The sequence below is a fragment of the Sminthopsis crassicaudata genome, chromosome 3 (assembly GCF_048593235.1).
Source record: "Sminthopsis crassicaudata isolate SCR6 chromosome 3, ASM4859323v1, whole genome shotgun sequence".
Classification (NCBI taxonomy): domain Eukaryota; kingdom Metazoa; phylum Chordata; class Mammalia; order Dasyuromorphia; family Dasyuridae; genus Sminthopsis; species Sminthopsis crassicaudata.
In genome coordinates, this window is record NC_133619.1 from 84,251,949 (window position 1) to 84,396,127 (window position 144,179).

The 144,179-nt window shown below is 35.9% G+C and overlaps 2 protein-coding genes and 2 non-coding genes across 6 annotated transcripts; 3 read left to right on the forward strand and 1 right to left on the reverse strand.

Moving 5' to 3' along the window:
- Positions 1-7,445: 7,445 nt before the first annotated feature.
- SLC25A30 (solute carrier family 25 member 30) lies at positions 7,446-95,395 on the reverse strand. Of its 3 annotated transcripts, none has more exons than XM_074299131.1 (10): positions 95,319-95,395; positions 28,990-29,111; positions 24,085-24,232; positions 21,506-21,600; positions 19,256-19,341; positions 15,842-15,937; positions 15,222-15,346; positions 13,896-14,034; positions 12,154-12,234; positions 7,446-9,928 (listed from the first exon to the last, which is right to left on the reverse strand). In XM_074299131.1, exons 2-10 carry the CDS (start codon positions 29,051-29,053, stop codon positions 9,887-9,889), a joined length of 876 nt encoding a protein of 291 aa, XP_074155232.1. In that variant the 5' UTR covers positions 29,054-29,111; positions 95,319-95,395; the 3' UTR covers positions 7,446-9,886. The 3 variants fall into 3 exon arrangements, with proteins under 3 accessions (XP_074155232.1, XP_074155231.1, XP_074155233.1); XM_074299130.1 differs by lacking the exon at positions 95,319-95,395 and adding an exon at positions 40,566-40,700; XM_074299132.1 differs by lacking the exon at positions 95,319-95,395 and adding an exon at positions 39,513-39,588.
- TPT1 (tumor protein, translationally-controlled 1) lies at positions 94,938-99,983 on the forward strand. The gene is made up of 6 exons (XM_074299133.1): positions 94,938-95,621; positions 96,015-96,088; positions 96,869-97,059; positions 97,441-97,546; positions 98,098-98,214; positions 99,432-99,983. The coding sequence occupies exons 1-6, from the start codon at positions 95,594-95,596 to the stop codon at positions 99,432-99,434; spliced, it is 519 nt and encodes a 172-aa protein (XP_074155234.1). The 5' UTR covers positions 94,938-95,593; the 3' UTR covers positions 99,435-99,983.
- On the forward strand, positions 99,227-99,355 carry LOC141565245 (small nucleolar RNA SNORA31). Its single transcript, XR_012488923.1, has one exon. It is a non-coding gene; the product is annotated as a small nucleolar RNA SNORA31 (small nucleolar RNA).
- A 536-nt stretch (positions 99,984-100,519) lies between the features above and the next one.
- LOC141565246 (small nucleolar RNA SNORA31) lies at positions 100,520-100,650 on the forward strand. Its single transcript, XR_012488924.1, has one exon. It is a non-coding gene; the product is annotated as a small nucleolar RNA SNORA31 (small nucleolar RNA).
- The last annotated feature ends 43,529 nt before the right edge of the window (positions 100,651-144,179 follow it).

A 144,179-nucleotide genomic window follows, 5' to 3' on the forward strand; every position in this document is an offset into this window, starting at 1 on the left:
TAAAATTAAGCAAATAGTGTACTAAAATATTTCTGTATAAAAATATGTACAAAAATTATTTTTGCAATAGCAAAAAAAAAAACTTCAACAACAAAAAAAGAAAGAAACTAAAAATCTACTAAATGTGTATCCATCCATTGGAAAATGATACAATAAGTTATGATATATGAACATAATATAATGTTTAAAAAGAGTTTTAGCTTTTGATTTTTTCCCCTACTGGGAAGGGTGGTGATAGGGAGAAAAAAATGATTATTTATTATAAAAATAATTTAAATTGAAAAGTAAAATAAAAATGATTAATTTAACACCTACAATGTACAATGCTAGCTAATGGAGATATGAAGATGAATTTTTGAAAAGCTCCTGTTCTTAAAGAGCTCACTCTAATGGAAGTTCCTTGTTCCATCCTAGAAAGACTCTGTTAGTACATGATTCTATTATCCAACATATTTTCTGTGCTCCATCTAGCTTTTCACCAGCTAGAAATGTTTTTATAAAAGTTATGGATAAAAATGCTGGACTGAAGCAAGAAAAAAACGGGACTGAAGCAGTCAGAAATATAGATAGGTAAATCATTTTTCATGGCTATAAGGTCAAGAGATTGTGGATTAGGTCAGAAGCCATTAATTACATCTGAGACTATTCTTAGTGATTACTATAGATCAAAATTAACTCATTTTTTTGAGTTCAAATCTGGCCTCAGACACTTCCTAGCTGTGTGACTCTGGGAAAGTCACTTCATCCTGTTTGTCTCAGTTTCTCATCTATAAAATGATCTGGAGAAGGATTAGCTTCAAAGGGTGGTCCCCAGTATATCGACACAAGCAATCTGTGAAGTCAAAACCATATTTATAATAATATTAATGTGTTTTCATTTTTAATTGGTAAATATTGATAGCCATAATTTATATACAAAAGCACTAAGGAGAAGAGGGGGATCTTTAGTCATTTCAAAAGTAATGACAAGATAAAAAAGTTTGAGATCTGCTAGACTAGACTATTATTTTATATGAAAACTTTCCTCATTTCCTTCCTTCCTCCCCAGCTTTTAGTGCCTCCTCAACAAAATTACCTTATATTGTATATATGGGTATGAATGCATATACACATGGATTATTTTTGTCTATGGAATGTAAGCTCCTTAAAGGCACTATATCTCATTTGCCTTTGTTTCTCTAGCACAGTTCCTAGCACATAACAATGCACATATTAAAATTGTTTTTAAATTGACCTTTTGAATTGAGTCAAGAGCATTCATTCAATAGAAGTAAAAATAGTAATAATAAAAAAAAAAAAAGTAGTGGTCTCTTTCATCAGAACACAAAGGAGAATGTTGGATCATGAAAGGATAGCATTAACCCTCTCCTCAGCCAGCTGCAGGCAGTAACTCATTAAATGGCCCTACGTCTTTATTGGGGCACAGTGGCACTAGGTGACAGTGTTTGGAGTGCCAGACCTGAAGTGAAGATTCATCTTTCTGAGTTCAAATCTGACTTCAGAAACTTCCTAACTGTGTGACTCCAGGAAAGTCACTTCACTCTGTTTGCCTTGATTTCTCAACTACAAAATAATCTGGAGAAGGACTAGCTTCCTCACTTAAACCTGTGTGAGAAATAATTCATTTGGATCCCCAACTATTTTCTTCCAATCATCATTAATCAGTTTGATATTTTACATAAATCACATAGGGATAATTAGATAGATAGGTTCTTAATTTACTTTAATGTATTGTGCTGGCTTTAATGTAATGGCTTTAATTACTTTAATGTAATGTTCACTACATGTTTATTAAGTTAGGAGGCTCATTTGTACAACCACAAGAATGCTGAAAAAGATATCTCCAAATTGTTTTATTCAAATTCCATGTCCAAAGCCACCATGGATGGGATTCCTTGATGCTTTGGAAAGTCCCCCAATTTATTTTTATACCTCCAGACCTTTCTGCCTCTTGTCCATCATGAGCTAATGACCATCTTATATCCTCTTAGTGGAGATGCCCTATGCTTTGCCCCACCCCCACTATGTTATTTTTAACCCTCAAGAACAGGGTTTATAAACCAATGAGATTCTGTTTTTCAGTATCTCTCTTTTCCAAACAAGGCTCTGGAAAAAGGGGACATCTCAGATAATGAGCAAGAGCTGAGGTCCACTTCATTAAAGGGGACCACAGGCACTTAATAAAGTATCATTGGCTCAGAGATCTGCCTCTTTTATTCTAATTTGGACAGTTGTAAAAACTAAATTGCATCTGAGCTTAAATGAAGAGACAGAAGAGGAAGGAAATTGATAGTCACACTAATAAATGTCTGAGATCACAATCAAATTTTTCTGATTCTACATCTGGTGTACTAGTCACTGTGCCATCTAGTGGCCAAGAGATATCAAGGAATATTTGGAATAGTTATGAAGATGTAAGAAAAAAATATATTTATATAGATCTATGCATCCATGCATCCATGCATGCATCCATCTATCTATCTATCTATCTATCTATCTATCTATCTATCTATCTATCTATCTATCTATCTATCTAACTATCTAATCTGTCTGTCTAGCTGGTAACCCTATCTATCTAATTTAAATGAACTTGCATCCTAAATGATCATCAATTAATAAGGGATTCTCATCTCATCTGTTCCTGTATGTGATCTGCAGAAAAAGTCTTTTACCTTCTCTGTGCTTTGGGTTTTTCTATCTGCAAAATAAAGATCTTTGCCACTAACAAACAAGAATAATGGTAGAAATAACTTATTTCTTAATTGATGCTAAGTGAAGTGAGAGAACCAAGAAAACAAGATTATGTGATGATCAACTGTGATGGACTTGGCTCTTTTCAACAATGAAGTGATTCAGGACAATTTGAATATGCTTGTGATGGAAAGAGCCATCTGCACCCAGAGAGAGGACTATGGAGACTGAATGTGGATCACTACACAGTATTTTCACTTTTGTTGTTTGCTTTTTTTTCTTTTTCATTTTTTTCCCTTGTTGATCGGATTTTTCTTGTGCAGCATGATAACTGTGGAAATATGTATAAAAGAATTGCACGTGTTTTAACCTACATCAGATTATTATTTGCTGTCTAGGAGAAGAGGTTAGGCAAGAAGGAGGGAGAAAAATTTGGAACACAAGGTTTTGCAAGGGTGACTATTGACAACTTATTTTGGGGGGCAGCTAGGTGGCACAGTGGATAGAGCACCAGCCTTGAATTCAGGAGGACCCAAGATCAAATCTGATCTCAGACACTTAACACTTCCTAGCTGTGTGACCCTGGGCAAGTCACTTAACCCCAGCCTCAGGGGGGGAAAAAAAAGAAAAGAAAACTTATTTTTGCATATAGTTGAAAATAAAAAGCTATTAAAAATTTTAAAAAGCAAACCAATTCTTAGGGAAACTTGGATAAATGGAGCATTGCTTCATGAAGGGCTTTTAATAAAGTTAGCCCACCTCATAAAAATATTATGAATGTTTCTCCTATGGTAGGCATGTATTTGTAGGATAACAGGAAATTATTTTACAAAATTAATGCCTTACCCCAATTTCTAAGGATAGATGATTCCTAAAGTGATCACAAGGTAACAGGATTATCTTGTGGCTTAACTTTGAAAGCAGAGGGTTTGAGAATGTACTTTTCAACTTGATGGAAAGAAAAAATTGCACACCTGTCATCATGGACTTAAATTGTCTCTGATTTTAAAGACTCTTGACAGACAATATTTGTCTTTTTTTGTAAGGTTCTTTGGAATTTTTCCAAAAATGATTAAAACTTTTGTTTGCTAAGTAATCCTACAAAATACCTACAAGTCAAGCCTTTGAGAGACAGGCCAGACAATGGTTCATTTATATATTCACATAAGTATAAATATACATCTCTCTCTCTCTCTCTCTCTCTCTCTCTCTCTCTCTCTTTACATATATATATAACCAAGAAGGGTTTCTAAGCATCAAATAAATTTGTTTTTAAAACTTCTGTTGAAGATTAGGAACACAGGACAAAATAGGGTACAACTATAGCAATCTAGTGTTTGACAAACCCAAAGATACCAACATTTGGGATAAGAATTCATTATTTGAAAAAATCTTTTGGGAAAACTGGAAATTAGTATGGCAGAAATTAGATATGGACCCACACTTAACACCATATACCAAGATAAGATCAAAATGGGTCCATGATTTAGGCATAAAGAATGAGATCATAAATAAATTAGAGGAACAGAAGATAGTCTACCTCTCAGACTTGGGGAGGAGGAAGGAATTTATGACCGAGGAGAACTAGAGATCATTATTGATCACAAAATAGAAGATTTTGATTACATCAAATTAAAAAGTTTTTGTACAAACAAAACTAATGCAAACAAGATTAGAAGGGAAGTAACAAATTGGGAAAATATTTTTACAGTTAAAGGTTCTGATAAAGGCCTCATTTCCAAAATATATAGACAACTACTCTAATTTATAAGAAATCAACCATTCTCCAATTGATAAATGGTCAAAGGATATGAACAGACAATTCTCAGATGATAAAATTGAAACTATTTCCACTCACATGAAAAGAGTGTTCCAAATCACTTTTGATCAGAGAAATACAAATTAAGACAACTCTGAGATACCACTACACACCTGTCAGATTGGCTAAAATGACAGGAACAAATAATGATGTTGGAGGGGATGTGGGAAAACTGGGACACTAATACATTGTTGGTGGAGTTGTGAAAGAATCCAGCCATTCTGGAGAGCAATCTGGAACTATGCCCAAAAAGTTGTCAAACTGTCCATACCCTTTGATCCAGCATTGCTGCTATTGGGCTTATATCCAAAAGAAATACTGAGAAGGGGAAAGGGACCTGTATGTGCCAAAATGTTTGTGGCAGCCCTTTTTGTAGCGCTTAGAAACTGGAAGATGAATGGATGTCCATCAATTGGAGAATGGTTGGGTAAATTATGGTATATGAAGGTTATGGAATATTATTTCTCTGTAAGAAATGACCAGCAGGATGAATACAGAGAGGTTTGGAGAGACTTGAATGAACTGATGCTGAATGAAATGAACAGAACCAGAAGATCACTATACACTTCAACAACAACACTGTATGAAGATGTATTCTGATGGAAGTGGATATCTTCAACATAAAGAAGATCCAACTCACTTCCAGTTGATCAATGATGGACAGAAACAACTACACCCAGAGAAGGAACACTGGGAAGTGAATGTAAAATATTAGCACTACTGTCTTTATACCCAAATTACTTATACCTTCGGAATCCAATTCTTACCGTGCAACAAGAAAATTGGATTTACACACATATATTGCATCTAGGTTATACTGTAACACATTTAATATGTATGGGATTGCCTGTCATCTAGGGGAGGGAGTAGAAGGAGGGAGGGGAAAATTTGGAAAAATGAATACAAGGGATAATGTTGTTAAAAAAAAAAAAACTCATGCATATGTACTATCAAAAAAATTATAATTATAAAATTAATTAAAAAAGAACATGCACAAAAATATTAGCAAAGTGCTGTAAAAATAAAAACATTATTAAATATTAGAAAAAAATTTTAAAAATAAAACTACTGTTGAAAATATATTCTTTGAATCTGAGTGGATCCCATCAGATGGAGAATGACTAAGTTATGATATATGAATTATCTGGAATATTATTGTTCTATAAGAAATGATCAACAGGATTTTTTTTAGAGAGACCTGGAGAAACTTACATGAACCAATACTGAGTGAAATGATCCAGATCATTGTATTCAGCAATAAGATTATATGATGATCAAATCTGATGGATGTGGCCATTTTCGATAATGAGATGATTCAGGTCACTTCCAATGGTCTCGTGATGAAGAGACCATCTGCACCCAGAGAGAGGACTGTGGGGACTGAGTGTGGATCATAATATATTATTTTCACAACACTTTGTTGTTTTTTTTGCATTTTGTTTTCTTTTTTTCCTTTTTGATTTCATTTTTCTTGGGCAGCATGATCAGCGTGGAAATATGTATAGAAGAATTGTACATGTTTAACCTATATTGGATGACTTGCTGTCTAGGGGAGGAGGTTGGCCAGGAGGGAGAAAAATTTGGAACACAAGGTTTTACAAGAGTGGATGTTGAAAATTGTCCATATTATATATCCATGATAAAGATATCCATTTATATCACACAAAGTCTCAGAGCTATTTAAAATAGATGGTAAAATAAACTAAAAGGACTTTGAGGCTTCTTTCAATTATAAATTTATGATCTTAGAAACTCTCAAGTGTGAATGTAGGATTAGGGTCAGGATCACTTGAAGAGTTCCATACATCAACTCAACAGCTGCTGCTGTTCAAATTTTTATGTAAAATTGGCCTCTGTATAAACTGCCTAAAACTTTATCCCAAATTAGTTATACTTCCCCAGCTGGCAGATTTAGGAAAAAAAAAAATCATGCTGGGTTTGGAGTCAAATACACCCAACAGCTGAAGCAATACAAAGGGAATTTTTTAAAAAATTTTTTACCATTCTGGAGCATTTGTGATCTCACCAGTGGCCACCTGTCATCACCAATCTTTCTATGATGCAAAAATCTACAAACAGCTCATTTCATTCATCTCTTAGAACTGGCAGTACAATTCCAGTAAGTTTCCCCTCTGCCAATTTAAAACTGTGTTCTCTGAGTACTAAGAAAAAATACTGGTGAAATGCTTCTAAGTATTCAATCCCTCAATCTGCCAGCCATTTAGCTCAGCAAGTTGTTCTTCTGCCATTGATTACACTGCCAACAAAAACTGGGTCTGTCTTGTTCACAGCAGGATCATGCTCCCAGTAACCAGTTGGCAGCAGAAGCCAACCTGTCAAAATGTGGCACTGACACCTGCCTTTAGTGCCAGTGCTGCTGCAGGACAGCAACATTCTGGCCAAAACTTCTTGCTCGCTGCTGAGTTGCTTAATTGTCTTATAATGAGAGGAGGCAGAAGGAAGGTTCTAGAAGCAACAGCTAAGTACCTCTATGAGTTCTCTCTTTCTCTGTCACTTAAAAGTTGATCTCATCAATGCAAAAAACAACCATAATCCTAAAGGACCAGTGATAAAGCATACTGTCCACCTCCCATCATCCTAATGGAAAACAGAGCAGTAATGAATTAAGGGGTATTATTATTTTTTGAACATGGTTAATAAGGGAATTTATTTTGTGTGACTATCCATACTTATCCCAAGTTTTGTTTCTTTTTTCCCCCAAGCTATATAGAAAGCAGAGAAAATTTTTGTTCATTGAAAAAATAATTTTTTAAAAAAGCTGACTCCTATACTTTGTGTGTGTGTGTGTGTGTGTGTGTGTGTGAGGGAAATGCCCATATCTCCTTTTGCAGATCCTCACTTTGCTCTAGATTTCTAGATTCTGGGTTTTTCGTTCACTTAAATAAAATTGCTTGAAAAGATCACAAAGAAAGACTTTTTCATTTTTATGCATTGCTCCAGTTTATTAAAAATTGGCCTCTGCACAACTCAGCAATATTTAAATAAAAAACTAGAAGCAGAAAAGCTTATGAAAATGACAAATGTATGTAAAGCTCTGAAATTCAAACTCATAAATAAATATAAGTAGGAAACATTTCTCTATACAGGGACCGGCAACTTTTAATTAACAAAAGCTAAATGAATCCACGTGCAAATAATTGAAAACATTTTTAGCAATTTGATTACAGAAGATATAGAGAAAACATCTTTAAATCATAAAATTCTTTTATTCATATTCCAAAAACATACCAAAAAGTAGGGGGTAGAAGAAGGCTTTTAGCTGTGCCCTTAAAAAATATGAGGAGGGTGTGTCTTCCCAATTCCTCAGTTACTCTTATTAGCATCTTCTTAAATGGTCATTAATCATTCTAAGGCCTAAAGCTAGCTGAATCAAGTACTTCATGATACTGAATAACTGAGCCCTTAAAATAGTACATTCTTCTAAAAGGTTTTAATGTGTTTTAAAAAGAAGCTCTTTTAAAATTTAAAAAAAAAAAGTATTTTTTTATTTAAACCACTGAATTTTCAGATAGAAAGGGCCTTAGAACTCATCTAACCTAACCCTTTCAAAGTTACATTATAGCATGAATTTTACATGCAAATAGTATGAAAATAGAATAATGGACAAATACATAGGATGATCGTAACTACATCATTTTATAATTAGTTTTAATAAATGAACTTGCCTATCTTTTGGAAAATATATACACCTTCTAAAAATATTAAAGTGTCTTGTGCAATTTAAAAAAGAAAATATTATTGAGTGATTAATTGGGAGAAAAAAGTCATTTTAAATTTAAAAGGAATCTGTCTTCTGATTGAACTATAGTCTATTGGTGGAATGTGTGGTAAAGTAATAAAATGCAGAGACAGGATTTGGTAATGTTAACAAGTGATCTAAGGTTTGGATGGGCTTAGCTGAATGATCCTATACTGCCACCTGGGGAGAAATCACAAAAGAAATTTACTATTTATCTTAGATTTCTGACATTTAACATGAGTGCTTTTGGCTTTTTTTTTCCCATCCTGGTTTAGTTTCTATTTTTGGTAATCAAAGTCTACTTCATAAAATCTGAACAAACAATCCATTATATATTCCTTTCAGCCTTGTGCTGGATAACTTAAATCATCAGGGAAGGCAACCTATTGTAACACAACTCATCTTTTGAAATGTAACAAGTCCAATACAGTAACTGCTTGCTGTAAAACTCTCAGCCTAGAGAAATAGCAAACACTATCATCTCCCTCAATACAAGGATTTAAAGAGAGATTGAATGATGTCATTTCACCTTTAGTACATTAACAGGACACTTTATAACTATTTTAGAGACAAGGAAATTGAAGAACTAGAAGGTTTTTAGGCTTTTCCTAAAAAGTTAAACAGCATATTAGTGACACAGCCCAACATAGAATGCAGATTTCTGGACATTCTATCTAGTAACCCTTCAAACAGTGAAATAACTCCCGTTAAAGGCAACTTTCTTTGAAGCTGCAACCGTGGTAACAAATGACAGCATTGGCTAACACTTTGCCACAAAAATAAAGTTCTTAAAGCTTTACATTCATTGTGAATATGAAGTTAAAAGATGTCCATTTAAAAATGAATCTAAAAACAACCACATAACAAAAATACAAAAAACAAAAACGAAAGTCAGGTATAAACTCTCTATACAATGTTTCCACTGATTATTCTCAAGCTGATCACCTAGAACCATCCTCCTTGCAGGGTTCTCTCTTCCAAAGATGCTAAGAACCAAGTTTTTGGAGACTCTAGGAAGAAGTTAGTGAGGGCTTCTGCAGTAGAGTGCTTTAACATTCTCGATATAAAATATAGCTGCAAGAAAGATAGTATGGAGTAGATAGAGATCCTTCCCAGAAAACGGGAAGATCTGGATTCAAATCTTCCCCAGGCAAATCACTACTCCAATCAACTCTAAAAGTTGCAAGGAAGTGGCTGATCTTGGCCGGGAGCATTCTATAACAAATGAAATCACAGATCCATTCCCTGTCCCCTATCATTGTGTAAGATATTGCCAGCTAGAAACTGAGCTATATCAGTCGTCTTGTCACAGAAGAAATCCTATCTTATTTCTTCCTTCCCCCCTACATAGTACTACAAAAGCAGCCTATCCTTTAGACGTGTGATATCCAAGAGCACTGAAAGAGTAAAAGACGTTCTGACTGCAAACTTTATACTTGTAGGTAATTGGTAAGTTCCATGTGAAGGATTTAAGAGGACACTCTTGCGGTGACATTTTTGATCCGCTGCCTGCATCTCAAAAATTGTGATGAGTCAAGCACTGAAAAGCAGAAAGCATTACTGTTGCTGAAAATAGCCTCCTTGTCAGAGCGGTGTCTGAAGCCATCTGTTCGCTGTCACAAGTCCAATTTTTTTAATTGTTCATATGTCACAAAGAACTGCAATAGTCAGTTAAGGCCAGCAATAGCTCCTTCTTGACTCCAATAAAGTAACCCAATCAACGAAAGTGAACATACCTAGTCTAGTCCTAGATGTGAGGCCCAAGGAAAATGGCAAAGCTGCCAAGAATCTCTCTTCCATAGGCCTGCCTTGGTGCCATCTCCTACTCTACTTGTGTTGGAAGCAATTCCCAAGAGTCCCAGTTAAACCATATGCTAGGAGGAAGCAGGCTCCTGGCTTTTCTCAATATTACATTGTGCCAATTAGCTTATGAGATTAGTTAACAGACATGCTACTTTCTGAGTAATGAGATACAGGATGAAGGAGTTTCAGAGGAGGAGAATTTGCCATCTGAAAACTCCGGAGGGGAGTGGGGCAGCATAAGGGGAAGAGGCCCAGGCTGCTGGAACAGGCACTGAGGAAGGAAAAGGCTTGGGCTAAAAGAAAGGAATAAAACACCAAGTTGTTTTCCAACTTCACAATTTTGTCTGGGTTGAGTCCTGGACATGAAGTATTCGATTATTTTCTCCCTTCTGTGAAACTATGAATAAACAGCCTTATAACATTCTCAGCTTCTATCATGATGGAAAATGCTATTAGCATCCAGAGAAAGAACTATGGAGTCTGAATATGAACTAAAACATGCCAATTTCACTTTTGTTGTTGGTTTTTTCCTTCTCCTGGTTTTTCTCTGTTGTTCTGATTCTTCTTTTACAATATGACTCATGTGGAAATGTTTAATATGATTGTACATGTATTATATATAGATATAGATATAGATATATCAGATTGATTTGTCTTGAAGAGTGAGGAGAGGGAAGAAGGAAAAAAAGGGAAATAAAATCTTATAAAAATTACTGCCAAAAGCTAATAAATGTATTAAAAAGAAAAAAAAAATCCTCAACTTCTAACACATATCAGCTAAAATTGAGTTGTCATGTGGTATCACCATTACCTCCACTAATATATCATTTTTGAATACATCCAGGCTTCACATTGTCTGAAATGGAAATTCTAAATACTGTTCATTTTTTAAAAAGCAGTCTAATACAAATGTTTCTTAAAATCATAAGCAAAGGGATTTTAAAAATCATTCCCTCTCTATTTTTAAAAAGCATTAATCAAGTGATAATCACAACAAAAATTAAAGTCAAGAACCAAGTACCCATCTAGTATCAAAATATGAACTTTTAAATTGATGAAATCTCCAATTAAATTTGTCAAAATAAATAAATTGGAGTAATTGTAGGTTGCGGTGGAAATTGACTTACATCTAAGAGTTAAAAATGCCCAATGAAATGTAATGAAATAGGCTCAATAATTTTTTTCCTGTGGTCTTTTGGTTTCAGAGCTTGACATATCATTAATTAATTTATTAATTTATTAGTGTTGGATGAATGAAACTTATTACATTTATGTGGGAAATAGTGTCATGGGTAAATTATTGAGCATATTAATTTCAGGTAAATCTCTCTATGAAGTTATGTCTAACAGACTTGTTATTAAGGTAAAAATCCATCTGGTAATCCATCAATTCAATAAAAAAAAAAATCACTCCTATTTCATGTTTGACAAAACACAGGCAGTTAAGTAAGACACATAATTAAATTAGTAGTTGTGTAAAAATAGGAGTTCTGATCTTTTGACAGAAAAGAAGTGGCATATGAGTGGGTGAGCATAAAATTAAAGACATAGATTTATAGCCAGAAGGGAGGTCAGAAACTATCTAGTCTACACTTTCTTGTTTTACTAGATAAATACAATGATTTGCTCAGGATCACATAAGTTGTAAATGAGTCACATTCAAATACAGGTTTTCTGATTTCCAATCTGATATGCTTTCTATTATCCCATCTTCTGACTTACTCAAGTTTTCTATAAAACTCGATATGAATGCAAAGTCTGGTACTAATAATTATGTCACTTTGCCCTTTATTCATGTCTCAAAAGAACAAAATCTTTGGAGAAATCATTTTAAAACTCCTACAAAAAAAAGAAAAAAAGATATACAAACTCAATATTTTATGTATGAAAATGCAGGAAGTCATAACCTAAGGGCAACTCCCAAAGAATATGATTATCAGATTTGTTCTTTAGAATCACAGAGGAAAATAAGTTCTGAATACCAAGACTATAATTCATAGCAACATGATCATTATTATTTCAAAAATAGCATTCTTATATTTAAATAATCTTTTAGACTTAACGAAACAGAAAAGGATACAATAATATTCCAAGGACCAAGTCTTAACCAATTTGGCCAAAATCCTTTATACAAAGCAAAAAATCCTTCATTCTTCCATGTCTGTTGGGAAAGAAAGAGACATTATGTAAATGTAAATTGTGAAGTGGTCAAAAGCATTCTCAATTAACAATATATCTTATTTATTTACTGTGAAAAGAAAACTGACTAAGAAGATTTTTTTTTTTTTAAAGAGACTCTTCCATTTAGGAAAAATCCAGTCCTTCATGTATAGACTGATATAAGACTAATGATTCACTCCATAGCACATTGTTATATTCATAGAAAGTTCCAAAAAACTTAGTTTGAGTTAAACCCAGTCTTTCTGTTGTTTCTGATTGATTGATTTCCCTGTTGAGCTACATAAGGTATTAGACTAGAAGAGCAAGAAAGTCTTATAAAAAACAGAGCTCTTTTCTGGGGGCAAAGAACTGGAAATTGAGGGGATGCCCATCAATTGGGGGATGGCTAGTAAATTTATGTGATCATAATGGAATACTATTATGTTATAAGAAATGATAAGAAGGATGCTCTCAGAAAAACCTGGAAAGCCTTCCATGAGCTGATGCAAAGTAAAATGTACTGTATACAAAGGAGCAGCAATATGGTAAGATGATCATCTATATATATCATAAGATTTCTTAGAAACATGTTTCAAGACAAGTCTGAAGGACTTATGATGAAAGATGCTATCTATGCCCAGGGAAAGAACTAATGGTATCTGAGTATAAACTGAGGCATACTTTTTTTTAACTTTATTTTTCTTGTGGCTTTTTTTTTTGAGGGGGGAGGTGTTTTTTAAAGCTATGTTTTATTTTACAACATGACTATTATGGAAATATTTGCATGGATATATATGTGTGTGTGTGTGTATATATATATATATATATATATATATATATATATATATATATATATATATATATATAAAACCTATATTGTATTGCTTACATTCTCAATGAGGGAAAGAGAGTGGAAAAACAAAATGGAAGAGAATCTGGAACTCAAACTTTTAAAAACAAAAGTTAAAAATTGTTTTTACATATACTTGGGGAAAAAAATAAAACGCTAACCCCCCCAAAAAAAAACCCACTGCTATTTTCATAGGCTAACCAAAAAATTGTCAAGAATTAGAAAAGCCTGCTCTCTTCTCCATACTTTCATACTTTTTAAAAAATCTGCATAAAACCTCTGTTGAAACAGAGAAGTACAAGGATTAAAATAAAAATGAACTACTTACTTTTAAGGAAATTTCGTCCATTTCTCCACTTACACTTTCAGACACAATAGAGTTCTATTCAGTTCATATAAAGTCATTTCCTCATTACTTACAAAAAAAATTTTGCTTTCCTGTCACTTTTACAGATTCCAAATTAAAACAAATGAGCTATAATGATTAAAATCTTGGGAGGTCTATTACCTTAGAACCTTTAAATATTACTCCACTTAGTTTGATTTTACTGGCAATAATCTTTGCTTTTAACAGACATATACTGTGGTTGATCTAACAAAAGAAACATCAGTGGGGGCTCATGAACTGTAATTTTCAGCAGATGCTAATCTAAAGTGTGTCTTGTTCTCAATCTGATCTCAGAAATAAACCTTTCAGAAAGGTGAAAGTTCCTAGGGAAGAAATTTTCAATGCTACACCCGCCCACCCCACCCTCACAGTGATAGGTATGTATGCATACATTCCAAATTTATTCCTAGAAATTCATCCTTACCTGTAACAAGCAATCCAGGGTGCTTTTGTAACCAGAACATGCTCCATTTTGTAATGCTCTCTGATTCATCATACGTGTTCTCACAACGTCAATAGGATTTGAAGCAAGAGCTCCAGCTAAACCACAGGTGAAGCTTGAGCTATTAAGAAAGACAGATAACTGTTGATATCTGAATTAAATGCCAATATCAAATATTGGGTCATAAGCCCTTCCTTCATCATATTAGATTTCTTTTTTTTTTTTATATTTTTATTTTTTTGCTGAGGCAATTGGGGTTAAGTGACTTGCCCAGGGTCACACAGCTAGGCAGTGTTAAGTGTCTGAGGGCAGATCTGAACTCATGTCCTTCTGACTTCAGGGCTGGTGCTCTATCCACTGTATCACCTAGCTGCCCCCATATTAAATTTCTTGAGGGAGACTTCTAGACTTGCAGAAGGAGATGCAGGCTAGAAGATAACGGTCAGGTTATGCCTTATCATGTCTATTCAGGTTCTTTAGGTTTCACCATCAAGAGCTAAAACTTTGAATATCAGACAGAAATTCAGAAGACTCACAGGTAATGAAAGAAAATCATAGATATAAAGAAGATTAAAATCCATCCCCCAAGAGATAAGAATTTTAAGTATATTAACAAATAATTCTCAAAAGAATTGCAAATTATTAACAACTATATGAAAGAATATTTCTAATCACTTTCTCTTTTCCTAACAAATACAGCTATCTTTTTCATTTTAAGCAAAATTTAATCATCTGTTGGAAGTCTTACATGCTGCAGTTAGCTCAGGGCACACACATTATAAGAAATTGGTTTTGAAAATCTCAACATCTTGTCCCAAATTGAAAAACTTTTAAAAAGAAACACACAGTAAACATCTGAAAGTTCTTACATAGGTGTATGGTTTCTCTTTTCATTATGATACCAATTAAAATTTTTAAAGATAAACTAATAATATATGCATTAGTGATTCAAACACTCTTTGAAAAAATTGCTTTTATACACATTTTGAGTATCTACAACAACTTTCTTGCATATGTGACCAAATTAAACTTCATGACATGAAGATCTGGATTCAAGTCATACTTCTATTAAATACTGGCTGTTTGACCGTAAGCAAGACACTTAAGCTCTTAGGGGCCCCAGACAATTAAGATTCTAAATTGCAGAGTACATAATAATCTGCTTTGTAGAGAAGCATTCCCTATAACTATGAAATCACAGGTCTGCCCCCTGGTAACTAAATAAACAAACAAAAAAGATGTATTAAATCTTAATTTAATACTCAAACCCAGCTAATATATTTTTAAAGAGACATTACATGGACATACAGAAAGTGTGTACAGACAGTATCTCCCATCAGGCCAGACAGAATGAGATGCTTCTTGGTGATGTCATAGACTGGTAATTCCACTCCAACAACAATAGCGGCTCTCTGAGCAGTTAGGGATACTCCCTGAATTAAAAAAATGAACAGAATATAGCACATTAAAGGTAATCTTATCCAATATGCTGCATAATTCTGCAGATAGTATTCCATTCGAACTAAACAATGTTGGTATCTTTTTACCCAAGAAGAGACAAACCAAAAGATACTAAACTTTCAAGAGACAAAAGCTGACAACCAGAATTTATACAATTTATAGAATAGGAATTTATATTCCTATGAGAAGGAATCATTTTAATAGCTACTTTTCCTTTTCTCACACTTGCTCAGGTACTTGCTACACTACTGAACTGGGGGGGGAGGGAGGGATAAAAATATAAAAGTTTTAATGATAAAATATAAATATACCTAGAACACTCAGAGGTTAAAAGATTTGCCCAGCCAGTGTTGGAGGTCAGAAGTGAGCCTGGTTGTCCTAACCCGAGGTTGGCTCTCTACCCATAAATCATTGCTGCCTTTCATCAGTATCATCATCATCATATATAATACAATTTAAATACTCACCTTCCAAAGTCCTCTAGTTCCTTCTTGCTGGTAAATATTGATGAAGTTGCCTATCATTCCTCCTTGAATCACATTGCTTTGAGCTTGCATTCTTATCTATGGATTATTTTAAAGGTCCAAGTTAGAAGAAACAAGTATTTTCCTCCAAATAAATGCACCTGAAGACTATCAGTTAATAGTCAGTCATAAGAAAAATAATGTACAACACAAATAATTTCATAAGATTCTCATCAAAAATAGCTCCCACTTTCCAGACTGTACCAGACCTAAAACTATATTATAAAGTGGCAGTCATCAAAACCATTTGTTACTGGCTAAGAAATAGAGTAGTGGATCAGCAAAATAGGTTAAGTTCACAAGACACAATAGTCAATGACTATATTAATCTAATGTTTTATAAATGAAAAGACCCCAGCTTCTGGGATAAGAACTCACTATTTGACAAAAATTGCTGGGAAAATTGGAAAATAGTATGGCAGAAAAGAGGCATTGACCAATCTCAACACTTTATACAAAGTTAAGGTCAAAATGGGTTCATGATTTATACATAAAGGGTGATACTCTAAACAGATTAAGAGAACAAGGGATAGTCTACATCTCAGATCTGTGGAGAAGGAAGGAATTTATGTCCAAAAAAGAATTAAAGAATATTATGGAATTCAAAATGGATAATTTTGATTTAATATTAAAATAAAAAAGTTTTGAACAAATAAAAATAATGCAGCCAAGATTAGAAGGGAAGCAGAAAACTAAGGAAAAAAATGTTTATATCTAGAATTTCTGATAAAGGCCTCATTTCTAAAATATCGAAAGAATTGACTCAAATTTATAAGAATACAAGCCATTCTCCAAGTGATAAATGGTCAAAGGATATGAATAATTTTCAGACAAAGAAACTAAAGCATATGAAAAAGTGCTCTAAATCATTATTTATTAGAAAAATACAAATTAAGACAATTCTGAGCTCACTTCACACCTCTCAGATTAGCAAAGATGACAGGAAAAGATAATGATGAATGTTGGAGGGGATGTGGAACACTGGGACACCAATACGTTGTACCATGTTGAGAGTTTTACAATTATTTCATTTGATCCTCACAATAATCCTCTAAGGTAGGTGGTGTTATTGTCCCCATTTTACAAATGAAGAAACTGAAACAAAAGCTAAATGACTTGCACAGCATCTCATAGCAAATGTCTGGTGCCAAATTTGAAGTCAGGTCTCCCTGAATCCAGGCCCAGAAGTCTAAGAGCTGTGACTCCCCCCAGATACTATCCTGTGTCTATAAGCTCCTCCTGCAATTAATGCAGGAGTACACATATGCTGGGGTTCGGTCCAGACTCTGAATTAGTTATGAGCCAAGCCACTTCTATTTTCAAACCGCTGTCCTGGAAAGTATGCCAGAAAGGGTAACACAGGACGTACGTCTGCATGATGCCCTTTATACCATCACCTCACTTGAACTTATCAGTGATCTTATCAGGTGGCAGGGAGTTCACACAGATAAGGTTCCAATATAAAGATTGCTTAATACAGTCTTGGACATTTTTTTTTAAGAATGAGAAGGGATTTCTCTTGAATTCTTTCTTACCCAGCATGGGCACTTGATAAACATTAATAGAACTGAATGAACTACTTGGCTAACCTGATTTTCTCAGGGACAAATGAAAATTATCATCATCATAATCTTAATTTTCTAAAAGAACTCTGATCTCTTGAGCGTTAGTAAAAGCCTTTATATTTAAAAACTAAGATTCTTTTTTTCCAAACTTCTTAGTTAAAATAAGGGGAAGTCATAGCAAAGTTAAAATTTGAGTCACTTTTCCAGGAAAATAGTACTTGCCTTGAGCTAAAAATATGTTCTTTATTTGAAAGTCAAAAAGTACCCAACAGAGGCTTAGAAGTTATGATTTTCAAGAAAGAACATTCTGCCTCAAGTGCTATTCTCTGTGTGGAGTTCTCTTCCCAAATCCTGCTTCCATTTGCTCAATTTTTTTTTTTCCTGAGACAATTGGGGTTAAGTGACTTGCCCAGGGTCACACAGGCAGGAAGTATTAAGTGTTTGGGACCAAATTTGAACTCCGGTCCTCCTGAATTCAGGATTAGTGCTCTATTCTTTGCGCCACCTAGCTGCTCCCCTCCCATTTATTCAATTTTGACTCCAACAGAGATCAGCTTAAATTTTCTCTCTTCTATGAACCCTCCTCTAAGAGTTTCAAGCAGAATCAAGTTCTTTCCTGAATTTCTCTTGTACTTTATATCTCTTTTTATCATACCTTCACATTGCCCCAGGAGGCTTCTGATTCCTTTTTAAATGACTGAACCTTGAAAGTACGCCTTTAATACTTATGACTTGTTATTTACAGCCAACATCATGATCTGTTAATGTGGTTATGGGATTTAACTGTAAAGGATTCCTGTTGTATAGATGATTTTTTATTTATTCAGTTACTAAAATTTCACAAAGGAGGTATTAATCTGCTCTATCCACTGTAAATAGCTGGCACAAAAAAATTGTTGAATGAATAGTCTCTTTCTAAACCCTAAAAACAGGATTAACAAATACTACATTGAATATAATTACTGCTCCAAGAAATTATGTTCCAAAACAGCTAAGACTCCCTTAATTAATTGGACAAATATTAATTTTCTTATCTCTTTAATTTGCAAATGAAAGTTCTTTTCTGAGATGATCATTACCAAATATATTTTATGAGGCAAATTAACCCCACATGGTCCCTGTCTTTTTTTCCTCCTTTAAAGTTACTTTCATGAATACAAATTTTAGAAATTTCAGGCATGAAGGGATGTGAAAGACTGAGGGAAAAAGAGATAATATGGAAATAGGAAGACTGCTTAGCCAGCTCAAAAAAATCCATAAAAATTAAATTTTCAATTGGTTTATGTTTTAAGGAAGATACTCTATTAATGATAATACCTTTTGGCAGTTAAACCTCCAAGTGAATTATTTTTATTATGTGTATATAGTAAAATAGGTTTTTCCTGCTAAAATTCTCATAAAAGTTTTTTGTCCATTGAAAGGAATGTAGATCAAAGCTTCTTAAAGTGTGGGTAGTGACCCCACATGAGGTCATATAACAGAATGTGAAGATAGTGGGAAAAATGACAACAATAAAGGTATCAAATACATCCATCTCATTAGTATGCAAATTTGCTTTCATCTTTAACAAACGGTAAAATTATATGTATATCAAAAGAATTGTTTTAAAATAAATTTCTTTATGATTTATTATCAGTTTATTATCAATTGATTTGTATTTTATATATCTATATACCTAGGGTCACATAAAAATGTCTCAGGTGAAAAGGGGCTACAAGTGGAAAAAGTTCAAGAAGCCCTGATATAGATGAACCTACAAAATATGTAAAAACACATAAAAATAATAACTTACTTTCAAAACATCTGTTGGATTGGCAATGGATGAAGAAATAACTCCAGAAAGAATCCCACATATGACATTTAACAGGAGGGTTTCATCTATGAGTAAACAAAAGAAGATCACTATTTTGTCTTTGATTTGAGAAAGGTGTGACTTGGTTTATGCAAAGATAAAGGTCTCTGCATCTTTCAGTTTCCTCATCCATGTAATGGGGATCAAAGTAGGTGCTACTTTGTGGTTCAAATGAGGTAATAATGCAAATGAAGTTCTTTGCTACATAAATGTCAGCTCTTGTTATTATCCAGAGGCTACATGGTATGGTAGAAAGAGACCTGGCCCTGGAAAAAGAAGGCTTGACTTAAGTCCCATCTCTAACACATACTGATGGGAAGACTCTAAGCAGACATACTACTCGAGGCAACCAAGATTATAAATGGCAGAGGAAGTGTTTATCTGTATTGATAGATGGAGTTTCCTCATCTTGAAGTTCCCTATACCTATTAATCACAGCTCTCATTTTATCATCATCATCATCCACTAGCTAATATTTCCTTCTAATAGAATATAAACTCCTTAAAGGCAGGGACTCTTGTTTCATGTTTGTATCATCATCATCAACAGAACTGAATATAACTGTGACACTCTTATCATTTTACAGATGAACTGAGAACAAAGTCACAAAGCCAACTAATCAACAACGTTTATTTAGCACCTATAGTGTGCTAGACACTGTATTAGACAATGGGGATGCAAAGAAAGAAAAGTAAATCAATTACTTCAGAGAGGCTTATATTGTCTCTGATGATAGCACAGAACTCAGAATTCCTAATTTTGACACATGGTTAGCCTGTTAAACTATGCTGCTCTGTGGGGAAATAAGAAACTGTTAATAGAATCATAAAATTTCCAAACTGGAAAGGATCTCAGTGATCATTTTGTTCAGGCTTTTCATCAGACAGATGAGGAAAATAACTAGAAACAGCTGCACAGATTTCTCCTCTATGCCCTAAGTTCTTCCCATTTACTAAAGTCATTCAAGCGCTAGCTGCATTTTAGCTAGAAGAATGGTTCTTGGGAAAGTGTTTATTTAACAGCAGATAACCTGGTATGAGTTTGTTCAGATAAAAGTCTACAGTTCATTGGTAAATAACAGAAATGAATGAGTCTGTACAACCAATCACTCACAATCCCTTTTCTCATGCAGTTTTGCTTAATTGCTATGGAGCTTTTTTTAACTTGTTAACCTTGTTTGCTCTGGCCTTGATTTTGCTTGTCCTGTCTCACTGGGTCTCTCTGTTTCTCAAGCTTTCTCTCTCTGTCTCTCTCTCTCTCTCTGTCTCTCTCTCTCTCTCTGTCTCTCTCTCTCTCTCTGTCTGTCTGTCTCTCTCTCTCTCTCTCTCTCTCTCTCTCTCTCTCTCTCTCTCTCTCTCTCTCTCTCTCCCTCCCTCCCTCCCTCCCTCCCTCCCTCCCTCCCTCCCTCCCTCCCTCTCTCTCTCTCTCTCTCTCTCTCTCTCTCTCTCTCTCTCTCTCTCTCTCTCTCACACACACACACACACACACACACACACACACACACACACACACACTTGAATGTGTGCATATGTTGTTGAAAGCTAAAAACAACTTTGTTTAGTAATCAGACAATTTTTTCAGTGTGTAAGAAATCCTGGTTAACCCATGTTCCCTCAGTTTTCTCAATTATAAAATGGAGATAATAATAGTACCAATCTCCCAGGATTATTGGAAGGATGAAATGAGATCATTCTGAAGAGCTTAGCACAAGACCTGGCACATGGTAAACAACAAGAGTTTATTCTCTTTCACACACTGTTCACAGGATCCCACATATAAAGCTGAAAGACCTTTAGTCCAATGTCTTCATTTTATAGATGAGGAACTGAGGCTCAAAGAAATTACACGACTGGCCAGAAAGTAATGCAGGAAAGTAATTGAGAGTTTTAGTGATTTACCAGGGGACTTATCTACAGTGACATAGCTAGTATGTGAAAAAGGACATAAACTCTGCTCTTTCTGATACAAAGACTCGGTCCTTAAACCATTAATGCTTAAGAAAAATATGTCATATCCTTTTAAAAATAAAGTATTTATGTATATACTAAACTGAGTTGTTTTTGATAGTATAATGCCAGAAATGAATAGAAGATAATCTGATACCAAATTGTAATGAAATCAAGAAGGCAGACAACTGGGCTTCTACCCACTAGGAAATAAATTTTAAAATCTGTATATTTCCTCACTCACCTTCTGGTCGATCAGCAAACATTCTCTTCAAGCTCTGATAAATGCCTATCTTTATTGTACCATAAGAAGCTTGCCGTAACATTGCAGGGGCAATCCTGGTGCAGCAAATGTACCAAAGAAATATAAAAGAAGAAAATGCCAATAGAAAATATAAAAAATCATTTGCAATTACCCTAAAAATTCACATGTATAGATCAGACACCTATTTAAAGAGAATCTATTAGAAAGTGTCTGGTCTTTTCAACTTGAGATGTTATGAACTTTTTCCTATGAGGGCATGGTATCAAAATAGTAATACTAGACTTAGGAATCAAGAAGATCCAACTATATTTCTAACGGTTACCAGCTGTGTGACACTGTGGCAAGACACTTGACCTCTGTTAAACTCAGTTTCCTCATCTGTAACATGGGGATAACAGCTTCTACCTCATAGAGATATTGTGAGGATTTTGCTAACCTTAAAACTCTATATAAATGCTAGTTATTATTTTTCTTATGTATAACAGGACTTGTCTTTCACACTCAAATTGTATTAACCAATTTCTTAATTTAATGCCTAAGTTCAATCATCTCATCTTCACCCATCTAGGAAAATAGGTACTTTTTTTTTCATCATTTATGGTAGTTCAATAAATATAAATCAGTAATCAGCCTTTTACATCATCAATGAAAATATAAGTGAAACACATAATTCTATCAACTACTGCCAAAATATATATGAAAAACTGTGATGTATAAAAAGTTTGAGAGACATAGTTTCTGGGTAATTTTTATAAATTTATTAATCATATCAGAATATAATTAACAAAATATTTAATTAACTAGAAACTATAAGTCTTGAACATTTTCTACACCACAGGATAATATATTTTTCATAAAGGATTTCCACTTCTCCCTGCAAAATATCATGAAATATGGACATTGATTTTCATGATTCATTTGATAGGATCATTGACTTTGGGCTAAAAGGAACCTTAGAGCAGTAGTCCTTAAACTTTTTAGGTGGGGGGCCAGTTTACTGTCCCTCAGACTGTTGGAGGGCAAAAACAAAAGCTCACACTCTGCCCATTTGCCATAACCCGGTGGGCCGCATAAATGTCCTCAGTGGGTCTCATGAGTTTGAGAACCCCTGCCTTAGAGATTATCTAATTGTATGCTTTCATTTTAAAGATGAAGAAACTGAGGTCCAGAGAGATTAAGTCATGCCAAAGTCTCATAGTAGTTTAGCCAGAAGAGCTTGGACTCCCATGCACATCCTCTGATTCTAAATCTAGTACTCAACCTCTATCCATGTTAATATAGTGAAAACATCACTCATATGGTAGAATGACAAGTAACCCTGTTGTACTTATCTAAGGTATTAGATCCCTAGGATCCCTAGGGGGCCCCAAGATCCTTTGAGGAATCCAAAAGATCAAAACTATTTTAAAAATAATACTAAGATATCATTTGCCTAATAATAAGTAAAATTATTGCTTTTCCCTTTTCCAAATGCATAATGTTAAGTTGAATTTTCTTCATATACTTCAATCAAAAAAACAAATCACAAAAGACTGGGTACAGAAATATATAGGTGAACCCAATCATCTTCTATTAGGTTAGACCTTAGAGAATTAAAAAAATTTTTTTTCAAAATATATGCAAAGATACTTTTCAAATTCACCCTTGCAAAACCTCATGTTCCAAATTTTTTCTCCCTCCCTTTAACCTACCTCCTCCCTTATTAAATCAGCAAGTAATACAATATAGATTAAACAAGATATTAGAGAAATTTACAAAAAGTTATTAAACAATCTTTTATTACTATATTGGAAAATATTATTTTGGAAAATAGGTATTATTCAATAAAATATGATACTTTAATGACATAATGGGCTTATTATTGTTTCAAATGAATACATATTTTAAAATTTTATCCATTTTCATTTCTATTACAGTAAATATTAATAGATATAACTTAGGTACATAAAAACTCTTTGGGGTTCTCAATAATTTTTAAGACTATAAAGAGGTCCTAAGGCTAACAGACTTTAGAACTACTGAACTAAATAAACTACATTCCTAAAATGAAATCTATTTTAAAGATAAAAACTTATAAAAAATAGATATAGATGAACTAAAAAACATAATTAATTAAAGCTTATTGATTCAAGGCAGATGTAAAAGGCAAAGTTTTGCCTCTAAACAGATCAAATATCAGACATAGGGCTAAATGTTATTATTGGATTTGTAATGTATTATAGTACCATGTACTATGATATATCATATATAATACTATGTTGATTACAGAAAGTTCTCACTAAATCAGGATAACATAAGTAAATAAAGGCAATTTGAAAGAGTGGAATATCTGTATTTGAATTAATTATTAATTAAGTACTGCCAAATACAGCAGAGGATAGAAAAATAAGTGTATAGAAATGAAAAATATGGAGGAAAAATCTTGAGCATCATCACATTTTTAAAGATCATAAAAATCATTTTTATTTTTTTCTGTAAGCATTACTTTGGAGAATTTTATTGATTTTAGAAGTTTCTCTTATTACTAAAAATTAAATGCACAATAAAATTTTATTTACCCAGAATACAATGCTTTCAGCCCTTCTTCTCTGAATATCCTTACTAATGCATGTAACATTCCACGATATCGAATTTCCTTGAATTTGGCATCATTTGTCTGTCCCTGAATCTGGAGACGTGTCTTGGTTAAATCAATTGGAAAAGTACCTTAAAATTTAAAATACAGAAATTAGTAACAGAACTAATTTTTAGAACTTCACTTTAGGCTATGTAAGGAGAGGATAAGAATCAAACAATAGCAGTCATTGGATAATTTATTTTTTCATATTTCTCTGTGTTCAGAATCAGTCAACAAAATCATGTAAGACATTTATCAGTGTTACACACATATATTTGCCTGAAAACATTTTATATACGCATATATGAACGTACACACATATATTTATACACATACAAATATACGCACATATACATAAATACACACATATGTATGTGTGTGTATGCAAAACATTGATGTTTCTTCAGCAAGTTTTTGGTACGAGCTAAGTAGACCCATAAAGAAGAGCAATGAAGCGTTGATATTTTTGCATATAAGAAAACACATTAATATAGTGTAAAGAGAAATCAGACAAAATGCTCATTTTTTGAAAAACAAAACAAAACTTTAACTTCCTACATCAAAAAAGTTTAACCCTATTCACTCAGAATGAAGTAGTATTTAGCTAACCATGAACTTGTTTATTAAGTACTGAGTTAGGAAGGCAAATGTAGATTCAAAATATTCAAATTGTAGATGCATAAACATCTTTTAATGGGAATTATTAAAATTGGGAAGACTGAACTCATACAAATGAAAAAAAAAAGCTAATGAAATACAGATTATAAAGTTTTAATAGAGAAAGAGAATCAAAATATCTCCAACATTAGATAGAATAAATCAAAGCTGGGGCAGAAGCCTTTTATGATACCCCTATGACAGGAGCTTTTTACTTTAATTGTGTCATGAACCCTATTGGTAGTAGAGTGAAGCCTATGAACCCTTTTCCAGAACATTTTTAAGTGTATAAAAATGAAATACATAGAATTACAAAGGAAATTAATTGTCAAAATTTGTTTGTGAAAAACAAATTATAAACTCTAGTTAAGAACTGCCCTTTTCCAGTGGCAAAAAACTGGAAATTGTGTGGATGCCTATCAATTAGGGAATGGCAGAATAAGTTATGGTATATCAATGTAATGGAATATTACTTGTTCTGTAAAAAATGATGAGCAGACAGATTTCAGAAAAGTCTGGAAAGACTTACATGAACTGATGCTGAGTTAAGTGAGCAGAACCTTGAAAACACTGTACACAATAACAACAAGATTATGTGATGATTGACTGTGATGGCTTTGGCTCTTTTCAACAATGAGGTTATTCAAGGCAATTAAAATGGGCTTAGAATGGAAAGTGCCATCCACTCCAGAGAGAGAACTGTGGAGAATGAATTTGGATCAAAGCATAGTATTTTAACTTTTTGTTATTGTTGTTTGCTTGATAATTTTTTCTCTTGTGGTTTTTTTTCCCCTTTTGAATTGATTTTTCTTGCTCAGCATGATGAATATGGAAATATTTTTAGAAGAATTGCACATATTTAACCTGTGTCAGATTGCTTGCTGTTTTGGGGAGGTGATAGGAAGGGAGAAAAATCTAGAACACAAGATTTTGCAAAGCCAAATGTTGAAAACTATCTTTGCATGTATTTAGAAAAATAAAATACTATTAAAAAAAAAAAAAACAGCCCTGCTATAAGTACTCATCAAGTTCTTAATAAGTATCTCTAGTGATGGGTAACCCACTACTCATTTCATTTCAACACATATATAAAGCATCTACTATGGAAAGATGAATACTTGAGAAGATATAAAATTTAGCTATAAATGGTCCTTGCCCTCATGCAGCTTAAGATCTAGTAGAGGTATAAGACATATACAAAAATATCTAAAACATATACTATTATATGATAATACATTAAAAGAAGTGCTGAAAGATATACAATGAAACCCAAAGAGGAGTTATAGGGGAGGATCAGAGAAGACTTCATCAAAGAAAACGTATTAGGCTTTAAATTTTAGGTAGCACTCAAAAGGCAAAGACTGAGAAAAAGAGATTATTCTTGTCATAGAATACAAAAGTCAGGTATGGAAAAGCATTATATATATTCAAGAGATAAGAGTGACTCAATTTAAGGAAAGCATAAAACACACTAAGGGCAAATCTGAAACAAGCTTGCAAAGAGCAGCTTCAGAGCATGAGGGGCGTGGCATGTCACCCAAATCTGAGACGTGGAATAAACTACAGAAATCAGTCTCAATTATACCATAGGCAATAAGGAACTATGGAAGCTTTTTGAGTAGAGTAGGAACATGACCAGATTGATGCAAAGGAAAGTTAGCCTGGCAACAGGACAACCTATGATTTGGAAGGAAGAATAATTTAATAAGAGAGCGAAGATCAATTGGAAGGGGCAGAACTATTTTACTCAGACCCAGAGTAGAACCAAGAAACCAGGACCAAAAAGGTCCTTAAATCCCTGCCATATCTGTCTCCAAAGCACACACACGCATTTGGGGGGAGGTCTTCTTTAGTTCTCTCTTCTCCAAACTCAGTGTTAATCAATCATCAAATAATGTGGCTTCCAGTTTCCTCACCATCCTGGTCCCATCCGGCTCCAGTTTGCCAATGTTCTTTTGGAGAGATGACCTCCAGAACTAAATACAGCACGTCCAGTGTAATGTGACCAGGGAAAAGTACAGAGAAATTCTAGACAAAATAAGATTAGAATCGTTTTTCGGCCTGCCATGTCACACAGCTCACTCATATGGAGTTTAGAGTCCACTAATATCTCCAAGCCACACCCCTGCCACACACAAAATTGTGTATCATGAGTATGCAGATATGCATGTGTACATAATATGTACAATGGGTATATGCACATACATACATACCACTGTCTACTCACACATGACAGCCTACCTTTTATCATCAAAACCACAAAAATCCATTGTTAAACATAACATGGGAAACTGTCAAAGATCTAAAATCCTGCCATAAAAGCTAGTTCAACAAAAATTTATTAAGCATCTATTATATGCAAGCCATCCTGTTGTTAGCTGCAGAGGATACAAAACCATAAATAAAACAAGGAGCCTATGTTATTCAGAGTCCTCCAAGAGGCAGCTTGGCACAGTAGATGGAGCACAAGCTCCTGTCTCAGAAGGCCTAGGGTTAAATTCAACTTCTGATGCTTCCTTTATTTCACCTCTTAGGCCTCAGTTTTTTATCTTATAAAATGAGAAAGTTGAACTAGGTGAATTTTGAGATTCCTTCTGCTTCTCAATTTATGATTTATGATTGTGATTCACAATCTGTTGTTGTGAGCCCAATTTGGGGTTTTCTTGGCAAAGATACTGGACTGGTTTGCCATTTCCTTTTCCAGCTCATTTTACAGATAAGGAAACTGAGGCAGAGTTTTAAGCAACTTGCCCAGGGTCACACAGCTAGTGAATGTCTAAGACCAGATTTAATTCAGGATGAAGAGTCTTCTTCCTGATACCAGGCCCAACATGCTATCAATTGTGCCATCTCACTGCCACTTTTCTTACAAACAGGAAGGCTCCCTGATATGGCTTGTTTGTGCTGAACCTATGCTGGTTCAAAATGATTATCACTTTCCTTTCTAAGCTCTGACAGACCATCCTTCTTGCTGAATTATGACATTAGAAATATTAGAGGTATCAACACAGAGAACATAAGTAGTTAATCAGCAACCATTTTCTTCCTGCTGCCACCTACACTCTACCAGGAAACACTACACTATCTTTCTTTCAAACAGTGCAACTTCTATCCTATCACCTCCCGCATGGAGCTTTATCTGACTTTCCCCTAGATCAACAGAAAAGGCAGCCTGGAAACTTTCCTGGACAAAAGTGTGCAAAGGTTCAAAAGAACATTACAGACTAAACAAGGGAAAATTGGGCATGATGGAACTCAATAATCCAGTGTTCAATGAACCAGAAAGCATGAATTACTTATGAAAGAATGTGTTTGATTTAAAAAAATAAATAAATAAAATAACTGCTGGGAAAACTGGAAAACAATCTGGCAAGAATCAGGCTTAAACCAACACTGTACAGTGTTGTACATCATCTTCCACAATATGGATATGTGATGTTAATATTAAAGATTATAGATTTTTTTTTCCCTTGCTGAGGCAATTGGGGTTAAGTGACTTGCCCAGGGTCACATAGCAAGAAAGGGTTAAGTGCCTGAGGCCACATTTGAACTCAGGTCCTCCTGAATTTAGGGCTGGTGCTCTATCCACTGTGTCACCTAGCTGTCCCCACATTATAGATTTTAAAATTTAGAAAAGAAGCTAGGGTTCAAAGCTAAGGTTTTGGATAAATATAGACAGCATATCAAAAAATCTGTGGATAATTAGGAGTTAATTAATTGCAGATACAGTGCTATATATCCTATATACTCAAGAGTCATTGGAGTTATACCAACCCATGGGTTTTTTCCTGTATAAATCTAGTCAATTGTGGGCTAACTGTGGCATTGAAGAGAGAAAAATTAAGCCAGATAAAGGGAGACAGCTGAAAAAAATACAGACAAATGACCTCAAAATTTTCTTTGGCCAAGAGATTTAACCCTTCACCCACTGGACCTTGAACCACAGCTGCTAATAAATAGCCAAAGTGTCTTCTTTTGTTTAAAAGAAAATTTACCAAATATAGGACAGTTTGAACTCTTAAGTTAATGTCCCATGACCCAATGCTTTGCATTTGAAATTTGTTTACATTCAAACAGCATTTGTTGGTTTAAGATTAAAACACTACTACGTGGAACTACTACGTGGAGCTATTACATGGTTCTACTACATGGAATAGGCAAAACATCCTCAGTGGCTTGCTGTTCTTACCACATTCTGCAGTGATAGAGGCCAAACCTCCATAGACAAATGGTTTCCAGCTAGGAGCAGACATTCTTCTTATAAATGTTTCCTCTCCTTTTCAATTTACAGAAGCACATCAATGTAGTTTCCTACAAAGAGAGAAATAAGATATTTCAAAATTATAACTTCTCATAAGATTCTCCTTATTTCCTCTAAGTACTTCACATTTTCTTTCATTTGAGAAAAGATTGAAAAGAACTAGACGTAGGGATTCCCGAATTATCAATGATAAAATAAAGGACCTAGAGATGAAAAACTAAAACTGTAGAGAAATGAGGGACTAGCAGAGCAGAATGTTGTATACACTGTTAAATGTGTCACTATATCAGGTATTTTTTGCTGAAGTGTTTTTCTTTGTTTAACTGGAGATAGATAATTTTACAGCTGAAGAAACTGAGTCAGAACAGAAAGACGTTAATTGACTTGCCCAGGATCAGACAGCTAGAAAATATCTGAGGTCAAATTTAAATTCAGGTCTTTTTGACTCCATGTGTGGCATTCTATTCACTATATTGTGAGCTGTGTCTAGGTGGTCTACTATACTTCTACAGCTATGGAGGACACAGTTTGACCTGTCTTTGTATCCCAGTGTCTAATACATAGTAGCTTAATAAATATTTACCGATTAATTGACCCATGGCAAACTTAAGAAGTGACAATGTATCTGATGGAGAGGTAAAGTGGAAGTTGTTCTAATATTAACAAACAAACAGCAATAAACAGATCAAGTGTAGTTTTGTACAAGTGTCATGCAGAAATTATCCTCTAGTTTGGCACTGGAGCTAAATGGTCACTGAAATGACTATGGGTATAAGGGCCCTCCTCAGCTGTCCATTCTCTCAGTAAGGAGTTCCACAGTAGAATTAACACTGGATAGGGAGTCATAGGATCAGGGAAGAATTCTGTCTCTATCAGAGGATCAAATGAGATAATATCTGTAAAGTACTTAGCACATTATGTGACATACATTAGGTACTTAAAAAATGCCCGCTTCCATGCTTCCAAAATCCATGAGCAATAGTATATGAATATATAGTAACACAGCACAAAGTCAACACTGGGCATTAATTCTCTAGCACTATTTTACTCATAGTATTATGAATTGTACTGATCAGTAGATTTGGGGGGAGTTTTGTTTGGACCTGTGATTTCATTGTTGCAGAAAGAATTTCTTCAACTGATACCACTCCTGTATAATTTAATCTTAGAGAGTTGCATATAAGCCTCTTTTCTGTTGTTTGTATAGTGAAGTGTTGATGCTTGCCAATGTTTCTTAAGTCCATTTTTTTTTAATCAAATGTTGAGAAGCAATGCATACTGGATAAAGAACTGGTCTCCAGTTAGGGAAACTTGGATTTAAGTCAGAGCAGCTGACAGGGCACCAGGCTTGGATTCAGGAAGATCTGAGTTAGAATCCAGCTTTATTTTAGGCTGTGTACCCTGTAAAATGCTTCAGTTTTGTCATCTGTAAAATGGGGGCATACGGAAAAGGAAAGAAATGGCAAACCACTCCACATCTTTGCCAAGAAAATCGGTCCATGGGGTCACACAGAGACATAACTGAAGCATGGAACAACACCAAACTGACTATTTGACCCTTGGCAAGTAACTTAGTCTCTCAGTGTCCCAAACAACTCTTTAAGACCATGCATGATAGAGCAGGTGCTGACCTGCACAGGTAGAGGAAGTTTCCTTGCACCAATAAAATCACAAGAATTTTTTTAAATGCAAAGAAGTTAAATAATTTGCCCAGAGTCATGCAGGTAGTGCATGTCAGGGTCCCCTTTTGAATCTAAGAACTGTCTGTCCACCTTGGTCTTAACTTTATTTACCAAATAGCAGTCAAAGAGATATTACAGAAGAGCCAAACAGCAGATTATTTAATGACTATTTAACAAAATCTGCAAACCAGGGCTTGTACTACTACTATTTTCTGAGGTGTCACAGTTTTTAAAGATGACTTATTGCTGGCATGTGGCTCAAGACCCTAAGTCATTATTAACTTTTATTTTCATCTGGATAGAAACCCTTCAGAAGGATGCCAATGAAACAAAGACCCAAACAAGGAAGGAGCCATATTTTCATGTCACTGTCTACCCCAAAGGTTTTAAGAACCATAAAAGATTTCATCATATTATCTATCTGTTGCTGCATGGAAACAAACCCACAAATAAATAACCCCCACAGCTCTACCACAGTTTAATTAGCTGGGAAGAGGATAGAAATTCTCAAAATAGCTTTGACCTTTGCTCCCACCCTTTCCTAGTATTATAATTCTAAAACATCCTAAGGCTGGTGAATTTTTCCACAGGATATGCTACTAATTTCCATGACTAAACCATCTTCAAAGATTGTGCTTCCATCAAAAGGAGCGAAAGTATACAGCTGGCAATCATTTAAATGGATATGATCCAATTATTATCTCTTCTTATTTAATTAATAACAGCATTAACAGGCTTGAAAATTTACAACATATTTGAGAATTTCATAAACTATCTTGTAGTGGTCCTTCATAAAGATGTTCAGGGGACATAGGGTGGGGAACAGAGAGAGCAACAAATACAGGGAAGGGCTGAGTCCCACATCTGCAGTAGAAAGAAAAATGTGGGGTGGTTGCTTTTCCTTGTCAGAAAAAAAAATTCAATTCAACTCAACAAATACTTATTAATACTTACCCCAAAAGGCATTATGCTAAAACTCTGAATAAAAACAAAAGCAAAACAGTCCCTGTCCTCAAGAAGCTTATCTTCTACTGATACCATACAGTTTTTGCTTACCTATGCAGATAAAAAAAAAACAAAGTAATACAAAATGTAATTTTAAGAAGAAGAAAATAACCAAGTGGATTAGGAAAGGGAGCAAGGGTTTTAGAGCTGTGCTTTGAAAAAAGAAAAATCTTAAGTGGTAGAGAGAGAATGAGTGTATTTTATTTTTTTTATTTTTGAGGCTGGGGTTAAGTGACTTGCCCAGGGTCACACAGCTAGGAATTGTTAAGTGTCTGAGACCAGATTTGAACTTGGGTCCGCCTGAATTCAGGGCTGATGCTCTATCCACTGCGCCACCTAGCTGCCCCTGAATGAGTGCTTTTTTAAAAAGAACACCGCAGCCAATACATAGAGAGAGACTACTACAATGAATTGACTAGGTCCCAAAGTAATATGAAGTATCTGAGAATTGAGCGATACAAAGGATATCCCGAAGGTAGACTCAACAAGATCTGGCAAAGCTGTTTGGAATTAAAAACAGCAAGGAAGAGATAAGGATCGGTAACCAGAGTGACTAGAAGAATTTCAATAGAAATCTGGAAGTTTAGAAAAAGATGAATTTAGGGATGTGAGGGAGAATAGATATAAGTTTGAAATGCCCTTAGTATTAACAGTATGAACATATTATGTTCAATAAAGCTTGGATAAGCTCTTGTTTGGCAATCCTTTTGTAGTATCTCTTTTTGAATATTATCTGGTAAAGTAAGATCAGTGTAGATACAGAACAGGTCATGGAGAGACAAGAAGATTCAAATGACCCTGGTATGCTGTAGCAACTAGGGAGGAGATAGCAAGAACGCCAAGGCCTTGGAAATGCACTAGTTTCACAAACAAGGCTTGCTATCAGAGAACAATCTGTTAGTCAGTAATAACAAAGTTTCTGAGACAATCTAAGTCAAAGAATTCGATGATGGGGTACAATTCCACTTCTAAGGCATAGAATTCAATACCAAACCACTCCTCAACTCTACCTCTAAAACTACTCAATTCTACCTCTAAGTCATAATGAAATACCTGGTCTTTCTATCTTTTTCCTATAAATTTATCTTCTTGGTCCAGGTGCTTTGCTAAATTTTTTTGGAACTTAGCCCAAAGGCATAATAAATCTTTGCCCCTTAATTTGGAGACAAATGGAGTATTCGAATTCTTTCACCATACCTGCGATACCAACCTGTGGACCCTAAGATTGGTGGGATATCTTACACCTCAATAACCTGACATGAACTATCTGTGTGATCCCACGCATGTAAGTTACTTAATCTGATTGTCCAGTCATATCTGACTCTTTGTGACCTTCTCTGGGGTTTTCTTGGCAGAGATACTGCAGTAGTTTGCTATTTCCTTCTCCAGCTCATTTAACAGATGAGGAAACTGAGACAAGAAGTTAAGTGACTTGTTTAGGGTCGTGCTCTGTGCCCTAGTTACTTAATTACTGTGAGTAAAAAAAAAATTATAGACTGTAGATTTCACTGATGAAAGGAATCTTCCTTCATCCTATACAGGAAAAAATGTCTAGTAGGCAGCTGATAATGCAGAACTATAACTCAGGAGAGAAATTAGAGTTGGACATTAGGGATTTGAGAACTATCAATCCAGAACAAACACAATAATAGAGCTTGCAGAGGAGAACAAGAGATCCAGAATAAGGCTTTGTGGAGTGTCTATATTTAAAACCCTTTACAGCTATTAAATAAATATTTTTAATTATTTTAAATTTATTTTTCTTAGTGGAGATGTCTAAAAACAACTGCCTATAGAAGGGGAAAAAAGCGAACTATTAAAAAGCAAGTTTAAGGGAATCACTGTTTTTTTTTTTTTTTTTTGGTAGAATAAAAACTCCTCTTTTGTACATCTATTATCTTTAGTTGTATTTTCCTCTTGTCAGTTTTTCAAAGTCTATCTTATAAATGAACTGCTAGAGGAGGAATATAGAGAGGCCTGGAGAGACTTAAATCAACTGATGCTGAGTGAAATGAGCAGAACCAGAAGATCACTGTACACTTCAACAACAATACTGTATGAGGATGTATTATAATGGAAGTGGAAATCTTCAACATAAAGAAGATCCAACTCACTTCCAGTTGATCAATGATGGACAGAGGTAGCTACACCCAGAGAAGAAACACAGGGAGGGGAATGTAAATATCTGTCTGCCCAGGTTGCATGTACCTTCGGATTCTAATGTTTATTGTGCAACAAGAAAATGATATTCACACACATGTATTGTACCTAGACTATATTGTAACACATGTAAAATGTATGGTATTGCCTGTCGTCGGGGGGAGGGAATAGAGGGAGGGGGAGTAATTTGGAAAAATGAATACAAGGGATAATATTATAAAATATATATATATATATATAATAAAAAAAAATAAAAAAAAAATAAATGAACTGCTAGGCAGGAAAATCCAAGTTATGTTAGATTTATTTATATAACCTATGCTCAATCCGTGCTTTTAATTTTCTCAACCTTCACCATTTTCCCTATACCCTCCATATCCCATGGTTTCTCACATTTTCCTCATCAGAAATAATATTTTCTTCTCTTTTCTCTTCATCTAGTTCCACTAAAAAGTATCTAATTCAAAGTAAGTCAAAGCTAATCTATTTCAATTTTTGTAGAATATTTCCTATGTTATCTTCCATTTCTTCTAGCACTTTTTTTGAATATTTGTGACCCTGACAAAATCGGGCCTGTTATTATCACCAGCTGAACTGGCTGGACCCGCAGAAAGAGACCTTGTTCTGGATGATTAAGAGAATTATGATACAGCTGAGGCACTGAAGTTCTTTCAGAATTGAGCAACTGAATGATTCAGGCCTGTCAATAAATTCTGGGCAAGGAAAGTGGCCGGTTACTTTCATAAAACCGAAAACAAAACAAAACCAAGACAATCAACAAATAAATCGCATGTATTTATCAAACACTATTATGTGCCCAGTGTGTGCCAGGGTACACTGAAGATGAGGAAATACAATTCTTAACCTTTAGAAATTTCGTAGTCTAGCTAGGGAGAGAAATCATACACATGGAATAGTCAGTGAAATACAAGATAGACTAGAGTGGAAAAACTTTGACTTTAAATAAATGACTTATGGAAATAAGTATGCATTAAGCACCTACAATGTCCCTCGGTTTTCTTTTTTGTAAATTAAGTCCTTTACAATTTTAAATCTCTAAAAATAAGACTGGGTCTTGAACTGGGGGCCAAAAAGATGGGTCCAGCTTTACCATGAACAATTGCAAGACCTCAGAAAAGTGGTATATTCTTCTTAGAGTTCATTTTGGGTACATTTGATAAGATCGTTCCTAAAGACTTTTCCAACCTTGAAATTCTTTTTCAGCAGATGACACCACTTTATGCTTTACTGAAATGATTAAAACTAGCCATCCTAAGATACCCAATATCCCCTTTTTGATACCTAAAAACCTGTAGCCCACTCTTCACCTATTCCCTCTTTTCTGGTCTTAAAGAATGAAGTGATTCTTCTCTGCCCCTCCTTGCCAAAACTTGACCCTTTATATCCTTATTCTAATCACCTCTTATCTCCTTCAGGACCTTCTGCTATTCATAACTTCAATTTCATCTGCAATATCTTCCTTTCTAAGGACTACTTCTACTCTCCCTACAACAACACTTAAATCTTCCTCTCTATTCCTTTCACCCCTACTAGTCTAGAAAGACCAGACCATCTATACCACTTGCCTCTATTTCCTCACCAACCTCATTTCTCAAATCCATTCAGTCTTGTTGCTATACCTGACCTCCACTCTATTCAAATTATTCTTTACACAACCACCAATGATCTTTCAAATTCAGGGGACATTTCTCAGTTCTTCCTTAACTCAGTAACATTTGATACTATAATTCACTTGTCTTCCTTCTTGGCAGGGTCTTCACTTCCCTTGCACTTCTCTCACTCAATTTATCAATTTATCCAGTCTATTGACAAGTATTTATTAGGCCCTTATTATAGGTCAAACACAATTCAATAAACCATTTATTAAATGTCCATTATATACAAAGCAATATACTGGGGCTTTAATTAAAAGATGAAAAATAAAACAATAGTTTTATATAAAGACCAAAGAAGAGGTCCAGGGAATGGTCTTAGGAAAATCCCACTGGGATCTTCATAGTCATCCTACCTCTCTCTTACTTACTTCTTTTCATTTTTTCTAGTTCTCCTTCTTGCTCCTTTAGTGTGGGCTTTTTCCTTAATTCTCTTTTCTATTTGTCCCCTTTATCATCTCAACCATTCCCACAGTTTTAATTATTACCTTTATGCAAATGAACTCAATTCTCCAAGTCGAAGGTGGTGTGGCCTAACGAATTTGAATATCAATCTCCACCTAGAAACTGTCAGCTCTTCAAATTCAGGATGTTTAAAAGGAAATTCATTAAGAGTGTTCCAAATCACTACTGATCAGAGAAATGCAAATTAAGACAACTCAGAAATACCACTACACACCTGTCAGATTGGCTAAGATGACAGGAACAAATAATGATGAATGTTGGAGGGGATGTGGGAAAACTGGGACACTGATACATTGTTGGTGGAGTTGTGAAAGAATCCAGCCATTCTGGAGAGCAATTTGGAACTATGCCCAAAAAGTTATCAAATTGTGCATACCCTTTGACCCAGCATTGCTGTTATTGGGATTATATCCCAAAGAAATACTAAAGATGAGAAAGGGACCTGTATGTGCCAAAATGTTTGTGGCAGCTCTTTTCGTAGTGGCTAGAAACTGGAAGATGAATGGATGTCCATCAATTGGAGAATGGTTGGGTAAATTGTGGTATATGAAGATTATGGAATATTATTGTTCTGTAAGAAATGACCAGCAGGAGGAATACAGAGAGGCTTGGAGAGACTTACATCAACTGATGCTGAGTGAAACGAGCAGAACCAGAAGATCGCTGTACACTTCAATGTTGTATGAAGATGTATTCTGATGGAAGTGGATATCTTCAACATTAAGAAGATCCAACTCACTTCTAGTTGATCAATGATAGACAGAAACAACTATACCCAGAGAAGGAACACTGGGAAGTGAATGTAAATTGTTAGCACTACTGTCTATCTACCCAGGTTACTTATACCTTCGGAATCTAATACTTAATGTGCAACAAGAAAATGGTATTTACACACATATATTGTATCTGGGTTATATTGTAACATATGTAAAATGTATGGAATTGCCTGTCATTGGGGGGAGGGAGAGGAGGGAGGGGGGATAATTTGGAAAAATGAATACAAGGGATAATATTATTAAAAAAATTTACTCATGCATATATACTGTGGAAAAAAAATTCTAAATAAAATTAAAAAAAAAATACTTTGTGTCTTTCACTGTGCTTAGTCCAGTGCTGAGCAATAATTACTTTAAGAATTTGAGAATTAACTACTTTTCTAACTCTCTGGAAAAGTACTAATGGTAACAAGGGTATTCCCAATAATAACTATAATTTTTTAAATGAAAAAAAAAAAAAAAAGGAAATTCATTTTTACCTCTAAATCTAGCCTTTTCATCCTCTCAAACACTCAGATTTGAAACTTTGCAGTTATCTTTGGACTCATTTTTCTTACTAACCCATCTACTCTGGCACTCAGTCGTGTTGACTCTACCTTCACAATCTCTTTCATGGTCCAATTACTTAGTGCTAATCTTCATAATCTCTCTTGAAATTTTAATAGCCTCCTAAGTGGTCTCTCCCCTTCATATCACTTCTAAAGTCATGTGCTTTACACACACACACACACACACACACACACACACACACACACACACAACCACACTTTATACCTACCATTTTGCATGCAATATTTTTGAAAACAAGGATTGTTTCTTTTTTTCTTTTTTTTTTTTGTCTTTCTATCTCCTGCAACTAGCACAACAGCGGGCCTGTGGCATTTAATAACTGGTTGATCCTCCCAATGTACCAGTTTTATCACATAATTGCTATTCAAAAACCTTCAAATGACCAAAGAAAACAATATATGTAGTAACAACTTAAGCTCAACATGCCCCAAACTGAATTATTTTGCTTCCTTCAATAGTCCCCTCTTACAAACTTATCTTTCCAGTCCTCCAAGTGTCATACTCTCTCACTCTCCATACCCATTCTATTACCAAATCATATTAAGTTTTACATCTGTAAGATCATTCCTGTAAACGGCCACTTTCCTTGCCCAGAAAATATTGACAGGCCTGAAATCATTCAGTTGCTCAATTCTAAAATGTACCCCCTTCTCTTCTATAACACATTTATCACTTTATTTCATCTTCTCTTGCTTGAACTATTTCAGTAGCCTCAAAATTCTCCCCACTTTCCATTCTCCTCTTAAGCTACTAAATTAATCTTCCTAAAGCACAGATTTGGCCACATCACTGCCCTTATTTAATAAAGTTCACTGGTTTAATATTTAATTAATTTTATTTAATTAATTGGTTTAATAAAGTTTATTGGTTCCTTGTCACTCAGGGATCAAATATAAAGTCCTCTATTTGACAATCTGATCCTCTCCTAGCTTTCTAGTTTTCTCACACTTTACTAGATTTTTAAATTCAGTGACAGCTTTTTCTGATCCCCCTTTAATGCTGTGTCTTCCTTCAATAATCTCCAGTTTTCCCTGTATATATCTTGTTTGTACATAGTTGTCATGTTGTTTTTCCTATTACACTATGAACTCTTTGAGAATATGGATTGTCTTGTCTTTCCTTTAATCCCCAGAATTTAAGTGCCAAGCACAGAGAGGCATTTAATGTTTGTTGATTGACAACAGTGATGTAAATGAGCAGATGAAAAAACTGTTCTAAGGAACTTAAAAACCAACAAAGGTCCCAGAGAACAGATAATATCTGTCTTCTCTCATATGTGGGGGGATGAAATGTTAAATACACTGTCAGATGTGGTAGTTGACCACATTGGATATTTTCTTAATTTTTTTTTTTTTTTTTTTTTTTTTTTTTTTGGCCACAATGGACGGTTCAATTTGAAGGGAAGGTGGAAATGACTTATAAACACAAAAGCCACCAAAAAACATAAAAAAACCCAAAAAACTCAAATGCATATCCACTCTGTAAGATAGTTGCAATTCAAAGAACTATTCAATTTATTTTCAACTTAACATATTTCACAAGACTCATTTTTATATTCCAGCCAAACTGAACTTCTGTGGAAGTTTCCCAGATCCCTTCCAGCTGGAATCTTTTCATTTTTTGAATTCCTAATTGTTCTGACCTGTGTATTGGATGAATCAACGTTGTAACTTGCAAACTTATCTGTGTACATTTTACCCCAAGATTGAACTCTAAGAGAAGTTATATCATGGACCATTGTCATTGTTCATCTTTACATCTTCAAAGACTAGTACAAACTACATCCTTAATAAAGTTTTGCTGAATTAAACTGAACTCACAGACTTCTGTGTGATTTAGATATTTCTCGGACTAGGAATTACCCATTCTTTCAAAAATAAACAAGAAATTAATCTTTAAATTTGTGAAAATTTCAGATTTTCAGCAATCACACTGGGAGTTTGGCTAGGATGCAATCAATAATTTTAGATACAAAATCTCTCTGCCATCACTACTTACCATTACAATGTTAAGTGTTTTTCTAACTTTCTCATAGAAATATAGAGCTGGAAGACACATTAGTTTAGTCCAACTCACTCATTTTGCAGATGAATAAGGCCCAGAAATATTAAATGGCTTACCTAACTTCATTAGCCAGTGGGAGAGTCAAGACTAGACAGCTGGAAACTGAGCCACCTGTGTAGCCCTCTGCTGGGACTAAGACATAAGACATAACAATAATGGAACCAGTAAAAAAAAAAAAAAAAAAAAAAAAAAAAGTAAACTCCATAATACAGATAAGCATTGCTTATTTATTATTGATAATACTGCTAATAACTCAATTAACAGTTTAAGGTTTACAAGGTGTTTTCCTTAAGTTTTGAGTCAAATATCCCCTAAATTTTCAACTCTCCATTTTACAGAAGTGGACTGGAGGTTCAGAGAAATTAAATGACCTGCCCAGTCACTCAGCTATCAAGTGTCAGAACCAGAATCTGAACTTAGTTCTCCTGACTCCAAACCAACGCTCTAAATTACAACCCTGTTGCCTTCTAATTAAAAAAAAAAAAAAAAAAAAAGTATGCATATAGCTTATAATATCCCAAATGTGAGAGGTTCTGCTGAATGGGCATGCTATAAATCAAAAAATGAGGGCCCCGAGTCCTGACCTGATACTCGTGGGAGCACCTGCATAGTGTCTGGCACGGCTGCAGGCGTCGCTCAGTCCGGAGGCCACCCACAGGACACAGCCCTGTCCCCCCCCCAACCTCCTGAGCTGCACCCTCTCTTGGGGGCCAAGGGGAACCAGGCTGAATGAACACTCTCGCTCCACGCCGGGACCAGGCCAGCCCTGAGAGGCCAGGGCCGGGGCAGGGAGCTGCGAGACTAACCAGAGCGCGGCAGCCCGGGATCGCCTGGGAGGAATTCCAAGTTCAACCCCGCCTACATCTCCGGAGCTCGGGGCCCCCATCCGGGGCTTTCTTTCCCCAAGACCTAGGCTAGACCGTCCCTGAAGCCGGGCGGGAAATAAAAGGCAGAAGCTCTCCGGTAAGCATGAGCTGCTCAGGTCGGAGGGGCACGCACGGCCAAACTCAAGTGGTAGCCCTCCAACTCGGGGCAGGAGAGGAGGGAAAGGGCCCGCGGGTTCTCTCCGACCCCGGGGAAGCCGGGAGCACCGAGCTCGCAGAACTTACCGGAGGCCCGCTGGAGATCGGGCTCCGGTTCGGAGAACGCGGCCCAGGCAACGAAGCGGCGACTCCAGCAGCAGCGGCAACTACGCTGCAGACGTACAGAGGCTCTGGGGACGCCCGAGCAGCTCGCACCGCAGTCCGCATGGAAACCCCGCCCTCCGCGTGTCCCGGCCGGCTTGCCTCCCATTGGTGGAAGTGGGGCCGGCTTCTGCCGTAGACCAGCTGGCCCAGACTGGCCCGGAGCCGCCGGGCCGGCTTCCTGCAGCTCCCAGAGCTGGTGTGATCCGCCGCCTGCTGAAAGGGGCAGCGGAAGCCAGCAAACCACATTTTCACGTATTCTCCACGGTCCAACAGGAATCTCCCTGACAGCTGGGGTTATTTTCTGCTTCTCTTTGTCTCCCCACCCTTCGGCACTGTGTCCGCAGCACCGGGGGCGATGAATGAAGGCTGATCTCTTTCCCGTGGCACAGGCGGGAAGTTCCCCCGTACATAAATCCGAGCTGGGTGGTCGCTCGGGATGAAGGAACTAAGCTTGTCTCGATTGTGGAAGGTTTTATTTTTTGTTTGTTTGGGGGAGGGGGACTAGGAGAAGCCTCCAGCCCAGAGGCTGCCACGGCATTGCTGCACTTGACTCTTCGAGTCAATGAGGAATTGAGGAGTATCTGAAATGTGCCAAACACTGTGTTAAATTCTGGAGGTACCAAAAAAAAAAAAAGAAAAAAAAAGAAAAAGAAAAGAAAGGTAGTAGAGAAGCTGCCATTAAAGAGCTCACAATTTAATGGGGAAGATTGCAATCAAGTACCCTCACTTTGCTCCGCTGCCGTGTGGGGCCAGAGGAAATCTGGGGATTTCGATCTGAAGCCGAAGTAGTCCAACGTTATGGGATGCAGAGGAGCCCTTTAAAGGGAGAAAGCTCTTTCAGGCAGGCCCTACCTCCCCTAGGTTTGCAGAGGAGGGGAAATCGTCTTGGCAGGAAGTAATGTAGTGCAGCAGAAAAAACCCATGCTGGTGAGCCAGAACCCCGAGGTTTGTGTCCTCGCCCGGCGTCTTGCTTGCCACTTCGTGATCCTTAACTTTGCATCTTTGGCCAGAAATTCCGCCACCTCTGAAATTAAGGAGCTGGACTAGGTGATTTCTTCCAGATCTAAGCCCTGGGGGGCTGGCAGGACTCTTCCTTTGAGACCCCAAAATGAAGCTAAAACTAGTCCTCTTACCTTCCTGCTGTTTCCTTTTTGAAAGAGAAGGAAACTACCAGTTCCTAGCTCCAACCCCCAGGAGTCCAAGCCTAGATCTTAAGGACCACAGTAGTCCAGCTTTGATGGGAGTTCCATGTGTACCTGGAAAGATTGTCAGTATCCCCCTGAAGTATTCCGAATTGACTGTTGTTTGTTTAGAATGTTTCAAAGCGACTTAAGAAACAAAATAAAACGATTCCAAGAATATGTGCATGAACGGAGGAAGTGAAAAAGGGTGTGAAAATCATTAGTATATAAACTAGCTGTATGATCTTAGCAAAGTAATTTGAGATCTCTTTGGATCTGTTTCCTTTTTACAATGAAAAAAATGAGCTAGTTAACTTTTTTATATATAATAATTGCTTTTCATTTTTCACACAGCAACAAGATTTAATGATGATCAACTGTGATGGACTTGGCTCTTTTCAACAATGAGGAGATTAAGGTCAATCCCAATAGATTTGTAATGGGCAGAGCCTTCTGCAACCAGAAAGGACTGAGGATTGACTATGAAGTAGGTTGTGGTCCTTTTAAGAAACTGTATTTCCTATTGATCTGTGATTCCTTTCAGATTCCTAGCCTCTCCTGGCTGAGGCATAAAGCCAAGCCAAGCCAAGCCAAGCCAAGTTGTCTTTCCAGGATGTCAGAACCTTTAATTCAATTACAAATCCTGGTCAAAAATCAGCCCTTTGAATTCCAATAGGAATGGCAGAAACTAGGCATGGACCTAGTTTAACACCACATAGTAAGATAAGATCAAAATGGGTCCATGATTTAGGCATAAAGAATGAGATCATAAATAAATTAGAGGAACATAGGATAGTTTACCTCTCAGACTTGTGGAGGAGGAAGGACTTTGTGTCCAAAGGAGAACTAGAGATCATTATTGATCATAAAATAGAAAATTTTGATTACATCAAATTAAAAAGTTTTTCCACAAACAAAACTAATGCAAACAAGATTAGAAGGGAAGTAACAAATTGGGAAAACATTTTTACAGTTAAGGTTCTGATAAAGGCCTCATCTCCAAAATATACAGAGAATTGACTTTATAAGAAATCAAGCCATTCTCCAGTTGAAAAATGGTCAAAGGATATGAACAGACAATTTTCAGATGATGAAATTGAAACTATTTCCACTCATATGAAAGAGTGTTCCAAATCACTATTGATCAGAGAAATGCAAATTAAAACAACTCTGAGATATCATTACACACCTGTCAGATTGGCTAAGATGACAGGAACAAATAATGATGAATTTTGGAGGGGCTGTGGGAAAACTGGGATACTGATGCATTGTTGGTGGAACTATGAATGCTTCCAACCATTCTGGAGAGCAATCTGGAATTATGCCCCAAAAGTTATCAAAATGTGCATACCCTTTGACCCAGCAGTGCTACTACTGGGCTTATATCCCAAGGAAATACTAAAGAAGGGAAGGGACCTGTATGTACCAAAATGTTTGTAGCAGCCCTTTTTGTAGTGGCTAGAAACTGGAAAATGAATGGATGCCCATTAATTGGAGAATGGTTGGGTAAATTATGGTATATGAAGGTTATGGAATATTATTGTTCTGTAAGAAATGACCAACAGGAGGAATACAGAGAGGCTTGGAGAGACTTACATACACTGATGCTGAGTGAAATGAGCAGAAATAGGAGATCATTATACACTTCAACAATGATACTGTATGAGGATGTATTCTGATGGAAGTGGATATCTTCAACATAGAGAAGAGCTAATCCAATTCCAATTGATCAATGATGGACAGAATCAGTTACAACCAGAAAAGGAACACTGGGAAATGAGTGTAAACTGTGAGCATTTTTGTTTTTTGTTTTTCTTCCCAGATTATTTTTACCTTCCGAATACAATTCTTCCATTGAAACAACAACAGCAAAATTCGGTTCTGCACATATATATATTGTATCTAGCATATGCTATAATATATTTAATATATATGGGAATGCCTGCCATTTAGGGGAGGGGGTGGAGGGAAGGAGGGGAAAAATTCGGAACAGAAGGGAGTATAAGGGATAATATTGTAAAAAAAAAAATTACCTATGCATATGTACTGTCAAAAAATGTTATAAATATAAAATTAATTTTAGAAAAAGATTATTAAAAAAAAAAAAGAATTCCAATAGGAGATCCAGATTGTTCTAACCCCTCCTGGATCTGAGCCATCTTGGGCTCTTCCAGCCCCCACTGGTTCTGATGAGAACTAGGTAAGGAGTATCTAAATGAAATTAGGTTTAATTGAGGTCTAGTGGCAGGTTCGGGGAACAGGGAGTCAAATAGAGATCCCCTGCAACCTCTTTGGATTTGGTGCAAAGATACAGAGTTAAATGAGGTCTAGTAGCCACACAAGAGTCCTCTGTAAAGGAATTTACAGACCCAAAACCCTAGATTGATAAAAGAGGTTTATGGAGGTAAGGTTTAGTTAGTAAAGTTGAGGGCAGAGAAAAAGGGCACCGGAACCATTGGTCTGGTGGGCAGAAACCCTTGACATGACCGGCATAAGGATGCCATGTTTGGGACCTCTGCAAAGAGTGGACTCCAGTTTGGCCCTTTTTATAACAGAGGGGCTTTTGATAATCTGAAGGGCTTGTGGATGGAGTCTCAGGTTGGCTTCTGGCTTGAGCTTCAGCCAGAGTTAGAATTTGAATAGAATTCAATGGGTTTTTAGATAAGGAGGAAATTGTGCTTGGAGTGGGGGTTGGGAAACCTGAGCAGCATTAGAATGGGGGGGGGAGAACAACCCAAGTTAGCTCAGATCCCTATGGGCTAGGAGAGCCTGGATATCTCCCATTGGAATTCAAAAGGGTACTTTTGACCAAGATTTGTCAGCCATGGGGGTTGGGAATCAGAAAGGAATCTTAAAGGGATCACACCCACATTAGTTCTGCTCTGCTCTGGTTGTCCCAGCTCCTACCAAAACACCCAATATAATAAGATTCCATCAACTAGTCTTTGAAGATGGATCTTGGCAGCTCCCTTTACTACCAGGATCTTCTGTCCACTGAGAACTACATTCTCAGTGCAAAACTCCTTTTTCCATAGATCTGCCACTATAGAAATTAGTCTCTGGGTAAACTGATTTCTATCTAACAAACTTTCATTTTGTAACTAATATTTGGGAATGAGTGAATTCTTTTACTCCTAAAACCTGCGGCTGATTTAAAGGGGATTCTTAATAACTCTCTTATAGCCACTAACGTTGAGAACACCAGGAATCTAGACCACTCAAACAGCATCAATTGTGGATCACAACATAATATTTTTACCATTTGTTGTTTGCTTGATTTTTTTTCTTTCTCATTTTTTAAACTTTTTGATTTGATTTTTCTTGTGTAGCATGATAAATATGGAAATATGTTAGAAGAACTACACAGTTAACATATTAAGATTACTTGCTGTCTAGAGGAGGAAAGTGGGAAAAAATTAGAACACAGGGTTTGCAAGGGCGAATGTTGAAAACTATCTTTGCATGTGTTTTGAAAAATAAAAAGTTATTTTTATTTTTTAAAAAAAGTTACCGACCAATTTTTTCATCGTACAAAGGAAACTGAGGTCCAAAGAGATCTTAAGTTACTTTGTTAAGATTATACAGCTAGTTAAAAGGCAGCAACTACATCATTAGAATCTCAGTGTCCTTTGCAATACATCCTGTAACTTGTCAATTTTCCCTCATACTATTTGCCTAACCACCACCATAACCAGGAAATGGAAAACTATTTTTATCATCTAGTATTTGGTTGTAACTATACTTATTAAAAAAGCTCTTCTCTCTATTTGTAGTATGTGTATGTGTGTGTGTGTGTGTGTGTGTGTGTGTGTGTGTGTTGAATGTAGGCAAATCTCTGAAAAGGGGTATTATATGCCCAGGTCGTACTGTTCAGCCAGTCCCAGTATTATGAATGCCAAAATAATTAAAGCAAAGAATTGTAAAAAAAAGTAAACAAGAGAATACTTTCAATAATCTATAAAGTGCAGTAAGTAACTGTCAAAAAAAAAAAAAAAAAAAAACTCTGGTACATGATTCCAGGGGATTTGTTGATAAACAGGTCTACTCACCTCCAAACAGGAGAGAGAATGGGATAATGGATTCAGGATGTGGAATGAGAGATATTTTGGACCCCAACAATATAGGTATTTGTTTTTCTCACAATATGTAAATCCTTGACATGGTTTGACATAGCATAAGGATGCTATGTTTGGGACCTCTGCAAAGAGTGGACTCCAGTTTGACTCTTTTTATCATTTATAGGCTTTGGACAATCGGAAGGGGCTCGTGGGTGGAGTCCCAGGTTGACTTCAGGCTGAGTTTCAGTTTATTGTAGGGCAAGACAAAAAATAATTAAACTGGTAACAGTGTCAGAGAAGGGGTTATATTCCAGAGATGAAGAATAGTATTGCCCTTTATCTGTAATAGAGATATAGGAAGAAGGTAGGGTTTAGGGGGAAAGATAATGAGTTTAATTTTAAACATATTGTTTAAGGTATTTACTGGACATCCAATTTACGATGTCTGAAAAACAGTTGGAGATGTGAGATTGGAGGTCAGCAAGTTGATTTGAGAATCCAGTAAAGTAGACTTACTAGTTTTATATCCTTGGGCAAAGTCATTCAGTAACTGAGCTTCAATTTCCTCCCCAGTCACCCTTATCTGACTCTATCACTACATGCACTATTCATCTCACTGCATTGCCCAGGGGAGGTAAGTTCATTTTGAACCTTTAAACAGCTCACCTTTCCATAATATTTCAAGTTTTAAAAAGTAATATACAAAAGTTATCTCACATAATCTTCACAACAACCCTGAGAAGTGAGTGCTATTTGATGAGAAGAAATTGAGGCTTTAAGCTGAGATGGATCAGCTCTTTTTCTGGTTGTCTGATTACCTTTCTCTCCTTCCCCAAAGTAACCAAGGGCAGGTCCAGATAGCAAATGAATTCACTATCAATGCTGTATCAAAACAAAGTCTTTATTGATAGTAAAGGGATAGACAGGCATTTGGCCTCCAGAAAGGCCAAAGTGCCTGGCAAGGGCCAGGACGCCAGAACAAGTTGGCAGGCACAAGGCAAGGATAAACCGAGTGTGAGGAAAACAATTTTAGAAATTCATTTTATATATAACCAGGATCATAAAACAACATTTGCACAGAGATGTTATCCAAGAAGTTCAGGAGATATTTGTAAATAAGACAGGAATTTCATTTGTGTCTCAAATTATCTCTTTAGCCTCTTCTAAGACAGGAATTTCCTGTATCTTGGGCTATCTCTTTTTGACCTATCTCCTCAATTCCTGGTGGTGATGAGGTTAGTGACAATAAGAGAGTTGTTACAATATCGCCTTTAATTGGGCACAGGTTTAAAAGTGAAAGAATTCACTTATTCCAGAATTGTTAATTGCAAAATGAAAGTTTATTTTTGGATAGAAATCAGTTTGCTAAGAGACTGACTTCTATAGTGGCAAAGTTCTATTGAGAAATGGAATTTTATGCTGGGAGAATCAGTGGGCAAGGGTCCTAGCAGCTGAGCAAAATACTTTAGGCCTTCTGCAAAGAGCTTAGTTGAGGAAGCTGTGATATGTGCATCTTAGTGGAGGGCTGGGACAGCTCCGAGCTGATCAGACCAGGATTCCTCAATTGAATGAGAATTTAGAATTTCTATGGGAGTTGATTTGCCCTTGGATATACATATTGTGTATGTATGTGTGTATATATATATATATATATATATATATATATATATATCCAGGGAGGATGGGCCCTGTATCTAGATTTCTTGGGGCACCTAAATGAAATTAGGTTTAATTGAGGTCTAGTGGCAGGTTCCGGGAACAGGGAGTCAAATAGAGATCCCCTGCAACCCCTTTGGATTTGGTGCAAAGATACAGAGTTAAATGAGGTCTAGTAGCCACACAAGAGTCCTCTGTAAAGGAATTTACAGACTGGAAAACCTAGAGTGATAAAAGAGGTTTATTATGGGGTTTGGAAGTAAGGTTAAAAGGTAGGAAGACACCAGAGCCAGGGTGGTTCCGGTGGGCAGAAATCCTTGAGATGGCCGGCATAAGTATGCCATGTTTGGGACCTCTGCAAAGAATGGACTCCAGTTTGGCTCTTTTTATACTATAGGCTTTGGACAATCTGAAGGGGCTCGTGGGTGGAGTCCCAGGTTGGCTTTGGGTTTCAGCCAGGGTTAGAATTTGAATAGAATTCAATAGGTTTTTAGATAAGGATGAAACTGTTCTTGGGAATGGGGTCCCTTCCCCTGAGGCAGAATCCAATGCTCTTATGCTGCCTCACATTCCTAAATTTGATAAGTCTCTTACACCTGAGGGAATTAGTTTCTTTTCTGTTTTTTCCTTGGGGTGAAGTGGGGGGGAATTAGTTTCTTAAGTCACAGCCAGAAGTATTTGCATTTTAACATAGTCTTTTCTTCAGAACCTGAAGGAATAAATCTCTAAAGATGAAATTTCAGTTAGTTTATACCTGGAGAGGAGAGTTACTGTTAACCTGGGAGTTTTCCTGGTGCTCTTCAATTACACTATATGAGTGAATGGTATTGATAGGGGTTGAGGTCCCTTTAAGAACACCCCTTCCCATGGCTGACCTTTGATTTACAAATCCTGATCACCGGGCTGTCCCAGTACCCACCAGATCTGAGCCAATTTGGGACACCACCCACAAGCCCCTTTAGATATAAAAGAACCAAACTGGAGCTCTCTCTTTGCAGGAGTCCTTCCCCCCAAACATGGTATCCTTCAGGCCATGTAAGGGTTCCTGCCCCGCCCAGCGACTACCTCTGGCCCTCTTGTCTTTCTACCTTTAACTTTACTTCCAAATTCCTACAATAAACCTTTTTATCAATCTAGATTTTCGGGCCTGTAAATTCTTTTTACAGGGGACTCTGCGCTGTCATGCAACTATCTTTGCACCAACCAAAAAGGGGTTCCCCCTTCCCTAACTCTCATCAGTATGTCATAGGACATAGCCCAAAAAGGACATTTGCCTTCAATTAACTAGTAAAAGAAAGACCTTATAGTAATGATCCCAGGTTTTTAAATTACTATCCATTGACATTTTCAGTTTATTAATTGAATACAGAGGTTTATCATCCAGGAAACATGATGGAATAGAAAGAGAAGTTTAGAATCAGTGAGTTTTAAATTTCCTAGGCCTCAGTTTCTTCATCAGCAAAACAGTTTAAGATGCTCTCTAAGGGTCTTATCAAGTCTAAATCCTATGATTAGTTAACATGGTGCATACGGTAATCATAAAGTATTCGGTAATCATAAAGTACTATGCAAATTCAAGTTATTGTTCTCAGGATAAAATTGTGACTACAAATTCATCCAAGGTGAAAAAATCGGTGTAATCTGTTACTGAGAATCAAATAGATACCAATAGTTTAATTAAAATGTTCTCTGTAGCATGGATAGATGTGAAGGCCAGTCCTTGAAGCATGCATGAAAATCTATTTATTACATGCTTCCTGAGTGCCAGGAGTATCTACTCAAAATAAAATGAGAAAAAAAATAAAATAAAATGAGAGCATGAGTTGTTTCCCCCCCCCCCCCAATGATTTAAATATTAGAAGTTCACTATATTTAAGAATGAAGCATGGAAGGGTTAACTTTTTTATGTCAGGAACTTCTGTAGCCATCTTGTGAAGTCTATTTTTCCTTTTCAGAATAACATGCATATGTGATCCTTGGCTCAAAGGACCAATGGTATGGGACACTCTCCTCATTAATTATTTAGTGCTCCTTATCTATATGACTGTAAAATTAGTGAAAGCCAAATAGAAAAAAAAAATTTATTCTGTCTAATAAGACATTGATTCTATGAAAGGAGAAAGAGTCTATTTTATGGAAATATTTTGCATAACTTCACTTTTGCTTTCTCAATGAGTGGGGGTGGGAGGGAGGAAGGGAGAGAATCTAAAACTTAGTTTTAAAAAGCAAAGTAAAAGATTTGTTTTAAGTGTAACTGTAAAAAATAAAATATTAAAAAAAAAAAAAAAAAAAAAGTGAAGGACAAATAACAACAAAGGAGAAATTGTCTGGGAAAAAGCAGACATATAAAGAAGCTGGCAATCCCTATCATGTCCTTATCCCAAGTTTGCTGTTATAGAATTCAGATTGAGATACTTATGTACTTATTCTAAAGCACAATATTTTAGGAAGCAGGTGTATAATTCTAGCCCAGCGTCTCTTCTCTATGAAGAAGCAGAGTAGTCAGCCTCTGGTCAAAACCTTCTGCTTTTCTTCCAGATAGGAATGGGTTTTCCTTCAAAAAGGGTAGGAGGAAGAGATATTAGAAAGATCTATCCTTGTCTCCCTTCAAGTTACATCATATGGGTCATATATAACTTACATGGGCCAAACAAAAACAACAGCCAAAAACATTTCTTCCTTATAAATAAAATAAAATATTTAACATTATAAAAGAAATCAATTACAATAAAGATGGTTATCAAATTATTTTTAAAGCATATTTTCATACCCTGGCTAAAAACTCCTGAGGCTATCGGGATATGTATCTACCCAATATTACTTAGAGTTTTCAGTTTAAAATGTGCTCTGAATCCAACTCTGACTTTTTAAAATTAAAAATGAAACACCCCTGCCTTCTCTCAGCAGAGATAAAGAAGACTATAGGTATGAAATGCAGTATATACCATCAAACATAGTTGTGGTATCAGTTATTCTTGCTTAATGTTTTTGGGTTTTTTTGTTACAAGGAAGGGTTTGCTGGGGGAAGGAGGAGAAGGAAAAGAAAGAAACTGATTCAAAGGGAATTGATTTTGATATAAAAGCATAAGATAATGTAACATTTAAAAAATATTTTTAAAGGAGGCTTTGGATTTAATATGTACTCAATAAATAAATTAATTAACTAACAGTTCAGGCAGCAGCCATACCTGACATCCTAAGCATGTGCAGGAAGACCTGAGTTCAAATCTGGTCTCAGACACTTAACACTTCCTAGCTGTGTGACTCTGGGCAAGTCACTTAACCCCAGCCTCAGGGGGGAAAAAAAATGATTAATTGGGAGTGAAGAAAAATGAGATATAGCATTTTCCAGGCAATCTTTGTCCTTCCAAAGGATAGGTCAAGGCCAATCTTTGTCATGATGGCTTGAGTAACAAAGACATTCCCGGTGGAATGAATCAATGCCAAGTTTGTCCTATAAAGCAGAAAAACAAGGAATGATTAGATAGCTTATTACAAAAAAAGTTGGGGTCTACAGTCTTCAGTGTCATTAGGAACTCATATATTTCTGCTTTTCATTTTCCAGGCACCTGGTTACAATCTCCAGCACCATCTTTCCTTTTCTCTACTTTCCTGAAAAGGAATGATTATACCCTCACCCGGAGGTTACTGATTAATCCAGTGAATGCTTTTGTATTTTTTGACCTCTTAAATATTGCCCTATTTATAAATATGTTAGTCCATCAGTTGTCCTCGTTCTTGAAGACGACCAAAATGACATCACTATGTTAGTCAAGTCTGTGGCAGATCAGACCAATAGGAGTTCAGAATGCTCTGCCACAGGTTGAACACAAATAGATCCTCTGAACATTTGAGATGGCTTCTCTAACTTTGGGTATTTTGCGTTTCTTCTAAGCTAATTCAGTTCTGCTTTGCTCACAAAGCACAGTACCTGAGCAAAATAACTGGACATGTATACATATATTGTATTTAATTTATACTTTAACATATTTAACATGTATGGTCAACCTGCCATCTGGGGGAAGGGATGGGGGGAAGGAGGGGAAAAATTGGAACAAAAGGTTTGGCAATTGCCAGTGCTGTAAAATTATCCATGCATATATCTGGTAAATAAAAAGCCATTAAAAAAAAAAAAAAGCACAGTACATTCTCTGGTGAGGGCACACCATACTGGGCAATCCTGTGCCAGTGTCTCCCATGTCTCCCAATCAGTTCTAAAGTTCTTAAGAGGTGCCTTGCATTGCTTTTTCTGACCATCTTATGTGAGCTTGCCCTGGGTGAGTTCTCCATAAAATAGTCTTTTTAACAAGTATACATTTGGCATTTGAGCAATATGGCCAGTCCAACAGAGTTGTGCTCTCTGCAGTAAAGTTGAAATGCTTGGCAGTTTAGATTGAGAAAGGACCTCAGTGTCTGGGACCTTATCCTGCCAGATGATCTTCAGAATCTTCCTAAGACAATTCAAATGGAAGTGATTCAGTTTCCTGGCATGGAGCTGGTAGACTGTCCAGGGTTCACTGGCATTCAACAATGAGGTCAGCACAATGGTGCTGTAGACCTCCAGTTTGTAGTCAGTCTAATACCTTTCTTCTGCCACACTTTCCTCCTGAGTCTCTCAAACACTGAGCTTGCTCTGGCAATTCATGTGTCAATCTCATTATCAATGTGACTATTGTTAATGGAAGGCATTTCAGTAGGGATTTGAATGTACAATGTTGGAAATACAGTCCAACAGGGTTACTTTTGAACTCCAAGAGTAGAAACAGCCACTTTCTGGGAAACTTAATCTGTGAGTGTGAATTGCTGGGGAAGTTTCCCAAATTAAGTATTAAATTATGATTTCCTTATAATAAATTAGAATAATTTGGCAGTTTATTATTTTAAATATGATTTTATTCTTTATTTTATGAGTTTATTTGGTTATTTGTCCTTGTTGATGGTTATAAAGTTTTATAATTTTTCAAAAAAGATTATCAGAGACCTATGACCTCTGGCACAGGCCTTCTCAAGAGAACAGGAAATGGATCTAAAGGTGTGATCAAGGATTGCTGCTGACCTTGCAACATAGTCATCCTCATTTCCAAGTTCTTTAGTCTAATAATATCACCTAGAAATTGAAAGGATCTCAGAGATGATCTAGTCCAATCTTCACTTTTTATGGAGCAGGATATTGAGGCCAAGGTCACATAGGGGCTGAGTGTCAGAGTAAGGTTTTATGTTCCAGGATTCCAGTGGCAAGGCTCATTCCACTATACCACAACTAAGACCTCTACTCTAGTCCAAAGCAAGAGATTTTTCCAGAGACCCACCCTCAAAAATAAGGAATGAAAATTATTATTGGCAGTATTTGATTTCCTTCTTCTATTATAGAACTTGAAGAATTCCCCTCTAAAGACCATCTTTTTCATTTTTCATTCATGGAGATAGGATCTTTGTCTTATATGCTCTTAGGGAAGCACCAACGTGGGCCTAAAGAATTGTTTTTTTAATTGTTAGACTGGGTCAGTGCTGGACCTTTCCTACTAGTTGTATGTTATCAAACAAGCGACTTAACTTCCAAAAATCAGTTTCCCTAGCTGTAAAAAGGGAATAATACTACTTTTCTTACAGACATTACAAAATTATGAAGATAACTCTGTATAAAATGCAAATTACTAGGAAAAAAAATACCTTACACTTAAAAAAATTAATTCTCCTTGAAGCAATGATTCCTTAAATATGAAGGTTGTTATGGTCTCAGTGCATACTTGTCTAATGCTTTCTCCTTTTGATGGTCAATTTCTCTTCTTGTTCATTTCTGCTAGGGGGTCCTAATTATTCTTTATGTCCTTCTTATATTTTAAAGGTTCTACCAGGACAGAATAGAACCTAGATATTTTTTCATCTGAGACAAAAATTGTTGGGAGGGGTATAGAAGACCTTGACTTTTCTTAAGCCATAAGAAGGGTGGCCCATCTGGGACTCACTAAAATGTCAGAATGGCAACTCCAAGTTTGGTTGTTTTGTTTTTAATATCTCTTTTAGAGTTTTTGTGAATCTTTTTTGCCTCTACTATTTTCTGTAAGTTGAAATAAAGGTTGTGTCCTTCTACAAATTTCCAAAATTCCTGCAAATCAAAGGACTGAGAAATTTAAAGTGAATAGAGTTTAAATGGAATTTAATAGCATGAATAGAATGCAGAATGAAAGGAGTTTACCCACTCTTTATTTATTTATTTTTTGCTGAGGCAATTGGGGTTAAGTGACTTGCCCGGGATCACACAGCTAGGCAGTGTTAAATGTTTGAGGTCACATTTGAACTCAGGTCCTCCTGACTTCAGGGCTGATGCTCTATCTACTGTGTTACCTAGCTGCCCCTCCACCCCTTAAAATCATTAGAGTTGTGGGCTTCTTTTGCTTATTACTTATAATAAAAATTGTTATCTAGCACAATCTCTCATACAAATAATTAGACAATTCAACATGAAAACAAGAACCAAAGATTTGAATAAATTGACTCATAATAAAGTAGAACTAACAACAAAAGGAATTGTCCTAATGACTACAATAATGTAATTGATAAAATACTAAAATAAAATCAAACTCTAAGAAATTGATAAACCAATTAAAATTTCTGAGAATAGATAATGAAACCCCTCACTCCCAGTAGAAAGTCAAGATACAGAATAATTTATATATGTACTATCTGCAGTGACTATCAAATGTTTTTCCTTATTTTTCTTTGTCAGAGAGAAGGGTTTTCCTAGGCATAATGAATCAAGTCAATGAACATTTTTAAGTGCTTACTATGTACTAACAGTATTAAGCCCTGGGCATTATGATGAGTAAGAGGCAGTGTATATAGCTGTGATATAAGAACAAAAGGCATCAATAAAAAATGTGGTCACTTTTTTTTTTTTTCCAATGTGACCTAGACCAAGTTGTTGCTATCAAAATTATGGCTGCATCTAGTTCAAACAGGTAAGAATAGGTTTCCACATTCCAATACTGGCCTTTTCTGATCCCCAAATGAAAGCAGCTGACCTCAATTTAGGAAAGCTTGAGGTGGCTAAGTTAAAGATTAAGCTTCTTACTTTCTGTTTTAGACAATTTAATGATACCAATAAGATTAAGGTCTGGTGGCTGATAATCTTAGAAGAAATCACTCCCTGTGTGAATGCATCTCTTCAAGAAAACAAATTTATTTACTGTCTTTTGGACCTCTCCTTCAATTGCTCATATAATTTCCCCCATTTAAAGCCTCTTCTTCCTATGTTCCTTGTCCTAAACGTCCTTTACTCCTGTCTCATCTACAGAAGGAAGACTTCTTCTTTTTTTTTTTTTAATTAATAATAGTTTTTCTTTACCAGATATATGCATGGGTAATTTTACCACATTGATAATTGCCAAACCTTTTGTTCTAATTTTTCCTCTCCTTCACCCACTCCAGATGGCAGGTTGACCAATATATGTTCAATATGTTAAAGTATAAATTAAATACAATATATGTATATATGTCCAAACAGTTATTTTGCTGTACAAAAAGAAATAGTGTACATTTAGCCTGTGAAGGAAACCCAAAATGCAGGTGGACAAAAATAGAGGGATTGGAAATTGTATGTAGTGGTTCATAGTCATCTCCCAGAATTCTTTTGCTGGGTGTAGCTGGTTCAGTTCATTACTGTTCTATTGGAACTGATTTGGTTCATCTCATTGTTGAAAATGGCCACGTCCATCAGAATTGATCATCATATAGTATTGTTGTTGAAGTATACAAGGATCTCCTGGTCCTGCTCATTTCACTCAGCATCAGTTCATGTAAGTCTCTCCAGGCCTTCCTGAAATCCTCCTGCTGGTCATTTCTTACAGAACAATAATATTCCATAATATTCATGTACCACAATTTATTCAGCCATTCACCAATTGATGGACATCCACGTAGTTTCCAGTTTCTGGCCACTACAAAGAGGGCTGCCACAAACATTTTTGCACATACAGGTCCCTTTCCCTTCTTTAAGATTTCTTTGGGATATAAGCCCAGTAGCAACACTGCTGGGTCAAAGGGTATGCACAGTTTGATAACTTTTTGGGCATAGTTCCAAATTGCTCTCCAGAATGGCTGGATGTATTTACAATTCCACCAACAATGTATCAGTGTCCCTGTTTTCCCACATCCCCTCCAACATTCTGTATTATGTTTCCCTGTCATTCTAGCCAATCTGACAGATGTGTAGTGGTATCTCAGAGTTGTCTTAATTTGGTCTCTGATTAATAATGACTTGGATCATAGAAGGAAGACTTCTAAGGCTACTTCTCCCCATTCCCTTCTCTCCTTAGACTGCTACACTTTCAGAAAGACAAATCCTACCTTAGATTGTTTATGATCCTGGGTAAGTTACTTAAGTACTTTCAGCCTCAGTTTTCTCATCTGTTATATGAAGATGACAACAGCACCTGTTTACAGAGTTGTTGTAAAGCACTTTACAAACTTGAAAACACTATGTAAATACTAAGTAGTAGTAGTAATAATACCAGTTGTTTCTGTTTGTCCTTCATTTTCAAGGAGGAAAAAGGAACAAGACATCACAGCAATGTCTTGACTAATGCTTGAATTGGATTAGGTGAGGCAAAGTTGCACAGAGGCATCAGGCTCACTCTCCCTTCCTGAAATCCAGTGGCAAGACAAAAGCCAAGATGAGTGGGAGTGGCCCAGGATGTGGTAGATGACCTTGGCCCTTTCAATGTCTGGTCAAAGCACTCCACAGCACCTGCTTCAGCCTCCTTTTCGGCCATTGGAACAAACTGTTTCTCATTTGCCCATTCCACTGGGGAAAATCTTCACATGGTTGATATAGACATTCCCTAACTCACAGACAAGTCTGTCAGTTACCCTTAACCTAGTTCAGCCTGTCTGTTAAGCCTGAGTATGGCTGCCATATATGCTACAGTTTCCTGGAGCCATAGGTGAGCTTTGGGTGAATCAGGTGGACACCAAAGGTAGATGGGCAGCCATGAAAAGGGCTTTGCAGGCCTTCATACCAGAGGTTTTAGTCCACCTGAATACCTCTCAAAATAGTAATATAAAGGCAGGGGGAAAAGGAAATAAGCATTTATATAGCACCTACTATAGCTAGGTACTAGATTGAATGTTTTTACAAATATTATTTCATTTGTTACTCACAACAACACAGGGAGAGAGGTGCTATTACTATCCCCTATCAGTGAAGGATACTGAGACAAACAAATTAACATTGGCATCACCTAGTTAGTAAATATCTGAGCTAGATTTGAACTCAAATCTTCCTAACTCCAGGCTAATGGTTCTATCTGCTATTTCTACCCAGCTGCCTACATTGTTTATACCATCAATATGTTATTCACTATGTGCTATTATTACTTGGGGACCTCTCTTATATTACTATTGTACATTACTTTTTAACTATTAACCATGTGTATATGCCTTAGCTCCCTACAAGTCAGTAAGACATTGTTATACAGTATCCCCCCCTCTATCTTCCTAGACATAGAACAGTATGTCCCTGGCAAGAGGCATTGGATTATAAAATGGTACATTTAGGACTAGGAAAATTTACTTTCTAATTCCTGTTGATTGATGAAGAGGTCAAGGAATAGAAATCTGAAAGAAAAGTCCATTTTTACTTCTTTTAGCAGAGAATATGGAGAGCTCAATTCAGGAGGTCAGTTGCCCAAGTCTGAATTCTGAACACCAAAGGAAATCTCTCTCCTCTCTGGAAAAAACAAAGCATTCTTTTCTATCCTCTTGCCCTCAAATATGGGATATGTACATATCCAGGGAAGAGATGTTTTGGCCTGGCTAGAGTCCTGGTAACATAACTTCTTTATTTAAATGTCATTATCTCCCAGTCAGCCAAAAAAAATTTATTAAATATTTACTATATGCCAAACACTGTTTTAAGTGTTGGTCATGAGAAGAAAGGCAAAAATTAAATATTTACTATATGCCAAACACTGTTTTAAGTGTTGGACATGAGAAGAAAGGCAAAAACATTATCATTGTTCTCAAGAAGGTCACATTGTAATGGAGGAGAAAACACAAACAATTGTGTTTCACATGACATTTGTAAAGAAAAGTAACTGGGTTTAAAAGAGCAAGGAGGGGGCAGCTAGGTGGTGCAGTGGATAGAGCACCAGCTTTGAATTCAGGAGGACCCGAGTTCAAATCTGGTCTCAGACACTTAATACTTCCTAGCTGTGTGACCCTAGGCAAGTCACTTAACCCCAGCCTCAAAAAAAAAAAAAAAAAAGGAGCAAGGAGAAGATATCTGGGTTTCTCTGGAATGATTCTAACCCTAAAGGAAATTCACCTGTGGGAAATTCTTTCAAAATTGAAAAGTCCTGATGTAACATTACTCCCATATGGTATAAAACAAACAATGGGGAACTAGTTATTAAAATAACTGGGTGACCTTGACAGAAGTAGCTAGAACAAACAAAAAACCAAAGACATAAGACATGGTGAGCTCATGGAAAGAGGCCACTGTGAAGTTGTTTTTTTTTTTTTTTTTTTCATTAATTTTATAATTATAACTTTTTTGACAGTACATATGCATGGGTAATTTTTTTTACAACATTATCCCTTGTACTCACTTCTGTTCCGAATTTTCCTCTCCTTCCCTCTACCCCCTCCCCTACATGACAGGTAATCCCATACACGTTAAATGTGTTATAGTATATCCTAGATACAACATATGTGTGCAAAACCGAATTTCTTGTTGCACAGTAAGAATTGGATTCAGAAGGTAAAAGTAACCTGGGAAGAAAGACAATAGTGCAAACAGTTTACACTCAATTCCCAGTGTTCCTTCTCTGGGTGTAGCTGATTCTATCCATCATTGATCAACTGGAACTGAATTAGATCTGTGAAGTTCTTTTAAACATTTTCCAAGGGACTAAGCATAAGGAAATGTCACTGAAAGACTAGGAATGACAAAGGTAACTAAAATCCCAAAGTTAGTACTTGTAATGTTCCTAACAAGTACTTCTGCCAAAGCAGGCACCTTCCACCCCCAATATGACTTTTCTCTTTCCTGCTTCCACCAATCTAAAGATGACCCCTGAGCAAAACCAATTATCGGCCTTGAAAAGTAGGTAAAGTCAGAATAATGGGAAGAAATAAACTTAAATAAAAGAAAATGTTCATATTAGGTAAAAATATATAATTTATTGGCAAGTGCTGCCAATTTTACACCAAGCAGCCTAGAAAGAAAAGAACGGATTTAGATGGTTGGGCTTTATTTTACACAGAAGGGTTATATTGAAAGATAAGGGAAATATAGAAATGTATCTACATTTTGCCTAAGAAACTGGAGACCTGGGGGTGGCTATTTGGTGAAGCAGGAGGGAAAGCCATGAAGAACAGCATGAAGTTGGAAAAAGAAAGGAAGGAAAAGTCTCTTTCCTTCCTCTCCCACAAAAGATAGAAGGTAGTAAGCCATGAGAAAGTAGTAAGCCAAGATTTCTTATAAAGAAAGATTAATCCACAAAGATACCAACATTAGGGACAAAAATTCATTATTTGGAAGAAACTGTTGGGAAAACTGGAAATTAGTATGGCAGAAATTAGATATGGACCCACACTTAACACCATATACCAAGATAAGATCAAAATGGGTCCATGATTTAGGCATAAAGAATGAGATCATAAATAGATGAGAGGAACAGAGAATAGTCTACCTCTCAGACCTGTGGAGGAAGAAGGAATTTATGACCAGAGGAGAACTAGAGATCATTATTGATCACAAAATAGAAGATTTTTATTACATCAAACTAAAAAGTTTCTGTACAAACAATACTAATGCAAACAAGATTAGAAGGGAAGTAACAAATTGGGAAAATATTTTTAAAAGGAAAGGTTCTGACAAAGGTCTCATTTCCAAAATATATAGAGAACTGACCCTGATTTATAGGAAACCAAACCATTCTCCAATTGATAAATGGTCAATGGATATGAACAGACAATTCTCAGATGATGAAATTGAAACTATTTCCACTCATATGAAAGAGTGTTCCAAATCACTACTGATCAGAGAAATGCAAATTAAGACAACTCTGAGATACCACTACACACCTGTCAGATTGGCTAAAATGACAGGAACAAATAATGATGAATGTTGGAGGGGATGTGGGAAAACTGGGACACTGATACATTGTTGGTGGAGTTGTGAAAGAATGCAGCCATTCTGGAGAGCAATTTGGAACTATGCCCAAAAAGTTGTCAAACTGTGCATACCCTTTGACCCAGCATTGCTGTTATTGGGATTATATCCCAAAGAAATACTAAAGAGCGGAAAGGGACCTGTATGTGCCAAAATGTTTGTGGCAGCTCTTTTTGTTGTAGCTAGAAACTGGAAGTTGAATGGATGTCCATCAGTTGGAGAATGGTTGGGTAAATTGTGGTATATGAAGGTTATGGAATATTATTACTCTGTAAGAAATGACCAGCAGGAGGAATACAGAGAGGCTTGGAGAGACTTAAATCAACTGTTGCTGAGTGAAATGAGCAGAACCAGAAGATCACTATACACTTCAACAACAATACTGTATGAGGATGTATTCTGATGGAAGTGGAAATCTTCAACATAAAGAAGATCCAACTCACTTCCAGTTGATCAATGATGGACAGAAATAACTATACCTAGAGAAGGAACACTGGGAAGTGAATGTAAATTGTTAGCACTACTGTCTATCTACCCAGGTTACTTATACCTTCGGAAGCTAATAATTAATGTGCAACAAGAAAATGGTATTTACACACATATATTGTATCTAGGTTATATTGTAACACATGTAAAATGTATGGGATTACCTGCCATCAGGGGGAGGGAATGGAGGGAGGGAAGGGATAATTTGGAAAAATGAATAAAAAAAAATATGCAAAATACAAAAAAAAGAAAGAAAGAAAGATTAATCCAAAGAGCAGGCTGAGGTGAAGACTTGGCTTCATGTTACTAAAAGTTGTAATGCATAATAATAATTAACATTTATAAAGTCTTATGATTTGCAAAATTTTTACATATATTATCATAAGAATTATGCAAAATTATCATCCCCATTTTACAGTTTCAGATGAAGAAATCAAGGCTGAGAGAGTTGAACTGACTTGTTGAGGATCACAGAGCTAGTAAGTATCTGAGGCAGGAAATCCTTAGGTTTTCCTGATTGTACATCCAGCAGCTTCTCCACTGAGCCACATTTTACCTCTATGTCTATTGCTCAGATTTCCTGAGTCCAGTAGTCCTTCCAAGTAAGAAAATCCCCCCTGATATATTATGAGAATGTCTGGAACAGGTTACTTTTAGAAGCAGAGAGTTGTCAAGATTGAAAGAAATAGTGTCAAGTTGAACCAGGCCTGACTCTCTGGGGAGCCTGACCTAACCCCCTCATTTATCCTCTCCTTTATCTTTCTAGCCTCCCACATCCCAAATGGTAGGGCAAGAACTAACTATGTAAGAACACTTGTGGGAATACAAAACTTTTACTGGGAAATTTGTGTGCCTATGAGAGATATATTTGCCTATCCAATGACAACCACTTGTAGTGTCTGCATGGTCTGGACTGCTTTTGTAGTGAACATGGGTTGAAAAAAGAATAAAAGAAAAAACAATTTTAGGCAAATCAATTACTCACACCAATTTTTTCAGAAAATGTCTATGGAGGCCTAGATTCTGAAAAGATTTGGAAATAGGAACATAAATACTGCATCAAGAAACCCATTATAAAAAAGAAGTGATTATAAAATCATGTTTCTATGGGTTCTGTCCACAGCTGGTTTGTTGCTTTTGCCAAATACTTCAGACAAAAACTAAACCCCTCTGGCAAAAACCTGTGTTAAGAATGCCAAATTTTTTCACTTCTAAATGAATCATCTGATCTCACTGCCAAAAATTCAATTACTCTTTTCTTAGTACAGGGCATACAACTTCTCTTTATCTTTATTGGAGATAAAATTATGCAAACCCTGCTCAGCATCAGATTCTGTGATCTACAATCAATGTATATTTCACAGGGTTTTGAAATTCAAGATTATTAGCATTTCCTTATAGACCTCTTAACTATAGTATAGCAAGAATCAAGACTCTAAATTCGGATAATTAATACTAGTGAACCATTCAGTCATTCCATCAACAAATATTTACTAAATATACTCTGTGTATAGATAATATTATTTTGTATCCAGAAAGAAATTAAGAGCCAGTCCTATTCTAAAGTAGTTCATAGTCTTGGGAAGATAAGACTTTCCTCAACAAAATAATTAGAGAACAATGACCATACAGTGTATTCTAGGATCTTAGAAAAGTTGATAGAATCTTAGAATTGAAAAACACCTTAGACTTCATCTAATCTTACTTCTCTCTCGATGGAGGAATCTTGTCTAAAATATTCTTGATGATATTCTTCCTGTCTTGAATTCTTCCAGTGCCAGAGATCTCACTGCTTTTTAAATTATCCTGTTCCACTGCTGATAGATCTAGTTGTTTAAGTTTTTCTTTACATTAATGCCACATCTACCTTTTCCTTTCCATTCACTGAGCCCTCTAAAAGCCACAAACAACAAAACTAATCCTTTTCCCATTTGATAATTCTTCAGATATTTGGAGACTATTCTTTAGTAGGAGCATTTCTTTTCTCTAGATGCTGCCTGATTTGTCAAGCAATTTGTTCCAGTGGGTTGATTAAAAAAAAAAAAAAAAAAAAAAAAAAGAGCTCTGTGGCACCACCCTAAAGAACTTTTAGTGAGCTGATATTAAAACATTAATGAAGCCTTTTTACATGTGATGTTATTCAGATTTACAAATCCACTTAAATACATGTCATCCAATTTAAATTTCTCTCTAAATCACAAAGGTGGTAATGGAGAAGAGTGATCACTGAAAGCCCAGTCATTAGGAACATGAGCAATATATTATGCCTAATATCAGCCTGCAAGCAGACTGGGTGAGGATGTTTCTGTAAATTCATGATAACAAGTAAAAGAGGGCTCTATCCCTGATTCAGAACATACACAAGTATCCTAAAGTTTCCTGTTGGTTTCCTTTATGTTGATAAAAAGTTTTAGTTGATTGCTGGGTTGAAATTGAGTATACAAACAAAAGTCACAAACAGACAAAAAGTTCCTTGTCCCTAGTAGTATTCCAATGAAGAGGAAAAAATGCTGTATTCCTCTAGGTAGAAAAACCACTGCTGTAAGCCATGTAGTAATATAAATGGGTAAAAGGGTATATATAGTTTAGAAAATTTTGTATATAGCCCTAAATTCTTTTTTCAGAACAGCTGGATCAGTTCACATAACCACCAATAGTGTATTACTGTGCCTTTTTCCAATAGCCCCTTCAATCTTTTTGTCATCTTTGCTAGTCTGATGAAATGTGAAATAGAACCTCAATGACTTTAATTCTCTTATTATTAGTGATTTGGAATAGTCTTTCATAAGGCTGTTGAAAACTTGTATTTTTTCTTTTGAAAATTATCTGATAAATGAGTATGGACTACAACATAGCATTTCCTCTCTTTCTGTTATTGTTTGCTTGCATTTTTGTTTTTTCTTCTCAGGTTATTTTTACCTTCTTTCTAAATCTGATATTTCTTGTGCAATAAGATAACTGTATAAATATGTATACAAATATTGTATTTAACATATACATAAGCATATTTAACATGGATGGGATTACCTAGGGGAGGGAGTGGAGGGAAGGAGGGAAAAAGTTGAAACAGAAGTTTGTGCAAGGGTCAGTGTTGAAAAATTACCCATGCATATGTTTTGTATATAAAAAGCTATAATAAAAAAATAAAATTACCTGATAGTATTATTGGGAAAAAATATATGCAATACCCTTTGATCCAGCAGTGTTACTACTGGGCTTATATCCTAAAGAGATCTTAAAAAAGGAAAAGGGACCCGTATGTGCAAAAATGTTTGGGCAGTCCTTTTTGTAGTGGCTAGAAACTGGAAATTGAATGGATGCCCACTAATTGGGGAATAGCTGAATAAACTGTGGTATATGAATGTTATGGAATATTATTGTTCTGTAAGAAATGACCAGCAGGATGCTTTCAGAGAGACCTGGAGAGACTTACATGAACTGATGCTTAGTGAAATGAGCAGAACCAGGACATCATTATACACTTAAACAATAATACTGTATGATGATCAATTCTGATGGACATGGCTCTCTTCAATAATGAGATGATTCAAACCAGTTCCAATTGTTCAGTAATGAAGAGAATTGGTTACATCCAGAGAGAGAACTATGAGAATTAAGTATGGACTACAACATAGCATTTCCACTCTTTATGTTACTGTTTGCTTGCATTTTTGTTTTCCTTCTGAGGTTTTTTTTAACCTTCTTTGTAGATCCGATTTCTCTTGTGCAGCAAGATAATTGTATAAATATGTATACATATATTAGATTTAACATATACTTTAACATACTTAACATGTATTGGACTACCTGCCATAGGGTGGGGAGAAGGAGGGGAAAAGTGGGAACAGAAGGTTTTGCAAGGGTCAGTGTTGAAAAATTACCCATGCATATGTTTTGTAAATAAAAAGCTATAATAGGAAGTGGGGCTAGCAGTATCAGAAATCAAACTATTTTACAAAGCTATAATTATCAAAAACAATTTGGTACTAGATAAGAAATAGAATATTTGATTAATGGAATAGATACACAATATATAGACACAAATGAGCACAGTAATCTGGGGTTGGATGAATCCAAAGATCTCAGATGCTGGGGCAAGAATTCACACAAATAAAAGAATGTTGGCAAAACTGGAAAGTAACCTGCCAGACCAACATCACACACAATATACCAAGATAAGTGTTAAATGTATACATGATTTAGATATAAAGGGTGATATCATAAGCAAATTAATGGAGCATGGAAGAAATTATCTATCATATAGGGAAAGAATTTACGACCAAACACAAGATAGAAAAGTTCACAGGAGATAAAATGGATAATTTTGATTATATAAAATTAGGAAGTTTTTATACAAATGAACCCAAATCCAAATAAATTTAAAAGAAAAGTGGGGGGGGAGCTTTGCAATTAGTTTTTCTGATAAAGGTCTCATTTCTTCCCCCCCCCCCCCAAGGCTGGGGTTAAGTGACTTGCCCAGGGTCACACAGCTAGGAAGTATTAAGTGTCTAAGACCAGATTTTAACTCATGTCCTTCTGACTGGTGCTCTGTCCACTGCTCCACCTAGCTGCCCCCTAAAGGCCTCATTTCTTAAAAATACAAAGAACTGACCCAATTTTATAAGAATGAAAGTCATTCCCTAATTGATAAATGGTCAAAGAACATGAGCAGAGAGGCAGCTAGTGGTGCAATGGATAGAGCACCAGCCCTGAAATTAGGAGAACCTGAGTTCAAATCTAACCTCACACACTTAACACTTATTAGTTGTGTGACCCTGGGCAAATCACTTAACCCCAACTGCCTTAAAAAATAAAAAAAAATTTTAAAAAAAAGAATATGAGCAGATAGTTTTTGGAGGAAAAAATCCAAGCTATCCATAACCATTTGGGTAAAAAAATTGGTCTAAGTCACTAAGAATTAATTAATGCAAATTAAAATATTAAATCATATTATTTTATAATTATTCACTCACCATATTGGCTAAGATGGCAGAAAATAAAAGTGACAACTATTGAAAAGGTTGTGGAAAACTTAATGCACTAACAGTGGAGCTATTAATTAGATCAATCATTCTGGAAAGCAATTTGGAATTATGCTCAAAAAGTTCTTAAACTATGCACATCCTTTGATTCAGCAATACCACTTTTAGTTCTATATTCCAAAGAGATATAGGAAAAGAACACACAAATGCAAAATATTTATAACAGCTCTTTTTGTTATGACAAAGAATTGGAAATTAAAGGGATGCCCATCAATTGGGGAATGGCTTAACAAGGTATGACATATGATTATGATGGAATACTATTGTGATATAAGAAATTATGAACAGGATAGTTTCAAAAAAACATGGCAAGACTTATGTGAACTGATACAAAGTGAAATGAGCAGAACCAGGAGAACAATGTATTCAGTAACAGCAGTGTGGTAAAGATAAACAATTATGAAAGACTTAGTAATTCTGCTTAGTAACATCATAAAAAATATGTACATATAATACATATATTGTATTTAATTTATACTCTTAACATATTTAATATGTATTGGTCAACCTGCCATCTGGGGGGTGGGGGAAGGAGGGCAAAAATTAGAACAAAAGGTTTGGCAACTGTCAATGTTGTAAAATTACCCATGCATATATCTGGTAAATAAAAACTATTAAAATATTTTTTAAAATGTACATACAGACAGAACCAATGCACTCAGAATACAGATTGAATTATATATTTTTTTACTTTCTTTGCTTTAGTGGTAATGGGAGAACATCTCAATGAGTGGAGCAGAGGGTCACGAAAGGAAGAGAATTTGTAACTGAAAATAAAACTACAATTTTCAAAAATTATTAAAGGAGGAGTTCAGAACAATCTGAGAAAACCTAAGTGAAGACAAAGAGTGAAGTGAATACAACCAGGATTTTAAAAAATATATTTGTATTACATATAATTTATACAATAATAGCAATATTATAAGCATAATCAACTGTGAATGATTAAGTAATCATTGTGAGTAACACAATAATCTACTGCAATTCCAAAGGATTCAAAATGAAAATGTTATTCATCTCTAGATAAATTACAAGTGAACTTGGAGTACAAATTGAAGCATATTTTCTTTTTCTGGTTTTTTTTTTTCCTGAAACATAGCTAATTCAGGAACAAAAAGAAAATTAACAACTAGTTTTGATTTTTAAAAAAAGTAAATTTTCAACTGAATACTGACAAGCAATATATTAAATGATTAATGTACTAAAAGTTTTTTTTTCTTTTTAATTGCTTGTTCATATTCTTTGTCCCTTTAACCATTAATCTATCCAGGAATTTTCTTATTCTTATATGTTTCTATTAATGCCCTATAGATTTTGGCTATTTATTAGAACTTTATCAGAGATAATTTTCATAATTAACTGCTTCTTTTCTCATTCTAGATGCATTGATTTTGTTTTGCAAAAAAAATTTCAATTTTATGTAACTGAATTTCTACTTTATCATTTATTATCTTACATTTTATGTAAGAATCTGTCTCCTAGACATAATTGTACCTACTTGAATTCTTTTCTCACTTTTAAACGATGGTCTTTTATATTTAGATCGGATGTCCATTTGGAGCTTATTGTGGTATCTATCATTTATCAAAGAACACCATTACATCCACAATTTTTTTTTTAGCATCTTAGGATATAATCAATATTAAATCACATTTTCTGACTCAATGCCTACCAGAAGGCTCTATCTACTTTATGTCATTTCATGAATCCCAAAAAACATTCCCTCAACCAATTTTCTTTCCTTTAATTCCACAATTAAAAATAAAGTTCAAATGCAAACATCCTTGGGAAAGAAAATATCATGTAAATTCTCTATAAGATATGTGATTAGATAGTTTTCTAAAGGCTGCTTTTAATTTGGGGAACAAGGAGATATAATTAGGGAAGGCAAAAAGCAATTATATGGAAATAAAAAGTTTAGAAAAGAGAGCTGAGGAGGCTCAGGACAATATTTACTGGTTCCCAATTTTTTTAGGGCCAATCCTGTCTTGTACGGGAATTGAAAAACTATATAGTTAATGAATAACAAAGGCTAATGAAAATCTATTTATAAGCTTACTCTTAATAAAAATACATAAATCTATCATTTAATTTCTCAGAACCATAACTTTGGATCTTCCATTTCTGAGATATGATCCTGGTTCTTTGCTCTCATTTTCTCAAGGTTTTGACTGAGCTGAGTCCAGCCAAATACCACTTATCTAACTTATGAGTTAGTGATATTTAAAAAAAAAAAAAATCTTGAAATACGGAGATAATATGCCCATTTCTCCAAAGGTCTCTCTTCATATCTCTAATGGGTATATTTTGTATATAGAATACTAAAAATACTGAGCCCCAACCGTTCTACTCCTTTCTAAAGTAATCTTATAATTAAGGATATGAAACCCAAGGGGAAAAAAGAACAAAAATAGAAAAAGTACAAGAACTCACATCTCAATATCATAAAAATGATAATTTTAGAATCAATCAAACTTGCACATAATATATTTTATGGCCTTAAACTGATATGACTGTAATTCTAGAAAACATACAAAACAGAGCATAAATTCGTTTTCTCTCAAATGTCCATTACCTTCCTATTTCTCATTTTCCTTAATCAAAAAAAAAAAAAAAATTCTTATTTAAAAAACACCTTCCAGTCTCAGATACTTATTAGCTGTGTGACCCTGGGCAAGTCACTTAATCACAATTGCCTCATAACATAAATAAATCAATAAGTAAAATGTATACCTCTTTTCAAAATTAAAACAAAAATTCCTACCAGTAAAGCAAAGAGCTTCTCTCTCTCAATAGGTTTTATTTTGTTTATAGAGGAGATACCTTTTCATCAATATCCCCTTGCACAGAATGTCATGAAATTGGAAGCTGGAATCAAGGAGCATTAGAAAGCTTAGATTAGAAATCATAAGCTCTGGGTACAAATCCTGAGTCTTCCACTTATTATCCTGTGACCTTGAGCAGGTTACTTTACTTTTCTGGGTTTCTTCTTCTGTGAAATGAAGTGATAACTCATTTTAAAGATCCTTTCCAATTTCATGTTCTCAAAGGGATCTATGATTTCATCAATGTGGATGCAGATTGCAATCCATCCCAACAGACTCTTATTTAGATCTTTCTATAAATTTGCCACCAAGAGTCCACCCTACATTATGGAGGACTTTCTCCTTTTCTCCTGATACTTTAAGATATCTATTGAAATACCAGGGCTATGTACCTGCTATTTTTTTTTTTTTTTTTTTTTTTTAGCTTGTAATGTCCATTCCTTCTTCCTGTTCTTCTTTGGAGATCTTTATTTTTTTATATGTTGAAGCCCTTTTTCACTTAATATACCTCTCTGTTGCCCTGTATCTGTTACTCATTTTTAATTCTTTCAAATTAGTTGTGTTCAAATATTTTTTCCTGTGACTGTTTCTCAGAAGCTGAGAAGTGATCAACAGAGAATGTTGCTGTTGTTCAGTCATTTTCAATTATGTCCAATTCTTAATGATCTCATTTGGGATTAACCTTGACAAAGATACTGCAGTAGTTTGCCACTTCCTTTTTCAGTTTATTTTACAGATGAGGAAACTGAGACAAACAGGATTGCGTGAAAACTATTATGTATCTGAGGCTAAATTTAGATGTAGGAAGATGAGTCCTCCTGACTTTGGTACTGGCACTCTATCCACTATGTCACCTAGCTACTCTCTATAGAGAATTCTCAGAGAATAACAACATTCCATCCTCTGGAAAAATTTTTATATACCCTGTGAACAGTAGAAATGCAGTGGCAGTTCAGAGCCCTAACTGCAGGGAGGAGGCACTTTTTCCCAGACTCTAAGGTTCCTTTCAGCTCTAAATCCTTTGATGCTATGATCTTAATGTTCAATTAGCTTTCTTCTGGATTTATGTAAGATACAGGGGAGAGACAGGCTGTCTTTATACAAAAATCAAAGATGGAAGCCTTTCATATGATAAGGCTATAGACAAGTTTTGAGCAATTTGGAACTATGTCCAAAGGACTATCAAACTGTGCATACCCTTTGATTCAGTATCTCTACTGGGTCTGTATACCAAAAAGATCGTAAAAAAGAAAAAGGACCCACATGTACAAAAATGTTTGTAGTAGGCCTTTTTGCAGTGACAAGGAACTGGAAACTGAGTGATGCCCATCAGTTAGGGAATGGCTGAATAAGCTATGGTACATAAATGTAATGGAATATTAATGTTCTTTAAGAAATAATCAACAGGCTGATTTCAGAAAGGCCTGGAGAGACTTACATGAACTTATATTAAATGAAGTGAGTAGAACCAAGAGAACATTGTACACCCAATAACAAGATTATGTGATGATCAATTTTGATGGACATGGCTCTTTTCAACAATAAGGTGATTCGGGCCAATTCCAATAGACTTGTGATGGAGAAAGTCATCTGCATCCAAAGATAGAACTATGGGGATAGAATGTATATCATAACATAGTTATTTTCACATTTTTTGTTGCTATTATTGTTTGCTTGCTTGTTTATTTTTCTTTTTGATCTGATTTTTCTTGTGCAGCAGGAGAATTGTGGAATTATGTTCAGAAGAATTGCACATATTTAACCTATATTGGATTATTTGCTGTCTAAGGGAGGGAAGAAGTTGGGAGGGAGGGAGAAAAATTTGGAACACAAGGTTTTGCAAGGGTGAATGTTGAAAACTATATTTGCATGTATTCTGGAAAAATAAAAAGCTAGCATCATTTAAAAAGGCCCACAAAACAAACACAATCTTTGAGATCTTGATCAGGATATCTTTTAAAAAGTCTGGAACCTATAAATGCAAAAATATTTATAAAGGTCTTTTGCATGGTAGCAAAATATTAGAAATTGAAGACATGCTCATCAATTGGGAAATGGCTAAATAAGCTGTTAATGTAATATAATACTATGTGTAATAAGAAATGATGAACAGACAGATTTCAGAAATGAAATGAGCAGAACCAGGAAAACATTGTGCACAGTATCAGCAACATTATGTGATGATCAACTCTGAATGATTCAGCTCTTTTCCACAATATAATGATCCAAGACAAATACAAAGGATTCACAAAGGAAAATGCTATCCATAATCAGATAAAGAACTGTTAAATCTGAATGCAGATTGAAGGATATTTTTCCATCTTGCTTTATTCTTTCTTGGGGGGCAGCTAGGTGGTGCAGTGGATAGAACACCAGCCTTGAATTCAGGAGGACCCAAGTTCAAATCTGGTCTCAGACACTTAACACTTCCCAGCTGTGTGACCCTGGGCAAGTCATTTAACCCCAGACTCAGAAAAAAATAAAATAAAATAATATTCTTTCTCATGTTGTTTTTTCTTTTATATCTATTTCTTCTCATACAACTATAATTAATATGGAAATATGTTTTACATGATAGCACATGTATAAACTATATCAAACTGCCTACCATCTTCAGAAGAAAGGAGGAGAGGGTGAGAAATTTGGAACTCAAAACCTTATAAAAATAAATGCTAAAACTTTTCTTGGCATATATAAAATACTAAAAAATAAATAAATAAATAAATAGCTCCACCACCTTTCTTGCTAGCTCTCCCTTCACCCCAGTTATCTGTTTTGGCTATTTCCATCCATCAAATTACTTATATAATTTAAGTCTTTACTTCCCTTTGTGCTGACTAGGCTATCTTGGAGATTTGCTCTATCTTTTATCCAATTTGGATTTCCCTTGTACCATTTACCTGCTGTGGGTTACATCAAGTTCATCCTCAACAATTTTTATGAATGTAATCTGTGTCTTCATCTATGCTGGATTATTTTTTATCTCAGGCAATAGTGTTGATAATTTGAGGACTGGGAGAATTAACAAAAAGTTGCTGATAAGCACCATGCCTTTCCTGCTTCCCTGGGTTTCATCAGAAAATCTCAGCTGAAGACCAGAAAGAAATAGTGCTTTGAGGCAAAAAGCCCAATGATGGGAGGAAAGAAATGAATTACAGATGTTGATAGCTGGATTTATTTTCTTTCCTTCCTCCTCTTTGCCTTTGAGAAACACTTCAAGTCACTCATTGGGGGTACTGTAGGACAGACAGACAGTCTAGTAATGCTAAGGCTCCCTATCTGCCATTCGAAAGAATGACAGCAGATTCTAGGAATCTTTTTGGCCTATTGAATTGAGGTCCTTAACCAAAATGAAATGTTAAACTTAGTCATTTATGTATGCACAACAATCTTATTCCTTGTACTTTGTCTAATCTTTGTAGGCTCAATTAGCACTTAGATAAATTTGTTTATTGCTTGTGACTTTAGATAACATAAGGTTTGAAACATTTCCTCTTATCATTCTTTTTATTTCTTTTTTTTCTCAATAGCATTTTATTTTTCCAATTACATGTAGAAGTAGTTTTAAACATTCATCTTTGTAAGATTTTGAGTTCTAAATTTTTTCTCCCTTCATCCTTTATCAACCCTCTCCCCAAGACAGGAAGCAATCTAATAATATAGGTTATATATGTACAAGCATTTTAAACATATTTCCATATTTGTCATATTGTAAAAGAAAAATCAGAACAAAAGGGTAAAAATCACAAGAAAAAACAAGCCAAAAAAAAAAAAAAAAGGTGAAAATAGTATGCTTCAATCCATATTTAGTCTCCATAGTTCTTCCTTTAAATGTGGATGGCATTTTCCATCTCAAGTTTATTGGAATTGTCTTGGATCACTGTATTGCTGAGAAGAGCTAAGTCTATCATAGTTAATCTTTACATAATCTTGCTGTTATTTGTGAACAATGTTCTCCTAGTTCTGCTTACTTCACTCAGCATCAGTTCTCTTAACATTTCTACTTTAGCAACCTATCTTTCCATGTTGATTAGAATTAGGTGCAGAATAAAAATCTTGTTTATTAGTACTTTCACCTTCTTCAAAATAAAATTATAACTAAGAAAATTCAAATACTTATAAGCTGTTTTTGTCAGGAAGATCACTATGGCAAATTTTAGAATCACAATTTGCATTATATTATGTCTCCATACCAGATTTGTGGTCTGTTTTCTGAATTCATTATCTATTATTTCTTTTTGTCATATAGCTTGTAGTATAGACCCTCTGTTGGCCTTCACATGTTCTCTATCATTATTCCTCTCTCTAGCTTATTAATTTCCGTAGTAGTATATATATTTTGAGGTACAATACCCTTTCCATGTAATCGGTTCCTTTCATAAGGGACATATTTTTTCCATAGTCTAATTTCTTTCATTAGCCATATTCCATCAAAACTTAGTAAAACTTAGGAGGTCTAATTTACTTACTTTAATTTCAGATCAGTTTATTATTTTTTAAAACTATTCTTTAAATATGTATATGCAAACATCTGAGGTCCCAGGTTATTGCTGTCTCATCTTGGATATCATTATCTGCAAACTACTTATGTTCTTCACTTATATTTTTTTTTCATAGCTGCTTTTCTCCTTATACATCTGCCTTAGCCTATAAATACAGATGTTTCTCCCCCTCCCTTCCATTTTCAGTTTAAAGACAGATTGATCAAATTCACAAGATTCTTCTTAATGAAATCTTCCTCAATCCTCATTAAGTATAATCTTAACCCTAATTAAAATCCCATTTTCTATATTTTAAAGAGGAATCACAAATACAAATCCCATTCCCAGACACAATCTTTAAAAAAAAAAAACAACAACAAAGTAATTTATTCTTTTTGTTTATTAATTTTATAATTTTTTTTGACAGTACATATACATGGTAATTTTTTACATTATCCCTTGTACTCAATTCTGTTCCGAATTTTCCCCTCCTTCCCTCTACCCCCTCCCCTAGAAGGCAGGCATTCCCATACATGTTAAATGAGACACAATCTTTTAAAACCAGATCTTGACTTCCCAAATTTAACTTCCTCTTGGAAAGCTTCTAGTTTTAATTGGAACAGTCAGATACCAGCTCTTGCCTACAATCTTCTTGTTTAGGATTTCATAACCTTAGCAAAATTTTCTACATTCTTTTGTCAATGTCCTAATAGCATCATTCGAACCACTAGAATCATTGTTCTTATTATGGAAGTGACAGAGGGAAAGCACCAATTTTGTTCCCTAAGCACAGTGCTTTTCATATAGTAGATGTTCAATAAATGGTCTTTGTATTGGATTAGATGAAGCAGCAACATAACTGGCAAATTTCTATTTCATGACCTCATTCTTACTTTGTCTATCATCTAATGCAAGAACTAAAGAAGATGAGGCTGAGAAAAGTCATAAGCTAGACAAGCAGCCTGTTAATTAAGAGTTGGCTATTTTCTTCCTAATTGCCCCAGAGAAAGGTCATTTCTTCCCCCCACTCCAATTCACAGTCTAAGCCCCGGAATAGCATAAAGTCTTTAAAACTGCCAATGTAAGCTTTCACTGGTTTTGTTTTAGAGTCAGCCTAGGTCAGGGCTATGTGACACCTGATGGAAAATCTCAGGGCCAGGAAACTTCCATACCAACCTAGTTGTTGTATAATCAGAGGGCAGAGAATCATTGGCATGCCCCAGGGAAAATGAGAATATTGTACCCCCCTTCCCGGTATTCCTGTCCCCTGTGGATGCTTTGAGTCTTCCTGCAACACATACCATTTAATCAGTACCCCAAAATAAAAGCCAACAGTCTGCAGAAGGAGCAGCTTCTGTGTTTATAAAAATCAGTATTTAAGGGAGTCCCTAATTGTGCCTCTCCTCCCTCCTTTATCTCCCCTCCCCCGGGCATTTTCTGTTTTATGTGTTCTGCCCTACATAGTCAGCTATGTTCTTTGCTTCCCCCAGCTGACTATACAAATGAGAATATTATTATTGAGGTATTGTTAACTTAGTCAATAATAGGTATTATTATTATTATTCCCATTTTACTGATGAAGAAACCAAAGCAAATAGCATTTAAATAGTTAAGCAGCTGAAGACGGATTTGAACTCAGGACCTCCTAATTTCAGACATAGCACCTATCTATTTTGCTAAGTATCTATTTATGCCCTAAAATAATGTCAGAAATAGTTGTATTGGTTGGTTTTGCTAAAGTGCTTTTTTTCTCTTTATTTTTAAACTATATTATAGGGGATGGCTCACTAGTCGGGGGGGGGGGGACACTAATAAAAATAGTGTATTAAAAAAAGCAACCCTCCAACTTCCAGACAAATAGAAGGAATTCTTTCAGTGTCATATTTTTCATAGCAAAATATGATTTGTTGAAGAGATATAGGTTGGTGCCTTATACATTACAGATATTCAATAAATGTTTGCTAAAAGGAGGATGCTATAAGGAAGGAAAGGATCTTGAGCCTGGGGAGTTAGAGAATTTGGATTCTAGTCTTGGCCCTATCTCTGATCTCTGACTAGTTTATGAATGTGGTTTAATTTTTGTGTCTCTGGGATGCTTGGTTTTCACATCTATAAAAAAAATTTTAGAGTAAACAATTTCTAAGACCTCTCCCAATTCTAAAAATACTGTTTTTGATGTTTTTTAAGAGAAAGAAAACTGATCGAGAAATCAGCAAGCAGAGATTCTTTGTAACCTTCAAAATTTTATAAGTTCTTCACTGCTTCTGAGCTTCAATTTTTTCATCCATAAAATGGTAGGTTTGGACTACATATCTTCCAAATTTTACATTGCATGATACTTTTTTTAAAAAATCAACTTATTAACTATTCTGCACTTATGTAATGTTTAAGACTAAGTTTTTTTGTGTGTGGTAGGAACAATATTGAGTTGATATGTTGAAAGAATTCATCATTTTGCATGTAGCCAATCAGACCAGGCCTGGCCTAACTTGGCTAAGTTAAATGCCCTTGAATATTAGACTGTCCTCTAATTATATTTAAAAGAAAGTCTTTCCAGCTTTGTTAGTACAGTCAGAATTTGTGCTCTGTGAATACATCCCTTGAAAACCCAAATTTATTGGATCTAAGGTTAGAGCTCCTTGGTCATGCTTAGCTAGCATTCCAGGTGAGCCCATCAAAACTTGGCGTGAGACTTGGGGTTGCCTCTAAGGGCAACCTACCAAAAGAAAACACATGTTTCTGAAGATATAATAGGGGGGAAGAGGCCCATCTGTAATTAACTGAAATAGCACATATTGTTCCTAGAGAACAATTGGCTAATAATTGCTGGACAGACATCATGTCAGGTACAATTACTGTATTGGTTTTTTTTTTTTAACTTATCTGTCAAATTACTAAAAGAAATACCCTGGTGAGGGGTATTTGGGTGTGATATAAAAACAAAAGTCCTCAATAAAACCTAGTTAAAAAAGAAAAAGGTGGAACAAAATTTAAATGCCCCAAATACCAAGAAAAAAATTAACCTGAATTACATTTCCCTCACAGATTTCCTTGCTTTGGCAGAGAGTGCCAGCTAGTGACTTTGTTTCAGGATGAATGGGAAAGACTTCAGGAAGAGCAAAAGAAGTATTACTGATGCTCATTGCTTCATTTCCCTTTCCCACCTTCTCCCCAAGAGCCATGCTTTAGTAGCACCATCTACTGGACAGGCATCAATGGTGCTTTAGTAATCTCTGCATCTCCCTCCACTGGAAAGGTACTCATTCCAGAGGGAATGAGTATTCATTGACAGTGATTCATTCTATGTCTTTAGCAACATCTCTTACATCTGCCCCTTATTTCTGTTCTGACAGCCACCACCCTACCACACCTGCTTACAACATTTCCTTTTTCTTTTTTGAGTTTAATAAATGTATTATCCACTCACTCAAAAACATTTATATTGCTATATACTTTTTTATTTACTTATTTATTTTTATTATACCTTTTTATTTACAAGATATATGCACAGGTAATTTTTCAGCATTGACAACTGCAAAACCTTTTGTTCCAATTTTTCCCCTCCTTCCCCCTCTCCCCTCCCCCAGATGGCAGGTAGACCAATACATGTTAAATATGTTAAAGTATAAATTAAATAATATATATACATGTCCAAACAGTTATTTTGCTGTACAAAAAGAATCGGACTTTGAAATAGTGTACAATTAGCCTGTGAAGGAAATCACAAATGCAGGCGGACAAAAATAGAGGGATTGGGAATTCTATGTAGTGGTTCATAGTCATCTCCCAGAGTTCTTTCTATGGGTGTAGCTGGTTCAGTTCATTACTGCTCTATTGGAACTGATTTGGTTCATCTCATTGTTGAAGAGGGCCACGTCCATCAAAATTGATCATCATATAGAGTTATTGTTGAAGTATATAATGATCTCCTGGTCCTGCTCATTTCACTCAGCATCAGTTCATGTAAGTCTCTCCATGGCCATATACTTTTAAAAGGTTTTCTTGTTTCTCCTTCTCCCTCCTTCAATCCAGACTTCTTGTTCTTACGTAGTCTTACCACTTCTCTGTTCAACAATTTCTGCTTTTTCTTCAAAGCAAAGGATGGAATTTGCAAAGAGGAAGATTTTGATGTCAGGGAAAACTTCCTGATATCCCAGAATGTGATGGGAGAAAGACCAAAAAGGTGATGGAATATAGGCTATAAGTCCTTATATTAAGGCTTTGAAAGAATATGGGAGAAGTGAGTTTTGTTAAAGTTATCAAATGAACTAAATGTTCTTTCTAAGGTCCTTTTCCCCTCAGAGATCCATGAGTCTGTAATGTTTCAAGGAATGAAGAAAATGGGAGCAATCATCATATTTCATATGCAGGGAAATGAAACTGGTTATACAAAGTTCTAATTGCTGATCAGTAATTGGGATTGGAGCTAAAAGTTCCCATCTGCCAGTTTGGCATTTCTACTAAATAGCATCTTCCCTAAATGGAATCTAGGATGAGAGTGGATATTATTTATTTCCCCATTTCCTGTTGGGTGGGGTTATAATTCTGATTGAAGTAGGGTGTGTCATCATCTTCATGTCCAGAGGGAGGGAGTGTGTGGGCTTCGAAGTGGATTCTGAAGAGTGTGTGAGTCATATTTCCTTTTGACATTTCCTTTGTTAGTTGCTGTCCTGTGCTACTGAGTCTTTTCTTGTCTTTACCTCTTCCCTTTCATTCCTCTTTAAATTAGTGCCACATCATGGCATCCTCAGCCCCCATTCCTATCTAGCTTTTTCTTATTTCAGTATGCATTCATCAGTTGTGGAAGTAAATTATCTTTCATAATTCCTCTCCTCCATTTATTGCTATATTAAGGAAAGCCTCGATGCTTTCCTTGCCTGAGAAGAGAATTAATCCCCAGGGAAACCTGCTCACATGTGCTGCTTGCCCACACAGAGAGGCCCGGCAGCTGTTCTGGCTTCATTCTGCCAGGGCACAGGCTTATCTCAACAGCTCAGAAAAGCAGCAATGTTAGAACATATGGAAGGTGGGGAGGACAAGGGCCATAGAAGGCTCAGTTAGCTCTGAAGTTAGCCAAAGAACTGTAACCAAAGTCTTGCTTCACCTAGTAAAATTGGGTTTACCATTCTTTTTTGAGTTAGGGCAGGGGGAAACTCTTCTTCAACAAAACAAATCCCAGAGGAAGCCTTCTGACAGAGCATGCTTGGCAGTCAGAAAGAAATCACTTTGTTAGAACAGAAGCCGAACCCCAGATTACAGAAATCAGTCTTAAATCCTAACCAACTAGATTAGGATTAATTTAATAGAAATAATAAGAATAGATGATTGGTTTAATTGAATTGCTTTACAAAAACTCCATATGAAAAATTAATACTATTGCTCTCATTTTATAGATGAGGAAACCAAGGCAAGAACTGTTCCAGAGTCAGAACTATCCCAATTGCTCAGCATAAGCAATTTGTTTTACCTCTTTGGGACTCAGATTCTTTTCTTTTTTAATTTTCCAAAAGTGTTTTATTTTCCCAATTACATATAGTTTTCAACATTTATTTTTGTTAGATTTTGAGTTCCAAGTTTTTCTCTGTTTCTCTACTCTATCTCTCCTCTCCCCAAGACAGAAAGCAAACTGATATATAGATTCTATATTGATCATGTTGGAAAAGAAAAATCAGAACAAAAGGGAAAAACCACAACAAAGAAAAAGCAAACCAAAAATTAAAAAATTAAAAAGGTGAAAAATAGTAGCTTTTAATCCTCACTCAGTGTCCATAGTTCTCTCTCTGGATATGGATGGCATTTTCCATCCCAAATCCATTGGAAATTTCTTGTACCACTGTATTGCTGAGAAGAGTCGATCATAGTTGATCAAAATAATCTTGCCATTCCTATGTGCAATATTTTCCTGGTTCTTTTCACTTTACTCATCTTCACTTCATCTAACTCTCTCCAGGCCTTTCTGAAATCATCCTACTGATCATTTTTTATAAAACAATAATATTCCATTATATTCACATACCACAACTTATTCAGCCATTCCCCAACTGATGGACATCCACTCAATTTCCAATTCTTCACAACACAAAAAAGAACTACTACATTTTTTTTTTTTTTTTTTTTTTGCACAACTGGATCCTTTTCCCTCTTTTATCATCTCTTTAAGATACAGACCTATTAGTGACACTGCTGAATCAAAGGGTATGTACAGTTTTTAGCCCTTTAGGCATAGTTCCAAATTACTCTCCAGAATGTCTGAATCAATTCACAGCTTCACCAACAATGTCTTGGTGGGACTCAGTTTTCTTAACTATAAAATAATGCAGTTAGAACACTAATTTGTTCCTAGTTGTAAAGTTATCTTTATTCCTTATTAGTGACAAAGTTAAAATCAGAATTGGAAATTGAGTGGATGCCCATCAATTGGGGAATGGCTGAATGATGCAACTCAATAACCCAGTGTGCAATAAATCAGGAAACAAAAATCACTCTGGAAATTACCTTCATTTGATTAAAATTGTTGAAAAAACTGTAAAATAGTTTGGCAGAAAATAGAAATAACACCTTATACCATATTCTGTAATAAATTTTAAATTAGTCTATAACATTAAAGATCATATTATTCAGAAATTAGACATAGACCTTTTACACTTATGGGTAGCAGATGGATTTGTAGTGTTTTAAAAAGTTTGGGAGGGAAAGACTCCTTAAGCCAGTAGACTTAGAGTTTATATGCCCTTGGAAGAGGAGGTGTTCTTGAGGTTGGAAATCAACTCTGATTGGTCAACAATCAATGAGAGAATGAATACTTGTATACCTAGGGGCTTGGCTATATTCAGGTGAGAGTCTTGGAGTATGTGACTTGGATTACTCAAGTCTTGGTCAAAGAGGCTTACCAAAAAGGGTAAGACAAAAAGGAGAAATAACATTTTCCCAGTCCTGTCTGAATAAACACAATGAGCCTAAATTTCTTGATAAGGCTTTGGCATCTAAAATCCCATAACAATTAACATTATACATCTATGTCTGTGGCATTTAAACATTTTGAGAGACATAATTTCTGGGTAATTTAATAATTTTTATTAATAATGCCAGCATTTTTAATAGTATTTTATTTTTTCCTAATTGTCAAGACAATTTCTAACATTTATATATTTTATTCTATTTTTTCATTCTTTTGAATTTGTTAGTTTGATTCTTGATATCTCATAGAGTCATTAGCTTTCACCTGCCCAATTTTAAGTTTCAAGGAGTTGGTTTCTTCAGTGAGCTTTTGCACTTCTTTTTCCATTTCATCAAGTGTACTTTGTAAGCAATTTTATTTTTCTAAGCTGTCAACTCTTTTTTAATAATTCTTTTGCATCTTTTCACAATTTTTCTTCTCTCTCTCTTATATGATTTTTAAGCTCCCTTTTAAGTTCTTCTATGAGTTGTTTCTGGGTTTGAGACCACTTCCTATTTTTATTCGGCGTTTTGTTCATAGGCATTTTGACATTATTGTCCTCTTCTGAGTTTGTGTCCTGATCTTTGCTATCACCATAATGACTTTCTATGGTCCTATTCTTTTTTATTGTCATTTTTTTGTTCATCTTTTTGGCCTTTTTTCTTTTTTTTTAAATTTCAGCTTTGCTACCAGGATAGGGGTGCTGTCTCAGACTTCTTGTGCCAGGGACTATGGGCCTTAGCTATTAACTTAGTGCTGCACTGATATTGCCCTAAGGCCCTGGCTCTATGCTGAGAAGCACATGGCTAGCACTGCTGGAAGGTATAGGGGTCTGGCAGCTTACCTGGTGCTAAAGTAATGATGTCTGCCATGTGCTAAAGCCAATTGAGTATTTCTGCATTTCCCCAGGGCTACATTGAAGTCAGGTAATGGAGACTGCTATGCTGCAACTGTTTGTTTACTTAGGCACCCTAAGGTTGATATCTACCTATTTTAGCTTGGGGCTTTGCTGAAGCATGAGGACTGGTGCTGGTAACTATCTGTTTGCCCAGAGCTATGCCAATGCTTAGAACTAGAGTCTGCCAGTTCCCCAGGCTATGCTGAAGCACACAGAGGATTCTGATATTGGGGTCTGCCTGCTCCACTACACTGCAGCTTAGGATCTCCCATTGGTTTGCTGAGGTGGGGCTTGCTGCTGGTTTGCTGGGATGTTTCTTGTCCTGGACTATTCTTGCCTTTTACAGAGTGAGACAGACCTCTCATGTCAATCTTCCAAGTTTTGTGGGCTATAAGACTACCTTATCCTGTCTTTTTGCTAGTCCTGCTTTTCCAGGATTTGTTTGGGGACACTATTTTATAGTTGTTTAGAGGTGAATATGGGATAGTTACAATGATTTACTCCTAGCCAGCATTTTTAATAAAAGATCAGTGATATTCTTGAATGCCAAAATCAATCCTGGTGGAGGACTCACAGTTTATATGCCCTCAGAATAAAGATGTTCCTGAGGGTGATAATCAACTCTGATTGGCTAACAATTTATAAGATAATGAATATTAATGAGATTAAGAGTAACAAGTCACAGAGAGACTATCCCAGCCCCTTAGAGCATAATGTCTTCCCCACCAGGGTGAGGTCTGAACAAGATTATTAAGAAAATTATTCTAATCTCATTATCAGCAATGTCCTTCAATGTCCTTTGAAATGAAGACTACAGAAAAAGGCAAGAACTCTGGATTTCCCCAGATCATTGGCTATTAATAATCATTTTCTCATGCTAATCAAATTCTAATATTCTAATAATATATTCTCATGTATGTATTATATATATAGATATATATGTATTATATATCTAAAACTATGCAAATATATACACACTTGTTTGTTTTTGTTGTAAGTATACAAGATACATATAAATATATATATACATATATATATAAATTTATATATGTATATACACACATACACACAATTCCAACCAAAGCTACTTGCCATTACCTAAGTATTCAAATGATATGAACAAATAGTTCTCAAAAGAATTATAAACTATTAATGATCACATGAAAGAATACTCTAATTCACTAATAAGAGAAATGTTCATCACAACAACCTTGAGGTTTCAACCCCACACACTGTAAAATGGAAAAGATGAGAAAATATAAGAACTGGAGAGAGAGTCAATACTGGAGAGATTATGAAAAACAAATGATGTGGGTTGTGCTCCCTTTAAGAAATGAGTTCTTTCAGATGGATTTATTCTTTCTGAGTCCCAGCCCCTCCTAGCTGATGCATTATTAATTCAAGAAGCTAGGACCTCTGATTCACAAATCCTGTCAAAAGCACCACTTTGAATTCCAATTGGAGATCTGGGCTCTCACAACCCCCACCCAGATCTGAGCCAACTTGGGACTCCACCCACAGACCTCTTTGGCTAAATCTTTCATTATAAAAGAGCCAAGCTAGAGCTCTCTCTTTGGAGAGATTCCTAACATGGCAGCCTTACGCCTGGGTACCAAGGATCTCTGTCCACTGGAATCCTATTACCGGTGCCCCTTTGTCTCTACCTTTACCTTTTACTAACTAACTACACTTTAACTTTACTTCCAAATCCCATAATAAACCTCCTTTATCAATCTAGGTTTTTGGGACTGTAAATTCCTTTACAGGGGACTCTGCATGATCACTAGACTGCATTTAACTATGTATCCTTGCACCGAACCAAAAGGGGTTACCCCTTACCTAACTCTCATCATAAACATACTGATACATTGTTGGTGAAGCTGTGAATTAGTATAACTATTCTGGAAATCAATGTGGAATTAAATAAAAATTTAGAGGTTCTATTGCTACACATTATGTTCCAGGGAGATCACTGACAAAAAGAAAGACTCCATAAACACTAAAATATTTATAGCATTACTTTTTATAATAGTAATTGCATGGTAAACAACATTGATTGAAAAACTAAACAAATTGTAGAAAATGAATGTATAGTAATATTACTGCTGTAAAAAAGTGAAAAATCTGATGAGCACAGAGAAGCATGAGATTTACACAAACTGATGTGGAATAAAGCATGTTAAAATATATATATATATACACAATGACTAAGAAAATGTAAATGGAAAGAACAACATACATACAAATCAAAAGTGATTTTACAAAATTTAAATGAACAAGGATGGCTCAAAGTAAGAGATGTGAGAAGATATTCCTACCCTATCCCTTTGCAGAGGTGAATGATCTACATGCATTCTACACCACACATATTTTCAGGCTTTTTTTTTTTTTTTTTTTTTTTTTTGATGTATTGATCAAATGTGCTAATTTTTTCCTTTTTTTCCCCCTTTTGTCTTAAAAGTACTGATGAGGTGAAGGTTTTGGGGTTTCCTTTTATAGGGAACCAAATGATAAGGTCTAGATTTAGGGAACCAAAATGAGATTAGGGTTTCTGATGGTCAGGGAGTTAAATAATAAGGTCTAGTAGCAGGTTTGGGGTTTAGGGAACCAAATGGAGAGGTTTGGCTCACCTGCACCACCTTGGGATTTGGCACAAAGGTAGGGAATTTACAAACCCAAAACCCTAGATTGATAAAAGAGTTTATTTATAGGGATTGGGAAGTAAGGTTAGAAATCTTAAAGAGAGGCATAAAGTCTTGTTAGGGAAATAGGTGAGATAAAAGAGGGTAGAATAGGAAAGAATATACTCCAGTGGGCAGAGGCCTCCTTGGCATAGCAAGCATGGCACAACATGGCATGTTTAGAACCTCTGCAAAGAAATGAGTTTTTAAATTGCCATTTTTATAAGGTTTTTGGCTGCAAACTGGGTTTCAGCTTGAGTTGAATTTGAATAGAATTGAATGAGTTTCTTTAATTGAATAGGGTTGGAATTCTCTTAGCTCAAGACTGAACCAACCCCACCTAGATAACAGAATGAAGCTGTTTATCTTGTTTCCCTTTGGGGGGGGTTGTCCCTCACTGAGGCAGAGTCCAAGAAGAATTTCTCCTTTAAGGATTTTTAGAGTTTTGGGCTCCCTTCTTCAGTACTATTTGTTAATGTAAGAGGACACTCTGGAAGAAATATTGTTGTAAAGACTTTTCTTACAATTGAATATCTCACACGACCCATCACATCTCTCTTACTTGAAAACTGGTCCCATACTGATCAGTCATTTAGTGTTTCCACTTTACTTAGATTGTTTACAGTTACTTGGAGGGAGAACAATATCACTTCTTCTTTATTGGGGGAATTACACCTATTCAATCTCTCCCAATTTAGAAAGTCCCTAATCTTTCATCCAATTAGAAATCAGACTACCTAATATTATATTGTTTCCTTTTAATTAAATGGGCTTATTTGATTGTGTTTTTTTTTTTTTTTCATGTATAAAAAGTCTGTCTCCCCCTGGATTTTCCAGTCCTAAACTGAGGAAGGGTTCTGGTCCTTGTTTTTTAGGTAATTGGCATGTATTATTTAATAAATCAATATGCTTGGAAGACTGAACCTTTGTTTCCTCAATCATTTCATACTTCACATACCACTTATTCTGGGGTATTTATAGAACTCATGTGTGAGTTTAACCTTGTACCTTACTCAACTTATGCAAGTTAACACTTAAAGAGTTTTTGGTTTGTTGTTGTTGTTGCTGTTTTAAATAGAATTGATCTTATTTTTCTAACAAAATGGTTCCTCATGGAAATAACTCTAAGTGCACAAAGACACAATACCATTCATACTTATATTGGTGCTAGATTAATAATTGTAGTTACCTATTTAGAAAGATTGAAAAAGGTCAAAAAGTTTCCAATATATATTGTCTAGGTTACTACTAAAGAGGACTAAAATGCAAATTGTACAGATAAACATGTTCTTATATTGAAGACTATTTTTGGAAGTAACAGGAACCTATAGGGTTCTTTTTAAAAGCATGAAAATACGCTTCAATATATCATTTGTTATCTCTAATTCCCACCTCAAAGCTACTAACTACTCTAAGGACTGGAAAGCTAAAGATAAACTTTATCTTCCACAGAATCTTGGCAAATACTTATTTCAATTCCTCACAAACTATCAAATACCTTATATTGTTTCCCCAAAGATCCATTTTCAGAAAAATGAAGAATCTGTCAATCAATTAACACAGTACAATGGGAATTTTCTTTACAACATTTCCTAAATGTCTGGGTTGGGTTTTTTGTTGTTGTTGTTGTTTTGTTGTTTTTGCTTTACAATAGTAAAATCAACTATATCAACTACAGGCTAAGATCCAGGATATATGTGTATGCTAAACCCTGGTGGATACAAAGAGGAGAGAAAAAAAAAAAAATTAGTTCTTAATCTCAAGAAGCTTTAATTTACTGGGGAAGATAATGTGCAAATGATTATGTGCAACCAAGATAAACACAAACTAAATTGAAATCCAAATATCTAGAATTCAAAAGTTTGGAATTGATATTAAGGTTTCTTATCCTTTGTATTATGCTCTACCTTTCCCTGTAACTCTTACTAGCAATGGAAGATGCCATCAGGAAATACAGAAATGCAATGAGGGAATTAAGTTGGTTTGTTTTTTTCTTCTATCCATAAAAACAGAATTTATCTGAAAAAGGGGGCAGGAGAAGGGGCAGAGAAAGAAGAATGGATCAATCAATGTTATTTCAGCCTTTCTTCCTTGTGCACTTCCTTACCAATTTTTTTCCCTATGCATATGAATCTCCAATCAAAGATATGCTATTTGTATCTGTCTAGAAGTGAAGACATGGATGAAAAGAAAAAAGTTTTAGTTAGACCACTTAAAATTAAGCAAAGGTTTTGAAAATGTATTTATTTATATCTATTTGTGACATGCTGAGAATTATATTACTTGATGTATAACTAAGGTAGTTAATGATTTTATTAACCACCTTGATTTGCTTGAGTTCCCTTACTATTCAAAAGAGGTTGGACTAATCTGGGAATCAGAATCAACCAATAAGGAGGCAGATTGAACATCCCCATTGGCTGACATACCAACAAAGTTTTCTGTAATGCTGAGTAAACCCAAAATCCTTTTTGCTGTGACAGTAACCACAAGAATAGCTTAAGCTTACACAGACATCTTGAATCAGGGACACTTCCTTGCTTTATGGAAACTGTAATCTTGGTTGACAATAGGAAAGACATTCTGAGTCAGGAGCACTTTCTTGCTCTATGGCTTTATAATTCCTCTCCCCTAACCCTTTCTAGTGCTCATTTCAATCTGCAGCTCCATATGCATACTGCCAGCTTGAAAGAATTAAAGTATGCATACAACCTAATGCTGTTTTGTTTTTCTTAGACTGACCTTTGGGAAAAAGTTGACATAGATTGTTATTTTTTTTAAAAGATGTTTTGGTAGTAGAATTAATCAAACATTTCCTTCAAGGACTTTCAAAAGCTGCGTTTTAGTAAAACTTGTTGCCTATTATTATTCTAGCAAGCTAGAAAATATATTTCAGGAACAGTTTGATTGATACCATAGAGAGTTTAACTAAACAGAATAGGTAAACTATTGACATAATATCATTTCCTAATGAGCTTGACATGACTTGAAGCATTATTCAGTATCTCTCCTTTTTTGACTACTAGGATAATGCATAGGCACACTGCTGGAACCTAATCCTTTGGATCAGTTTATTTACTAGTTCACAATGGAACTAAATTTGAGTTCAACAAATTTTCATTAATCACACACCATGTACAAAGCACTTTTAGGTCACCAGATGAGATAAAAAGTAAATAAGTTTCTTGTACATGATCAATAGAAATTCGATGACTTAGCTCCTTTATTCTTGAGGACAGGGAGTTTGTATTTATATTCCTAGTGCTTAGCATAGATGGGTCCCTACAATAACAGTCCATATTTATTTAGTGCTAAGCAGTTTATAAAGCACTTTCATTTGCCAAACCCCAAAAGACAGTACAAGTATTATTCCCTTTGTATAATAACTGCAGTTCATTGCAATTCGAAGATGTCACTGCACCTCCAAGGGCAAAACTCTGAAAACTTTGAAATGGCAAGGATCATGAAAACAGATCTTGCTCTTGAGGACCAAAAATTACATATTAGCAGGGGTCACAGATTGGGTGAAACATGGGGCATTTCCACTGATTAAATGGTCATAAGATGGTTACCTGCTCATGGTAGACAAGAGAGAATGGTCCTGATGAGAGTTAGGAAAGGGGAAACCCCATTTGGTTCGGCGCAAGGATACATAGTTAAATGCAGTCTAGTGACGACGCTGAGTCTCCTGTAAAGGAATTTAGGGGTTTGGAAGTAAGGGTAAAGGTAGAAAGACACCAGGGCCAGAGCTGGCCACCGGGTGGACAGAAACTCTTACAACTCTTACATAAGGACACCATGTTTAAGGCTCCTGCAAAAGACTGGGCTCCAGGGTTCCCTTTTTATCTTGAAGGTGGGTGGAGTCCCAGGCTCCTGGCTGGTTTCGGCCAGGGTTAGCATTGAATAGAATTCAATGGGTTTTTAGATAAGGAAGAAGCTGTTTGTGGGGGTTGGGGAAACCTGAGCAGATAGTGGGAGACTGGGAAAGCCCAAGTTAGCTCAGATCTGGTGGGGGCTGGGAAAGCCCAATATCATTGGAATTCAAAGGGGTGCTTTTTGACCAGAATTTGTGAATCAAAGATCCTAGCTTCTTCAGCCATGTGGGGTTGGGAATCAGAAAGGAATCTTAAAGGGACCTCAACTCACATCAGTCCAGACATACAAAAATAAATTGGGGGACTTTCCAAAGCATCAAAGCATCCCATACACACTGTTTGGACAGGGAAGGTGAATAAAACAGCTTGGAGATATTTTTGTCAGTATTCTTGTGATTGTGCAAGTGAGCCTAATAACTTGGTAAACAAGTAGTAAACATTATATTAAATTTTGTAGCTCATTATAAGAACCTATTCTCTGAGATTTATATAGAATATCAAACTGATTAATACTGATTAGAATAGAGTAAGAGTCCAAATTAATTATTTCTCACATTCCTTTCTCATCTTCCTTCTTTTTCCTTTCTTGCTTCCTCCCTCCTTTCCTCTGCTCTCCCTCCCTTCTACTTCACCCTGATAAGGTCAAAAAGAGATAGCCCAAGATACAAATAATCAGCAGGAAATTCCGTCTGAGGAGAGCTTAAAGGAGATAACTTGAGACACAAAAGATTAAGAGAAATTCCTGTCTTATTTACAAATATCTCCGGAACCTCTTGGATAACATCTCTGTGCAAACTTTGTTTTATGACCCTGGTTATGTATAAAAAGAATTTCTAAAAATGTAATCCTGGCACTCGGTTTATCCTTTTCTTGTGCCCACCAACTTTGGTTCTGGCATCCCCTTTGCCAGGCAGTTTGGCCTTTCTGGAGGCCAAAGGCCTGTTTATCCCTTTACTATCAATAAAGACTTTGTTTTAATACAGCATTGATAGCGAATTCATTTGCTATCTGGACCTGCCCTTGGTTACTTTGGGGAAGGAGAGAGAGGTAATCAGACAACCAGAAAAAGAGCTGATCCATCTAGGCTTAGAGCCTCAATTTCTCATCAACCCCTTGTTTCTTTCTTCCAGAAGGCTTGTTGCTTTCTGTCCTGTTACTACTATAATTCCTCTCCCCCATCTATGCTTACTACTTTATCAATTTATTTGTATTTATTTCGTGTTGGTTTTGTTACTTTGGATCCATCTCTCAAAATTAATATATTAAGAGCCACCTCTATGGGAAATTGGACTATAGGTCTGGGAAACTTTTGAGCACCAAGAAAAAACTCGGGTTTTTATTTTGCTTTTGTTAAAAAGCCTTGTTGCTTTAAAAGCTGATATTAAGCCAACTTTTACTCCTCATGGATTTTAAAATTAATTTTTTGAGTCTTTGTGGATTTTTAGAATCAACCTTTTGGCTCACCTATAGTTAAGCTGATACCTAAGTATTAATGCTTTAATGTTAATTTGTTCAATAAACAAAAAAGTTTTCAGGGAAAAGTAAATTCAGCCAGAAACTAGAATATGCTGTTCTCTGAAGAACCTGTTGTAGCCACATATATTTGCAGCTTATATTTGATTGGTGTTCTCCAGTTTTTCAAAAAAAATTTCAGAAACATTATTTCTTTAAATTTTACAATAGGACATTAATTTGAACAGGATTAAAATAGGACAGTAGGATGTAAGTTTTCCCCCAGGAGAATATAAATTCTTTCAGCTTAGGGAATGTTTTTCCTATTCTATAGTTACCTCTCCAGAGCCTAAGGAAACAGAAGCCTTGAACTTGTCAGCTCTTAGTAAATGTTCAGTTGAATTGATTTTACACTCTAGGACTACTACAGTAGTAAGTTTGCAGGAATGTGACAAAAAGATATATAAAATTGACATTTAGACTTTAAACCTGCTCTAAATTTAAATAGCAAGGCTATTCAAATCTTATCAGGCTATCCATTATTTTGAATTAAAACTGTAGAAAATATCCATATTACATTAAAGCTTTTGTTCATCTTAAAAATAAGTTTGTGAGATGACAAGCTAGCATCATAGACTATAAAATTCCCAGTCAAAAGAGGCTAAGTAGTCCCAAATCAAGTGTTTTCAAACTTGGGCAGTTAGTGACAAAAATATTGGCTTCTAGACTCTTACAGATGAATGTGAACATTATATATTGAGGCAGGAACCCATTAAGACACTCGTTGCATGAACATGGACAAATGATTTAATTTCCTAGCTTTAGATTCTTAATTTGTACAATGAGAATAATAATTACCTAATAGAAGAGAACACATTATAGTCCAGACTTGTTTGTCATGATAATGTGTCAATTCCCTTGAAACTATTACTACTATCACATACTATACTATTACCATAAACTATTATATATAGCTTGAGAATACTTTTCTGTGTCAGCAAAAAATTACTTTTCTAAAATTTTTTTTGTAAATTAAATTTTGGACATTTTCTATCCATTTACATTTCTGAAGCTTCTACTTTATGAAGCCTTTCAATTAAAAGAGATTTTAAATGTCATTATATCCTGGTGTTCTAGAAAAAAAGAGTTTTCTTTCATTAATTAACATTACTGTTTCCCCTGTATCTGTTTCCAGATACTCTGGAAAGAAACTGTTACCATACCAACAACCAAAGAAGTTCTCTCCATTTCTTTCAGCTCAAAGATACACTTCAAAAATTAAAAGATTAACTGGAACAGCGGCAGGGGAATCATGCTCTTTTCTGAGTAAAGAGACCAGAGCAGAGGCAAGGAGAGCTTTGACCATACCTCTCTTTGGATCATATCACCTTAGAAGCATTGAAAACATGTAAGCCCAGAACTAGTTCTGAGAACAGTAGGACAAAAATATGAAGCTTGGCACAGTGCCTCCTCTATCCCAGGGACAAAGTCTATTATTTATTTGTTTATTTATTTTTGAGACAATTGGGATTAATCAACTTGCCCAGGATCAGACAGGAAGTGTTGTCTGAGGCTGGATTTGAACTTGGGTCTTCCTGCTTCCAAGGCCAGGTATCCACTTCAACATCTAGCTGTCTCCTGAGGCAAAATCTAACTTCAACATCAAGTTAAAAATCAAGAAATAGGTTGGAAAAATGAGCAAACAAGAACAGGAACCTGATCATTAAGAGTTACTATGATGAAAGGGAATATCAAGATATAAATTTAGAATTTTTGACATTAATGTCAAAACAACTACAAGGAGAACCTCAAAGATCCAAGCTTTTGGAACAAAAATTCACTGTTTGATAAAAACTGCAAGGAACCAAATATAAACCAATATCTCACACATTTATACCAGGATAAGGTCAAAATAGAAATGTGCTTTAGACATAAAAGGTTGATACCTTGGGCAAATTAGGGGAGCATGGAATAATTTATCAGCCAGATCTATGATAAGGGAAGAATTTATGACCATGCAAGTGACAGAAAGGATTACAGGAAGAAAGGTGGATAACTTTGAATGCATTAAAAACTTTTCATATAAACAAAACCAATGCTGTTAACATTAGAAAGTATAAAACTGGGAGGAATATTTTATAGTAAATTTCTTTGATAAAGGCCTCATTTCTCAAATATATAGAGAACTGATAATAGAATAGAATATAAGAATAGAAGTCATTCCCAAGTTACCAAGTGATCAAATTATATGAACAGACAATTTTCACAGGAAGAAATTAAATCTATCTATAGATTTTAAAAATATTTTAAATATTTAAAAATGTTCTAAATCACTATTGACTAGAGAAATGTAAAGTAAAACAACTCTGAGGTACCATTTTATACTTATCAGATTGAGTACTATGACAGAAAAGGAAAATGACAAATGTTGGAGGGATTGTGGAAAAAATTGGGACACATGTCCCAATGGACAATGGTAGAGTTGTGAAGATCCGACTATTCTGGAGAATAATTTGGAATTATGCTTAAAAGGGCTATCAAACTGTGTATCCCCTTTGATCTAGCAATACCATTATTAGATCTGTGTCCCAAAGACAAGTTTTGGCCATAACAACCCAAGAAATAGGAAAAATTTTAAAATGATCCTCAGTTCTATATGATCTACTTCTGTAGGGAAAATAGAAGATAATAGAAGCTTCTGAAAACGTCCTTGTTTCAAACAAGCAACTTTTAAGTATCTAAATGTCAAGCACAGATAAAGATGGAATTGAGGTGTGGGAATAAAAAATAATAGGAAATAAAAAGAAGTGAGACATTCTTTACCTTCAAAGAGCTTACATTTTACAAAGGGATACAGACCAGCAATTATATGATATATGCAACATAAATTGACAAATTTGGTTGGAAAGAAAGACAACTAACAACTGGAGGATGATGAAAGAAACATTAAGGGAGGTAACACTTGGATTGAACCTTGAAAGGTTCTAAGAATCAGCAGTAAGGAGGGAAATGGGATAACCTGTGTTTAGACTTGAACAGAGGTAATGAACTGTCCTGTACAGGTCAGAGTTTGGCTAAAGTTTAGAGAGGTTAAAGAAAGAGTAATCAGTCTCTTTAAGTTAGATGCTGAAAATCCATAAAAATTATACAATTAAAAAAAAAAGCAAAGCCCTAAACTATACAATTTATATTAAAAAGGGGGAAATTATTCAACCACCCAGAATGAGAAATTATACTACTTTAATTTTGTTTAGCTAAATTTCACCTACTATTTAATTTTAAAGTGATTCCATTATATGCTATGCCAATAGATCACAGGCTCCGGCAAGTCCCATATCAAACTGAGAATACTTTAAATAAGAGTGTATTGCTCTCTCTGAAGGACCAGTGTGGCTAGTTTGGGGCAGGAGGGAGAGGACTCATTCCTTTTATGGATATTAATCACTACTCCCTAGGAAATAATTTTTTTTTGGTTGTTCAGAAAAATCATCTACTAGGATAGGAATCTACTATGAAAGAATTAAGGTTCATGTCTATAGTGGGAACACACAGGGATAAAATTGAGATAAATTAGTTTTACTTAGTTTCAATAAGGAAAATAACTCAGTTTCCTTTTTTTTTTTGAATGATATTCAACCATAATTAGGGCTGCAGCATGTGAGTTAAACACTGGAAGTGGCTTCAAAGCATGTAGCTTTCTCTGATTACAAAGACATTTCCAATGGAAAATGCACTACATAAGGAACCAAGAAATGTGACACCCAGTTGGTCTTTGCCAAAAACTTTTAAAGCGAACATGAATAAGCAACACATTTTTTGTAACTCAGTTTCTTTAACTAAAAGTGATAAATAACATATTCAAAAATGTTTGGGGCTGTTCTTTTTATGGTAGCAAGGAATTGAAAATTGAGGAGAGGGGGCATCATTTGGGGAATGGCTAAATAAGTTATATGAAGGCAATAGAATACTGTTTTATAAGAAACGATGAACAGGCTGATTTCAGAAATGCTTGGAAAAACTTACATGAACTGATGCTGAGTGAAGGAGCAGAACTGGAAGAATACTGTATACAGTAACAGCAAGATTATATGATAATTATGATAGATTTAGCTCTTCTCAGCAATACACTGATTCAAGGTAATTCTAATACAACTGGGATGGAAAATTCAACTTACATCCAGAAAGAGAGCTATAGAGACTGAATGTGGATTGAAGCATACTATTTTTACTTTAAAAATTCTTTTCTTTTCTGTTTCTTTTTCTGTTGTTTTGGTTTTTCTTTCCCAACACAATTAACCCAGAAATATATTTAAAATGATTATACATATATAACCTATATCAGATCGCTTGCTATCTTGAGGAAAAGGTAGATAAAGGAGGGAAAAAAGAAAATTTGGAACTCTAAATCTTACAAAATTGAATGTTAAAAAGCTATCTTTACATGCAATTGGAAAAAAATAAAAGTGAAAAATAACAACTCTTAGAAGGATGCCAAGAGGACAAGTTAAAGCCATTGAGTCACTGTAGTAATTCAACTGATATGTATTGTATTTTTTTATTGTACAATATTGCCTCTCTATTTATAATGGTATTACATTATCACTACTCACAACTGTAATTCCCTTTTTCTTTAAAAAACAAAAATAAAACACATGTCTTTTGTGTTTTTATCAGTCATTTATGACCTCTCCCAGAATGAACTCTCTTGATTATCTCTGACAATATTTATTCTAACTAAATAGATCCCCATCCCTCTACAATAAGGAGGTATGTTTCACTCTTCAAATTAATCAGTACTTAATCAAATTAACTTTGACTATTCATTGAAGGACAAATACTAAAGCTTAAATTCTTTATAACATAATGAGAAGACAGGATTCATTCAAAAGACTTTGATTGTGGCAAAGATTGAAGAGTATGGCGGAGGAGAAGATGGATAAATAGTGTCAAGGAAACAAGCTTGGGCTTTAGGAGGTAGTGGAGGCAAGAAGGGCCTGGTGAGCTCAGCCTGACATGACTGAAAAATAACAATGTATCACTATTTCTTTCCAGTACAGATTGCTCTTAGTTTTGACTTTTTCCTTTTAGTCTGAGTTCAACCTTATACTGATCTATTTACAAAATGACAATCATTATACACATCATTTTCTTGATTCTGCTTATTTTAATCTGCATAAATTCTTGACGAGTTTCTCAGAATTCCTCATATTTAATCACATTCACATAATTACACTTTTTTTCAGCAATTCCCTTAATTATCTTTTTAAAGCATAAAGCTGTCAGTTTTAATATTCACATCTGTTATATTGCACCAATTGTAATTTTCCCCTCATCACATTGTCCTACCAAGCACTCTACAGTTACCTATCTTACAGATGGTAAAGATTAAGATATCCCTAATAGATGGCATTTCTAACAATACATAGTAAGAAAAAATTGCCATATGGTCCTCCCTTCTCACTAATGATTTGTGTATAAAGTCTCCACCTTTCCTGCAACCAGGGGAGGTCTACCGCTCCAGGGAACTTCCAGGGTGCAATCGGTATTCATTCCTCACTCTGAAAGTGATGATCTCTAAACCCGGCTCTGCTTTGTGCAGCAATGAGCCACAGCTCACAGAACCAGACAGAAGTCTGTAAAATGAAATGTTTGTTCTAAACGACATCTAGCTCTACATCTAGGATGTTATCATGAGGGACATTTAGTCTGGACCAGAGAAGACTTGAGAGTGACATTCCCTCTTGAGAAACTTTTGTGTCTTAAGTGTCCCTAGCACCTAAGTTTAGTACTTAATGTATAAAAAGAAGCTAAATAAATGTTTGTGGAATTAAGTGGGATAGGATTAAATAGGCCCAGTATCTGAAAGGTCTCTCTGTGAAAGCTAGGTCAGATTTCTTCTGCTTGGCCCAGGAGGGATAAAGCTGGGAGCAAAAGGCCTCAGTTGTAGGAGAAAACTGAGGCTTGATGTAACAGGGACATGCTGGGATAGGTAGTTTTCAAAAAAATACGCGTTCAAGTTTAATTTGCATCATCGACATAATTTCCTTCATCGTTAAGTCTGGACAATCAACAAATGCGTCAAGAATCGCGGTCCAAGGGCAGCGTTTGCCGTTTGGAGGAGTCCATCCATACTCACAGAAGACCTAACCACCAGTTCCTGCTCAGCCCGGGACATCCGGGAAGCCTCCGGCTAACTACCTACAAGTCCAAAGCAGTGCCCCCCCTAGAGGTTTTCGGGCACACGTCGCATGACCACACGGGGCCGGACAAGCGCCAATGCGCCCGGGGCGCACTTTAGGACTGCAAGTGGCCGCAAGCGCCGTTCACTTTACAGACATGAAGGTGAACTCGCGAAGTGCGGCCCGGGGTGTCTTAAGCCAAGGGGCCGCGGCCTGGCCGGCCTCGAGGCTGCTCAGGACCCTCCAATGGCCTCAGGACCGCTTCCTCGGCTCGGAGCCCTTCCCTCCCCGCCCCCCCACCCCCGTAACAAAGGCAGTCCGGCAGAGCGGGAGTGCACCAAGAGCCAAAGATGGGAAGGGGGACATCCGAGCCCCCCAAAGTTCTACCAAACTAACGGGCGGCAGCGGGAGGTGATTTTCCTCGCCACGGGTGTCCGTTGGCACACAAAGAGCCACCTCCGGGAGCGAAGGGCCGGGGACAAGACGAGGCCTCCTCCGCAGTACAAGAACCGTGGGGCTGGTCTCCCCCAGCGGAAGGGAGGCGGGGCAGGCGGGGCCAGGGGCGTGACTAACGAGGAGAGGCCTGGCTTTACCCGAGCCCCGCCCCCTTCCGGCGGGGGTACCCCTGGTGAGCCCGCTGACCCCCCCCAAGCCTGACGGGGTCTGGTGCCCCTCCGCCCTTCCCCCCGGACACGGGGGGATACGTCGACCCCTTTGGAACGGAGCATTGTGCCTTGGCGGGAAAGTACCTGGATGCTTCTCGGTTCCATCCCCACGCCCCCTCCCCCGCGGGGCCTGCGTGACACGTCCCCGGTTGCAGGGCTTCCGGATGCACGGGGGTGGGGGGGGCAGTGACGTAGGGGGAACGTGCCCTCTATATGAGGTTGGGGAGCGGCTGACTCGGCCTTTTCCGCCCGCTCCCCCCTCCCCCCCCAAGCGCCGCTCCGGCTGCATCGCGCTCACACCGAGCTCCGGGCCCCCGCAGCGCTAGCGCCGCCACCGCCGCCTCCCTCCTTCCGCCGCCATGATCATCTACCGGGACCTCATCAGCCGTGAGTGCTGCCCGCGCGACCCCTACTGCCGCGCGCTGGGGAAAAGGAAGAACTGGGAGGGGGAGGGGAGAGGAGGGTGGACGCCGCCGCCGCTGCCCAGAGCCTCGAGCCCGGCCGGGCGCGAGGCGGCCTGGGGAGGGCGGGAGGGGGGGGCCGGGGAGAGGAGCGGCGCGCGCCCGCCGCGAGGCCTCTAGATCCCGGATGGGCTCGGGGTTTTAACGGGGGGGAGGGGGAGAGAGATGGCGCGCGCGCGGGGCCGGCGGCCCCCGGGAGGGGGGGGGGAATGGCGGCACTGTTGCTGAGGCCTGTGCTGGAGAAAACCGGGAAGGGGGACGTGTGCTTCGGGGCGGCGGGGAGTGAGCCGGGGCCCCAATACTGTCTGTCCCCGAACAGATGATGAGATGTTCTCCGACATTTACAAGATCCGGGAGATCGCGAACGGGCTGTGCCTGGAGGTGGAGGGGAAGGTGAGGCCGGGGTCGGGGCGGGGGCGGCGACGCGGCGTGGCTCGGGTTTCCGCAGCACCCAGGCCGCAGGCGTGGTGACGAGGGAAGGAGGAAGGGAGGTTGTGCAATCCACCTCCTGGCGGAGGAGACGCGGTTTCCTGGCGAAGGCCCCCGCCGAGACCGAAGTTTCCAGGAGGTGTCGGAGAGCGAGGCCCGCTCCCGAGGGGCGCTGCTGCCACCTCTGGCGCCTGGGGCTCCCTGCAGCCTGGCGAGGGCGGGAGAGGGGGAAGGGGGAAGCCCGACCATGTTGCCTATCTTGGGAGGGAACCAGAGGACTTCCCCGGCCGAATCCTCCGCTGCCCTTCCCGTGCCCTGAGTCACTGCCGGGGCTGGCGGGGCAGGCGGCGACTCCTGCTACCCAAATCCTGTGGTTTAAACTGAACGCTGGCTGCAGCTCCAATCCTTTGTCTTGTCTTTGGTGGGTGCTTTTTATAGTTTCCTTTACCGAAGCAGCCGTCAGCGGTAAAAGAAGAATGCGAAGGGGAGTCAGGAATTCTTAGCGCCAAGTTCCATTTCAGACGCACGCCCCCATCCGGGGGTCGCCTAAGTGTCTGCTCTTCCACAACTGTTTTGCAAAGGGTCCCATATGCTGTTAATGGGCATAGGAAGCCGGAAAAGAAAGTGATGGAACTTTATTCTTGGACTTGATGTACTAGCTAGCTGTTCTTTAAATCAATCGGCAGCTTAGACACTGTACAGAAGAGCCTTAAACATCCTTTTTGTTGCCCCTCTCTTACCCAGATGGTCAGTAGGACAGAGGGTACCATTGATGACTCACTCATCGGCGGCAATGCCTCTGCCGAAGGTCCTGAGGGTGAAGGAACAGATGCCACTGTAATCACTGGAGTTGACATAGTAATAAACCATCATCTGCAAGAAACTAGTTTCACAAAAGAATCCTACAAAAAGTACATCAAAGACTACATGAAATCGTGAGTGACTGATGCCTCTTAATGACTTAGATCCGAACATTGGGGTTAAAAGCTGATGGTGCTAAGTGACCTAAGAATCTGTGTAAAAATTCGCCCATTTTTAGGGGAGCCTTGTGAAGAAAGGGGGGAGGTGCATAAAGCTGTTTGCCCGAGGCTGTCATTGGCATTAGAAGCCTTTTTTGAATTGAATCCTCTGGATTAGGGATTTGTATAAAACTTTCTGGACTTCTTTGCTGGCACTTTGAGGAATTTTTACCATTTGGATGTTGTAGGTTACCAGGACATGACGGGGTGGATATTTTGTGTTTGGGGCAGTATTTAATTGTGAGAAAATAATTGGAATCAGCATTTTAGGAAACTAAATAGAATCTTTCCTTCTAGAATCAAAGGCAGACTTGAAGAACACAAGCCAGATAGAGTAAAACCTTTTATGACGGGAGCTGCAGAACAAATCAAACATATCCTTGCTAATTTTAAAAACTATCAGGTAAATATCTTCAGGGGGCAGATGAGATTTCTTGGGCCGCTGGCCGCTTTGGTATTTAGAATTATGTATAGTTGCTAACTTGTGGAATGTTTTATTTTAACTTTGGGGTTGGTGTACCGCCTCCAAGATGCATCTATAGGGTTTTAATCCCAATTGACAGACTTTTTTCTTGGAAAATCTGAGAGTCTGTTCCAGAGCAGTTTAGTTTGTTTAAAAGTACTAGAAATAATCTATCAGAATCAGAATGATTTAACTTTCCCAAGACCCTCTGCTTTCAGAAAGATCTGTTACTCCTTAAAGGGCACTCTTGCTGGAATTCCAGCTGTGCTCTTGTTGGTAATCCTTCCTCTACCCTACAGATCTCAACTTTCGACTATGAATAGACACAAGTTGAATGGGGAAGCTACTTGGTGCAGCACATCAAAAGCCTTAAATTTAGAACTGGAAGTTGAGGGGGCAGATGAGGATGTAGAATCCCAGTGTTTTGCATCTTTCTGGTGATAAAAATCATATACTTAGTGACACTATTGTTTCTCTCTTTTCCCCTCAAGTTCTTCATAGGTGAAAACATGAATCCAGATGGTATGGTGGCTCTCTTGGACTTCCGTGAGGATGGTGTGACCCCATATATGATTTTCTTTAAGGATGGTTTAGAAATGGAGAAATGTGTAAGTAAAAATGTTTTGGTACTGAACAAGTAATTAGAATACAGAATATAGGTTTCTTTGTAACTTAGATATGGGTAATGTAAAAGTCACAAAAGTTTGTCATTTCCACAAAACAATCCAAATCTAATTTTAATACTTAGTTTTTAGATACTGAAATTATTCATAATGTCCATAGATTTCAACTAAAAATTTAACTGATAGAAAATGTTTAGATAGATAGGCCCATCCTATTGGACCAAGTATGTGGATGTTTCAAAATTTGAGTTCACATTCAGACCTTCAGACATATTAACTAAAGCATTATTACCTTGTTTACATTTTCAAGGCTACATTTCGTTTGCAATAATCATAACATAAATTAGTGTAGTAATGATTAGTGCTGCTGATTTTAACTGAGGTAAAAAAATTCATTGGCAAAAAAATTAGGTCACATTTCTTGAGAGTCTACTATTTTGTAAGGCACCAGTAGATTTGCTGTAGGAGCAGGGATACAAGGAGTTCACAAAAGATTTGTGTGAATCATGGAACTATGTTGGAAAGGTCACTTAGACTAATTACTTTTAGTTTATAGATGAGGGAGCTGAGAACCTGAATTTTTGACCTGAAGGTGGTGGTCCTGTATAGCTAATATGTGAAAAGTTAAAATAAAAGGCTATTAAAGAAGATCCTATGTTGGTGATAAGGGAAGATGTAGAAGTAGAGATAGTCTTGTTGGAATGGAAAGTAAATTGAACAAGAGGTAGAAAGTAGGATTTATTTTTAATTGGGAGTTTCTTTTTTCTCCCCATATTCCCCATACTAGAAATGCAGATCTGAGAATTGTCAGAAAAAGTTGAGGCCAAAAGTCTTCAGCATATGTTTAGAAAAGGGAAATAAACAATTTTATGCTTCTACATAAGGTTTGAAAACTTTGGCTAAAAAAAGGTAGCTTATTGGGAACAGTGAGGGCGAAGCCAAATATATTTTAAAATTCTGTTTATTAGGGATTAGGTAAGCTTGATAAATCATTTACCTGCATCCACTGATAGACCTTGAACAAGTTACTGTTGTTCACTGGTTTGCACTAGGGTGCCAAAGAGAAGTCCTCGCGCTTTCTGTCTGCCTTTCTGTGGCAGTCCAGATTGAATAGAGGAATACATTTACATCAAAGAAATAGCCTCCGTTGTATCTGTTTAATATTGGGGGAAATCCTTTTAACTCATCTCCTTTTATTGCAGTAACAAATTCAGCTGATTACTTTGAACCACCTGTCATCATAACTGGCTGCTGCTTTTTGTCATCTACACAACACCAGGACTTGGACAAACTTGGACTGATGTCATCTTGAGCTTTATTCATTTATTTTTGACCTTGATTTATTTGGAGTGGAGGCATTGTTTTTAAAAACATGTCATGTAGGTTGTCTAAAATAAAACGCATTTAAACCCATTTGAGAGAATTCCTCTTGGTCTAATGTTTTTTAAGCTCAAATTACAGTAACTTGCTACAGTTGTACCTCAAGGATCATTGTAGAGATCATTGCCTGGTCTTAGGTTACTTTTCTGCATAAGACTCTTCAGATAGACTTTTCTACAGTTGACTGCTTGTGAAACTGGAATCTAAATTTTGTTTGCTAGTTAAACCTGAATCGAATAAGGGAAGAGATGCCCACAAATGTGCCAACAATATGAAGTGGACCTTTCTACATTTTCATTTCATCTACAAGCTGAAGTAGAGTTAACTCTGGAAGAGATTACATCCAAACTGAATAAAATGAAACTGTAAAACTATTGGAAGCTGAGTACTGACTGAGCTTATTTATCAACCAACTATAAATCCAGGTTGTTTACCTTGAGTCAGCAGGGAGACAACACCCCTGAGATTCTGGGGATTGTAGATAAGGATACCTAGTTGGCAGATCATGTGGTGGGCAACTGGTAAAGGATTGTGGATATTGAATATACTTATTTTATTACTTTTTTTTCAAATGGACTTTTAATGAGGGGGGGGGATAGTTTAATTTATAGAAAATAGGTTGGGGGAAATGAGCATGATCACTCTGAGTAGGTTGTTCAACTTTTTAATAGTGAAAAGTAGAAGAGGGGAGTGTATGTGTCTTTTAAAATGCATGTTAACTAAGTAGGGAAGACACATTTAAGAGAAAGCAATTAGGGAATGTTAAGATAAATTATCTTTTTTTTTCTTTTAGGTAAATGGAGGGGAAGGAAGATTGACAAGCCATAACTAGCTTTCACAGGAGTGCAGTTAATGTTTCAGAAAATAACTAAAACCCCTGTTCCGTAGATGTCACATGAGTTGATCATTTATGCATCTCTTTGACAGACCTGGAGCAGTTATGTCTGCTTTTAAGGTTTCCACAAAGATGCAAGAAAAATTTTCCTCGCGCTTTCTCTCTGCCTGATTATGGCAGTCTAGATTGAATAGGGGAATACAAGAGGTGACTGAATAATTCATTGCCTCATCTTTATGTAAATATTTTAGAGTCCTTTTATAATTTTTATTCACAGGCATTTTGGAATGGAAGTTGACAAAAATGTGTATCCCAGCCCTGTCAATTTTCTCTAGACATTTTGATTGGGAAGTTTTCTAGTTTGAGATAAATAATTTAGAATTTTGAATATATGGATCAGATTCTGAAATAAGATTTGTTGCAGGAGTTTTGATGAAGATTAGGTACAGAAGTATGACAAGTCTGAATTGGTTTCTAAGTGTTAGCTTGTAGTTATAAGTCTCCATCTAAATATTAGAGATCAATGGGACCTAGAAATCCCAGATTGATTTTTTTTTTTTTAAAGAAGCTCAAGTGTTGGATTCTATAAATAAAACTGAGTTTTACATCTGATGTTATGGTTTGTCTTTATTACTAATAATTTGGTATTTCAGAGTAATTAAAGTTGAGGATTACCTAGCTCATAAATGATTAGCTTATTCCCTTATGTAAGATTTTAAAATGGCCATGTGTGAGTTTACCAGTTAACATGGGTTGTAGCCAATCAGACGGTGAACGAAGAAGGACAAAGTATGAAGGGAAAATAAGTGGAAATAGATGAATTATAAAAAGTGCTGAGGAATGATTAGGTTCCACCCCTTCATCTGTCACAGATTTTTGACAAGTTTGGAACCTGTTTTAGTTTATTCAATTGTACAGTAAGTTATCTCGGACTATCAGGATTTCATCTCTAGGAATAATCCAGCAGCTAATTGGAAGAATGCTTATGGGCTCTGTAGGGTCTCATCCAGAAGTAAAATCTCTTGATCCTGACTATGAGACACAGAAACTTGTATCTGTTAGGTGACATAGTTGACATTCATGGTGCCTTCATTTAATTTAACCTGCTTTCTCCTTTAGCATAACCTTGTAGATAGAATACCTTTTATTCTACCTAGAAAGCCTGTAGGTGAGGAAATTGTCAGGTAGAATTGCATTTGCATGTTTGGAACTGCCTTCAATTTCAAGTAGAGCCTGTATGGCCAGCTATGGAGTTGTTCTTGATGGGCATCGCTCACTGTTGATCCTTTAGAACAGGGAAGGGATAAAATCAGATGTGTAGTTCCAGTCCTTTCCTGGTGTACTGAACTTCATACTGAGAAAATGATTTCAATATAATCAGATGCACAAGATAGACCACTAGTAATAAAGCAGGATTTTTATTAATGAAGTGCTTACTGTTTTCCTACTCTTATTCTAATCTTTTTTTTAAAAATTGATATTTTGGGGCAGCTAGGTGGCTAAGTGGATAGAGCACCAGCCTTGAAGTCAGGAGGACCTGAGTTCAAATGTGATCTCGGACACTTCACACTTCCCTAGGCAAATCACAACTCCAATTGCCTCAGCAAGGAAAAAAAAAGTTGATATTTGTTTCTATTCCCCAAAATAGAAAGGGGAGAAGGGGAAGAAGTTGTGCAAAACTAACCAAATGAGTTGACATGTGCTGTATAACTTGTAAATTTTCTTTCTATGCTAGCTTTTGTAAAATGTCATTTTTTTAAATTAAGATTTGATAATCAGCAATATCCCCAGGAAAATACCCTAGCTGAATCATCTGTATGAACTAATCTAAAAACATGGGAACATGGGAATTCCTGTTGGCAATCTTCCATCTTTATTTCTGCATTCTCCAGTTCCAATTGGCAAAGCCTTGCTCCTACACAACAGTTGCTTAGTGAATATTGGTGGAATTCTATCATCCTTAGCCATACAACATTAATAGAACATGGTAGGAATTCCAGCCAGGGCTGTTCCTGACTCCAAAAGACACATACTGGCTTTGTGATCTTGGACCCCCAGGCAACTCTAAAATCATGAGTGGATGAACATATACTGAAACTAACTCTTCCTTAGGATATTCCTGTATTGGTGGAAGAAATCCCAGATCTGACTAAAAAAATGATAGCTGATGTGATGGCACATGATAACATTATGAATAAGATTCCTGTATTTAAATTTGAATAGTTTTTGTTAGGGTTTCTAAAAATTCTACATACTGTAACAATCCCCTTCAGTGTTCCCCAGACTATCAGTGTCAGAATAATATGAGAAAAAGCAAGGCAGGATTTAATTTGAAATTTGAAAATTAGATTCATATCCTGCCTCCCATACTTCTCTGGGCAAGTTATTGCACGTATTGTTGAAACTGAGAAACTTGACGAAAAAACTTACATCAAAAAAGATCTTGGTCATATTTAACAACATCAAACGAGAAATATATAAAGCGCTAGTTCTAAAAGTTATAATCTTTAGCATATCACTTTTTCTTTTGAAAAACGAAAAGTTGAACTTAAAGGTTAATCACTTTTTTCATTTTTTTTTTTACAAGGCAGCATAAGGTAGTGATCAGAAAAAACAAATAAACAAAAAACCAAAAAAAACTAGGCCTTAGAGCCTTAATAATTAAAGAAAGGTTCCACCTGTAGATGAGAGAAGGGATACATGGCAAGCCTAAGTGATGTAAAAATTAAGACAAAAAAAAATCAATTAAAAACAACAAAAGAAAGCCTGAGTTCTAATTCTGCCTCAAACATTTGCTAGGTAAATAAATAGCTCTTCAGCCTGAATTTTTTTTTTTTTTTCTATAAAATGGGGATAACAGTACCAATGTCGTAGAATTGTTGTGAGGATCCTATGACATAAAATATATATAAAGTACTTTGCTAACATTAAAGTACTTTGTCCAATTATTATTATTCCCATTACTCTCTTTAGAGATTCTTGCATTCTCTGACTCATCTCTGAGGCAAAATGGGAATTGGATCTGGGAGAGAACAGCATTCCCCCGCTAATTTCTCCAAAGAACCTTTATGGGCTTAAACTATATTAACAGAACCCATAAATGTTAATTTGAGAATATGGAATGTTCCTGAGATATTAAGAGTGGTCAGAAAAGTATTTAGAGGGAAATGTTAGAGGAAAATAGAGTTTATGAAATCCATTTTTATCTTGAAAAAATTGCCACACATATTAAGATACATAATTTTATATTGGTTAGAAGTAAAACATTTGCTATTTGACATTTTCTCATGGAATTCTTGTGCAGATTGTGTGGAATTCCAAGGTTCATTGGAAGACAATTTAAGAAACGTTAGGCTATAGGAATATAGTGTGAAAAATGATGACCTTAAAAGGGAAAGACAAGGAAGAACTTGGAAAATCTTACTAAATTTGCCCCATGATTACAAATAATGGATTAAGGTGTCTGCTTCCAAGATTACTTTTTAAAACTTTTATTTTTTCTACATCATACTTTTTTAAAAATTGTTGCTATCTTTTCATATCACTTCAATTTCTCTCTGCCTCCTCTCAGAGAACCATCTCTTATAACAAAAAAAAAAAAATTTTTTTCTTAAGAAAAAGTGAGAAAGTCAGCAATAAGAGCCAAGAAAGAGATTCAAGGAATTAGAGTAGGAAATGAGGAAATCAAACTATCACTCTTTGCAGATGACATAATGGTATACTTAGAGAACCCCAAAGACTCTGCTAAAAAGCTCTTAGAAATAATTCAGAATTTTAGCAAAGTGGCAGGATACAAAATAAATCCACATAAATCCTCAGCATTGTTATACATCACCAACAAAATGCAACAGCAAGAGATACAAAGAGAAATTCCATTCCAAACAAATGTTGAGAGTATAAAGCATTTGGGAATCCATCTACCAAAGAATAGTCAGGAATTATATGAGAAAAATCACAAAACACTTGCCACAAAAATAAAGTCAGATTTAAATAATTGGAAAGACATTCAGTGCTCCTGGATAGGCCAAGCGAATATAATAAAGAGACAATACTCCCCAAACTAATCTATTTATTTAGTGCTATACCAGTCAGACTCCCAAGAAACTATTTTAATGACCTAGAAAAAATAACAAAATTCATATGGAAGAATAAAAGGTCGAGAATTGCAAGGGAACTAATGAAAAAAAAGTCAGAGGAAGGTAGTCTAAGTGTACCTGATCTAAAGCTATATTATATAGCAGCAGTCACCAAAACCATTTGGTATTGGCTAAGAAATAGACCGGTAGATCAGTAGAACAGATTAGACACAAAGGACAAAAAAGGGTACATCTATAGCAATCTAATCTTTGACAAACCCAAAGATACCAACATTAGGGATAAAAATTCATTATTTGGAAAAAACTGTTGGGAAAACTGGAAATTAGTTTGGCAGAAATTAGATATGGATCCACACTTAACACCATATACCAAGATAAGATCAAAATAGGTCCATGATTTAGGCATAAAGAATGAAATCATAAATAGATTAGAGAAACAGAAAATAGTCTACCTCTCAGACCTGTGGAGGAGGAAGGAATTTATGACCAGAGGAGAACTAGAGATCATTATCAATCACAAAATAGAAGATTTTGATTACATCAAACTAAAAAGTTTCTGTATAAACAATACTAATGCAAACAAGATTAGAAGGGAAGTAACAAATTGGGAAAATATTTTTACAGTTAAAGGTTCTGACAAAGGTCTCATTTCCAAAATATATAGAGAACTGACCCTAATTTATAAGAAATCAAACCATTCTCCAATTGATAAATGGTCAAAGGATATGAACAAACAATTCTCAGATGATGAAATTGAAACTATTTCCACTCATATGAAAGAGTGTTCCAAATCACTACTGATCAGAGAAATGCAAATTAAGACAACTCTGAGATACCACTACACACCTGTCAGATTGGCTAAGATGACAGGCACAAATAATGATGAATGTTGGAGGGCATGTGGGGAAACTGGGACACTAATATATTGCTGGTGGAGTTGCGAAAGAATCCAGCCATTCTGGAGAGCAATCTGGAATTATGCCCAAAAAGTTGTCAAACTGTGCATTCCCTTTGACCCAGCAATGCTACTACTGGGCTTATATCCCAAAGAAATACTAAGGAGTAGAAAGGGACCTGTATGTGCCAAAATGTTTGTGGCAGTTCTTTTTGTAGTGGCCAGAAACTGGAAGATGAATGGATGTCCATCAATTGGAGAATGGTTGGGTAAATTATGGTATATGAAGGTTATGGAATATTATTGCTCTGTGAGAAATGACCAGCAGGAGAAATACAGAGAGGCTTGGAGAGACTTAAATCAACTGTTGCTGAGTGAAATGAGCAGAACCAGAAGATCTCTGTACACTTCAATGCTGTATGAAGAGGTATTCTGATGGAAGTGGATATCTTCAACATAAAGAAGATCCAACTCACTTCCAGTTGATCAATGATGGACAGAAACAACCCAGAGAAGGAACACTGGGAAATGAATGTAAATTGTTAGCACTACTGTCTATCTACCCAGGTTACTTATACCTTCAGAAGCTAATACTTAATGTGCAACAAGAAAATGGTATTTACACACATATATTGTATCTAGGTTATATTGTAACACATGTAAAATGTATGGGATTGCCTGTCATCTAGGGGAGGGAGTGAAGGGAGGGGGGGATAATTTGGAAAAATGAATACAAGGGATAATATTATAAAAAAATTACTCATGCATATATACTATGGAAAAAATTCTAAATAAATTAAAAAAAAAAAAGAAAAAGTGAGAAAGAAGAATAATCAACAAAAATATCCCATACATCAGGAAAAAATACATACAGTATTCCATGGACATAGACTCTTCAAACTCTTCAAAAGATTTCTAAATAGAGGTCAAATTTGTAACATTTTGTTGTTACAATGTTTGCAATGTTTTTGTTGCAATCCAAATATTGCAACATTCATTTTTAATTGTTCTATGGTAGTAGCTCTTTCCATTTTTTATTATAGTCAGTGCTTATAAAGCTTTTTTGGAATCCATTCACATCTTTCCATTGTTCTCTATATTCCTTATATACCATTTCTTATTATATTCATATATCATATTTTGACCAGCTATTCCCCAAAACATGTGATGATGGGTGCTACATGACTTCCAAACTTTTTTTTTCTCAGTAGTATTTTATTTTTTCCCCCAAATACATGCAAAGTTTTCAGTATTCATTTTTGTAAAACTTTGTATTTCAAAATTTTTTTCCCTCCCTCTCACTTCCTCTTTCTCCAAGACTAAAAGCACTCTGATTAAATATGGGTTAAATATGTGCAATCCTTTTAAACATATTTCCATATTTGTCATGTTGTGCAAGAAAAATCAGACCAAAAGGGGAAAAAAACATGAGAAAGAAAGAGACAAATAAAAAACATGAAAATACTAAGCTTAGATTGATATTCAATCTCCATAGGTCTCTCTCTCTGGATGCAGATGGCATTTTCCATCCCATGAAGGGATATCTTGAATGCACAGCAGTAAATAATATGGGCAGGTTTCCATTAGTTTAGCATTGGATTCAAGGATCAGAAGATCTGAATTCAAGTTTGGACTGATAATTACCAGATGTATGATCTTATACTTCCCATCTTGTTATTTTCTATTAAATGGGTATTTGTGCTAAAACTCCTAAAGTGCTATGTTAAACATTGTTATCCCCTAGTCTTATTTTTAAAAAGTGTTAAAAATCATCACTTTATGTTTCAGAGCATCTGTCATCTCAACACTGAACATTTCTGCCATCAGGCAGATTGTAGCCTATTTCCACTTCTTTATCCTGTGTAATGAGGTGTAGCATGTGCTCAGATAGACTAGTACCTTTAGGATGTGAGCTGCTGAGCCATTTTTGGGGATGCTATTGGTCCACCCAATTTTCTCCTAGACTTCAAGAAACTATAGCACGCACACTAGCCACACCTAAGTAAATCAGTTCAGCAGATGGGCTAAATAAACCAGGTTGAGAGTTACCAAGGGATCTCATACACTTTGGTAAATTAGGAAGATGTCTACTGTGAAGCATGTGAAGACTTCCTCTAGTGCAATGAGAACAATTTATTCCTGTGCCTTTGAAGGAGGCTGAAGCAGGCACTAAGTAAGCACTTAGAGCTAGGTCATCCAACTGCATTCTGAGTCATCATCCGTTATCTTGACTTCATTCTGTCATGGAGCATCATGACTCTGGAAGAGAGAATGAGGATGAGTTCATGCTACTCTGCCTTACTTAAATCCAATTTATGCACAAATAAAAAGACATCACCCGCTGTCTCTGAAGAACTTTGGAATTGATTGCATGATAGAGGAGATGACGACTAAGAACTGTCCAGCATGGCGGGCTTGCATCCAAGAAGCTGTGCTCTATGAGCAAAACAGAATTGCAGTAGTTCTAAAGAAACATAGGATGCACACATTTAGAGAATCCCAAATGTTCACATGGACTATTTGTGGCCACCCTCTGGTAGAGCTTTCCAAGCTCATAATTGTCTAATCAGCCATATTTGGACATACCATCATTTGACTCTAATATATTATTTTGGTCCTCTGAGAATGAAGGACAACTAACCAACCAATAAAGGACAACTAACCAACCAATAACCAGTCAATTCTTACCCATATTCTCCTTGTTGTTGTTATTTATCCTTCTCAAAGAGGACTAATAAAAATGATTTTATAGGATTCTCTCATAAACTATTTTTTTTTAGGATGTAACCAATGCACTCTAGAGATTTTCTCTGGCTCACAGATTATTAACATAGGTTTATCGACCTCAAGGGATTCATGGCTAATTTCAGAAAGTCTGTGAATATTCATAGGAAAAAAATCATATCTTCCTTTGTAATCTTTGTAAACATTTCATACTTTTAAATTTTTTATTCTATATTGCTTGTTTTCTTAAGGGGCAGGAAAAAGAGAATTTAGTATTAAAAAATTTTAAAAATGAATGTTAAATTTCTTACATGCAATTGGGTAATAGTGAAATAAATTATATGTGTGTATAAATATATGTATGTATGTATATACATATTTAAAAATACTTATTCAGAGGTCATAGGCTTCATCAGATCTCTTGCCAAAGAAGTCCATGATAGAAGAACTCCCTTCATCCCAGATTTTTCTCCATCTCATGGATACAAGAGTAGTAGTTATACTTGCAGCCAGATCTTCCTTGATTTTTGCCCTATGACCATTCCACTTCCTTTTTATGAATCCTATATTTGTTTCCTTGATGATATATTTTCTTTTATTATTATTATTAATTATTATTATAACTTTTTATTAACAGTACATATTCATGGGTAATTTTTTACAATATTATCTCTTGCACTCACTTCTGTTTTGACTTTTCCCTTCCCTCCTTCCACCTCCTCCCCTAGATGGCAAGCAGTCTTATACATGTTAAATATATTATAATATATCTTAGATACAATATATGTGTGTAGAACCGAACAGTTCTCTTGTTGCACAGGAAGAATTGGATTCAGAAAGTAAAAATAACCTGGGAAGAAAATCAAGAATGAAAACAGTTCACACTCATTTCCTAGTGTTCCTTTTCTGGGTGTAGCTGATTCTGTCCATCACTGATCAATTGGATTTGAGTTAGATCTTCTCTTTATTGAATATAGCCACTTCCATCAGAATACATCCTCATACAGTATTGTTGTTGAAGTGTATAATAATCTCCTGGTTCTGTTCATTTCACTCAGCATCAGTTCATATAAGTCTTTCCAAGCCTCTCTGTATTCATCTTGCTGGTCATTTTCTTACAGAACAATAATATTCCTTAACATTCATATACCGCAATTTACCCAACCATTCTCCAATTGATGGGCATCCAATCATTTTCCAGTTTCTAGCCACAACAAAGAGGGCTGCCACAAACATTCTTGCACATACAAGTCTCTTTCCCTTCTTTAAGATCTCTTTGGGATATAAACCCAGTGGTAACACTGCTGGTTCAAAGCGTGTGCACATTCTGATAACTTTTTGGGCATGATTCCAGATTGCTCTCCAGAAGGCTGGATTCTTTCACAACTCCACCAACAATGCATCAGTGTCCCAGTTTTCCCACATCCCTTCCCACATTCATCATTATCTTTTCCTGTCACCTTAGCCAATCTGACAGGTATGTAGTGGTATCTCAGAGTTGTCTTAATTTGCATTTCTCCGATCAATAGTGATTTGGAACACTCTTTCATGTGAGTAGAAATAGTTTCAATTTCGTCATCTGAAAATTGTTCATATCCTTTGACCATTTATCAATTGGAGAATGGCTTGATTTCTTATAAATTAGAATCAATTCTCTCTATATTTTGGAAATGAGGCCTTTAGATGATATATTTTCCTATGCCAGTTCTGGCATCTAGGTCATCCTTGGAAAATGCTACATCCTATTTACATCATGTCTCTACCTGGGCATTAAATCACAAGCCACTTACTAATGGCATTTAAATGTTAAAGGATCTTGCTAGTAGTAATGTTCACTCATAATCCCAAAGGATAAAAAGTTTGCAGAACTTGATTTGGAGATGAGTGAATGCCTAAGTCCTAGTAAATAGGCAGCTTTGTGTTTCAGTCCTCCAACTTATACCAGGGCACAGAAGAGAGTGTTCTGGCATTGCCTTGGTATTCCCTAACATATTACACAATTTATTTAATCTATATATTCTATAATCTTATATATATGTGTGTGTGTGTACTGTGTATGTATATATAATATATATGCATATATATTAAGTATATTAATATACTTACATGTGTGTATATACACACGTATGATACACATACACATTTGAAAGGAAAAAAACTTTTTATTTTATTTATTTAGTTCTGACATTAAGAAATAAAACAAACATTTCCATTAGATAGTAGAATAGAAAAAAGGATGATTACATGTGAAATTCCAAATCTATTAAACACAACTTGCTATTCCTTTTAAATATATAATAAAATTAAAATGAAACTTTTTTCCTTTTTTCTTGCCTCCTTTCCACCCCTGCTCTATAGATATCTATCATTAGACACATACATGTACCAATATAACATATAATATATATGTGTATGTATATAAACCATTCTATACATATTCATATTCATCAGTTCTTTCTCTGGATGCAGATATCTTCCCTCATATGTCCTTCATATTTATAATAGTCAAAATAACTTTTAATATTCTTCAGCAGTAAAGGAATTTGATGGAATCTCAAGGGAATGCTATAGCAAATATTATGGAAAAGAAATTAGGTCATTGGAGAAACTTTGACCTGAAGAAGAAAATTACATGAGATGAGAAGGAAAACAAACATGCAAGCAAACAATAACAGAAAGAGTGAAAATGCTATGTTGTGGTCCACACTCAGTTCCCATAGATGTAGGTGGCTCTTTTCATTACTTCATTATTGCCCAATTAGAAGTGGTTGGAACAATTTCATTGTTGAAGAGAACCACATCCATCAGAATTGATCATTGTATAATCATGTTGTTGCCAGACATAATGATCTCCTGGTTCTGCTCATTTCACTCAGCATCAGTCATGAAAGTCTCGCCAGGTCTCTCTGAAATCATCCTTTTAGTCATTTCTTATAGAACAATAATATTCATCATTTCTTATAGAACAATAATATTCATATAGCATATCTTATTCAGCCTTTCTCCAATTGATGGACATTCATTCAGTTTCCAGTTTCTGGCCACTACAAAGAGGGCTGCCATAAACATTTTTGCACATGTGGATCATTTTCCCTTCTTTAAGATCTCTTTGGGATATAAGCCCAGAGAAACACTGCTGGGTCAAAGGATATGCACAGTTTGATAACTTTTTAAGCATAGTTTCAAATTGTTCTCCAGAATGGTTAAATCCGTTTGCAGTTCCACCAACAATGTATCAGTGTCCCAGTTTTCCCACATCCTTCCAATATTTGTCATTATCTTTTCCTGCCACCTTAGCCAATCTGAGAGGTGTGTAGTGGTATCTCAGAATTGTCTTAATTTGCATTTCTGGGTCATAGTTTCTTCATCTGTAAAATGAAATGCTTAGGTTGAGAATCTCATAATTCTATAGACACACCTATAATTCAGCCCTTCCTAAAGGATGCATAATTAGATAATAGTTGGGAGCCTACCCTACTTCCATGCATTTATTTGCTTTTTATAATAGGTTGAGAATAAATTCTGACCTTTTCCCTCTCTTTCTTGTTGTCCCAAAGCTTGTTTCTTCCTCTGCTCACTCTATTTCAATGGGTTCTTGGATCCCTGATTCTTTCACTTTAGTGGTCCTGAGGATACTGCTTCCCCTTGATTAGAGCAGAAAACAGAGATTGGGAAACCCTACCGAAGACACATGTCTCATTAGACACAGTTAGTTGGTGCAGAGGGATAGAATGCTGGATCTGGAGTTTAGAAAACCTGAATTCAAATTTAATGCCAGACCGTAGCTGTAGGATCCTGATCAAGTAACTTAAATTCTGATTGCCTCAGTTTCCACAATTATAAATTGGGAGTAAAAAAAAATCAATTCCCGGTGTTATAGGATTAAATTAGATGCAATATTTGTAAAGTACTTAGTATAGTCCCTGGTGAATAGCAGGTACTATACTTATTTCCTTTATTTAAATGCCCGTCACACTTTTCCCAACAAAACCCAATAATTTCAGCATTGGACCATTGCAGGATAGGGGGAGAAGAAGAGGAAGACTGCTCTGAAAAGCAGGATAGAAAGAAAACATGATAGAAGAATGATACTGCTAATCCAGCCTTGAGCTGCCACTCATTCTAGTTGAGTCTGGTTGGGATATGCCTCATGAAACCAGGAAATAGGGAGGGAGTCATGGCCATCTAGATTTAGTAAAGTGGCCACTTTGTACTGAAGATGTCACTTTACATGTGAAAATATCTGGAAGGCTAATAAATGACTCAGAGAATTTTAATAAATCTGCACTTACCATTACATGGGTAATAAGAATATGTCACCCTCAGTTTAATGGTATTTAGGCTAAAGTGAGCAATCTGAAGAAAATGCTCACTGGAGCTTATTGGGCTATATGAAAGCATTTTGGATAATGAGTCATCTTTTGAAAACTTGATTTCCCAATTATCTCCATGGATTAGGAATCCTTAACCTTATTTATACCATAGACCCCTGTGGCAGTCTAATAAAGCCTGTAGAATCCTCTGAATAATGTCTTTTGATAATTATTATATGTTATATTATATTTTATCTTGTTGCATATATATACTATATATATAATTATTATATATAATATATAAGTATTTTACATATATATTATAATATAAGATGTATTATATACATTATATATATTTTGTCAATATTATGCAACTGTGAAGGGGAACAATTACATTGAAATAAAATTATCAATTTTTTTTTTTTAAACAAGGTCATGAAGAAAACCTGAATTTGAGTGCTTGCCTTCTTAAAGAGGAGAAGGGAAGAGAAGAAGGAGGAAGAAAATTTGGACTTCAAAATTTTTAAAAATAATGTTAACAATTATTATTGCATGAGACTGGAAAAATTAAATATAAAACTTCACTTGAGAAAAAAAATACCTGAATTTAAAAGACTTGATTACCAAATAAATAAATAATCAATTAATGAATTATAATCAAGAGCCTATTCAAAACTTGCCACATATCCAGGGGCAGCATGGTACAGGAGAATGGTTACTTGGATTTGGAGTCAAAGGATGTTCAAATCTCTACGCAGCTTATTTATTGCCAGTGTGGTTTTAGGTGACTCATCTAGCCTCCATAGTCTTTGGATTCCTCCCTTTTAAGCATAAAGGAGATCCAAGAACGGCTCCAGCCCAATATCCTTTGAAATTTAAGGGCTGCTGGCTTCCCTTCTGCTTGCTTGCCTTTCCTATGAGGAGGTACCTTATATTTGCATCCCAATTCCTCATTGACTTCAGCTCTCGAACACAGCAGGCTGTGCATTGTTGTGGAAGGGAATAAGACACAGTAGGGTGTGTATTATTGCATAATAACATGGTACATTGTTAGGCAGAAAGCCCAAATACTGTCACCCCCCTATCTCAGAATCATAACACGCTGACATGTTCCTGCAGCGTCTTGCGACGGTAATCTTTTCTGTTCTCAATTTTCTTTAAAACATTTCCTTATATAAATAACTTTTTTAAAAATCAGAAATTAGCTATCCTTCCGTGAAGAAAAACAAGTTATGGCAGGAGGTTAGTATAAGAAGGAGAAAGATTCAAACTCCCCACCCCACCCCCGTTATTTTATTCTTTACTTATTTAATAGCAGCCTATACTTCGATCTGAATATAGCATGGACTCCTGAGTACCCTGGAGGGGTCTGAAACTAATAGTGCTGTCATTAAATTGTCATCTTAAATCTCACAAACTCTTGGCTGCTGACACACCTGCATTTCTGCTGCTTGGGCAAGCAAAAATACAAAAATTGAAGAGCCACTTTTTAATTATATCCTCATCACCAAATCTAAAGTGAATTATAAGGGATGTTTGCAAGGTACTGTTCCAGTCACACTTAGTAATGGACGGAATTTAAGTAGAATTAGGAATCAATTGGAGATGCCTTAAACAAAGTCTTTAAAGGAGTGAAAAGAAGGGCCTCTGAGGATAGGGTAAAAGGAGGTATGGCCAACCACATGTGAAAACTTTTGTTCTCACTTGACCTCAGAAGCAGAGAAATGATGGTAGGATTTGATTAGTACTTAGACGAGAGACCAGTAACCAATCTTAGATAAATTATTTGACCTTTGCAGTCCTTGCTTCCTCATCTATAAGTAAGAAGGCTCAACTAGGTATTTCTCATGTCTTTTACAATTGTACATTTATTAATTTTTTTTTTATATTTTGGAACAGATAAAGCTTAGGTTGTCCTACTAATTGCTCTTGGACTCATGGAATGTTAAAACAGACTAAATAAGATTCATAAGACTTGCCCTGTGCTCCAAAATCTTTTTCATTGACTGACATAATGCCTGAAATGACACTGGTAGAAAAGCACTGAAGCATCAAAGACTTTAAAGGGACCATCAAATCCAAGACCTTCACTTATTCCTCTTGGAAGAAAAAAACACCAACAACAAACTTCCATATTTGCCTGGATAAAAATCAAGAACTGCAGAAAATTTTTTAGGAATATTGTATTTTAGCTATTAAAAGATTTAAATTTGTGTTGTGAAAGTAGTTTTCAAAAATTCACTGCATTTTGCATGGATTTCCATTTCAATTAGCCTGCAGGCCACCTAAAGAGCCTTTGCAGAGAACAAGTTGACTTAGAAAGCTATGGAAGTTTGGATGTAGGATTCATTTCCATTTACCAGGAATGATTTGCAAAATTCTGGCTGTGAGCCAAGGTTCCTAGCACATAATGATCAATAATTAGGAATGTAGTGTTTTAGAGCTGGAAGGCATTACCTAATCCAAAATTCAAACCTTTCATTTTGCAGATGAGATCTTTGGAACTCAGAGTTACCTAACTTGTTCAAGGTCATCCAAAAGGTATGAACCAGAAAGCAGCTGATTAATGCTGTCTATGCTGTCAGAAGGGTTTCCCCCCCAGTATCTGTTAGACATTTCAAACTGGATGTCTCATTGTTGTCTCAAACTCAGAATGTGCAAAACTGAACTCATTATTTTTTCCCTAAAACTCATCCCACTTCTAAGCTCTCTTATTATTATTATTTTTTTGAGGACACTATCAGCCTTCTAATTACCTAGAGTCCTAACCTCAGCGTCATTCTTGGCTTCTTACTTTCACTCATATGCAATCTTATCATTTTTGGCAACATAACTTGTAATTTCACAATATCTTTTGCACCCTGCCTTCTCTTTACTAATAGACCTGGCTCCTTCCCTGTTTTATGCCTTCCTCACTTCTTTCTTCAACTATTGCCATTTCTTCCAATTTGTGTTTTCTCCACTCTCGTTCATCCCCTACTCACCCTCTAAGTCATAGATCTAACTATCTCTCCTTTCCTCACAAAACTTTAATAGTTCCTTATTATCTCTAGGATCAAATCTAAATTCTTTTCTTTAGAATATAAAGCTCTTCACAAGATATCCTCATCTTATCTTTCTGACCTTCTTTTCTCCCTTCATGTCTGTCCATGCTAATCACCTCTGCCTTCCCTCTGTCTCTTGGAATCCCTGGCTTTCTTCAAGAATCAGCTCAAGTGACATCTTTTGAACAGGATGTTCTGGTCCCCCCAACTTGCTAATGCCTTTTTGGAAAATTTACCTTGAATTTACTTACTTGGTTTGTGTTTTAAATATATATCTACATACAGAAATTCCTTGCTTTTAAAAAATCTGTGTATAACAAGTATGGAGCGTTCAGAAAGGATTGACACCTCTGGTGTGAGAGCTTGCTGAGCCCTTTTCAAAGCTGGTCATCTACGTTGGGGTCTACCTTCATCCAACTCTCACTTGTGACTCCAAGAAGCTGTAGCATGTACAGCAGTGGTCACACCCCAGTAAACCATCTTGGCAGATGGGCTAAACTAGGTTGAGGGTAACTAACAGTCTTAAACCTGTTGGTGAGTTGGGAGGATGTCTACCCAAAGCATGGGGAGATTTTTACTGGAAGAATGGAAGCATGAGATCACTTTATTCCAGTGACTATGAGGCTGAAGTAGGCACTGCGGCATTCTTAGATTTTGGTTAGAAGATGCCAAGATCTTCCACTGCATCCTGGCACATTACCATTGGATTTCAATAACCCAGAAGAGAAAAGCTGATAACTTTGTGCAACTCTCCCTCACTTAAATGCAATTCAAATTAAAGTCAAGATATCATCCATCATCCATTGTTTTACCCCAACATCATAATATCATTGGTACTCTTCAAAAGTGAAGGACAAACAATAACCTTGTATATGATAATCACTTACTCAAAATTTTATTTAATAATAGTTATTAAATTCTGTCATATTTAGATGTGGCTAAAATAAATGATGGGAAGGTATCATATTCAAGAATGTAATCCTAATTCTCTAATTTTACTTGAATAATTAATATTCAGTAGCAATTAATATTAATTAAAATGAATAACAATAATTTAATTAAATTATTAATTTAATATTAACAAGAACAATCAAGGACAAATTTCAAGCAATATCAGATTCTACTTGGATGTAACTATTTGTAACTGGCTTCAATTACAACATATTATAAACCAACTAGAACCTGGAGACAGTATAATCAGCTTGCCTAACTCCATTGTTTTAGAAATTTTTCCTCTAACATCTTAGTCCAATTATGATATCAGCAAAAGGATATTTTCTAGTGTGATGCTCACATTTGGAACTAACCACTAATCAGTCCCTTACCAGACAATTAAGGAAAGGATTTCCTACACTACTTTCTTATTCTGGTTTCCCACCAGTATTCTCCAAGTTTGTCGTAAAAGGCTTAGAATAAAAACAAGGGCAATTCTTTGGGGCTATCTCACTCCCAAACAAATAATCCATTACTGAATATGTTTTATAGGAAGTGAGACCAATGCAACTAAGATTATAAGAAAATCAGAAAGATGGGAAACAATTTTCTCAGCATCTCTGATAAAGGCCTCATTTCTTAAATATATAGAGAACTGAGTCAAATTTATAAAAATGCAAGCCATTCCCCAATTGAAAAATGGTCAAAGAATATAAACAGGCAGTTTTTAAAGAAATCAAAATTATAGTTAGAAAAAATTCTCTAAATCACTATTGACTAGAGAACTACAAATTTAAAACTGAGGTACTACTTCATAGTCATCAGATTGGCTAATAAGGACAGAAAAGGAACATGATAAATATTGGAGGAGATGTGGGGAAAATAGTGTACTAATACACTGTTGGTGGAATTATAAACTGATCCAAACATTCTAGAAAGAAATTTGGATCTATGACCAAAGGACGACAAATATATGAATACCTTTTGATCCAGCAATTACCACTATTAGGTCTTTTTCCCAAAAAAAATTAAAAGAAAAAAAAGAGAGAAAGAACCTATTTATACAAAAATACTTGAAGCAGCTCTTTTTGTGGTGGTAAAGAATTGGAAATTGAGGAGATGCCCATCAATTGGGAAATGATTGAACAAATTGTGCTATATGATTGTAATGGAATACTATTGTGCTATAAGAGCTGATGAGAAAGATGCCCTCAGGAAAACCTGGAAAGACTTACATGAACTGATGCAAAGTGAAATGAACAAAACCAGGAGAACATTGCACATAATAATAGCAATATTGGACAATGATCAATTGTGAATGACTTAGTCATTCTTAGCAATACAATGATTCAAGACAATTCCTAAGGACTCCTGATGGAAAAATTCTACTTCCAGAGAAAGAACAAATGGAATCTGAATGCAGATTGAAGCATACTAATTTTTTTTTGGTCTGTGTTTTCTTTCACAATATAACTAATATGGAAACATGTTTTACATGATTGCACATGTATAAACTATATCAAATTACTTGTCTTCTCAAAAATGGGGCAGAGGTTGAGAGGAAAGGAGATGATTTGAAACTCAAAATTTTTAAAAATGCATGTAAACAATTTTTTAAACATGTAATTGGAGAAAATAAAATATTATTTTAAAAAAGGAAGTAAGAGTGCTTCTTTCTTATCCATCCTAATCTAATTTACAAACAACAAGATTTCTGGAGTGAAGGCATTCTCATATATTTTTTGATTTGAGCTGTGAAAAGAAGATTCATAGGAAGCAACAGAGATAATATTAAAAGACCACTAGGGTTCATCTGTTTCATCTCCCCTACTGTGCTATTGCATATCCTAAAGGCAAAAGTCCCTCTTATAGAGAGACTATAGTCTTTTATAGCTTAGGAGACTTAGGAGCCAGCTGTTGAATCTTTTACAAAGCATTTGTTGTGTGTATGTCCTAGTGAGACCACACAGTTTGTTCCATGTTAATGCTTTCCAGTCTCATGCAAGTATAGGGAGTTCTTATTTTTTGCTTTGTTTTTCATCCACTGTTCTTTCCTAATATTTAGCTCTAATGATATAAATCCAATTCTAATGACTCAATGATGTCCATCATCATGATCATGAACACATACAAGTTTATCGATTTCAGAATTTCTGGCTGGTCCTTAGGGATATTTAACTTGCCAAACTGTGGCTTACTTTAATTAGAGAGGAGATGGTAAAGGAAGAGAGGGGAAGAAAGTATAAAGGGAAGAGGAAATGGAGAAGGAAGGAGAATGGGAAAGAGGGACAGACAAGGAAGCATACAAGGAAAAGGGAAGGGCAGAGGGAGGAGAGGGGAGAGGAAAAAATGAGGAAGAAAGAAAGAGAGGGAAAAAGAAAAAAGAGAGGGGAAAGAGAGGAGAAAGAGAAATAGAGAGGAAGAGGTGAAGGAGGGAAAGGAGGGATAAAGAAGAGAGGAAAGAAAAAGGGACAAAGAAAGGGAAGAAAGGAATAGACAGGAAAACGAGAGATAGGGAACTTAAATTTTTTAAGTAGAGGAATAGGGAAAAGGGAAGGGAAAGGAGGGGGGAGAAGGGGAAAATAGAGTCGAAGGAAGAGAGGGTAGAAGGTAGATTGAAAGCATGAAGAAAGAAGGGAAGGGGTTGGGCAAATTTAAAAGTAAAAGAAGACAAGAGACTGAATTCCTCAAAAATGGTCTGATTTGCAGGATAAACATTTTAGTCACCCTGACACCTGCCTCCTCCTTTCACAGATGGGAGATGCTATCTGGAGGTGGCATCCCTGTTGTGCTATAGTGACTTTGAGAAGTATTAAAATTTCAATTTGCCCACAGTATGGAGGTTTCTGGGAAAAATAGAAAGGTCAAGAAAAAAGAACAATGAGAAGCATCTTTGGATAGTAAAGTTTCCTTTAAAACCAGAGCAACAGTAGAGACACTTTGATAGTCTGGTAGCTAGGAGCCCAGTCTTGGGGCGTTGCCTAGCAACATAAAGACAAAGTGTTAATAAAGAACCATCAAGGCAAAAACTTACAATAAAAAGACTGGCCCTTCTTCTAGGCAGACAGAACTGGTACTTCTATGTCCCGGTTCTTCAGTGCTTGCGGCTCAGTGGAAGGAGGAGTATTCATAATTTCGAACAGGTCTTTGCTACCAACCCAAATTATGCCCAGGGGAATGGAAATGGAGTTGCTGGCACATTAAGAAGATTTTAATTCTGTTATTAGTTCATTTGTTGGGCTGGGATAAAATAGTCAGCAGAACAAAGAGCTCTGAGAATTCCTTTGTTAGTTCTGCCTGATAAGGAGGTGTTAACCTACAGCATTACTCTACATATACACATATGTATGTAACACACACAAATACACACCCACAAGGCCATGGGTTTTAATTTAATCCAGTCAGTGAAGATTTATTAAATGCTAATTATGTGCCACAATGTGTTAGGTACTGATTCTCTTTCCTTCCCCCATGCAATAAAAACTCAATTGAAAAATTTGGATTAATTTTCTCAGAGATAACATTTCTTTTCTGTATGGACCTCATTCTGTAACCCCTCAAAGGTTACACCCCTCTTTCTTTTCCCCTATTAGAGACTTGTAGGTTCACTGAGAAGTCCTCCGGTGAGAAGGATCAGAAAACAGATCTGGAGAGAATATGACTTGCCTAAGATCACTGGGGGAGTAAGAGACAAAAGTCTAGATTTGGAGGTGGGTACTACAGTGTTAAATCCTTCTCTTTCCAAGAACAAAAGGAAGAAGAACTAACAGGAGAAAATAATTAATCTAAGACGCACCCCATGGGATTTTATGTCTAATGACTTTTGGAAATTCCTAAACATGGAAATAAAAAAGGATCAGTCAATGACATTTTAGACCCCTAACTAATATTTTATACATTTTATAACCCACCTAAGATCTCAGATGAACACTATAAAACAAACTTTTAGGGACTTCCTACCTTTTATGGACTCCCAAGGATTAGAGAGGATGCTTAAGTGATAGATAAGCTTAGAGGTTGAGCTATTGTAGTAATGCAAAGGTCTAGAGGATTGAAAAGAATCATACTGAATTGTAAAGCATTTAATGACTCATGAAACAGTTTTATAAAATTAAAAATATAACTAGCAAAATATGATTCACTTGACTACTAAATCTCATTGTCTTTAGCTGCAGCATCACTAAGGCAATGACAAATGGGGAGGGGTTGACAAATGTTATGCAGACTGGTAAAAATGTTTGGAAGCAGGTTTTTAAAAACCCACTCAAAAGCTGCTGTGTACAAAGCTACATAATCATGTGTCTAGACTATAGCTAGAAAGAAGAATTTATTATAAACGTTAAAGTGTAATGGAAATGTAGCCTTATTGTTATTGAATGAGACAAAGATCTTGCAAAATTAGTTAATTATAAATTCTCCAAATGATTTTTATGGACAAAACGAGGCTTATCCCATCCTGTACCAGGATCTTTTGAGATTTGTTTAAATTTTTAGAATAATGTAATGGATGATGATGATCACCAGGGGGCTCCAGAGCTTGCTTTGCAACCTGTGATGGTCCTGACCCTTAATTCCTTTTCCAAGTTCTGGATTTGCTAGGTTTCCAAATCATCAAGATGCTAGAGTACTTTTAAGGACTCTCTTGTCCCCAGTGCTAGGAGAATATTTAAACACTGCCCATAAATACTAATGGCATAAGTGGGGAAGAGAGTAGGGGAAAAGGGAAAGAAATTAAGAGCAGGTCATCACTAGCCATAGACTCAAGAGTCTCACTGTTGTAAATGACTTAAGTAAGAGGCAACATAGCATTATGAAAAGAGTAATAACCTTAGAATCAGATGACCCTACCTCTTAAGCAAGTTGCTTTTTCTAAGTTTTAGTTTTCTCCTCTATAAAATGGGCAATTGCTCGGGGAGTCTCTTGGAGGCTCTTTTGAGGATCAGATCAAATTGTATGGGAAAGAACTTTGGAATGTGCCATATAAATTGGGGCTTATTGTTATTATCCCTGTGATAAAACAATAATCTTTTATTCCTAGAAGGGCAACAAAGAGAACACTAATACAATTCCGAGTCATGGGCCTATTTCTCTAACTGTAGAGAATTTTCATGAGAATAATCTACACATAAATCAAGAACATCCATGATAAAGATAAAAGCATGAAAGTTTTTCACAAGTTTCATTCTATAACAACTCAAATATTAACAGTCCTACAATAAAATGAAAAGTATTGAAAATGCAAGAAAACACCATGCTTATTGTCCTTTAACCATTAAAAAACATTTGATTTGGTAGAACAAAGTTCCACTCTCTCTCTGGGGACTCATAATTCCCACAGAGCCCTATTTAGTCCTTTGTACTCATAGAACTATCTTGTGGTTTGAATTCCCTTCTAAAAGGAAATATACTTGAAGTTGCTAGTCAGACAACCTCCAGACATTCTAATGAGTCCCCCTTTCACATGATATTCTTCTATGAACTTCCAGACTTAAGGTACTATCCTAAGAGCTTTTATATCCCTCAGAAAGGAAACACAGTTGGGATTGCTAAATAGACAAACTCTCTTTGGACTTGCACAATCTGATTAAATCATGGTAATCATGAAAGACCAAATCTGTGTTTCTCATTCTTTCAATTTATGGCTTATTTTCTTGCTGCTCTTCCAGTTTGGGGATTATTTGCATAGTTTTCTCATCAAGGAGAACTTGCCTTTTCTATTTAGAATGTTTCTTGTTGTTTACTCAATTTGTGTCTGATTCTTCATGACTTCATTTGGGATTATTTTGGCAAAGATACTGGAATGTTTTGTCATTTCCTTCTCCAACTCATTGTACAGATGAGGAAGCTGAGGAAAAAAGGGTTAAGTGATTTGCTCAGTGCGTATATAGCTTATGTATCAAATTTGAACTCAGGTCTTCTTGACCTGGCAGTCTATCTATTTCACCAACTAAATGCTCTTTTAAAAAGTTAGAATTCTACAACAAGGTTATATATAATGATCAGCTGTGATGGATCTAACTCTTTTTAACAATAAGGTGATTCAAGGCAATTGCAATAGATTTATTATGGAAAGTACCACCTGCATACAGAGAGAGGGATTTGGGAGACTAAATGTGGATCTAAGCATAATATTTTCACTTTTCATTGTTGTTGTTCATTCACTTGTTTTTTTTTTTTTTTCTTTCTCATGTTTCCCCCCCCCCTTTTTTTTTTATTAATAAAAGGGTTTATTATGGGGATTGGAAGTAAGGTTAGAAATCCTGACAGAGAGGCATAAAGTCTGGTTAGGGAAATATGTGAGGGTAAAGAGAGGATGGCACTGGAAAGAGTATTCCAGTGGACAGAGGCCATTAGCATGCCAAGCATAAGGCTGGCATGTTTGGAACCTCTGCCATTTTTTCACCTTTTGATCTAATTTGTCTTGTGCAGTGTGATTAATATGGAAATACAAGATGTTTAACCTATATTGCATTGCTTGCTGTCTTGGGGAGGAAGAAGAGGGGGAGAGAGGGAGAAAAATTTGGAACATAAGGTTTTACAAAAGTGAATGTTGAAAACTATCTTTGCATGTGGTAGGAAAAATAAAATACTATTAATTTTTTTTAAAAGCTAGAGTTCTTGAATTCTCATTTCTCAATCATGGTTTTATTTTCTTGGAGATACGTGTTTAAGACCTTATACCTTTCTCAGAAATGCCACCTTTCCCCTCACTCACACACAAAGGATAAGAAAGTAAAGATGAAAAGGACTTACATATTAAAAAATATTTATGACAGTATGGTTAAAAACTGGGAACTAAGGGGTGTTCATCAATTAGGGAGTGGTATGTGAATATAAGAGTATTATTGAGAGAGGATCCTGGGAAGATGGTGGAGTAGGTCAGAAAATTCCAAATGCTCTAGATTTTTCCCCACAAACAAGATTGCTCCTTACTGCAGATATAAACCTGTGGAAAACCAAATAAGACATGGGGCAGAACAGAGGTTCTCCTGAGACAAGCCAAGAGGACCTGAAGAAGGATCCCAGGAAGGAGGTTTAGTTGGTACGAAGTGTAAACACCTCCAGACTAGCTCTGAAGAAACAGCAGGGAGCTCTGGGGCTAGTTGGATTTGCCTGAAGCTTCAGCCAGAATCAAGAGCTTTTATTTCCTGGACCATATGGGGAGTTGAGGGTCTGAGTCCAGGAACACTGAGGGAACTTCAGATTATTAGGAATTCTAGACCCATATGAGCTGCAGAGACAGCCCTGGGAGAGAAGGAACCAGAAAAAAAAGAAACCAGTGAGGTACTGACTATTGGCTGCAGGTACTTGCAGCAGGGTGGAGCTTTGGGGTTCCAGGTCAGAGGGGAGCGCTGAAGTGAAGCCAGAGGCACCATTCCTTCCAACTCAGGATTAAAAGTGCTTATATTAATAAGTTCTTATTTAAAAAAATAAATCAGCAGGCTAAGGAGAAAGAATCAACTGTAGAAAGTTATTATGGGAATAGGGAAGATTTAGAGTTCATCTTCAGAGGAGAATACTAAAATGGAAAAAAAAAAAAAGCCTTCCTATCCCAAGAGTAACATTAAATAGCTACCTGTCCAGAAAGAAAAGTTTATAGAAGAACTCAAAAAAGACTTTAAAAATCAAATGAGAGAGATCGAGGAAAAACTAAAATAAATAACAACTATTCAAGAAAAATAAGACTATGAAAAGAAAGTTAACTAGAAAAGGAGATCCAGAATCTTAAAGAAGAAAATTATTTTTAAAAAAATTAGATTTGGGCAAGAGGAAGACAGTGGAGTTAAAAAAAGACCAAGAAATAACAAAACAAAATATAAAAAAATGAAAAAGTAGAAAAGAATGTGAAACATCTTATAAGAAATACAACAGAGGTAGAGCCAAGATGGCGGAGAGAAGCTAGGAAGTTGCCTGAGCTCTCCTGAGATTCTCTTTAAAACAATGCTAAATCAAGCATCTAAACAGATTCTGGAGTAACAGAATCTACTAAAATTTGGAGTAAAACAGTTTTGCAGCTTAAGATATTTTGGACAGACTTCAGGATAGGTCTGTCTCACTTGGGGGAAAGACACAGCTTGGGAATCTAGCAAGAAGTTCTTAGCCAAAGCATACCAGCAGAAGAGGTCCCTGTGTCCTAACTCAGCAGGCCAGCTATGAAACTTCCAATGTAGGAGAGAGCTTCCAAAGCAGACTTTGTCTGGTAGTACATGCAACATTCCATATCTGTAGTTACCTGTCTTTCTAGTGAGAGGAAGGAGGCACGTTTTATCTTTTATCCATAATATCCATAACTAAGATTGATAATTACAATTTAGCTGTCTTTAAGTGAACTTTGTATTTATGTTATTGTGTTCATTGTATATATGCTCTACTTCTGCTTATTTTGCTCTACCTTAGTGTAGATTTAAAAATATATATATTTTAGCTGAGGCAATTGGAGTTAAGTGACTTGCCCAGAGTCACACAGCTAGGAATTGTCCACTGAGCCATCTAGCTGCCCCAGTGTAGGTAAATCTTTAAAAAACTCTTTTAGAAATATTTTATCTATCTAGTAACATGTAAAAACAATTTTAAGCATTAATTTAAACATTTTAGTTCTAAATTTCCTTTTTTTCTCCCTCACTTTCTCCCTCTTTGATACAGTAAACAATTTGATATAGGCTTTATATATATTCAATACTGCAAAACATTTTTACCATATTAATCATGTTGTGAATCAGAGAAATCTTTGTAAGGTTACTTTTTTTCCTAGAAATACCCTGTTGATTGAATTTATGTGCCAAATACTCCTAATAGACATAGGCAAAGTGTTGGGGTCTTCTGGCATGAACTGCAGAGGTGGGATTGAGTAGGAGAGATTTCAGCAGGCAGAATGCAGGGATGTATGTTTTATTTCTGTCTTTGTATTCCAGATCACAAAAAAAAACTTCACACACACACACAAAAACAATCCACCCACTTCTGATGCTAAATCTCAAGTAACTTAAATGCGAATTCATACTGGTCAATAAAAATCAGTTTTGCTTTAACTGTCCCTTGAAACTGGCTCAGATATGATTGCAGGTTTAGACTAGAGTAGAGCTATAGTCATTTGTGACTCTACAGGAGCATGCATGGCAGAGCTATCTTCCATAGTCCTTAGTCAAATCTTCAAACTCTTGTAGCTGCTCCTCTGCAATTTGCCTCATATCATTCAGGAAGACAAGCGAAGGGGTGCTGTCCATGGTGCCCATTGTATTATGCCTAATTTTCAACACAACCTGAAGTTGCTGGGGCAGTCTGTCATTCTTTTCTGAGGTATGATCTGATATATCTCTGGAAGGTTTTACTATTATAAGCTCACTTGTATTAGAAGACTGTCCTACAGCAATTAGACAGATAATAAGTATAGTAAGAACATGCACTGATTCTGAGGAAATGGGGAAGCAAAAGCAGTTTCCATGGCTGCCTTCCTACCCATCAACGTATGACTACAAAAAAACCCTACCTATATCAGGGAATTTTTTGGGGAACTCAAATAATGCAGCCATATCTTTATCATGTCATTGAATACTACTGGGGCCAAATCACTGCACTAAAAACAACAGCATCTGCCAAATGTAGTAGGAGTCAGTCAAATAGCTAGTGGAGACTCCCCCTGCTTTGCATCTTTCTTAACATGTCTGGTACATATCACCTTTACATATTTATATTTAATGACTATATAATGGGACCTTGATTTAGTAGGAAGGTACTTAGTAAGCTAACTAGAGATAGTTTTGAAACAATCTCTGGTCTTCCCTTTGTTACATTTGTCTGAGACCTTATTCACATTCAATGATTTCAACTATAATTTTTGTAATAATGATTTCAAAGTCCTCTATGCCTGGCTGAATTTCCTTCTAGTTCAAAGTTTAAGTTTTATATTTTCATTGGCTTACAGAACACTTCCATCTAAATGTCATACCCTCATCTTAAACTCAATGTATTTAAAACTGAAATCACTTCAGCCTCTAACCTTCATCTACAAAATGAGAGAATTAGATTAAATGACCTTTAAGTTTTTTTCACAGATAGAAGTATATCTGTGATTTTCTTGCAAGAAAAAGGTTTTCCTTTTCACCTTTCCTAATTCTATCCTTGGAACAGTCATTTTTCCTTTCTCCCAGAAACATTAACATTCTTATTACATTATCTCATAAATTCAAAGTATAACTAAGTCTATCATTTTTTTTTTTCAAAATGTCTCTTAATTCTACCTTTCCTCTCAAGTTGGCAACTTTATCTCAGCCTTTATCACAGTATTCCTGGGTTGTCTTCAGCCTCTCCCTTCTTCAATTCATTCTTTCTTGGGATGAAAGTAGAGTTGATTTTTTTCCACTTTATTTAATTAGGTAAAATCTTTTAGAAGAAAATATCTTATTGAGGTTATTTTAAAAATTGGTTGCTTCCTAATGATTCCTTCCCTGTCTCTTTCCTCCAATAGAACCATCTCTTCTTTTTTATTTTATTTTAATTTTTTTAAGATTTATTTTTTTATTTATTATAAATTTTTTATGATAGTATATATGCATGAGTAATTTTTTTATAACATTATCCCTTGTATTCATTTTTCCAAATTTTCTCCTCCCTCCCTCTACTCCCTCCCCCCGATGGCAGGTAATCCCATACATTTTACATGTGTTACAATATAACCTAGATATAATATATGTGTATAAATCCAATTTTCTTGTTGCACGTTAAGTATTAGATTCCGATGGTATAAGTAACCTGGGTAGATAGACAGTAGTGTTAACAATTTACATTCACTTCCCAGTGTTCCTTTTCTGGGTGTAGTTGTTTCTGTCCACATTGATCAACTGGAAGTGAGTTGGATCTTCTTTATGTTGAAGATATCCACTTCCATCACAATACATCTTCATACAGCATTGAAGTGTACAGCGATCTTCTGGTTCTGCTCATTTCACTCAGCATCAGTTGATGTAAGTCTCTCCAAGCCTCTCTGTATTCCTCCTGTTGGTCATTTCTCACAGAGCAATAATATTCCATAACCTTCATATATCATAATTTACCCAACCATTCTCCAATTGATGGACATCCATACTACAAAAAGAGCTGCCACAAACATTTTGCACATATAGGTCCCTTTCCCCTCTTTGGTATTTCTTTGGGATATAAGCCCAATAGCAGCAATGCTGGATCAAAGGGTATGCACAGTTTGATAACTTTTTGGGCATAGTTCCAAATTGCTCTCCAGAATGGCTGGATTCTTTCACAGCTCCACCAACAATGTATTAGTGTCCCAGTTTTCCCACATCCCCTCCAACATTCATCCTTATTTGTTCCTATCATCTTAGCCAATCTGACAGGTGTGTAGTGGTATCTCAGAGTTGTCTTAATTTGCATTTCTCTGATCAGTAGTGATTTGGAACACTTTTTCATATGAGTGGATATAATTTCAATTTCATCATCTGAGAATTGTCTGTTCATATCCTTTGACCATTTATCAATTGGAGAATGGTTTGATTTCTTATAAATTAGGGTCAGTTCTCTATATATTTTGGAAATGAGACCTTTATCAGAACCTTTAACTGTAAAAATATTTTCCCAATTTGTTACTTCCCTTCTAATTTTTGCATTAGTATTGTTTGTACAGGAACTTTTTAGTTTGATGTAATCAAAATTTTCTATTTTGTGATCGATAATGATCTCTAGTTCTCCTCTGGTCATAAATTTCTTCCTCCTCCACAGGTCTGAGAGGTAGACTATTCTCTGTCCCTCTACTCTATTTATGATCTCATTCTTTATGCCTAAATCATGGACCCATTTTGATCTTATCTTGGTATATGGTGTTAAGTGTGGATCCATATCTAATTTCTGCCATAGAACCATCTCTTCTAAGAAAAAATGTGCAGTTAAGTAAAACAAGTGAATACCTTGGCAATGCCTGAAAAATGTATGCTTCATTCTGTACCTATAGCCAACCACCTTTCAACTGAGAATTAGGATATATGTTTGTTTCACTGTCAAGCCTTTGAAGTTATAACCATCATTGTATTAGCCAATACATGGTTGGTTGGTTGTCATCCTACATTCTGGAAGAGGATCAAAATGATATCATTATGTTAGAGCCAAGTTACACTATCTGACTGTGGCTAATTAGACCAAAATGAGCTCAGAATGCTCTGTCATAGGTTGGACATAAATAGCCCCTTTGAACATTTGGGGTGATTTCTCACATTTCTTCTGAGCCAATTCAATTCTGCTTTGCTCATAGAACACAGCACCTTCTTTGATTAGGGCACACCATGCTGGGTGGTCCTGTGCCAGTTTATCCCATGTTGTACAATCAATTCTAAAGTTTTTAAGAGAGACTTGAGACTGACATTGTATTGCTTTTTTTTTTTTTACCTGTCATGTGAGCACTTGTCCTGTGTGAATTCTCCATAATAATTCTCCATAGTCCATAATAATTCTCCATAGTTATGTCCATCAATTGGAGAATGGTTGGGTAAATTATGGTATATGAAGGTTATGGAATATTATTGCTCTGTGAGAAATGACCAGCAGGAGGAATACAGAGAGGCTTGGAGAGACTTACATCAACTGATGCTGAGTGAAAAGAACAGAACCAGAAGATCGCTGTACACTTCAATGCTGTATGAAGAGGTATTCTGATGGAAGTGGATATCTTCAACATAAAGAAGATACAACTCACTTCCAGTTGATCAATGATGGACAGAAATAACTACACCCAGAGAAGGAACACTGGGAAGCGAATGTAAATTGTTAGCACTACTGTCTATCTACCCAGGTTATTTATACCTTCGGAAGCTAATACTTAATGTGCAACAAGAAAATGGTATTTACAAACATATATTGTATCTAGGTTATATTGTAACACATGTAAAATGTATGGGATTACCTGCCATCGGGGGGAGGGAGTGGAGGGAGGGTGGGGATAATTTGGAAAAATGAATAAAAAAAATAATTCTCCATAGTCTTTCTGACAAGTATACATTTGGCATTTGAACAATGTGCCAGGTCAAAGGGGTTCTCTACTGCAGGACAATTTGAATGAAGTGTATGATGTGTTCAGGGAAGACGGTACCTCTGGGGTGAGGGCTTTTGAGCCTTGTTCAGGGTTGCTTTCTACCTTTGGTATCCACCTGATCCATCTAATTTTCACTTGTGGCTCCAAGTAGATGTAGTATGCACAGCAGATAATCCATAATATAGTACTGACAGATGAATCTTCCTAAAACATAACTTTCAATATTCCATTATCTTCAATTGGGATATGAAGGGCCAGATGATCTCCAAAGTCCTTTTCAGTTCTAAATTTATGATTCAGTCAAATACTCAAACAGATCTTTGATCTCATTTAATTAGGCATTCTCTTCAGTCATGGAGATGATAACCTATCTTTGCTTGTTTATCTTGTCAGACACTCCTTCTATAAACTTTCAAAGTTTTATCATTGGGTGTTAACCCAATATGATGAAAGTCTTCTTCAATTTTTCTTTAATATTTTAAGAGTACCAATGAAACTTTTTGGCCATCCACTTGTCATCCCCTTCTATTGCCACATGACTTGCCCATACTCTTTTTCTAATTCTCTTTTTCTGCTATACAATTCACATTTACCATGCACCATTTTATTGTCCTTTTTATGATGCTTATCTTTAGCTCTTTGATGATAACAGTATTCCAGATCTTCCTACTTTTAAAAATTAAAAATTTTTTTATTGCTTTATTTTTCTGGTTATACATGTACATTAATTTTATTTTTAAAAAATACACATTTCTTTATTAATCACAATGGGTGAGAAAATCAGAGCAAAAGGAAAAACTATAAGAGAAAAATACAAACTATGTCAATAGTATATAGAAATGCTGATGATTTATGTGAGTTTATTTTATATTCCACAACTTTTCTAAAGCTGTTAATTATTTCAAGTAGGTTTTTGGGTGATTCTCTAGGATTCTCTAAATTATCATATTATCTACAAAGAATGATAGTTTCATCTCATTGCCTAGTCTAATTTCTTTAATTTCTTTTTCTTTTCTTATTGCTAAAATTTTATTGCTTTTTAATAGAACCACTAAAATGACTCCATGAGCACTAATTATTGTGCTAATTCCCATCCTTAATGTTTCTACTAATTCTTTTATTGACTATTACCACTATATAGGTTCTTGCTTGTTCTCTTGTGGTACAGTGAATAGAGTCTTAGAGCCTTGGATATTTACTAACTGAGTTTTTGGACAAGTATGTATGGACAAGATTTGTATTTTCATATAGGGACAAAGACTTAGAGAAAGGACATGTCAGCTGACTAGTCAGTTATACAAAACAAGATATTGAGCCACTGAACTGATAAACTGATAAAAACAAGATGTGGATGAAAGATATTACAAACACAGAGTATGTATCCTTAATAAGTTAATTAATATTAGCCTCTCCTCTCCCAACAAGGAGTTTTCTGCCACTTTTGAATGATGTGTGTTGTATGATGAGAGAAGAGGAACATATCAAGGAGGAAAATGCAATAGAAGGGCCAGGAAGTCTGTTAACTTCGACATCCCCAGCCAAATGAATGATGAAAGAGTGACCTTGGATTTCAAAATAGGAAATAAAAGGCTCATTTCTTTGTCTGTAAGCCTGGATGTGTCCAGGGATTGCCCCTGGACAGATCATTTTTTTCTTACAAAAAATGGTAAATAAACACACTTCATTCACTCCAGAGTCCTTTTTATCCTTGAAGCATAATTTTTTAAAATTTTGCTTTATTTATTTAATATTTTCCCCAGGTACATTCAAAACAAAATTTTTTTTCTTACATTTGTTTTTTAAAATTTTGAGTTCTAATTTCTCTTATCCCCACCCACAATTAAGAAGCCACATGTGAAGTTATGTAAAACATTTCCATAAAAGTCAAGTTGTGAAAGAAAACATAAATCTTTTACCCTAATGAAAATAAAAATCCTCAAAAAAAAATTAAGTTTAAAGAGAGACAGAGACAGAGAGAGAGAAAGACAGAGACAGACAGACAGACAAAGACAGAGAGAATATTTCAATCTGTATTCAGACATAATCAGTTCCTTTTCTGGTTATGGATAGGATTTTTCATCAGTCCTTCAGAGTAGTCGTGGATGATTGTATTATTGAAAATAGCAATTTATAGCAGGCCATCCAGAAACATTGCTGTTACTTTGTATACAGTATATTTAACTTTGTACGTGGAAAACTTTCCAGGTTTTTTTTTCCTTTCCTGAGAAGATCCTGCTCATCATTTCCCCCCAAAAAATATTCCATCATAAACACTCATCGCAGTTTATTGAACCATTCCCCAATTGATGGGCATCCCCTCAATTTCCTTTTTTTTTTTTATGAGAAGAGAGCTGCTATGAATATTTAAAAAATTTTTTTAAATCTCTTTTGGTATTCATGGTATTGTTAGATCAAAAACATATACATGAATTTGCAGCCCTTTGGGCATAGATCATATCTTTTGATCATTTATCAACTTGGAAATGGCTTTTATTTCTTTATGAATTTGACTTGGTTCCCTCTGTTTGAAAAATGAGGCCTTATCAGAGAAACTTGCTTTGAAATTCTTTTTATAATTACTTATGTTAACTGTAATTTCCCTCATTTATTTTCTCTCTCTTTTCGTCCTGTCCCTCCTCAAAAGTGTTTTAGTACTGACCACTTCCTCCCTCAATATGCCTCTCTTTTACTACCCTCCCCCTCCCATTCCCATATCTCCTTTATTCTCCTCTTATTTTCCTGCAGGGTACGATAGATTTCTATACCCTTATTGAGTATGTATGTTATTTCCTCTTTGAGTCAATTTTGATGAGAGTAAGTAAGGTTCATTCACTATCCCTCTTCTCCCCCTCTTCCCCTCCACTGTAAACACTTTTTTCTGGGCTCTTCTTTAATGGCAGATAATTTGCAGCCTTCCTTTTGTCTCTTTCCCTTTCTCCCAGGACATTTCTCTCTCACCCCTTAACTTCATCATTTAAAAAAAAAATAGTATGTCTTCATATTCAACTCTGGTGAAGCACGTTTTGTAACACAAGCAACTTAACCTCTGTTTGTCTAAGTGTCCTCAATTGTAAAATGAAGATGATCATAGTACTTAATTTCCAGGGAAAATCAAATGAGATAATATTTCTAAAGTGTATAACACAGAACTTGACATATAGTAGAAATGTTCCGAATGATATTATTTCTGAAAGTTTTCATTCACTTTCTTTCATTTAATATAGCCCATGCCCTTTGATGTCACCTTCTCATGGCTATTTCTAGGCACCGTTTATTTTAGCTCAGATCTCACTATCCCCAACCAACCCAGAATAAAGCATATGCCATCATAGAAAAATAAAGAATAACTATTTTCTAATCAGGATCCAAGAATTAACAAGGAATTAAATCAGACAGCATGTACTTTCACTCCCCACTTCCCAAATCTATCACCTCTTATGTCTCCAGGGACTGGAGGCCCTAATATCCTTCCCTGTCTATTCTTCCCATTGCTTCAATGAAACAGGAGAGTGACGGGTTTCATTAATGCACAGATCTGTTACAGTGGTTAGTAGCCACAGGTAACCTCATTTGCTCAATTCTTCACTCTTTCTTTGCTCCCCATGTTGCTTTCACAGCATGTCCCTGAAAGCTAGAGAATGAAAGGTTAGTAGAAACTTGCTGATCAATCGAGTGCTTGATGTCTGGAAGGCTGTTTCTGAACATGATAAGGGGGGAGCATTGTTAAGGGCCTTGTTGCTATTTCCTAGGAACCAGAGAAGGGAAAGCCTCCTGTTGCCACTTTTACGAGGCAGCCCGGATCCAGTATCATCTTAACATTGTATTTTTAATCTTCTCTCCGCATCCAACCTCTAGCCTGGGTATTATCTGTTCCTTCAGAAGCTTTCATTGAACTTCTAAAGATTGGGCAGCTTGAAATCATCCCTTTTCCATTAGATACCATAGGAGGTTAACGTTGTCACTTTCTGAGTTTACAGGCAGTTTTCTAGGGGATTTAGCTCCCAAAGAAAACACATCATTCATCATTCCCAGGTGCCTTTTTTAGTCTATATTCAGGGCACCTTGTACAAGAAGCCTTCCTGAACTTTTCTTAATTCTAGTGACTTCCTCTGTTAATTTTTTTCCGATTTATCTTGTACATAGCTTGCTTTATTTGTTTGTATATTGTCTCCTTTAGATTCCTTCTTGAGGGTAGGGAATATCTCTGACTTGTTTTCGTCTCCTCACTTAGCATAATACCTGGCACATAGTAGGCAGTTACTAATTGTTTATTGATTGATCAACTAATTTTGTTCTTTAATCACTTTTCAGGTTTTTATTTGTTTTTTATGTAAAGTTTTTTTTTAATGATGAGCTATTTCCTTTTCACTTTTTCTTCTTATTGTTGTTGCTGCTGTTCTAAAATATTTGGTGGTGTTTTTAAAATATTGTGGGGAACTGCACTAACATCACGTTCAGCCATTTTGCCTAATGCTCACATTTTCTCCCCAGCATTGTTTTACACTAAACTACTCATCACATATTTTTCACTACATTCAATCCAGTTTCCTCACTGTCCTTTTTCCCAGTCTGTACTTCCATTCTTTTCTCCATATTTTTGCTGATTCTATTTCCTTATTTGTGTATATCATTGCTAAATTCTATCTAACTAAAGCCTACCTACCTTCTTTATAAAGTCTTTGAACACTGTAGCATGAAACTGCATAATCTCCCTAAAGGCTTAAGAATTTTATTATCTTCACTCACTTTTTATTTAAAATCATGACTTCATCACTGTAGAACAAATACACTGTAGATGTATCATCATCTCTGAAAAGAAAAGATTCGAAAATTCAACATGTTATATCCCAAGAGATCAAAGAAAGAGGAAAAGGACTCACATGTACACAAATGCTAAAGCAATCTTTTCAGTGATAGAGAACTTGGAACTAAAGGGGTTTCCATTAGCTGGATGATGGTCAAACAAATTATGAAAGACATAAGAACATCTATCAATGCAGTAGCCATCCAATGATCAGAGTACTAAGGTTAAAGAATATACAAAAAAACAAGATTATGTGATGATCACCTGTGATGAACTTGGTTTTTTTTTTTTTTTACAATGAGGTGAAACAAGACAATTCCAATAGATTTATGAAAGAAAGAGACACTTGCATCTAGAAAGAAGACTATGGAGATTGAATACGGATCACCACATAGTGTTTTCACTTTTTGTTGTTTGTTTGCTTGTTTTTTTTTTTTCTTTCTCATTTCCCTACCCCCCCCCCCCCGCTTTTTTTTTCCCGAATGTTAAATGTGAAAATATGTTTAGAAGAATTGCATCTATTTACCTATATGGGATTGCTTGCTGTCTGGGGGAATTAGGGAGAGAGAGAGAAAAATTTGGAACACAAGATTTTGCAAGGGTAAATGTTTAAAACTATCTTTGTGTGTATTTTGAAAAAAATAAAAAGCTATTATTATTTTTTTAAAAAGGAATGTGCTATGGGCCAGAATTCTGAACTTGAAACAAAGGCTTCTTACAAGATACTAAGTCAGTGGAATTGATAGAGACAATAGCTACTTAATTTAGCATGGTGCTTAACAGTTCTCTAATTCAGTACATGTACTTAGTACTTATACAAGATTCACACCTTTGACAAAAGAGCATATAAACTCGGATAAACTCAGCCAGAATCAGAATGAGGGAAGATAGAGAAGTGGTGGCAGGCTGTGCTCCTTCACTTCTCCACTGAAACCAAGCTCAGGAAGGCCTCCAGAAAGCTGCCCAGCCCGGGGAAAGAGATAATCTGGACTATAAGAAAGCTAACTGGGCTCCAGGAAAGGAGACAAACTTGGAAAGAGACAATAAAGGATTTGGATTTTAACTCCTGGCTGTACTTGTGGTGATTACTGAACTGAACCAAAGGCTGCCTCCAGAGACCCCAAGAAAACCTAAACAGAGAACATTACATTTTTAAAGAGAATGTTACAGGAATGTATTCACTTTTTGACTTAGAAGTAATGGTTTTAGAGTGCAGAAAGAGAAATACATTTTTTATTATTATAGCTTTTAATTTACAAAACATATGTATGGTTAATTTTTCATCATTGACTCTTGCAAAGCCTTCTGTTCCAACTTTTCCTCTTCTTCCCTCATCCCTTCCCCTAGATGGCAGGTATTCCAATGCATGTTAAATATGTTAAAGTATATGTTAAATACAATATATGTATATATATTTATACAGTTAGTTATCTTGCTGCACCAGAAAGATCAGATCTAGAAAAGAAAGAAAAAACCTGAGAAGGAAAACAAAATGCAAGCAAACAATAACAGAAAGAGTGAAAATGCTATGTAGTGGTCCACACTCAGTTCCCATAGTTCTCTCTCTGGGTGTAGCAGATTTTTGTCTGTACTTAACAACTGGAAGTGGTTTGAATCATCTCATTGTTTTAAGGGAGCCGCGTCCATTAGAGTTGACTCAGCATCAGTTCATGTAAGTCTCTCCAGGCCTCTCTATATTCATCCTGTTGGTCATTTCTTATAGAACAATAATATTCCATAACCTTCATATCCCATAATTTACCCAACCATTCTCCAATTGATGGACATTTATTCAATTCCAGTTTCTAGCTACTATGAAAAGGGCTGCCACAAACATTTTTTGCATATGTGGGTCCCTTTCCCTTCTCTAAGATCTCTTTGAGATATAAATCCAGTAGTAACACTGCTGGATCAAAGGGTATGCACAGTTTGATTACTTTTTGAGCATTGTTCCAGATTGCTCTCCAGAATGGTTGGATTTGTTCATAATTCCACCAACAATGCATCAGTGTCCCAGTTTTCCCACGTCCCCTCCAACATTTATCATTATCTTTTCCTGTCATCTTAGCCGATCTGAGATGTGTGTAGGAGAAATACATTTTTGCAGATGGTCAATGCAAGAATTTGTTTGGCTTGAATAATTATTCATTAAAATTTATTTTCCACTATTTTTCTTTTCTTCCCTCCTCCTCTCCCTTCTCTTCTCCCTTCCTCCCTCCTCCCTCCCTCCCTCCCTTTCTTCCTCCTTCCCTTCCTCACTCCTTTCCTCCCTCCCCTCCTCCCTCCCTCTCCTCCTCCCTCCCTCCCTCCCTTTCTTCCTCCTTCCCTTCCTCACTCCTTTCCTCCCTCTCCTCCTCCCTCCCTCCCTCCCTTTCTTCCTTCTTCCCTTCCTCTATCCCTTCTTCCATCCTTCCTTCCTTCCTTCCTTCCTTCCTTCCTTCCTTCCTTCCTTCCTTCCTTCCTTCCTTCCTTCCTTCCTTCCTTCCTTCCTTCCTTCCTTCCTTCCTCCTTCTTTCTTTTCCTCCTTTCTTTCTTCCTTCGCTAGTTTCTCTCTTTCCTCCTTTGTTTCTTTGTTTCTTTGCTTATCTCTTTTTCTTTCTCTCTCTCTCTTTCTTTCTTTTTCTTTGTTTCTTTAGGCAGTTGGATAAAGTTACCTGTTCAGGGTCACACAGCTTGGAAGTGTTGTAGATGAATCTGAATTTGAACTCCCCTGACTCTAAGGCTGTTGTTCTAACCATTGTGCTATCTAGCTGTTCTCTCTCCTCCCACCCCTATTTTTTCAACTGGGGATGGGGAGGTATGGTGGAAAGGAAATAAATATTTAACTGAAAAATAAACAAGTTAACCACAGCCTGAAGAATTTTTAGTGCATAGGGCAATGCTTGATGTTTGAATCATGAGAAAGAGGATAGAGTCTAGGAAATCAGAACAGCATAACTGATAGTTATAATGAAAATGTCCATTAAAATTCTTACTCATAACTTCTTTTCATTTGGTTGAATTTCATTTCAGACCTTGTAATATGTAAATTACCAGGACTAATTTGTAAATTGTATTTTGCCCCATTACTCTATTCCAGTCTTCACTTCACAGAAAGGACAGAGATATGTCTTTCATAATCACTCAGTGCTGATCCAACACAGCAACAGAGGAAAGACAGATGCTTCCCTGTCCATTACCCATTTCCTCTGTAGCCAAGCAAGGGTATCTAAGCAACTGGAAACTGTGATGAGTGCCAGCAGAAGAGATGAAGCATTTGTAGATTGGACTGATGCACACTCTAATTTCCTCTGTCAGATCATTGATAGAGATACACATAAAGACTAATCTGAACATTGACCCCTGTTGTTCCCTCTGAATTGGACCTAACACTATCATCAGTCCCAGATCGTGGTCAGTCAGCAGATTTTAAGTCCACATGATTGTGTTGTTGTTCAACTCAATTTAAAATAATTTGGCAAGTCAGATTTCATGAGCTGTAGCAATAACCACCATTTTTGTATCCAAAAGCAGCTCTTGTGTAGGTGTAGCCCCCACTTTGATAAATTACACAGTTGAACTCTTGTTCCCACAGAGGATGGAAGGTCTATATGAATTTGTGTTAGAAAGCCAAGGTTGTTTCTTTTTTTAAAACCCAGAATGAAATTTCAGAATAAAATAAATCTCTTAAAGGAAAGAGAAGGAACTTTTCATACCAAGTTAAAGAGTGAACAAGCTTCAGTTTAGCTCTGCTGCTTCCTTTCTGAATAAACTTGGGTGAATAACATTTTTTCTCTGGGCCTCAGTTTCCTCAAATGCAAAACACACCTATATTAGATGATCTTGAAGGTCCTTTTCTATACTAGCTCTCAATAGTTCTGATTCACTCCTCTATATCCTTCTTCTTTGGATCTCCCACAATACAACAGTAGTCATGTTTATAAGAATAACACATATATATATTTTTAAAATTTTATTTATTTATAATTTTTTGACAGTATATATGCATGAGTAATTTTTTTATAATATTATCCTTTGTATTCATTTTTCCAAATTATCCCCTTCCTCCCTCTACTCCCTCACCTTGATGACAGGCAATCCCATACATTTTACATGAAGAATAACACATATTTATGCAGTACTTTTAAGAAGTAGCTGTTCAATAAATATTTGTCGACTGATTGACTGACTGAATGAATATCTGGTACTGGGGTAAGTAGTTCTTTCAGAATGAGTCACTTCTAGGTTTCCATCTGGATTTTGTCAAGTAATTAAATTAAAACCTACTAATGAATACACAAATTCATGCTAGCTTCAGAGAGCTCTCTTTCATATTCTGCTGGTTGTCCTTGGTTGCTTACTTTCATGTACAGGCTTTCATTAAAATCTGTCTTTTTCTCTATAGTCAGTTTTTGTCTTCCCATGGGTTTATCCTTGCTCTTGGTAATTCTCCTTCAGTCCCTGGTCATAGAGGATAAGGAGAGTATATAAAATGCAGTTCAGTGGGTTTTACTATTCTATTGCGGGTTGTTGTGACGTTTTTGAAGGTTAGAAAGCTAAAATGACTGACTCACTTTGATTTGGACTTAATATATAAAATGGGATTCCTAGCCTCTTAGCAGACAATGCAATGGATAGCACACTAGACTTGGGAGTTAGGAAAACCTGAATTCAAATCCTATCTAAAATGCTTTTTAATGTGACTATAGCCAAGTCACTTAATATCTGTCTGCCTCAGTTTTTCAAATTGTAAAATGAGGATAATAATAGTACTTTTCTCCTAGGATTACCGTGAAGATGAAGTGAAATAATATCTGTAAGCCTTAAAGTGCTACATAAATGCTAGCTCTTGCTATTTTTTTTTCCTAACTTGAAAAAGGGGTATAAATATATGGACTAAGTTCAGCTGTGCTATTTGTCTAATGGTAATGGCAATGGCTTTGGACTGGAAATCAAACATCTGAGCTCTAATTCTAGCATTATCAATAATGGGCTATGTTATCTGGGATGTATCACTTCACTTCAATTTCTACATTTGTCAAATGGATTTTTCAGATATCTGCTCATTTCAGCTCTTATGATTGTTGTCAAGATCAAATAAAAGGATTTGAAAGTGCTTTGAACAATTCTGTGATTCTGAGAATACATAAAATCTTTGGGTTACTCACTTTAAGTCTTGCTATACTTGTCTCCCATTAGCAAGGACAATAGAAAGATTTGCTCCAAATTGCTAATAATAAGAGAAATGCAACTCAAAACCACTTCCCTGAAAATTGGCAAAGATGAGAAGAGTGAAGACTAGCAAGATTGTTGAAAGAAAGAACAATGTTGGCAGAATTCTAACTTATTCTATTCTGGAAAGTATTTTTTCAATAGAATTTCATTTTCCCAAATACATGCAAAGATAGTTTTCAACATTCATCTTTGCAAAACTGTGTTCCAAATTTTTCTCCCTCTTTCCCCTCTCCCAAGACAGCAAGCAATCCAATATAGGCTAAACATGTGCTGTTCTTTTAAACACATTGCATAAGAAAAATCAGATCAAAAAAGGGAAAACAAACAAACAAACAAACAAAACCATCCAAAAAAGTGAAAATACTATCCACATTCAATCTCCATAGTTCTCTCTCTGTATGCAGATGTCACTTTCCACCCCAAGTTTATTGGAATTGCCTTGAATCACCTCATTGTTAAAAAGAGCCAAGTCCATCACCATTGATCATCACATAGTCCTGTTGTCACTGTGTACAGTATTCTTTTGATTTTGTTCATTTCATTCAGTATCAATTCTTTCCAGGTTTTTTCTGAAACCAATTTGCTCATTATTTTTATATATATATATATATATATATATTTTTTTTTTTTATAATATTATCCCTTGTATTCATTTTTCCAAATTACCCCCCCTCTCTCTATTCCCTCCCCCCCGACGACAGGCAATCCCATACATTTTACATGTGTTACAATATAGTCTAGGTACAATACATGTGTGTGAATATCATTTTCTTGTTGCACAATAAACATTAGAATCCGAAGGTACATGCAACCTGGGCAGACAGATATTAGTGCTAACAATTTACATTTCCCTCCCAGTGTTTCTTCTCTGGGTGTAGCTACCTCTGTCCATCATTGATCAACTGGAAGTGAGTTGGATCTTCTTTATGTTGAAGATATCCACTTCCATCAGAATACATCCTCATACAGTATTGTTGTTGAAGTGTATAGTGATCTTCTGGTTCTGCTCATTTCACTCAGCATCAGTTGATTTAAGTCTCTCCAGGCCTCTCTGTATTCCTCCTGGGTCATTTCTTACCGAGCAATAATATTCCATAACCTTCATATACCACAATTTACCCAACCATTCTCCAACTGATGGACATCCATTCATCTTCCAGTTTCTAGCTACAACAAAAAGAGCTGCCACAAACATTTTGGTACATATATGTTTCTTTCCGCTCTTTAGTATTTCTTTGGGATATAAGCCCAGTAGTAGCGCTGCTGGGTCAAAGGGTATGCACAGTTTGATAACTTTTTGGGCATAATTCCAGATTGCATTATTTTTTATAGAATAATAACATCTGGAAAGTATTTTGAAAATATGCCAAGAAATGGATTTAAATGTCTATACCCTTGGATCTATAGATTTTATCACTAGACATATAACTCAAGAGGTCAATGATTTAAAAAACATGAAAAATTGGCCCATATTGATCAACATAGTTATAATAGCTTTTCTGTAGTAGCAAAAATCCAGAAATTATGTAGAAGTCCATAAACTGGGGAAGAGATAAAGAGATTGAAGTCCATAAAGTTAATGGAATATTACTTTTCTGTAAAAAAATTATGAAGAGTACAAAGAAGCATAGGAAGATATATGAACAAACAAATGCAAAGTGAAGTAAGAAGAATAAAAAAACAAAATATATGATAACTACAATAATATAAATGGAAAGGACAGAAAATGAATTAGAACCCAATTCAGTATAATTATGACTAGTCTTGACCACAAAGAATAGATATATATGCACCACCCTCTTTCCTCTGTAGAGGTGAAAGATTATGAGTATATATCATTTTACATGTTACTATGCTCAGTTAATTAGTTTTGTGAAACTTTTCTTCTCTTTTTATTTTATTTTTTTTAACTATGAATAACTCTCTGGAAGATGGAGAAGATATCTATTGTAAAACAAAAATAAAATATATCAATATAATATTTTTGAAAGTCAGAAAGACACAAATTGCATTAATTTTGATTATACTTTCTTCTTACTATACTTGTAGCCTGGGGGAATTTTAATCATGAAAGTGAAAATTTTATAAATTACTACTTTACAAATTTTATAATCTGAACAGGTTGTGGAGATATTAACTCTGTCCTTTAGGCAAGATCTCACAGTAAAGATCAAGACTATTATGAAAGAAATATGAGAGTTGTCATAACTACCCTTAGTAATTAATTTATTTTAGCATTTAACCACTCTCACTATCAGAAAATTCTTTTTTATTACTCTCTTTTTTCATGGTGTTACTTTGAAACACAAGTTTGTTTCAAACCTCTTGTCTTGTGCTAAGTGGAGATAGTCACTTTCTTCATTATTAAAAATCTTTATATAACACTATAGCACTTTATAGTTTAAATATGTTTTCAAATCCCATTAATATATTTGATTTTTGGAACAACTCTGTCATGGGCCAGAGGATTTTTTTTTCAATTGGATCTGTGATTTCCTATAGGGAATTTCTAATTAGGAAACTCCTACCAAAGCAGATTAATACCTATTCTGTAATTTATAGTCTTAAAAATTTACCTGAGTCACTTGTAGATTAAATGATTTGACCAGAGTCTTTCAATAAATTAAAAGGTGGATTTGAATAGAAGTCTTCAAGATTATAAGGCTATATTTTTATATTTTTAGAATGCTATATTTTTTAGAAAGACATTATTATTCTTAATTTATATATCAGAAGCAGCAGCTAAGTGGTTCAGAGGGTAGAGAATTGGAGTCAAGAAGACCTGAGTTCAAATCTGTCCTCAGACACTTGTTAGCTGTGTGACCTTAAGCAAGTCACTTAACCCTGTGTGTCATGCATAAAGTGAATTAGAGAGGGAAATGGCAAACTGCGCCAACATTTTTGCCAAGAAAACCTCAAGTGGGTTTAGGAAGAGTTGGCCATGACTAAAATGATGAACAATATGAGATACAGAGATTTAGATAAATTAACTGATTGAAATGTGTGTGTGTTCATGTGCAGCTTATTGATTTATTGTGCCATCTAATAGCAAATGATTCATAAATGGGTGATTTTTGTGCCAAGTCAGAGAACAAATTAGAAAAACGAAAGGTAGCACACACAGAAACTTAAGTGTCTAAATTCAAATTTATTGTGTTAGAATTTTTGAGGTACAACCAGCTGGCTTTTTGTCTTCCTTCGAAAGGGCAGGATATAAGGCTAAACAAATGGACTGGCAGGCACTTCTTTTTATTTATTTATTTTTGCTGAGGCAATTGGAGTTAAATAACTTGCCCAGAGTCACACAGCTAGGAAGTGTTAAGTGTCTGAGGCAGATTTAAACTCAGGTCCCCCTGACTTCAGGGCTGGGCTGTGCCATCTAGCTGCCCCTGGTAGGTACTTCTAAGATGAGACAAGTTTTACCAACTCTGAGTGGGTCTCTGGATTTGGGCTAATTGCTATCAGTTCTACCAGGGAAGTTGACAACATCTAGGAGGTAGCTCTGGGACAAAAACAGTAGCTCTGGGCAAGCCTCAGCATACTTGTATAGAGAGAAGTTCCTTTTACCCACATGAACTATGATGTTCCTATAAGTTATTCCATTTCTCCATCTTGTTTGAACCTTCCAGCACTTTAACTGGGAGAAAGGTATTAAAGTCTGGAAAAATCCTCTAGTCTTTCTTAGTCCAAAAACTTGACTATCATCTTGGAGATAATCCTTCCTCTCATCTGTGTAATATCCCCTTTCAGTCCCACTCTTCTAACTTGTACTCACATTTGTGGGTCCTCAGAGAAGTGACATAGTACTAGTTCTAGGTAGGTAACACTGAGATGATGAGGGTTTTTTTAATACTATAGGGCTCTCAGGAGTCCCCAGTGATGTTTCCTTATGAACAATTGAACAGTCAAACTTCATTCACTTTTAGAAAAGGGATTCTTTGAGAACTAACCCTTTACATAGGTAGACTGAGGCACATTCTCTCCGAGCAAGACAATGGCTTATTAATAGGCTGTGAACCTATTAATAAAGAAGTCAATGGCTTCCCTCAAGGTGAGTCAAAGATCCTGAGATGAAGACTTAATTTACTTTTATAAGGTTAGAACAAGGAACAGAATATGGTAAGTGACATCATGGGATTGAGGACAACATGATTAGTTAGTTACCAAACTGAGGCATAGGAGACAATATGATTGGTTGGAAGTTGGGAGTGAGGGCTTGTAACAACCCTCTCCTTTCTTCCTGTGACTGAGAAACGTTCATTGTTTGAATCCACCTGCAAGGTCAAAGATAGTGGATCAGACTTCTTTGATACCAAACTATATATCCTTGCAGGATGGCTTGGTGGAGTAAAGATACTAGCTCAGACCCCAAGATAGCAGATTTTCTTGAAGGCAAGAATAGAGCAGGAATTAGCCAAAGATCTGAATTTCCAAACTTAATTCCTTACAGACCAGCTGAATTTTTGAGCTGAGTTCAGAGGTAAAAAACAGTGACTTAAGGACAAAATCAATTACAAGAAAATCAAATACAGCTACCAGCTTGCAGGCCACCTCAACCTTTTTGACTTTTTTGAAGATCAGGAAATCATTTCTTGTATACGCAGATCACCCTTTGATTAACATCAGAAAAGAATGAGTATATATGGTCATATGCTCATAGCTTGTAAGAGACTGGGAA

Coding starts and splice junctions, on each gene's coding strand:
- TPT1 (XM_074299133.1), top strand. CDS start 95,594: ATGATCATCTACCGGGACCTCATCAGCC. Junction 95,622..96,014: donor CTACCGGGACCTCATCAGCC/GTGAGTGCTGCC, acceptor GTCCCCGAACAG/ATGATGAGATGTTCTCCGAC. Junction 96,089..96,868: donor GCCTGGAGGTGGAGGGGAAG/GTGAGGCCGGGG, acceptor TCTCTTACCCAG/ATGGTCAGTAGGACAGAGGG.
- SLC25A30 (XM_074299131.1), bottom strand. CDS start 29,053: ATGTCTGCTCCTAGCTGGAAACCATTTGTCTATGGAGGTTTGGCCTCT. Junction 19,342..21,505: donor GTTTGCTGATCGACCAGAAG/GTGAGTGAGGAA, acceptor GTTTACTCATAG/ATGAAACCCTCCTGTTAAAT. Junction 14,035..15,221: donor ACTGTCTGTACACACTTTCT/GTATGTCCATGT, acceptor CTTTCTTAATAG/CTCAAGCTTCACCTGTGGTT.